Source organism: Peromyscus maniculatus, chromosome X, assembly GCF_049852395.1.
Source record: "Peromyscus maniculatus bairdii isolate BWxNUB_F1_BW_parent chromosome X, HU_Pman_BW_mat_3.1, whole genome shotgun sequence".
Lineage (NCBI taxonomy): Eukaryota > Metazoa > Chordata > Mammalia > Rodentia > Cricetidae > Peromyscus > Peromyscus maniculatus.
The window spans coordinates 23,647,482-23,791,660 of record NC_134875.1 but is presented as its reverse complement, the minus strand read 5'-3'; the positions used below and the strand labels follow the sequence as shown (position 1 = coordinate 23,791,660).

The window sequence follows — 144,179 nt, the reverse complement described above, 5'->3', positions numbered from 1 at the left end:
TTGAAAGGCTTGCCACAAGGCTATCATAGACTTTACTCTAAAACAGCTTGTCATTAAACATGATGCAGAAGTACTGAAACCCAAAGGAGATGGATTACAATGATAAATAGTTTCCAAATGTCATAGACAAAACACACACACACACACACACACACACACACACACACACACACACACACACACACACACACACCAACAACCTATAGATGCATTTGAGTGGATTCTGTGATTTCTCATAACAAGGACAATAAATAAAAGTAAATGGTCTATAAAAATAGACTAAGGAAAATCTTAGTAGAACTTGTAATCAAGATGTGTTTCCCTATTTGTTCCTACTATCATTGAGTTTCTAAATGGATTTTCAATTTAGGTTCCTATAAAAACTTTGCTATGATTTTCCACTGTTACTTCCTATGAAGCTGTGATATTATCCCAAGATCTCTGCTTAGTCTTAAAGAAGTATAATATATTTATTTATTCTATTTTCCCCTCTCTCTTTCCCTCCCCAACCCCCTAGTGTGCTCACACACCCCCACACACACGTGCATTTGTGTTCAGGCACCTTGCATATGTCTCCAATAAAATTTCATTTATGGTTTTGGGGACGGCCTAATATAAAAGTCATTCTTTTCTGGGGCAAAGCTAGACATCAGTATCCCCATTCTTCAAAGAGCAGACATGTGGAGGTCAGAAGACAATTTTGTAGAGTCAGGTCTTTCTTTCTCCCTTTCAAAGGGTTTTGGGAATCAAACTTACTTCACCAGAAATGTGCAGTAATCCATCTTGATGGCCCAAGATCTTCATACACACACACACACACACACACACACACACACACACACACACACACACACACACACGGAAGTGCACCATATTCATGTAGTATCCACGGAGGTCAGAAGAGGGCAATGGATCACCTGGAGATAAAGTAACCAAAGGTTATGAGCCACCAGGTCAACCCAAGGAACTAAAGTCTTGCAATGTCTTCTTCTGCAGGAGCAGCAAGTGCTCTTAACAAGCGAGTCATCCCTCTACTCCCCAAGTTCTCGTCTTTTAAATGATAATTACGGGAACCTTCCTCTTACTTCAGTAGTTCCTCTTAACTCAGTAGATCCCTGGACATAGAGTAGTTATCCAAACATTTGCTAAATGTATCAATCAATGACAAAATGATGAAAGGTATGATTAATAGGGTGTCCAAATACCAGAAAACACTGATCAGGTAATAGAAGTGAACTACCACTAAGCCACTGGGATTTATCCTCTGGTTTCCTCCCCTCCAGCCTTCCCTCCCCAATTACCCCCCATTCCCTCCTACAAGAGGGTAAGGCCTCCCATGGGGAGTCAGCAGAGCCTGGTACATTCAGTAGGGGCAGGTCTAAGCCCCTCCCCCTGCCTCAAGAATGTGTGAGGTGTCCATCATAGAAGTGGGCTCCCAAAGACCTGCTCATGCACCAGGGATGGATTCTGATCCTACTGCCAGGGGGTCCCTTAGGCAGATCAAGCTACACAACTGTCTAGCTATGCAGAGGGCCTAGTCCGGTCCCATGGAGGCTCCACAGCTGGTGATCTAAATTTCTTGAGTTCCCACTAGTTTGGTTTGGTTGTCTCTGTAGTTTTCCCCATCATAATCTTAATGCCCCTTGCTCATATAATCTCTCTTCCCTCTCTTCGACTGGACTCCTAGAGCTTGGCCTGGTGTTTGGCTGTGGATCTCTACATCTGCTTCCATCAGTTACTAGAGAAAGGCTCTATGATGACAGTTAGGGTATTCGCTGATCTGATTACTGGGGTAAGCCAGTTCAGGCAGCTTGTTTAGGGATGCCTAACCTGCTTTGGAATATCAAAAGAGGTTCTCTTAAGAAATCAAAATTTACATTGGCACTTAAGAGCTGAGTAAGATCATGCTAAGCCTGAGAGAGATAGGGTGATGAAACTATGCCTGAAACACTGTGCAGGGCTTCCAGAAGTATGCTGCTTTCTAGAAAGTGAAGGACTCCCAGAGAGTTCCAATGAACAAGATTGAATATAGAATAATAACCAGAGTTGGAACTTGATTGTAACTGCTTGAACTGGAGCAGCAGTTCTCATCCTGTGGGTCACAACCCCTTTTGTGGGGACAAACAACCCTTTTATAGGGGTTACCTAAAACCATTGGAAAGCACAGATATTTACATTATGATTTGTAACAGTAGCAAAATTACAGTTACAAAGTAGCAATGAAAATAATTTTATGGCTGGGGGTCATCACAGCATGAGGAACTGTGTTAAAAGATCGCCGCATTGGGAGGGTTGAGAACCTCTTAACTAGAATAAGGCTTATTATAAATTTAAGAGGTAGGATTGGATGGGAAATGAGGGAAAAGGTGTGACTTCCAGTTTTTCCATTCTGGGTAAGTCAGTGGATTATGGCTATCATCTCTTGACAGCAAAGATTGGGTCAGAAGCATGGCTGATAGGATAGATCCCAAATTCTGATAGAGACATGTGAAGTTGGAAATGTTTGAGAGACATCCAATTGTATCATGAAGTCTGAAGTTCTGATGTGTAATGTCTTTGTTAGAGATACCTATCACAGGAATGGATGAAATCACTTTGGAGTAGAAGGTATAGTACTACTACCAACAAATAGAATAATAATTATAGTAATGGGGCCTTAGTTGAGCTTTGGAGATCCCCATTTTCTCTTTGAGTGGAGGAAAAGAAATCGTTAAATAAAAAGGAAAATAAATGTCATGAGAGCTAAAAGAAGATTTTACTTATTCATTTTAATTGACATTGAATGAATTTAATTATTCATAGTGTGTAGCCTACGCATTTCCAGATCACATAGTTATGTACATGGCAGTACCACAGTGAATCAGGAAGGAGTGCTCCAGCCCACCCCATCCCCGTTCCACTCTGCTCTTCCTTTACTCAAACTCTCATTCAGCCATGACAACTTCGGATCCATTTTCAGTTGCATTTCCAGAATGATATACCAAGGGAATCATGGATAGCCTTTTGAGTCTAGCTTCTTTCAGTAAAAAAAAAAATGCATCTGAAATTCATTCCCTTTAGGTATATCATCAATAATTTGTTCCCAATCATTGATATGTGACATCCATTGTATAATTATGTCACACTTCATGCACTCTCCAGTTGAAGGACTTTTGGGTTGTTTTCATTTTATAGAGACTACCAACAAAGGCACTACATATTTATATACAGAATTTGTTTGGGCATAACATTTAGTTTCTCTTAGATAAATACCTAGCAGTGGAGTGACTAGATAGATTATAAGTTTATTGTAAGGACCAGACAAAACCCATTCAAAATGGCTATCTCTTTTTATATTCACACTAGAAATGTATGACATTTCTAACTGTTTTAAGTTTTTACCAGCATTTAGTACTATTAGGTTTTCTTTTCTTTTTTCTTCTCTCTCTCTCCCCTTCCTGCCCCCTCTTTCTTTCTTTTCCTTCTTTCTTTCTTTCTTTCTTTCTTTCTTTCTTTCTTTCTTTCTTTCTTTCTTTCTTTCTTTCTTTCTTTCTTTCTTTCTTTCTTTCTCTTTCTTTCTTTCTCTCTCTCTCTCTCTCTCTCTCTCTCTCTCTCTCCCTTCCTTCCTTCCTTTCTCTCCCTTCCTTCCTTCATTTCTTTCTCTCTCTCTTTCTCTCTCCCCTCCCTCCCTCTCTCTCTCCCTTCCTGCCCCATCTTCCTTCCTTCCTTCCTTCCTTCCTTCCTTCCTTCCTTCCTTCCTTCCTTCCTTCCTTCCTTCCTTTCCTCCCTCCCTCCCTCCTCCCTCTCTCCCTCCTTCCCTCCCCCCTCTCTCTTTCTTACTTTCTTTCCTCCCTCCTCCTCTTCTTGTGAGGCAGGATCTCATTAGGTAGCTCTGGCTGCTCTGGAACTCACCACACAGACCATTCTGGTCTTGAACTCACAAATTTCCCCCTGTCTCTGTGTTGTGTTGGGATTAAAGGTGTGCACTACCATGTCCAGCTGTTAGGTTTTCTTTAAGGCACTCTAATAAGTAAGTGGAAGTATTCCCATAGCCATTTGGCTTGAAATACTGCTGTATAAGGATACTCTACATTCAAAGGGACAAAGGACACATATACATAGAAAGGACATGAAGGGGTCATCTGTCTTTTTGCTGCTTCACTAGGAGGCCCTGCTCCTCAAGCTCCCATAGATGTAGAAAATAGAAAAAGGGGAGGTGCCTCCGAGATTCTGAACATTCCTTCCCAAATGATGTTTAACCGTTATTGCCCTTTTCTTTAAACACTTCACCTAAGTTGAGCAATCCCTCACTTAGATATTTACTTGTTTAGAAAAGATGCCGTGTTCCACAGAGAGGCAGTAGAGCACCAAGTTGGAATGCTGACCCTTGGGCCAAATTACATGTTTGAATACTGCCCTTGTTGCCAGGTAGCTATGTGACCTTCCTTCCGCCAGTAGCATAACATCTGTATCTGTTTTTCCATCTCTAAGAGGGATAATGACACCAGCAGATGCCTGTGTGAGGCTGGAATGGGTCAAAACAGAGCATTGCTGTTAGAACAGCAGCTGGCACATAGCACGTCCCGAGACTGAAAAGTTCTTCATACTATCTTGTCACTGAAGCAAGGGTATTTTGTTGAGATATTGTGCTTGTTCTCCCTCTGTTTTCATTTTCTTGCATTCCAGGATGATTTTGTACTCCAGGATGATCTTGTATTCCAGGGAAGGAGAGGGGAGGGGAGGGGGAGGGAGGGGAGGGAAGGGGAGGGGAGGGGAGGGGAGCGGGAGTTTTGGCAAGCCTTCAGAAGGACTTAGCTGCCAGTCTGGAAAAAGAAGAGTACTGGGGTGGGTGCCTTGGTCAGGCCCCAGTGGTGACACATTTGAGGTCAACTTTAGAAGTCTAGCTGGATTCTAGGTGCCATGTCTCTCACTTGAGCTGACGAGAAGTAAAATGAGAACCCATGGTTCCAGTGGTTCAAGAGCCTAGCATGAGTATTCCCTTGGCTTCTGGTAGGGACCTCATCATTGTAGCAGACGTCTGAGAACTGGAAGGGGAAATAGGAACATGCAATAAACCAACCACCCCACATGCTTTAAAAAAACCAATCTTAGAATGTATTCATTCTCAGAGAATCCTAGCCAAAAGGTATCAGAGCCAATTAAATTATTGTCTCTAAAGACTCACCTTCCATTGTAAGTTTTCATGGTGACAAACCCTATTTGAACAATATCACAATCGGTCACGAGACTTTACGGCTGTGAGTGATCAATACAGAGTGAAAGCTACAACTGGGAGAGACTAATGCTCTGCTTTCCTTTTAGCATTAAAAGGTGAACAGCCATGCCTCAAGGTTGGTCCCCAGAAGTGGTGAATTATAGCTGCCAATATAATTTGGCTCCTTCACAGTCCCATAGAACTCCATTAATTCACTCTCCATTCACTTCCTGGTTGGAGTGTCTGGGAAAATTTTCAAAATTATTGTTTCCTTAGCAGTTTTATTTTAAATGTTTATTTCACTACTATTTTATTATTGTATATACATGAGTGTTTGCCTTTATCTATGTCTGTGCACCCTGTGCATATCTGGTGCCTGAGGAGGACCCTGAAGTGTGGTTAAAGGTGGTTGTGAGCCACCATGTGGATGCTGGGAGCAAGCAAGTACACTTAACAACTGAGTCAAATCTCTAGTCCTTTGCTTTTGGATAGAGTCTCATTCTATATCCCAGACTAACGACAAATTCACAATCTTTCTGCATCACCTTCCCAAAGTAGGGTACTGGGATTAAAGATATATGCCCCCAAATCTTGCTGGGAAAGTTTTTTGTTTGTTTGTTTGTTTGTTTGAATTGTAGTCTCACATAGTTTTGGCAAGCCTTGAACTCACTGCATAGCCAAGGATGACTTTGAACTTCTGATCCTCTTGTCTCTGCTTCCCAAGTGTTAGGAGCACAACATGCATCACCCCACCTGAGGATAGAACACAGGGCTTCATGTGTGGAAGTGTTCTACCAATTGAGCTTCTTCCCTAACCTGATTTTTTTTTCTTTTTTTTCTTTTTTTTTTTTTTTCAAGACAGGGTTTCTCTGTGTAGCTTTGCGCCTTTCCTGGAACTCACTTGGTAGCCCAGGCTGGCCTCTATCTCACAGAGATCCGCCTGGCTCTGCCTCCCAAGTGCTGGGATTAAAGGCGTGCGCCACCACCGCCCGGCCTGATTTTTTTCTTAAAAATAGGTTCATTTATTTTATTTTAATGTATGTATGAATATTTTGCCTGCATGTATGTATCTGCACCACACTTGTGCCTGGTGCCCAAGGAAGTCGGAGAGGTTGTCAGGTCTCCTGCAACACAGGGTGGTGTGAAATACGCCTTCCATGTAGTTCTGGAAACTAAACCCAGGTCCTCTGCAAGAGCAGCATGCGCTCTTAATTATGGGGCTATCTCTTCAGCCCCAAGGTATTTTTTTTAAGTGGCCAGATGGAGCTGACTTATCTTGGAATCCTTTTCTTGCTTCATTCTTTCTGCGTAGGCCATGATTAGAATGCCTAGAGGTGCATCTTGTGGCCGTAAATTGAAGGACGAAGGTCCAACATGTCAAGACTAGCAGAGGTGTAGGTTACTTTTGGACAGGTAGGCCTGTTGAAGTCCCTTCCTTGCAGCCTTTACTAATCGCCTACCACAAAAGGGGAAAACTGGCTTAAATGACCAGATCTGAAAGTCAGGGAAACACACTTGGGCTGAGTGGCCCTTTATGCCTGCTATCAGCAACTTCAAATGAGCTTGAAGCATATTGTAAAGCTTGTGGAGAAGAAAGCCTGAATGGGGTTGAACACTTGCCTAGCATGCTTTAGGCCCTGGAAAAAAAAACAAACAAACTGTAAGGTGTCATAATGATGAACAGAGTGTGATGGCAAATGCCTGTAATCTCAACACTCAACAGGTTGAGATGGGAGAATCCTGGGTTTAATGCCAGTTCAGGCTACAAAGCAAGACCTAGCATTAACAAACAAGCAAGCAAGCAAACAAACAAACAAACAAACATAAACAGCCCAAATGACTTGTCCCATTATACAGATAACATGAGCCTGAGAAAGCTTCCTTTTTCAGGCATCCTTGAAACATCTACCCCTACTAAAGGAGGGCCAACACCTCACACCACCTGTGTTTCCCTGTCATAAGGTAAGTTTGTAATGACCAATATACCACAGCCATTAGAGTCATGTGCATGAGGAACTAGGCTGTCTGGGAAGAGTTCTAAGGCCTGTTGCCTGTTAGATCGGGTGTTAATCTAAGGATACAACTTGACAGCACCTCTTCCTTCCACTACCACCAAAGAAAGGGGAATATGAATCAATAGTGTGTGTGTGATTGGATCCTTAGAATTTTTCTCCAAAGCTATTTTTTCTTTTATTTTTTTTTTCACTACTAGAAACCCAATTAGTATTTATTCATGTTGTTATTTGGAAGAAAAACAATATCACATTTCCTAAAGTTTGAGTTATGTTGATGCCTCTATGTTCTGCTCCATAAAACCCAGTTGATAGTATTTGACAGACCTTTGTGAAATGTCCTTAAAGGGAGGAAATATGCCTTTTTTCTCCTTTCCCCATTCTTCTGCCTGGAATGTAGATGTGATAGTGGAAGTTTTATCAACCATCTCAAGACCTGAGGATAAGGGTTATACCCTAGGGATACCAGATCAGAGAGCAAGAAGGAAGCTGTGTGCTTCACAATGGCTCTCTCGGATACAAATACACATACATCATGAAAAGCAACATTGGTGTCAGGTAAGCCATTGTTCATTTATTGGTTTTGGAGACCTAAAGTGAATGCTAAGAAGTTATCTACAGAATGGAAGCTATGGAATATGCATTGCCTGAAAAATTCTAAGCATGGTCCCAAAGAAACATGTGATTTTCCAACCCTTAGGACAGTCCCCTAGATATGAGCCACTGAGCTCCTATCTACAGGAAGGGAGTTGCTGAAATAGTGGTGGCCCCAGGGCTGAGGGATAAACTTCTGCAACAACTCACTTAGGAAGAGATAAGTAGGAAAATCTGCTGTGGGAGATGCTCTCAGAGAGCAGAATATGGGACAAACAACTAATCTAGTGAGACCTCATTCCATTGCTGGGTCAGAGTTCTTACTGTTCACACATAGTATATATGAACTGAATTGACATTTATTGTTAGGCTTTGCATGTTGTCTCTATCTCTCGTGTGTCCAAATGGTTTTTATTTAGTTCATCTAGTTTTCCCACTGGTCTTTGACATGAGACACTAGATGTTTTAAATGGAGAAAAAAATGTCATTCACCTAAGATAACTGAGAAACATGGAAAGGTTTTACACTTGAAATTCGATACACATGGAGTACATGATGTTGGGTAGTTTCTCTTCACACAGAGCACAGGCACATTTGAATCTCTCTCTGGCATGCCTGGATATCAGGCAAGAACCTCTTGTAAGTTGGCCAGGCTGTCACGTAAGGGGATAGTGTTCAGATGGTGCTTTTGTCTGCCCAAGACGTGTTTGCAGTTTGGGGAACAGCACTGTGTGTTTTCTTTTGAGGGACGAGTTCGGAGATGTCCTTCTCTAATCTCCTCTCCCTTTGCCTCTTCCCTTCACTTGTCTTACCTTGGGTTCTCCATCCATTTAGGGAGTTTGAAGGGAGAGGCCTCTGGTTCAAGTCTCCATATAAACTTGAACCTGGCTAATCTAAAAAATTCCATCTTAGAGCTTCAGGTATGGGCATGGGGCTCAAACCAGGCTAAAATTAATCAGCCTTAGAAAAGACTCTGGAGCCCTTAGGAACAATGCACTGTCTTTCAGTGGTTTATCAGCTAGGTGCGAAGACAGGCCCTCTAGAAACTACAGAGGAAGAAAAGAGAGCAGTAGATTCCTAACCGTACAGTTTGACAAGCAGTACACAGCTGAGCCGAAGGGAGCATGGGCATTGAACTCACTCACCTAACAAATGTGCTTGAGGTTCAGTGTTGGCCTTGTACCGAGGGCATAACACCTGCTAGGCAAGTGCCCTACCATTGGGCTGCACCCTCATCCAAGTCCTCCTTTCTTAAAGCATCTTCTCTCTGATTTTTGCCACTTATAACCAGAACTCTAACAAATATTCCCCTATATTCTCTCAATGTACCACATCCCCCCTGACCCAGTTTGCTTATACAAAGAATCATTTACTGACAATGTCTGTGTATTCTTCCTCGGTGACGTAGGTATTTTTCCCCTTTCATACCATGCAAATAAACAAGGGCTCCGTTTTCCCTTGCTTTCGCTCCTTTTGGGCCAGGTACAAGAAGCCAACTACCATCTGCTTTGTGGCTCCTGCTGGTGTGTTTGTTTGGTTTCTCAAGTATTACCTTATTTAGGGAATTAATCTGGATAGTCTGAGAGTGGAAGGGAATTGAAGATAAGGTTTGAGGAAAAACACACAAAACAAACAAACAAACAAACAAACGTGAGAGGGTTTTGGAAAACCCCTTGAACAACCAAGAAGATCAAAGAGAAGAGTGTTCAATTGTTATGAAAGCCAATTGCTTCTACGTGACATGGCCTCTGTCTTTGAAGTGCTCCAGGGGATATAACTGAATCTCCAAAGGAAATGGAGAGAAATTCTCCCTTCTAGCCTTGAAAGTGGGATTCTAATGTTCAAGCTTTGTGTAGAAGATGTGGCATCATCTGCTTTTATTTTCAGTTGTTGAAAGGAATATGCAGTAACTCTAATGTTGTAAGCATGCACTGGAGGTCCTGAGCTATGTATTGTGCAACCATTATCACCATCAACCTCCAGAGCTCTACTTATTTAGACAGGCTGAAACTGTCCCAATCAAGCCATGAGCCCTAGTCCCCCTTTCCTAGGCCCTAGAAACTACCATTCTACTTTCCCTCTCTGAATTAGAATATTCCTGGTACCTCCCATACATAGAACCATACAATAGCCTGTACTGTGAATGAATTGTTCATAGTGTGCTCAAGATTTAGTTATATTGTTGTGTTGTAAGATTCCCTTCTTTTTATAGGAAAATAATACTTTAATGCATGCATATAATATTTAGATATATTCCATCATATAATGCATATTTACTCATCATAAATGAACACTGGGATCACTGTCATACTTAGGCTATTGTGACTAACGCTGTTTTTAATTTATCAAAGAGCCACCAAACTGCTTTCTACCAAGACTATATCATTTTAATTCTCCCCAGCAAAGCACATACCATTTCTGTGCTTTACCTTTTCTACCTCTCCGCCAACACGTTTTCTTTCTTTTGTTGCATTCTGTCTATATTTGTATTCCAGGAGTTTTGTTTTCTAAGGTCTTTATTTCCCCACTATAATGATGCTGACTTTTTTCTGTGTCTATTAGCTGTTTGCATATCTTCTTTGAGAAAGCATCTATTCAACTCTTTGCCCATTTTCCACTTGGTTTTGGCTTTGGTTATTGTTGCTTAAAATGTATGATATCACCCTTAACATTTTATAACAATTTTGTCACCTTTAAAATATTTTTATAACAATTTAAAAATTGCAATCGAATACATTAATTTTGTGTGCATGTGTATGTGTGTGGGCACATGTGAAGAGCTCAGAGGATAACTTTTTGAGAGTTGGTTCCGTCCTTCTGCCATGAGGATCCTAGGGATCCAACTCAGGTTATCAGGCTTGCCAACAGATACCCCTACCCACTAAGGCTTAGTGACTAAGCCATCTCTATGGCATCAGGTATTACTTTGTGATCACTACACTATATGGTGGGAATATAGTCATGGAGAAGATACAGACCGTGTCTGCAAGAATCTAAGACGTGAAACAGAAAAACAAAAACAATTTAATATCGGGTGATAAATCCACTGATAATTGTGTAGTATTAAGAATTTCAGAGAAGATTGAACTGGTGGTAGTGGGGATCAAATGGGGAAGCTTTCCTGGGACTACAGTACTTAAACTAAGTCTCAAAGGATGTTATCTAGGCAAAAAGGCCTCTAAGGAAAAAAAAAAAAGAAACCATGAACAATGGTTGCTACGTATGAAATGGCAGGGTGAATGCTAGAAAATGTAAGCTTTGGCCAGCTGTTAAAATAAGTCCAAAGCAGGCAATGGAAAGTCATATCAGACATCACAGGCTAGTTTAATAAAAATGTTTAAAAAATTAAGATGGAATCTCATATATCCAAGGCTGGCCTTGAATAGAAGATGATGGCAAATGCTTGCTAGTCCTGTCTGCAATACTTCCATGCAAACCATCTATCAACCATGCTACATTCCCATCCCACAATAATTGTGTGTGTGTGTGTGTGTGTGTGTGTGTGTGTGTGTGTGTGTGTGTGTGTGTGGCACTGTTATAGAAATAAGCTTGTAGCTGCACTCTGCTTAACAAGATGAACCCAGATTTCAACTGCCTCAGGCACAGCGCAGTTGACCCAGGAAGCAAAGCCTAGGAAGCTGCTTCAAGTAGAATATTTGGCACTCCTGTGAAGAACAGATTGAAGGCAAATAGCACTTCTCAGGTGTCAGGTTAGACTAACCAAGCCTAGAAAGAACAGTCAATAGGGCATAATAGATAGGGTGAAGGCAGTGAGGAGAAGCCAATGGAGTTTCTGGCTTAGACAGTTTGAGGAGAGGGCAGCTTATTAGAAGGGGGAAGGGTCTAAATTTAGAGCTAGATCTAAGGCTTTGATTCACTTTGAGATAACTAGCTAGAGGTGCCTAGTATACAGTGATTATAGTCTCACAACTTCTGTTGGTTATGAAGAATGAAATCAAATAGACCAAGGGTCTAATTTAGTGTGGGCATTTTTACATTTTTACAACTTTAAAAGAAGCCGTGTGGACATGGTGGTGCATACCTATAATCCCAACACTTGAGAGGCAGAGGCAGAAAAATCAGAATCTTAAGGCCAGCATCAGTTACACAGGGAGTTCAATGCTGGTCTAACTTACATGAGAAGCTGTCTCAGCAAATTAAAATAAACAAACCAAAGGTCAGCCAAAGCAGTAGCTGTAATAGTGATCCACCTTCTTTAAAATGTTTCTAACACCATAGCCTCAAAGAAGCAACAGGTCCTATAAAACCACAGAACTCTGCTCCTTTGGGAATAACTGAATGTAACAAGGATAAACATCTGCCTCAGATAGGCTCAACTGGATTCTTTCTCATGAGAACCAAGCATTGGAGCACAGGGACCAAGTTAGTTTTTTAGTGGAATATCAAGTTTGATGATAATATTGATCAATGGCTCTCAATATGTGGTCCTCGGAGTATGAAAATTAATTCTCTGGGAACTTATTAGAAGGGTGAATTCTCGCATCTCTTCTCATTCCTGCTGAATCAGAGTCTTGAGGTTGTCCACAGCAATCTGTTTTCCAGGTGGTCCAGGTGCCTCTGATGCAGGCTGTTATTAGTGAAGCCTGCTCTTACAATAGGTCATTAAGCAGTCAGTCAAGAGGGCTTGCAGAAAAAAGCACACTTGAGCAGAGAGAGGCATAGGTGGGGGGTGGGCTGGGGGCGGGCTGGAGCATGGGCAGGAGAAAACAGCTGCCTGACTGGCTTCTAGAATTTGAGGCCTGATTTTGCTAGAAATGGAATTTGTGAAGTTCTTGTCTATTACTGAAAAACATCTTTGTGTTCATTTCTTTATAGCACAGGCTGGCCTCAAACTTGCTATATAAATGAGGAAGACCTTGAACTTCTAATCCTCCTGCTCCCACCTCCTGAATGCTGGGAATGCTGATGTGTGCCACCATGCCTGGTTTATGCGGTGTGCTGGGGACTGCACCCAGGGCTTCCTGTATGCTGGGCAAGCATTGGACCAAATGAACGAGCTATATCCCAAGCCCCAGATATTGTTCATTTTGTTTTATTTTATTTATAGACAGGGTCTCACTACATACCCCAGGCTGCTATCAAATCTGTGATCCTGCTGCCTCAGCTTCCTCCTTGATGGGATTAGAAGCATGATCATTATCCTGGCCTTAAAAGTATCTTTTATTTGGGTGAGTATTCTTTTTTTTTTTTTTTACCTAGAAATATCTCAACTTGTCAGCCCTTCTCACCGCCATTTTCAGTTATGTATTTATGTGTGACTGCTACTCCAGATCTCCTAAAGGTCAGCTAGACTTGGTTGTTGTTTTTGAAGCCAAGGCTAACAGCAGAGGAATTCAGAAAATGTTAACTCATTGTGCATGACATGGGTACTGACTTTGAGATCACCTACCAAGCAGTAGAGTACAGGATTTGTTAGCTGCACTTCAATAGGTAAGATTTGTGTTTGTATGGCCTATTTTTAGCAGGAACCCTGCTAATTGGTTTAGCTAGGGACCAGCTCCCACAATTTCTCAAGTAGTAGCCCATCCTTCCCCATCCCCCAGGGGGTGCTGATCCCTGGCCTGTCTTTAGCAAGAATCCTGTTAGGCCAGTTTAGTCAGAAGGTTACCTGGACTCCTCTTAATAATTTGCAAACCTGTTCTTGAACCCGTTTCTAGGCTATAAATCCTCACATTTCCTTATAATATCTAGAATTTAGCCTAGCTTGATGTCGTATTCGCTTTTCCACAGGTCAAAATAATCTAGTTTGGCCACCCCGAGTGTTGAATCGCTGTGTTTCTTTGTCATTTAAAGTAGGAGGAGGAAAATGATGAAGCCTAAGGCAAGCCTAAGTCCCAGCATAAAAGACTATGGAGTTACAGATGTTCTTGCTTCTGCAGTTAGTACTCTACTCTTAAAGTGATGTTGTAGTTTGTGCCTGGGTCCTGAGCATGTGGGTTTAGACACTGAAGTACATTCCCAGTCCAGTGGGGAGAAACAGCACCCCAACCCTATCACGACCTAGTCTCACTTCAACATTGCAAGTATTATGATGGAAAAAAATATGAGAGATAAAAACCCAACCAGTGACCTAACCACGGAAGCACAAGTCTTAGCATAGACATGAGAAACATGCAAAACAAGGTATCAAGACTTCTCCTGAAACTACCAATTCCATAGGAACGAATTCCAAAAACAGTGCTGAAACAGAGAAACACCTGCCAAATAATCAAAACAGATTACACAAACGTCTAAGGAAATCAAAAGTGAGGACAAATAAACTGAATGATTTCAAAGAGAACGCAAACGAACAGCTGAAATACGGAAATCAAAGTGCGCTATGGAAGAGGAACTAAGTAGATAGAATTATTGAAAAGAATCATTTTGCAAGTTGATAAATAAAAACCTCAGTAATCAAATTAAAAACTCATTGGAAATCACCAAGGGAATGGCTTAAGTGACAGCAGAATATCAGGGTTGGAGACAAGGTAAACAAATTAGAATAACCAAGACAACAATAAAAACAGAATAAAATCCATGAACTGAAAATGTGAGATCCACTGGACACCATTTAAGGACCAAAGTTATGAATTGTGAGCATAATAAAAGGAAAAGTAGGCTGGGCGGCAGTTGTGCACGCCTTTAACCCCAGCACTCGGGAGGCAGAGCCAGGCAGATCTCTGTGAGTTCGAGGCCAGCCTTGTCTACAGAGCGAGATCCAGGAGAGGCACCACAATCATTTTTATACATAGTATATGAAAACAGAAGCATGACTGACTGAAGGAAGGGAACTACCAGGGGGAGATGAGAGAAAGGAGAGGCTGTGGGAACTTATTATGGTCAGAGTAATGGTATACATGAAAGATACTGTCTTTATGAAATTTGTCATTATGTATAATGAATATATGCCAATTTTAAAAATTAAAACTATTATTTAACAAAAATGTTGCAATGTTAGAATGTATACTTTACTTGGGAATTATGAAACTGTGGAACATTTTTTAAAGAAAAACTTTACTTTGATCTGTTACATTATTTTCATCATAATTGTGATTTAATAGTTAAAATATAGTAAATCCATTATGATCATAATCCTCAAAATAGAATTACATTGTTGTATAGTTATATTTACCATACATTAACACTTGAAAATATAAATATTTTAATGAAAAAACAATGCATTGTGTACACATACAAACACACACACATATACACACACGTATGTGGATATATATGTGTGTGGTGTTTGTGTATCTATATATGTGATTATAAGTTTGTGTTTTGTTTTGTTTTTTTCCTTCTATTTAAAAATAGATTTTTCTCATATAATACAGTGAATGAAGTAAATGAAAATTTTTGACTTGGAAAAATGACTCCCACAGTTATATGAATGGGTCAGAAAGAAGAAAAACTGGAAGAGAGAAAGGCAAAGTGACACAGCATTAAACATATTCAATAATAATTTTAATATACTACTTATGGGGTTTTAACCCATTATCACTCAAAAAGTTTTTACTTTTTCTTTTTTTTGTAAACCATTCTCATAACATCCAGAACGGTATGTTACTTTTTTATTTTAAAATTTTATTGGTGAGCAAGAGGGGAGAGAAAGACAAGGGAACAGAGATTAGAGAAAGAAATGGTAGAATCAATAGAGAAGAGAAGGGGGGTGATGGAGACAGGGAGGGAGGGAGAGGGAGAGGGAAAAGGAGAGAGAGAGAGGGAGGGAGAGAGGGAGGGGAAAGGGGGGAGAATGTGAGCACATGCCACAGATTGCATGTGCAGGTCAGAGGACAAGTTACGGAAGTCATGTTAGTGTTTCTACCATGTAAATCCTGAGGCCCAAACTTAAGTTACCAAGCTCGGTGGCAGGTGCCCTTACCCCCTGGTTGCCCCAAGAATGGTGCACTTTAAAATCATAATGACACTTCCTCAGGATCAGAAGTATGGAATGACAAACGCCGCTACATGTTGACCATGCTCTTTTGACCATTTTTCTTTAATGATTTTGGCGATTTTCTGAGTCCACACTCTCATTCCAATGGTTAACATGCCATGCATGTTTAAGTTCTAGAATACTTCTTATGGTGTCCATCGGGAGAAAGTCGTTGTTAAAGGGTCTCTATCCCTGACTGCTAGCTCAGATCATCATAGACACTTGCTTGATGTTATCATTAAGGTCTTCTATGCATATTTCAAAACTGGGTATGCTTATTTGCACAAATGCCTCATTTGCTGGCAGCACCTAACTAGAGCTCCAAATTTTAACTGTTAATCACCTGGCCTCGGGTAAGTTCAGGCTGTCCTGGTATAACTGCCCCCAAATGTATTTTAACATGGACATCACTAATAGGAATTTAAAAGAACCGTAACACCTTGAATGAACCACACACACACACACACACACACACACACACACACACACGCACGCACACGCACACGTGTGCGCGCACACACACACACACACACACGTTTACGAGTTAATAAAGGTACATCAATAACTACTTACAATATACTTGTATAATTAACACAATTACAGCCTCTTTTAACTGCCAAGCTTTCTAACCCACAATTTTCAACTTTTTAGGCCATGAAAGGTAAAGGCAATATTTCCATCCCAATCTCATTCTTGAGCACCCTCTGCTTAAGAACTACATTGATCCTCACTGGGTGGATCAGCATCTTCTGTGACAAGTCTCTTCAAATAGGTTGCAGACAACACACCTCAGCTTTCTTCTGTGTTCCCTGAGTCTAATTGTTCAACAGGCCGTCTGCCTTAACAGGTAGTGTTTCTGCTATTTCTATGCTGCTATGTTTTCACCAAACTCTCATTGCACATGTCTAAGAAGGCCCTGCCTTACATGACTTACAAGAAAACATCCAATCTTACCATTTTTTCATGTGTTTCTGCTGTACCTTGCACTGAACACTCTGCCCTGTGCTGTTTCCATGCACAATACAAAACCCTGGGCTACTTTGGCCAGAATGTCTTTTTAATACTGACTTCTGCATCTACTTGACAATCCTGCTTTTGTGAATAACAACCAATTTATGGACTTCTAACAAACCTTATTTCATGCCCTGGTAGCTGACCCTTCTATCTAAAGTATTCTTGGCTTTATTCCTCAGATACACACTACCTTCCTGCCTATGGGAAAAGTGTGAGCTAGGTACAAAAAAGGGACCATCTCCAAGAGTCAGGTAAAGGAAGTCAGCACAGAACGAGTCATTTTTTAAAAAAGTGACAGTGTGCATGTTCGTGTGTTGAACATTAATTTAACAAGTATAGGCATTAGATTGCGATGGAATACAATGCCAGAAGAGGCTAGTCAGTGGGGCGTGCTCTTAAGATGCTGATTGTGTGAATAGGTCCTGCACTCGGGAATCTTCATGTTTTCACTATCTAGTTAGCATTTTAGGTTCATCATTATTTGAGAAGCTTGCATGCAATTATAAAAAATACAAGCATTTTCATATCTTTTGGCTCTCTTGAGGTGGCAACAGACCGACCTACTAATCTATAGAAATTTGAATTCTCCTAAATGCTGAGACTGGATGCTCAAGGTTTGCTTCAATAATACACATGCGTTATCTATGCATGTAGGTGCCTGATACTGAACCACTGGAGAGCTGTGCCTTTTAAAGCACAAACTTCCCCAAGAGAGGCAGTACATTAAATACCTCCAGTCTTTAGATTATAATTTTTCAGATGTGAACAGGTCTCTAAAACCTGGAACAGTAAGGTTCTGATAGGGAAGATTCCAGATGTGCCTGAAGATGGTAGGCCTGGTAAGTTGCTACCATGGGACTGCTAGAAGGCCAGAGTCAATTAGGGATGAGTAAGATGGTGCATGAAAGGATGCTGTGGAATAAAGTGAAAAGTTCCCAAGACAAACTTGGTTGATATCTGGCTTTGCCTACAAGTCAACTTCTGACCAACAGAAACTCCAAGTCTCCATTTTGACAATAGCTGGGAATGTCTGCCATGAATTACTAAATGAAACAATTAAAATAAAACAAAAAATAACATGGTTCCTATTGTCCAGTTCCTATTAAACTCTAAGGCACATTCCAAAATACATGAGAAGTTTCTGTGTACCAGTTACCCATTTTATCCTCTACTTTTAGTATGACATACCAGTGTTGTTCAGTTCATTTTTGTCAAGTTGGGCATCAATGGTTTCAAGTTTCTGAGGGACCATAGAAACCACGATATTAATTTTTTTGTTTTATTTTACTAAAATGTAACTTTTTGTGTTACTAACTACAACCTTATGGGAAAAATATAAAGAAAATGTATATATCATCTACCTATTTCAAAATACTTAAGGCATTTGGAAATAAATTTACTACATGTTTTACACTGAGCCAAATCACAAACTTAAATTTTATATTAGAGTTATTAATGTCAAGTTTGGTATACTAGAATATGAGTAACTTCTGGCTGAATGTCTGTGTGAATACAAATTCATAAAAGAAGACATAACAAAGGAATTTGCAAACTTTATTAAAAGAATAAAAAATAAACATAAAAAGTAGCATACTAAATTGAGCTATATAATGCATACTTCTAAACACAAACAGGGAATACAACACTGTAACTTGAAAAAGTCCAAACATTTGCAGTTGAGGGAATGAATTACTGCATTTGGGGACAAAATAATATGGGAACAGTTTTTATTTGTAAAATATTTTGGTCATTACTTAAGTTTTTAATTGTTGTACGAGGCTAAGAATTTTTTTATTGTAACATTCCTTTTTTTTTTTTTCAAGACAGGGTCTCTCTGTGTAGCTGGCTGTCCTGGAACTTGCTCTGTTGACCAGGCTGGCCTCGAACTCACAGAGATCCACCTGCCTCTTCTTCTACTTTCTATAATCCAGATCATTGTTAGATGGAGGTATAAACTATTCCTTTAAAATTATATAAGGGAGTAACCTAGGCCATCATGTTAAACAAAATAAGCCATCTCGAAGGCTGACATGGAAGAATCAAATTCTTTAAGGCCATGGAATTTGGACTCATTTACAGAGTATAGTGAGTGAGACCTCACCTTCTAAAAAATGCACTTCATTTAAATTATTATAATTTGGGAGCAAATGGCTCATTTTATAACTAAAGCAATAGCTACAAAAATAAAAAGAAACTTATTTTGGAAAAGTTATTCCCAGAATCTAATGAAATGATGGTCATATCATTCACTCAACTGCTAGACACAAAAGACATAGCAACAAAACAATTTGGTTTCTGTCATTAACAGATAGCATCTGTATACAGAAATAAAGCTTTGGAACCATGTAGTTTTATGACAGTCTTAAGGTTGTGTGTTTGGGATAAAAAGCTCGCTTAATTCTTCTAGGTCTTGCTACAGAGGTATTTTTAAAAGTAACATGATGTAAAAGAATACTAGGGAGGATTCTTGTAGTATGTATAAAGAGTGGCAACTTATCTCAGACAAAAGCACTTTTCATTTTTAGGTACACTATAATTGAGGAAGGGTTCTATATAAACATAAAATTTCTCTGGGATAATCCAGATTTTTAGTGTCAGTGAATAATTCACTTATAAGCAAGGGCAGGTAAAGGGGCTATAAATTATGAATTAGTCATAACTTAATACCAATTAATGTCATCTTTTGGCTTTAGCCATGTGCATTTATTATACTTAATCCTCTACTTTGTCTTACTGCTTTAAACACAGGCACTATGTTTAAGCTTCTGCATGTGACCAAGTGGCTGTGAGCATGCACGTATTATAAATTCATTGGCTATCTTTTGTGATGCTCCAAGGCTCATCCCTACTAATTTATGGTTGATGGTTCTGGACTTAAACTCTTATACCTGGATAGACGCACTGTTAGAGCACTTGCACAGCACACAAGGCCAGCACCACACAAAATTTCCTCTCTCTATTATCCTTAGGAAAATATACTTTTATGACTTAAAGATTCACAAGGGAATGTCCCCATAAGGACATAATGAAATAATGGGGGTAATAAGGCCGAAGTGGGCATTCCTAACTACAAAATAAATGTATGTTTACATTTTTTATTGGCCAAAATGGCTGCTCAGATTGTTAGGATGGTTGGTATGGCTGACTCTTAAGTGATCAGGAGCTGAGGGAAAAAGAAGAGTAATTCCTAGCCAGCTGGCCCTGAGCTATGGAATACATGTAAGGCTTGGGTTGCTTTCTGGCTTTGGTTTGTTTTCCATCTTTCTCTCATTTTTCCCTTTTTAACTTTTGCAGTGCTGGGGATGAAATCCAGGGCTTCACTCACCGAGGCAAGTGTTCTACCACTGAGCTACAGTTGCAACTCTTTTTATATCTCCAAGAGTTAGCAGTATGGGTAGCAGCATTTCACAAGAACTACCCTCAGCCGAGGACAGTGTCCTTCTCCAGTGTGAACGACACCGGCCTCAAGATGGGAAAGACTCTAAGTGCCAGTGGTGATCCATCCCTTAACCTTTCAGACTTCCACCTGTTGCTAAGCCTCAGTGCCTGCGTGCAGGGCGGGGGAGGGGGGCGCAACAATCAAGTTCCTTGGCTATCTGTAAGTGTGGAGTGAAAACTGACAGAGTGGGTTAGACTGGCACTATCTTCCAATTTCCGTGTTATGTAAGCTTTGGTTGGTTCTCTTCTGCTGAGTTAAAACATTAACAATTTGTCACTTAAATCCATATTAATTGATGTATGTATTAACTATGAAGGATGAAGTCTTGTTTTATTTGCTTTGAGATTAACTTGTATTTTTTTCCTGCTTTCTGTAATTGAAAAAAGAAAGCCTCTGCTGGGAACCTTACCCATTATGTGGTGCATATATGGCTGTGTGTGTGGTGATGTGTGTGTGTGTGTGTGTGTGTGTGTGTGTGTGTGTGTGTGTGTGTGTGTTTACAGTGGGAATTAATCCACAAAGCACACAATCTTTGCTAGTAGCCTTACTAAAAGAAGTGCTTTGTACTTTCGCTCCTTGCGGTTAAGGGGGATCTGGCAGATGTTAGCAGGCTGAGCTTCTGGTGAACTGCAGCAAACTTGCCAGCGTCCACAACAGCACCGCAACGCTATGCTTCGTTCCTTCTCAGAGCAAAGGACAACTGCCTTCTGCAAGCCTCAGAAACCATTCTCACCAACTCTCTGCTACTACCACAGACTTCTCATTTGAAAAAGCTCCAAGGACTGCTTTCATGGACTATGTACATAAGTGCAAAAAAGGTGTGTCTCACACATTCGCACCCTAACTGAGACAGTCAGGTAACTGCAGCATATGCTTCTTAACACTATTCGGGGGCCATTCTATAGTATCTTTATGTGTGGGTTCACAAAATTGAGTCAATTTCAAAATGTTGAGTTATGCTTTAATCCTCACACATTTTTGTATATAATTCTAGAAAATAGGATTCTTTTTTATAGCTACAGATACTACATGAATAGTAATTTTGAATGAAGTTATGAAAAAGGTCAGGTAATTATATGTCATGCTTGTTCTGGTGTCAAAATACTGTATGAACCCTAGCAACATAGCCAATTCTATAAACTATAAAGCCTGACTCTAGAATCCATGTGTTAAAAACTTTTTTAGACAAAAGGCTACAGGAGGACACAAATCCAGCTTTCACATGGGACTCAGGGCTTCAAAAACATCACGAGTTTTCAGCTGTATCTTCTATATGTTCACACTGTCATGACCCACATATAGCTTACCAATAAAAGTTTTACATGCACAAATGTCTAAAGGTAGCCATGTTGTAGTTTTGTTGCCAAAGCAACAACTAAATATATTTAGCTGATAACTACTATTTGTGTACAAAGCTAAATTTGTTCTTAAACTGTAAATTGTAGAGTGTAGTTATGGACTGCAATCTATACTGTGTTATGCTACAGTGCCAGTTTAGAACCTAATAAATGGTCTGCTTATATGTAGTAAAAACTTAAACTTTCTCTAACTCTTCTTCAAAATTAAATTCATTAGTTACTTAGATATAAAAATGTGGTACAATTAAAAAACTTAAAAACTAACAATAATTGGGAAAGAGGGCTGGGGGGTGGGTGGGAGGGAGGAGGGGGGTCTGTGGATAGCATGTGGAGTGAGTAGAAAATTTCTTAATAAAGAAAAATGAAAAAAAAACCTAACAATAAAAAATGAAAACATGGCACCAATTAGTGACTTGGTACTCAGAACCTATATTTGTAATTATATTTACAGTTTGATTAGACTATCTGCTAAATTTGCAAAAAAAAATTGTTTAATTCTTTAACCTATTTTATTCTACTACCTCTGTCAGGCACTGGTAAAATTAGGCCACTATCTTATTAATTTTACAAATCGAAATTGGGAATTGGAGCCCCCACCAAATTCTACTTATTTCCATTTCAGTGTAAGTGAAATGAAGAAGAGCTTTTTTTTTTAAAGGGGAAAAAGAAGTACAGTTACTAATGATTCTGCATAGCACAGCTCATCCCACAGACTGCCAGATCTCGGCCACCTTGGGCTGTGTTTCACCTAAGGGCATCCTCAGCAACACTCTTCAAAGACGAGGAAAAGAACCAACTGGCATTCCAAGTAGCACATGAGCTGCCTCAGCTACCTCCATCATTTCCTACAATGTAGTGTAGATGCTGTTCCTTCTTCACACATCACTGTCTTACTGGTCATGCCGTTCAAAGCTAATTCAAGTCCAAAACATTCATTTCGTTTGTTTCCTGCTGATAGCTGAGAGCAGGTACTGGCTTTTTCCTGGAGACCAGGGGAGTTCAGGGCTCCCATTAGTGGACAACACTTACGGCAAGATAAAAGTGCTTTAGCATGCTCAGAAATGGATGAGCAAGATGGATGGAACAGAAAGATTGCTTTTACGGCTAGATGCAAAATAAAAATTAATCTAGAAAAGTGAGATCAAAAGCAACAGCTGGGTGTGGATTCATGCTCCAATTTCAAAAGTAAATACTGTATTTAAATAGTAATTTTATGAATCCATTTAATTTAATTTTAAGTCCCTATTTAAAATATTATGGTCTCATAGTGCTTTTTGTAAAAACTGAAACTACTAAGTCCTTAAATGACACATTTAGATTGTTTATATTTGACACGTTTTATCCAAGTTTCAGCGGTCTTGCAAATTTTGGCAAAAGGCTGAGAAGATGGACAAAACCAATTATTTTAGAGAAATAAAAATAGAGGCCATTGTAAAATACAAAGACTACAAAATGCTAAGTAAGAATCACAACTGATTAGAATTTAGTTTATTTACAAATGATTCAGTAAATTTTGGTTTAGAGTCACTGATTCGTTGTGACTTGTCTTGTTAATTCAATTTATAGTCAAATGACTTGTGATTTTCTTCAATAAGATCATTAGTCATTGCACAACTAAAGAGTGCCAACTTAAAGTTTCATTTCCCCCAAAACTCGGTTAAATTTCATCAAAATGTTCGAGCTTTGAGCTTGCTTTCTTAAACTTTTAAAATGTCATAGAAACATGTTGCACCAAAAGACAACTCCCCTGAATGTTCCTCACTGAATCTCTTCCTAAAAATAAGTCAATGCTAGCTAGTATCTTCCAGTGCTTAGAGCAACACGAGAACAGCTCTCCTCTAAGTTCACCATCTATGTCTTTGTCAAAAGTTTAAGAAGTTAAACGAGATAGCATGTTGCATCAAAATGTCAAACTACAAAAAGTTCATTTTGCACAAAACATTCCCATATCCATGAAGAACTACATCTAGACTAGCTCAGGTGTATTCTTTCTGGAATTATGATTTTAGAAAACAGAAATCAAGTGGTTCAAAGAGCCCAAAGGTAAAAAGACACACAACTCTCAATGTCTAACCAGGCAATAGTTAACAAAGGGCAAAGGCCCAACACACAAACAAGACTATTTAGAAATCACTGGTGACCAGGATTCACCTGGATAATTAAGATCAACAGGATACCAATCAACAGACGTAATTTTGCTTTTTTGTATTCTGAGCCAATCTGATCTGCTTTGAGTCGGAGTCTCAAATGTTCCAGAGAAAGATGTAAAAAGGAGGAACAATTGTTTCCCATAATGGCTAGGCAGCCTTAGGCAAGTCACATGGCTTGACTCTGTTTTATCAACCATGGCAAAGGCAGTAAAGTCTTTGCCAACTCCACTGTTCTGAAAATCAATCCAAGTACCTGTCTTAAGGTATCCCAAATGTTTTCTCTTTGATTGTAATTTTCATGAAGAAAAACAACCTTTATACATACAAAAAATTGATTTTATACTTTCCAATGGGAGAATACATATTGAGTAGAAAATGTTAAATCTACTTCAGCTGTTGGAAAATCTTTTCTCCCTATTATAATAATAGTAATGTTAATAACTATGTAAAGTAGAAAAGGTACACTATATGTCACAGAAATAGATGGATTACTATTTGATACTTGAGATTATTTCATAAGTATTAGTAAGAAGAATTCATACCACACCTCCATGGAATATTGTTATTCTACATTAGTCAAATGATGATAAAACTGACTATAATTTTGAAACACACATAAAAGAAAATAAGTTCAAATGAGAAAAAAAGGTTTTGTTCTGAGACAAAAACCAAACAAACAAAAACCCCCCAAAACTCTGATTGACATTTGGGCAGGGAAACACTTGCCAAAGCTTGCGACTTCACTGCAGCTTGTAGAAAACTGGAAACTCAGCTAAACTGAAGTGAAAGACAATTGTGAAAACCTTTTCTAGTTCTTTTGCATAATCAGTCATTTTAAATGTCTCTCTGCTCCCATCCCTGCCATTTCTCCAAACCTGTACTCAGCCTCCTTCTGTGATCAACAGAAAAGATTGTCCATTTGGGGAGGCAAGGCCTCTTTTGGAAACAATTCTCTTTGACCTGGATTCACTTTTGCTAGACTGCATCTTACTTATTATTCAAAGAATAGTCTGAAGAGCACGAGGCATTTGCATTTGGAAAATGGCACTTGTGCAAAAGGTTCCAATACAAAGGTTTTACACACTTTCTGCCAGTACATAAAAACTCTCTCCATGCCCTCATCTCTCTACTTGATTTATAACCTATGATTAGCATACCTTTAAACTAGTAAGTACCAGTTTCTCAACTGAAGATGACAAATGGCTCAATTTTAGACACTCAAGCTGAGAGACAGGATTTCTGTGACACAATAAATGTAACGGCTACTCTACATAACTTTATACATGCTCAGAAATTTATTGGAATGTGAATACTTGATTTTCAAGTTATTTAAGAGGAATGATTTGAAGTTAACATTTGAACTTTGTTACCATATGTAGGTAATTATTTTTCTCTTTTAAAAATCGAGTATATTATTGACTATGGAAGGTCAGATCTACATGTGAAATTCTATGAACAGATTTTGTGTACACTCAAAAGTGAGGCCTTTTAAATGTATGCCTCAAGAAACTTATAGAGATGGTTTGAAGAGTGCATATTAACACGAACCTGTCATGTTTTTCTATCACATGTACCTCTGTTCCCCACTAATGACATTTAACTGAAATCAAACACCACATATAAACAACAAAACACTAGCATTGAAAAGCTAAACAGAACCCAATTTAATACAACATATCAATGGGGGAAATGGTATTGGGTATATTAGTTACATTCTACATCAATCCAATAGACTAGCCTGTAAACAAAACAGTAAGGTAACACTTCAAAAACAATTTATCCACCAAGAATGTACAGTAAGCCTACAGTACACCGTGGAAATTCATTTAACACAAATCATTGTTGGGAAAAAAAAATCACAAAATTTTACGGTTATATTCAATATGGTAATCCATATCAGATGGATAATTTATGTAATATGGATCTGATAATTCATATAAATGGCAAAGCTGTATGGTTGTATTCTATATGCTAATTCATATACAATTAATAATCCATATTAGGTAACACACGGTGGTCAATTTTCTATTTGCTTTAACATCTCCACAGATTTCTGAATGCTTTCTTTTACATTTGAATTTTTCAACTGGTGTATGTGCTTTACTATATTGACTGCACCATGCTTATTGTTGTGTTGGTAGAAGAGGACATACGAGAATACACATAGAAAGGCCATGTGGAGTTTCTTGTTGAGAGGTTCTGATACTCCATAACTCTGCTGCTCAGAATTTCAACTGAAATAGAAAACAACACAAGAGAGTCAGTAAGAAAGAGTGAAGGGTTATTGAACAAGGCATCAGGAGACTAGTTCTTATTCCACTTCTACAAATGAACTAAGCCAAGATATGCCCCACTCTGAACTTCAGACCCTATGTCTGTGACAGTGGGGCTAATGCAAACAATCACTAAAGAGACAGACACACAGCTAGAATAGTCTATGAACGGGTCCCATAATGGGCCATATTTAAGGCATTAGCTCACAATGCCAAAACTTGTTGCTCCTCATCCAACCATCAATTCATCTCATTCAACAGATATGTACCCCCAAGAAGTATTTAATATCACACACTTTGAAAAGGTCCAATAGTAAACAAAGCTTTGCACTTTCAGCTGACTATCTTATACCCTTGCAGAAATAACCCGAGTAAGTCCTATACTATTATACAAAACAACATTTTTGATCTTTGGAGAAAATCTTCACATGTGTTACACGTGAAAGTTATTATATTCTGCCAAATGTCTTATTTTTTAAAGGAATCAAGTAGAAGAAAAGTCATTCTTCCAAACGTATTTTATGTAAATCAGGTTTGTTTGGATTTTCTTTCCCCTGATGTGCCTGTGAGATCTGAGCAAACAGTGGGCAAACCTCCCCTCTCTCGTCGAGGGCTTTCCCAAGTTGCTACTATGCTAAATAACACCTGTGAAAACTATTCTAACTTTCATCTCCTCCAGTCCTCCCATGTCCTTTTAAAAACATTCCTATGACTGACGGGACTTGCTTATCTAGTGTACAATAACCATGGCACCTGTTAATGGGAGATGGGGAACTACGCCAGCGGCAGGCATATCAGCTACCTCCTTCAACCAAATGACACACTAAAGGTGCAATTCTGAGCAGATTCACTTGTTAGGTCTCTAGAGTTCAGCTACCTAGGATTCTTAAGTATCTTCAACAGACATGTTTCATGTAAATGACTGCTTGAACTAAGTGTGTGCTACTAATGGCCCCTCAACCGGGCATCATAGAGGTCCAAAGTTAAGGTGGGGAAACAATGAAAACAGTTATTGGATTACTCAATTATTTGATGTGTCATTCAAACTTCAAAACAGCTAGCACAATTCCACTTGACACACTGCAACATACAGAAGGAGCACAGCTTTTTCTTTTTTTTTTTCTTTTTTTGAGACAGGGTTTCTCTGTGTAGTTTTGGTGCCTGTCCTGTCCTGGATCTCACTCTGTAGACCAGGCTGGCCTCAAACTCAAAGAGATCCCTCCTGGCTCTGCCTCCCAAGTGCTGGGTTAAAAGGCGTGTGCCACCACCGCCCGGCAGGAGCACAGTTTTTTATACTGACTCACAAAGAAACGGAACCCTCACTGTCTTTAAGATGATCCTATCAGCCAAATTCTGACAAATTGACTTTGTTTTACTTCAACAAAAAATGAAGCTTAAGAATCTTAAAGAATTAAGCCCAGCATGGCAGTGCGAGCCTTTGATCCCAGTATTTGGGAGACAGAGGCAGGCAGATTTCTGAGTTTGAGGTCATGGTCTACATAGTGAATTCCAGAGCAGTCAGGGTTACAGAGAAATTTTGTCTTGAAAACAAAACAAACAAACAAGAAAGCTTAAAGAATTCAAATTCAAATGTGATTTGTGCTTTTGGCAAAAAAAACAAAAAACAAAAAACTCTTGCCCCTTTGAAAATAGAAAAAAAACATTATTGAGTCTAAGCTCATTAGAAAAATACAGTAACAGCTGTCATCTCCACATCAAAAGAATCACCCCTCTCACATTTCAGTTTTGAAACTTTGGAATTGACAGTCAAATTCAAGTTATAAGCAATGTCTTTAAGTGAAAATGTTTACCCAAACTTTAGCAAATACAATTGTGTAAATAAAAGACACAACCTACAAATACCACCTACTAATACTTAAACTTACTGTTCTACTGGTAACTTCTACATGTGTGAAACAAACATGCTCCTATTCAGCTCATCTATTGATAATTGGGGCATCTATAGTAGTAAAAAAAGAAGATTTTAGATTAAAATGATTTCTTAGGAGAATCCTTTTTATTTTGTTCACTGCCTGAGTTTGTTACATTAAAATGATGCTCAATTTCACAGAAAACTTTAAGCATATTTACACCGTGTCAGTTTTGGAGAGCATGGGGTGGAGTGTGGTTTATCCAGCAAATGAATGATATGCCTTGAGTCTTAGCTATCATGCTTGAAATTTAAGCAGCAGCCTTGGGGCAAGTGAGCATTTTGATAAGGCAGATCAGGGATCACAGTACTCAGTAACTACTGTACCAATTGCTTCGAAACTTCAAGATATCCCAAAAATTGGCCATTTGCCTGTGACTCCGCCTGAAAAAACCTAAAACAAATGAAAAGTGGAAACAACACAAGCACATCTAATGTCTGCATGAGAAGGAATCTCTGATGTAATCATTGGGTGATAATAAAGATGTGCATTCCTTGGAAAGAAATGTGATAGCATGCTTTCTTTCCAGTGGAACTAAAGGTGATATGTTTACTAAATCAAAGTTCAAACACAATAACCAAAAACAAGGGGAGCAGTAAAATAAATTATCCTCTTCACCAGGATGAGAAAGCTTTTAAGACATATTCAGTACAGCATATACATTTGAGGATTGGTGTGGTAGCAATAATTTGATATAGAAAAGCATGAATGACATCTGCTCACCAATTAACAATGAGTAAAATGCTGCCAATTTACTCTGAGATAAAGAGAAAAATCACATACAATACCCTAATTATACATAAAAATAAAAGTTCCAAATCTAATGACTGGTTAAGAAATGCATAAGCGTATGGATTAAGCACTTTCACCAATCCAAAAGGCATATACTGTGCCTTTTCAACACATTGTGGTTATCTAGGTCTGAACAGATGAAATAAATGGCCAAACCTGATTGCCTGTAGTTGTTGGAACGAAGGGAACGCTGGTGGCAGGTGTTGCTGCTGCAGACACAGTGGAGGGTGTAGCACCGTGCATCATGGGCACTTTCAGTAGGAAATCATGGAAGCAACACATGGAAGGGTGAAGCATTTACACAACCATGACAGATACGATGGAATGGGGCACAGTAGATATCCCAGCAACAAGCCACGTAACATCATCATGATGGATATACACCAGGGTACAACATGCAATCAAAGTCAGTGCAAAGCAGCACAGCATGGAATGGAAGAAAATTTAAAAAGAGAAAAGGGGAAAGCCAATTATAGTTATCATTAAGGAAAACAGAGCCATTCTTAACAATTTGAGCAAAATAACATTGTAGTGTATTCAAAATGCTGAATTTTCAGGAAGGGTTGTAATGAATGCATATGAAAAAAAATCTGCTGTTACCAGGGCTACCTATTAAAGCTAGTTAAGCAGACAAGTCACTGGGTTGCATAGTCAAAATTAATTACAGAATTGTCAACTGGTGTTTGGGTTCACTGACAAGTGCTATTACTAGATTTTTCTGGTACAAATGGCAGTTTGATGTGTACTTACCTGATCTGAATATAAAAAGGATGGTGGTTCTGTTGATAAGTATGTGGTAGAAGAGCAGGTATGAAGAATACAGTGGACTATGTATTCAGTTTGGTAAGTTCCTTGGAAATTTTAGCTATTGTCAAATACACGAGTGCTCCATAGTAAATCTTGTCTTCACAGCAAATATTAGAGCTACAATGGCTAGCAGCTGCAAAATCTCTTTCAGGATATTTTTTCTTTGCTTTGCTACTTTCTATTTCATTCTCAAAGCTTTTGGATGCTTTTCTAATTTCCAGCTTATTTTGGAAAGCCAACTAGGGAATTGATGTGTGAATGGCAATGTGTGAATGGGAAGCATACACATTTATTCATTTATCATGTCAAATTCAGATTTTCTGAAAGTCTACTGACAAAGTGAATGGCCAGGAGGAAAATGCAATCAATGCCAAAGCAAGCAAGACTTTCCCAAATAGTGATAAACAGAAACTCCATAGCTGTCCCTTTTCTCCATCTCTGGTTACTTACTTCCCACGGCCATCTTTCATTGTCTCACGTGCTAATTCTAAAAACACTCATGTTTCTCTCATTGGAAGTACAGCAACTGTGCAGGAAGCAGCAGTGCCAAAGCATGCAATTGCATTCATAAGCAGAGCTTTGAAAGGGAAAGACCAAGGAAGCAGCCCCAAGAAACAAGTCACAAAGTGTGAAAAGAGAGACACACTTCTCAAAGTTGCAGATGTTCTTCCACTTACATTCACAGAATGTTCCTGTTAGTATCATCAACGCAATGTTAACTCCTATGGGGACATCTAAGGCTTCAATAACAGGCCTCATCCCTTTGCCAGGGTTCAGATAGTGCTGCATTTGTGTGGCTTCTATGTGTTCATCATTTTAACCTTTCCCTTTTTATCTCAATAACTCCGCAATCACTGTAGTCTACCAGTGGAATGGAGGGCAAGCTGCTGCAGATTCTCTAAGATGAGAGGAAGTGGGTTGATAGGAAAAGCTGATGTGTTCCTTCTTCCTCACTTGAAACAAAACTAACTTCTCATGATCTGTTCCTGGTCCCCATGAAGACTATAGGAACTGTGACCACCCAGTGGCTTTCTTATCTTCTTTTCTATTAGTGAAATACAAAATGGCTTAGGGATGGCTATCAGATAGTGGTGGTAGCTAACGAAAGAAGTGTGTGTAACTGGCTATTCCACCTGATCTTAGCCAGAAGGCGGAGAGGACGTGACTGGTAGTTTAAAAATCACATCATCACCCCAAATCACTTTTGAAATGATTCTGTTGTGTAATTTCTGGGCAGATGATGCTCCATATTTGAACACCAAAGCACCCATCACAGGGGCTGGAGAGATGGCTCAGCTTTTAAACACCAAGCTCACAATCAAAACGTAAGAATCCATCACAGAACATGGCAGGATGTTCTAGCTTTGCTTAAGTCATCCTTTCTCAACATCTGTGTAATGAATGCATTACACTATAAGGATAACTTTGGGAGAGGATTGTTTCATTGTAGTTTATAAGTTGTATATTTTAAATGTATTTTTTTTAAAATAATACATACAAAGCCAAGAAAATCATCCAGTTTCACTACAAAAAGAAACATTTAAAAATATTTCAGTTGCTTTTTTTTAGGATAGAAATGGAAATGGCAGGGTTAAAATTTGGCTACTGTGGCAACCTATTAGAGCTTGAGAAATATATTTATTTTGATTCCAAAAAATACCATATTAAACCCTAAATACTCAGAAAATGTCCACTCACATCATTTGGTCACTCAGGTTTTCATAGTTACAGTAGAAAAATGTTTTTAGGTTAGAGAAAGTTGAGAATTTTTGTACAAAACCTACCAAAAGTTGAAGCGGGTGCCATGCACAGTATTGGCCCTGTACACCATGCAGAAAAGCGTGGAAAGTAAAGAAAAGAGAGATTTCATTATTAAGGCCTTACAGATAGAAGTGAATTTTAACTAGAAAGATATTTTTTGCAATATCAATTAATCAGCACATGCAAACCAGTAATCACCCATGCTTATAATTACAGGTTAGATTTATGACCACAGACCCAAGGAATAAAAGTAACTCACAGGTTAAAAAAGAACTTTATCTTTTCTTTAAATGAATCATATCACTTAAAATATATATTTATTCTAGGCAAATGCACTGTAAATAATTTATCCATGAAGTAGTTTTTTTTGTTTACTACACACATTCTTTTAAAGGTATGCTCCAGGATCTAAGCCTGTATTTAGAGAATTAATCTATTAGCTAGCTGATCAATTTATTATTTTCTATGTCTGAATATACAGCACTATATCTGGACATGTTTATGTAATTTTTAAGTCTTATAAAAATGATTTTTAAAGCAAATGGTACCTTCACTTTACATTTTTCAAATAAAATTTCCACAATTTTTTGATAGTGCCGGGGGTTAAGTCCAGGGCTTTGCACATATTAGACAAGTTCTCTATTAGACATACATCCCCAAATATTTACTTTCACTTAATAATAATTTCTAAGACTTAAGAGGCTAAAACTACCTGTTTTACATAGACTATAAATATACTATAAATTTATGAATTTAAAAAAATTACTGATCTTGTTATAGTTATATGGACTACAGAATTTTACAGTATTGATGTTGGAAAATTCTTTTGACAGATAATTGCTATCTGTGAAATAATAACTACAAGTCAAGTAATTAGTTGAGATAAAACCAGTGAATCAACTTTAGAAAAAAAAAAAACGATCAAACATAAAAACTCCTTTCCTATGTTAATTTCAATCCATTCATTTCTGAAATCATATACATTATTCTTGATAACAGCAAATCAAATGTAATCGTTTTATTTTACTTGTAGTCAAAATGCACGATGGTGTCCTCCAACAAAAGTCCTTTAGAAGCTGCTTTGCAATGTACAGATTCAAACTGCTAAACTCAAGCCTCCCAGAGCTGTGTTCTCACCTGTTGGGATAAACGCCGCTGCCGCCGGCTGCGGAATCTGCATGTTAGCCAGAGCCTGTTGGCAGTGGAAAACATTGGGATTAAAGACTGGGGTGGCACCATTGGCCTTATCAAGGGCTGACCTCTTTGGTATCAGCTGAAGTGCACCAGGTGGCAGAGCCTATAGAGAAAGGATGAAACAGTTACTATCATCAGAGAAGAAGTAAAAATGTACTCAAACCAAGCAAGCGCCACTTATCTAAGACACAGCCGGGGGAGCCACTACAAGGGAATCCACAAAGCAAGACTTTCTTTCCATAAGTAGTGGATATTCAGCAGGGCAAACAATTACAAAGATTGGCTGTTGGATGGGGAAAAAGTTAGTATGGAACAGAAATATAAAGGGAGAGGACCTTTTAATGTCCCTAATCCTTAACACTTGGGGCAGGATGTGACAGAAAACTTGAACAGCTAATTGTCATACACAATTAACTTAGATGTGCTCATCTAGTAAACAACAGACACAAGAAGAACAGAAATGACATGTAGAAGAGGAGATTTCTGCCCATTAAAGTCCCAACATGGATGTATGGGGTAAATGGCATGTGGGTGATAAAATAGCCATTGGCATTAGAATACTGTAGTCCTACAAAACAAAACCTAATTTAGACAAAGACCTCAGGTTCAAATCTTACATCTAGAAAGTGTCTATCTAGAAGCTCACCTGTAAGGAAAAGGCAGGTGAATCATTCCTCCCCACCACCGATCTCACTCTTGTATTGTAGATTTAAGTGAAATGTAAAGTGTTTGCAGTTTTCTTTTATAGAGGCTCTCTGCACAGCTTAGTATATAACGTTTGATTCGTTAAATATCTCTAAGTTTTGATTCTAAAACCTACCAAAACTTTTAAGCCCTTCTATATCTAAAGTTCTTTCAGAATATCATTGTGCTTTGACTATCCAAGGCAGCTCCTAGATCAGAGTCGTGGGAAAAGTTTAACATTACTTTGTATTTTCCCTTCAGCAAATTATGTGCTATTTCAACAAGTGCCAGCAATAGTGAGGTGTGCTCCAAATTCCTAAGGAGACAGGAACACTTGCGCTGCGGAACTAGCTTGCCAAGCACCAAAAAGAGTCATGCCATGATCTCCTGATGCCCATGGATACTAAAAGCCTAAATGATCTACATTTTCTTTTGAGAACCCTTTCTTTGATGCATATATTATTTTGATTGTTCAAATAAGTTAGATAAAAATAAACCAAGTAGATTTAGTTTCTCTGAGAACAGATTGCAAAGTTCATGGCAGATCCTCATTTGTAAAATATTATTTATCATTCAAAAGTCCTTTTATTTTAAACCATTAAGGTGAAATGGATTCATTTAAGATTTTACTGGAATAGGACAGGAGACGCCTTATTTGGCTATCTAAAATATTTCCCTTTGGTGTAAGTTGAGGCTGTCCCTTTCTCTGGAAAATGGGAACAATCAGAACCAACGCTGTGCTGCCCAGCAAACTCAAAACTGAGGCAGGGCCTAGAAGAACATTGATCCTGATAGGATAGTACTGTCTGTTACTACTGGAATCTGTCTTCATACATTTGGGCCAAATTCTCATTCAGTGGTGCTTAAACTATTAATAAACATTTCTCTTATTGATACTGTAGGCTTTCACAGGCTTATCAAAAACTTACTAAGTTGCCAAAGAGGTGTGAAACTATGGAAGAAATAAATAAACCCTCTAAATCTTTTTCTTTCATTTTGTGGGGGAAGGTTTGAATGTTTCACTCTGTAACTCAGGCTGTCCTTAAAATCATGACAATCATTCTGCCTCAGCCTCCCAAGTCTTAGTATTACAGGCATGAGCCACCATGCCCAGCTTTTCAAAAATTAATACATGTAATTTTTCTTCAGTAAACTCAACTTGGGCTATACACATGAACAAGGAAAATACCATCCTTCGAGAAAACATTTATACTCTATAAAAAAGATTAAAAACACCAAAGGATCAAACCTCTTCCTGGAATCCTCTTTTATTTAGTCTTATATCACACTATTTCCTTTGGGTCAGTCTGACCCATAAGGTCACTGCTAAAGTGAGACCCTGTTGTAATCAGTTAGAAAAGGACTTTACGTCGACATTCACATGTTCTAATGAGAACATGCTCTATAAGATTTAACTGTCTAAATGGAAATAATTTGAGATTAATACATTATATACATACTCTGCCAAACAAACCCAAATTATCAGTAAAAAGAAACATATGAAATTCATCCCTGAGTTTAGGTACATGTACGTAATTGCACAAAAGCAAGACATTGCTCATTTTTTTTTTATATATCCTGCATGTGTACGTATGCATGTGTGTGAACTTTTACAACCAACCTAAGTAATCAGGAAGTTGAAGGCTTAGCCGGGTGTGATACAGAACAGCGGTAGGACTAGAGGCTAAGGCAGAAAGATAGCTTGAGATCAGGAGTTAGAGGCCAACATTGGCCCAAATCTCTTCAAAATAAAATGAAGGCTTAGCTTCAGCACTGACTCTCCTAGATACCTTGCTATTTTCATGACTTAAAAGCATTCCAAAACATCTAAAACCAAAACTATTTGAGAATGTAATTAATATTCATTAACAGACTTGTTGCCGAGATCAAAGGATCAAGTGAGTGTGTTCTACTTTGGTACCCAGGAGTCAAAGGAGTCAGTTTTGAAAGAAAAGGTGTAGCAAGAAAGTAGAACCAGGTCAATAATGATGCTACATCCTTCAAATCACAAACTATGAAGAAAACCTACAGAAATATGGAACATTTCGGCTTAGGGAGGGACATGAGCCATAATTCCTTTAGAACAGTGGCTCACTTTATATCATGAAATTTCAGTTACAGAAAAAATAAATTTCATCTAAATATGAGGAAAACCTTCTAAAGAGGGATGGCTGAAAAGAAAAGTTGAAACCGATAAATGGTGAAATCCAGGCCAGTCTGAACTATACAGAATCTGAAGTCAGTCTGGATTACATAGTGCAACTCTGTCACAGGAAACAAAAGAAAGAAAGGGAAAAGGGAAAGAGAAGAAAGGGAGAACAGAGAGAAAACAGAGAGAGAAATGATGGGAAGTGGGGATGGGAGAAAGGAAAAAGTGAGGGGAGGGGATGATCTCTCTTATGAAAACACATGGTCTTTATCATGTCAATTTGAATAATACATACACATGTAATTTGGTTCATATTGATTATTGGCTTTGGGGTTACACAGGTAACATGAAGTTTATTCAGGTTTGTCCCCCACTGGAAATATGAGTGGAGGTCTTTGGTAGCAAAAATCAAACAAGCAACGAGTGTGACTAGTAACATATCAAAATAATTCATAGTTGTGAAACACTTGAGTATTTGTAACTTTGATTTCTCACACTACAGTGTCACACAATTATTTTTTCTACTTGCTATTTGTTAGTGTTATCAATCAGAACTAACTCTTCCCCATAACTGACTGTTAGGGCAACTCAAAGGAGAGGCTTTTCCCCTCAGTCATGTCAAAAATCTCCCTGAAGATATGGCTGGCTTCTGCCTTGATCTTCCCCTCTGTCTGCACCATACAACCAGACCAGAAAGGTCATTTTGACCGTTGGGAAATTAGAAGCTACTTACTACCTCAACTTTGAAGCACGGTGTTTTCACAGAGCATTAAGGGTGTGAGTAACCAAGTGCCCATGTAAATGACTGATAGAATATAGAAGCAACTCGGATATTTTTGAATATTTGGGCTAGTCAGACTGTAAAAGGCACTCAACATAATTTACTGTTTAAATCATATAATTTACCTTTTCCTAAAATTAAGAAAAAAAGAATAGTGGGCTAAATCATTAATAAAGCTTTTGAATAATTATCTTTAGAAAGTCTTAGCAAATAAAGTATGATAAATTGGTTCTCTCTTTTCTAGCATATAACTTTGGCTATTCATATTAAGATGCACCCATGAGTAGCCAGTCTTTTATGTATGCAAAATATTAGACATATTACATGAAGCCCACGGTCCCAACCTGTTCTTACCATCGCAGCCGCCGCCGAATGGTTCATCTGGTGATGAGCTGCCTTGAGTTTGGCTTGCAAGTGTGGAGGAGGATGAAAATACTTGCATTTCTCCCGGGAGCATCGGCCTTTAATGTAATCCATGCAGATTGTCACAGTATTATCAGACACCTCAATCATAGAGACATCCGTAGGGTGAGCATATCGACAATCACTCTCCCCACGGGTACAATTTCCACGCTGAAATTCACGGCAAACCTTAAAAAGGAAAGAAACAAAAAACCCCATACATTTCCAGTGATGATTGAAAGGTGACTGGCTTTTATTTACCTTCCAAGAAGATACGAGAGTCACATATGAATTTTGTCATTTGTGTGGGAAACAGCTATAAAAGATGAAGTGTAATACAAAGCAATATTCACCCTAAGATAAAAACACAATTTCATAAAAGGGGGAAAGATCACATTTTCCACAAAGATAAGAGTGTCTATTTGCCTTACACTGACATAATAGGACTTGAAAGTATTACTGAAAATGTGTTTGAATCCTGAAGTTAACATTTACCCTCAAGCGTAACGATTTCTTTAAAGCCTAGGGTGGTTCTTTATCATACAGCAATGCACTAGTGGTTTTACATGGACAATTTGTAAACCACATTGAGTCAAACCTATATTTAGGTTCCATTATAATACATGAGCAGGCATTCAACTGGTTGCCAGTGGAGCTGACATTCTAAGAAATCAACCAGTTATTTATTCTAGTGAACAAAGACTAGCAATTAAAGGAAAACTAAAGGGTGTCAATAAATCAAAAGATGTTTGAAATCTCCTTTAAACCCTTTAGGTTTCATGTAATATTTATTGTGAAGTCCATCATTCTTAACATGAAGAAAATCTTTAGGTGTGATGAAATTAATTTACAACCTATACTCATATAGCTTTACATTCTATAATTGTAGAATGTTAGGTTCGTTTTTCAGTTTATCATTTTGGAAAGTAGAACTCATGAGCAAATCTAGTTATTATATTTTATAAAGCTCCAGCATGGGTACAAAGAAAATTCTCACTTAGACTTCCTATACAGCAGTTCATGTTTGGGTATACTTGAAACATTGTTTGACCTACTACACAACAAAATTCATTCACTTCAGAACAAGGTCTAACTGAAGTTAAAAAAATGTTTAACACTATTATTTTTTTTTCAAGACAGGGTTTCTCTGTGTAGTTTTGGTGCCTGTCCTGGATCTCGCTCTGGAGACCAGGCTGGCTTCGAACTCACAGAGATCCACCTGGCTCTGCCTCCTGAGTGCTGGGATTAAAGGCGTGCACCACCACCGCCTGGCTTAACATTCTTTCTCAGGCTCCTTATGCTAAAAGGTACTAGGATATTCTGATTTTAAACATTCAACAAACTAGGCTCTGAAAAGGTACATTATGCGTAAAGTTAATATCCATTCTACAAGCATTTCATAGTCACAAATACCTCCAGTCTATCTGTACGAATTGGTTTTGGGGCAGGAACTCCTGGCAATGCAAGATGTGGGTTTCCAGAAATCAGAACTGGAGTATTTGGAAAAAGTTCAGCAGGAACCAGGCCCATCCCAGCATGAGGCATGTAAGGATTGAAAGCCATAGTAGGATTAGCTGCAAGCGATGGATTCATAGGAAAAGATGCCTGTGTTCAAAAGAGAAAAAAAGAGGTATTAGAGCTAAACATATCCTTCTTACTTTTTATTACACCAGGCATTCTTGAAGGAATTACAGCATTTCCTAAGCCACTATTTCTGTTTTTCTTTTGTTTTTGAGATTATAATCATATTATTTTATTATATTTATCAAATAATTATGTATTTTTATTTTATATCTTAAAAATTTATAAATTATATATATTAATCTTTATATATTCATATTATATCATTATATCACTTCTCCCTTCCCTTTCTTCCTTCTAAATCCTCCCATTTTATATATATATATACCCTTTCCTTACTCTCTTTAAAATGTATGGCCTCTTTTCATTAAGTGTTGTTAAATGAAATAAATATATAATATGTATATATTCTAAATATAATCACCACTGTTTCTTGATTTTTTTTTTGTCTTTTACTAATTTCCATATAGGAATTGCTTTTAAAATGACAACTATCTATAGACATGGACTTTACTGGTAAGCTGATTTTTGACAAAGCCATAATTTCCCCAATGAATGACAGCACACACACACACACACACACACACACACACACACACACACACAATTTCTCTTGGTTCCTCACATAGCCATGCCTTTAAATGTAGACTCTGTGATCTCCTGAAAGCCCATTTCCTTCCACTTCCTCCTCCCTCTTCCCAGATGGAATGCTGCCTGTCCTACCACATGTCCAATCACCCAACTGTACCCTTCTTTGTTCTCTTGGCCCACTGATGTTTATAGAAGACTTGAAAAAGAAAAGGATAATCTAGAAAAAGTGAATGCTTTAACAATCTACCATCCACCTAAAATGAGGATAGCATTGTCATTTTATTTTACTATTTTACTACTAGTCCTATTTCATAAACGAATCTGACTTGCTGTGGAGGCTCACAAAGGTTTCCTAGTGAGATCTGAGCTTGCTTTACGAAGCAGGGCTGCATTAGAGGATTGCTTGACCACGTGTGTGGTTACTAAGTGATTGAAAGGGTTTGCACGTGGTTGTGCTATGGGGAGGTCTTTGCTCCACCTTTTGACATTCCTATAAAAAGCCCTTTAGAAGAGACAGAAAGCGATGGTGGATAAGGATCTAGGCTCTTTCCGAGGCTATCCTGTGTTTCTGTCTGTCTCTCTCCCCTCTATATTTCTATCTAAATCTCTTAACACTTTCTCCTCAAGAGTACCCTGGGGGAAAAGTGGGAGCTGGTCTCCCACAACTTGCCCAGCCTTGTCTTTATTTAGGGGCCAGATGATACTCGTAGTTCAAAAGGAGGCTCTAGAAATGCTACAAGGATCCCTATTAGGGAAGAAGAGATAACAGTATTATAAGGTCATGATTCAGAGTATAACTAGTAAAGAAAAGCTTTATAAATGCAAAGGGTTGTTACCTGTTTGTCTCTCTTTACAGTTCCTGGATTCAAAGAGATTGGTATATGTATTGCCTTTAGCATCAGGAATGGCACATTTTATCATTTTACTATGCTCTTTTCCAGTTCGTGCCACATGTGTGCATCTTTTTTCAATGTGGATATTGTTTCATTAATAGTTCTCTTGTCCTCCCTAAAGTACTGAATACTTACTCAATGACTTGTAGATACCCTTGAAGGTACATTTTAAAAATAAAATTTAAGTATTATAAATGATAATATATATTACTTATATATTTCTAATAGCAATTTAATAAGGTAATAACTGGTGGTATCTCACTATATTTTACTAAGTGCATGTGATCTTTCTTGCATTCATTTTCTCTCTTTCACCGGAGAAATCAAGCTACACCCATGCCTGCTAAATTACAGTCAAAGGGCTTCCTCTAAAACAGGGACGATAGGAATCTGTGGAGTCTGGTGGGGCCATATATAATCTCTACCTCATCCTCCATGCTTACTTCAAATTTTCACTAGCACAGCTGCCTGAAGAAACCCCAAAGGCCAAGTTGGCTGAAATGGAAGTGCTCCCACTTTAGCATCCCACCTCATGTAAATGTATCAAGTAAGCTGACTGCTCTGTTAGGAAGAACAGAAAGAATCCAGCTTAAAGGAACTGGACTCATTAGGGGAAGGGAGGAAGCATTTGAAGATGAAAGGACCACACTAGAAGCCAAGAAAGATGATGGGGTAGTTTGCAGAGGGACTCTCAGGTTTGAGGACAGATAGCCTTAGGCTGACCAAGCCAGGCTAAGTCTTGTGATGAAACAGTTCTCAGGAACCTGTCAAGGTTCTCACCATCTTTGGGAATTAGACCTGACAAGTCAGATCTTACTAATTCAATGATTTATACTCTTGTCAAATTCAGCAAGAATCTTTGAAAGTCAAAACCCCACATATGAACCACACAGCAGTCTTGTTTGTTTCTATTTGTTTTCTCTCAGAATTTTTGTTTTGTTTTGTTTTTAAGACAGGGTTACTTTGAGTAACAGCCCTAGCTGTCCTGATTTTGCTCTGTAGACCAGGCTGGCCTCGAACTCACAGAGATCCGCCTGCCTCTACCTCCCGAGTGCTGGGATTAAAGGCATGTGCCACCACCACCTGGCTTCTCTCAGACTTCAATAGAACTTTCTCATTGAAGTTACTCTTCCAATTCTAGATTGTTTTTAGTTTTGCTTTTTTCAAAACTGAAAAAAATTACAACTATGATGCATTGAACAGAAACAAAGGCTAAGGGGTGGGTGAATTGCCAGACTAAAAACAATAAGGAAACTAACAAATTAGTAATAACTTATCTAATTAATGTTCAATTAAAAGCCAAGCCTAATGTTTACCTAAGCAAGGCTTTCTTTTTATAGCTTTAAATCTCTAATTTTTTTTTACACCAGGGAAAAATTTCTGCTTAACTTCTTTCTTTTTAAAATCATTTTAATTTACTTAGGGTCTGTTATTTCTTCTAACAGTATGAAAAAAATCTGTAAATAAAACAGGAGATGTTTAGTTCTTCTTAAAGAAACCACAAACTATCCCAAGTTGTCATTAGATTTTAAAATTAGTGTTGTAGCTTTTATGACCATTTCCTCTTTGAGAATGAATTTCATTCTATTACACTTTATTGAGAACAAGTTCTTCCAATTGCAGCCCTGGAGCAGAGGCAGGAACTCCTGAACCGCTCATTTCTTTTTAAATAAGCATTTCTATTTTCTCACTACCACCTCTGCCCCAGGCTAACTACTCCATTTTATGAATCTGAACATCCAATAGCTTAGCTTTGACTAACAGCCACAGGTTAAGTCAAGCGGCCTATAAGCTTGTGCATTCGGTTGCAATAAGCTAAGCAACTTAATCCTGCTTCTATGTATATCATAGCACTTCATGTCAATTAAACTAACATGAACCCATCTGTGAGTTATTACTTATTTCAAAGAAAAAGGATAGGGGTTTGTGTGTATGTATGCTGGGGCTAGAACCCATGGCCTTATACATACATGCTAAGCACACTTTACCACTCAACCACATCCCCCAGCACTAAGGAAAAGGTTCTTATTATATAGAATCTGATTTCTCTGTATAGCCTGTAGTAGTCTACACACTTCAATTGCTTCTGATACTTAAAGCTTGACTAAAATCATTTACTAAATATTTGAAAGTATGAGAACTTTTCTCTCACAACCAGATGCAGATTTTCATGCTTCTGAATACGACAAAGCATAAAGAATTGTGCAGGTAGCAGACTTTAAGAAACAAGATCACTGGACAATTATTGATCTCAGTGTCTAGCAGTGTTTTCTCCTATCATACAATTTTCTAAGACTTCTGGGGCACTTGCACAGAGCCTAGAAACTACCATGTGCTCAAGAAATGCATCCTAACAGGGAAAAGTCTTCAGAAAAAAGGGCTCCTAACCTTTTTCATCTGGGACTTTCTGAGAGTCAGCTAAAAGCTGTATACAGGTGTATACACACACACACACACACACACACACACACACACACACACACACACACACACACACACACACACACACAATGCTCCTTCGGTTCTTAGGAAGTTCAAGGGCCCAGGGATATTTATCCCTGGTGCAGATTTCTGGCTCTTCAAAGGCTTGCCCAACTCATGGTCTACAGACCACATGAAGCTGGAGAGAGCCCCAACACAAAATCAAAAAGCTATGTTAGACATTATAAGACTGTTTTGTGATTATTGATTGGATTGCACAGCTCTCAAACATGAGCTTTGTGAGCAACAATGTCTTGTCACAATGGCAAAAGGTTAGAAAAGCCCAGGTGAATAAGGATCCACAAATCAAGATCCCTTAGGCAAATCTGACCTGTCCCTAGTTTTGTATGAACAGGAACCTGCTTCTTATATTTTTAATGTTTAAAAATATTAACAGAATAATATTTAGTGACAGGGAAATTACTATATTTTTATTTTAATGTCTATTCACTGATCTCACTGTGCTGCTTTGTAGACCTGCATTACAAAAATTTATGGACATTCAATTCATTTCAAACACAAAAATTCCTATATACACACACACACACACACACATATTTATATTTACATATAAATGTTTCTACATGCTACTCAGTGATTAACTATGGGGAGACAATAGTTGGAATCCTGCCAAGGTAAAAATCTGAAGTACCCAGCAAATATTCTTCTTAAAGGATTCTGAAGCACCTTTGAATAGTAAAGCAATTCAATAAAAATTCTGGCTCCTTAATCAGTTACCTGTTGATGATCTTGGTTGATTTCACATCTTAGCTACTGTGAACAGTGGGGCAAGAAACCTCAAAGTATAAGTGTCTACTTCATATAATTATTTGAGTTAACTAAAGTCTAACACAAATTTCTGATAGTCCTAAGGTTCCCAACACATGGAACAGATAAGTGAGGAGATGAAAATGCTAACTGCACTGATTAGCATTTCACAGTCTACACACATATTATTGTAGTGTACCTCATAAATATGTGGATGGTAAACATGCTTCCATTTAAAATTTAAGAAAAAAATGTCTCAAGTACACCTGTCTAGTTTGTAAATATTTTTTGGGACACTAACCTATTACTTAAAATGAATTATTAATCAAGTTAATGAAAATTAAATGTTGTGGCAAATCCATTCCTTTGTCTAACAAAAGAGACCTGCTTGTTCTCAGTAATATCCAACATCAGTTACAATTATTGATGAATACAAAAGATTTTAAGTGATTTAAATGATATCACAGCCTGAAGGCCACAGAATAGCAGTGGCCTTCCTTCTCTGAACTTCTATTTAGAGGTAGAAGACTAGGGTAAACATTTGTTAGCAATTTGTTGACTCAATTTTAATACTAGAAAAATAGTGCCCTTAAATTTTCCTAGCACTCACAATACCTTCCCTTTACTGTTCCTTTGAAGACATTCATGCTGTATAAAAGAAGTAAGCCGCCGGGCGGTGGTGGCTCACGCCTTTAATCCCAGCACTCGGGAGGCAGAGCCAGGCGGATCTCTGTGAGTTCGAGGCCAGCCTGGGCTACCAAGTGAGTTCCAGGAAAGGCGCAAAGCTACACAGAGGAACCCTGTCTCGAAAAATCAAAAAAAAAAAAAAAAAAAAAAAAAAAGAAGTAAGCCATTTTCATCATCACCGGCTTATTTCTGTCAGAAAATTCTAAAGAACAATGAATGCATGGTTGTAGTTTCTATCTCCTCCATAGAAGCACTCATTTGCTCTTTTCCTATGCTGATCTGAGTTTGGGTACTCTACTGTAATTCCTAGCCCTCTACTGCAGCTTCTCATTCCACTGGGTAGATTTGAACTGGGGTGTATGCCCTCTTTTGTGCATCTCTGTATCTCTTATACTCACAATAATATACCAATCATTTGTCTACCTGACTACTTTAATGTTCCTTTTTACCCAAGTCATCTATATGGACCAATAAATATTAACTAAAGTGACTGAAAAAAGATTCCTAAACCACTAGTTGGTTTTAATTTACCAGATTTAAAAATCTCAATTCAAAAATCACAGTGCAAAACAAACAAAAGTAGTTTTTCAATTAAGGAAGATTTTAGGCAAATGGGTACTCCCATTTTTGAGAAAGTTGGGACATGTTAGACCAATCAGTTTGAAAAGCACGAGGCATTTTATACCCACATGCACACATGTATGTTTCACATGTATGTACATATTTTTTATTTGTTACTAGTTAGTAATACCAATACTAGTTAGCTAGATAGTACCAGAGGCTAAGCGTTTCAAAAACGGTTTTGTGATGTAACAAATCAAGCTATGTAACTTCCTGTTTTTAAATTACACATAATTAGACATATTTATTGGGTACAATGAGCTAAATGAACACACACACACATTCCCTCTTTGTATGATAGATGTGCATCTATCTTAAATGTAGTATTTCAGTAGAATGAAAACTATTTTAAAGATACAGTTTGTGGCATGAATTACTCAATTGTGCTATATTATGCACTGCATGTATATAATACAATTATCATTCCTTCCTTCTAACTGTAAAATTCTAACCACTGACTTACCTCTCTCTTCTCTCCTCTCCACTACCCTTATTAGTAACAACTATTCTATTCTCTACTTCTATGAGAACAGCTTTTGATGACTCCATATATGACTGAGGTAAAATATACAACTTATTACAAACTGTTTATAGGAGATTAGTGCATTACTAGTGTAACTCGTATCTACTGGATAGTTAAAAGAAAAGAGTACATGAAGAATTTAAATTAATATTGAGCATCCCTTAAAGGCAAGCTAGGAACTTAGTGTTACAGACTTAAAATCATCAGGGAAACCATAGTTTTTCACACATGGTATCCTGGCAGCCCTCTCAGTGGCAAACTTCTAAACTATATTCACCTACACAAGAGAATGATTTTGATAAAAAAATAAACATTATTTATAGATGAGACTGTCAAGTTGCTTTGTTTAACTCCTATCAATGGAAAAGATTTTCCAGCACTCTCCAAAATCCTCCTTCCATTTTTGTATTCTCCTCTCATACAATACAGCCTAACTGTAGTTTCCCTCCCTCCACTCCCTCCAGCTCCCCCGACCGCACATACACACTGCCTTTCACTTCACTTGTGAACAAGAGCAAACTGTTTTGTGATGGCAGGCTCACAGCTCAGACTATGAACAGGAGTAGTGAGGCTAGGATGCCCACACGGTCTCATCAGTATCATGCTGAAAGAAACTTAGCTAAGCAGCCCCAGAGGAGGAGGAGGAGGAGGAGGAGGAGGAGGAGGAGGAGGAGGAGGAGGAGGAGGAGGAGGAGGCAGAACAGGCCACGGCCAGGTTACCTTTAATTTGTCCCATGAGAATACTGAGGGAGGAGAAAGGAAGGATGTTGAGTTTGTCTACAAAACCTAGATAAATCTAGATGAAATTCTGGTCTCACATCATAGTAGCACTCCAGGAATGGGTCAACTTCAATGTGGCACATCACATGATAAGGACAATCACAACTATCTTAAGAGCACATTAACCTTATAATTGCATAATATCTATTGTCTAGTGACTTGAATATTTTATAAAAAAATCATTTCATAAAACATTTAATGTTACTCTGTCGAGATGGAAAACTAGGTACCAAATTGCAGAATCTTCATTACAATACATTGTAACTCCTTTTATTTCTGTTTAATTGGTATATTAGTTAAATTTTATTTAGTGCACAAAATAATGGGTTTCATTATGACATGTTATATGGAATTATATATATTTTTGTACTTTGCTGTTATTTTCCCTATTACCTTCCTTCATCTCTCCTCCCAACGCAATTGTGTGTGTGTGTGTGTGTGTGTGTGTGTGTGTGTGTGTGTGTGTATTCAAATCTGAATTCTGTTGGATGTATGTATTGAGTTTGAGGTGACATGATCAAAGCCATTTTGAATCAGGACCATCATGATCTCCTTAGAGTCACTACTAGACTTTTTATGTGTAGTTTCTCAGCAAAATGTAACTAGATAAAACCATTAGAAAGTTACATGGTGCTTTACAGGTTGAGCATGGCAGTGGGAATGTGCTAGAAACTTTGGTACTGGTTTATAATAAATTGGTTATATTCTTCCTAGAGTAAAATCATGTTTCACTCAACCACTATATATGCTGTTCTTTCTGACACAAATCTCAGGATTCTAGCTGGTCTGGCTGCCATTCATGAATACACATCTGTCATTAAGTCTCACAATAAACTACACTGTAGCCAATTCTGGATCTGAGTATCTATGTCTTCAGTATTATAGCAGTTTGAAACAGGCATTCATTGACACCACTTTAATAACAGCTTGTTCTGGAACAATGGACGTAGTTTCCTTTTCCACTAAATCCAGAAAATATCTGGCATATCTTGTCATCAGGATTTTATAAAAGGATCATGACAATAACTATTCTTTATAGCATGAACATATCAGTAGATAAAGTTTGTGTCAAGTACAAAGTCATTTGTAACTTTAATACAAAATTTCAAAATGGGTATATCTTGTGAGAGATTTTCTTATGTTCAAATTGTAAGTTCTTTACTGATTTTCAAAAATTGATAAATAAATAAATATTTTCCAACTTTATTTGCACTTACTTAAAATCGTTCAAGTCCAAACATTAAGAGGATAAACAACAAAAACACTGGAGTGTACAATTACTAGCACACAGCTAATTAGTACACCCCCCTTCAACTTCCAGTTTTTTGTTTGTTTGCTTTCTTTCTTTCTTTCTTTCTTTCTTTCTTTCTTTCTTTCTTTCTTTCTTTCTTTCTTTCTTTCTTTCTTTCTTTCTTTCTTTCTTTCTTTCTTTCTTTCCTTCCTCCCTCCCTCCCTCCCTCCCTCCCTCCCTCCCTCCCTCCTTCCTTCTTCCTTCCTTCCTTCCTTCCTGAAGGGCTACAATAATTACTTCAGTCCCTATTATATTTATTTAGAGAATTATATTTATTAAATATAACTATGATTTAACATGATAGGCATGGGTCCCAACAGACATTGTATGACTCAACCTGAGATACCCATGATGAAGGTAAACTATGGAATGGTTTATATATAGCATTTGTGGTTTCGATGCCTTAACTTAGTCAAAATGAAAGCCATGGAAAGCGTAAGGCAGAATTGGAGGGCTTGGCATACTGCAAGGGGACCTCAAATGTGTCGAGCCAACACCTTCTATGTAAATCATCAGGTGACTGTACTCCACTAGGTCAAGGTCACCTGTTCATCAGGATCTGCTTTCATGGCAATTACTAAATTCAAAGAAGTAAAGGAATTTCCTGATATTGACAGATCCAGGTATATAAAATGTCTAAAGAAAAATATGCGTAGTCTTACAGCATCATATTTACTTTATATGTATGTACATCATCTGTAGTAGTGAAAATTAATATCTATCACTAAAATTCTTCATTGTGAAGCTTTTTTTCAATTTTTGCTTTATTTGAGAGTTTTCTAGTGTGTCTACTTCGACTACTTTTTTACAGTGTTCTTTTGCTTCCTCACAATGCAAACAGAGTCTGAGCATAAAAAACAATGGCTTTTAAAATGCATTGGAAAATGCTAGGGAGCCACACTGTTTGCTCTACCTGCTAAACTTTCTTAATAAAGTCAACAAAAAGCTTTCAAAGGTAGATCTTTACAGTAGCAAATGTCAGTGCAGACTTGTTAAACACAGAACAAACCTGCCTGCTATCGCAGGCATTCCACCTAAATTGACTAGGTGTGGTTTTTATTCATTGTTCAGTTGCACTGAACAGAATCTATTCTCTTGCTCTCATTCTTTGTAGGCTGGCATTCCCTTTATCTAGGGGCTTATAATAAGCAAGCTATATTCAATTTTCCAAAGGCAGATGCACTCTCCTGGTATCCTAGAAACAAATCAAAGTATGCTTTGTGGAAAGACCTGAGGTTCAAGCCAGTGATACAAATGGTTATTAATGTGTTATCACACAAACACAGGTCTGGAAAATTTTAAACAAAATTTGTTCTAACAACAAGTATCAAATTATTAGTAAGGGGATGATTAAAAGAGATAAAGAGAGCAGTTCATAAGAAAAGTAGATACCATAGAAATTAAACAAAATTATACATTACCTTGTACTATTGAGATCGGGATTCATATTAAAGAGATTTATTCCAAATGAGACTGGTAAATTTCACTTAAAATTGCACACACTAGCTCAATTACAACAGATCTACAAAAGCCAGTTCCTAGACCATAGAGGAGGAGCATATCAACCATCTCAGGATTAGATTTTTATGCACATAAAAGCTTCAGAAATTGATCTATATTAACTTATTATATCACAACAGCTATCACTAAATAATATGAGGTAGAAAAATTTCTAATTGTTCCCTGGGGGTCTTCCTTGTAATATTTATATAATGTAACATGCCATAAAGTAAATTGTACTTTGTTCAGTCCTATCAATTATCTTCTGAAGCCTGAGATCTGAAATTACCCCACTGAAGAGTAAAGAAAATACAGCCTATTATTACACTCATGGAGAACCAAATTAGAAAGCACAACCGAAGAACTTTCAAAATTCCATGATTGTCTTCCTCATTTCCTTTACAATGCCACTCCCTATTTGCCCAGTAGGAGCCATTTTAACCATTAATACATGGGAGTTGGAACAGAAAGGGTTGCACAGGCTGAATAGAAAGAATATAGTTGTCTTTCTTTCTTTCTTTCTTTCTTTCTTTCTTTCTTTCTTTCTTTCTTTCTTTCTTTCTTTCTTTCTTTCTTTCTCTCTCTCTCTCTCTCTCTCTCTCTCTCTCTCTCTCTCTCTCTCTCTCTCTCTCTCTCTCTCCCTTTCTTTCTCTTTCTTTTTTTTCTTTTCCTTTGGTTTTTTTTGAGACAGGGTTTCTCTGTACAGCAGCCCTGGCTGTCCTGAACTCACTCTGTAGACTAGGCTGGCTTTGAATTCATTGAGATCCATCCACCTGCCTCTGCCTCCTGAGTGCTGGGACCAAAGGCGTGTGCCACCACCATCTGGCTGTCTTTCTTTCTTACCCCTACTTTGTCCTATGCCTGGCTCTCTGATTCCACGCAACAGGGCATTTGACTGGTGCTCTAAAGCTGTACCTTTGAAAAAAATATCTGCTCTGGCACTATAGGATATAATGGGCTCAAATGTTAGTAAAATTTTGCTCCATTCCTTGCTCATTCCCATAAGTGGCTGAGAATAGTAATGGTGAATTAAATATTTCTTTGTCATAGTCAAACTTTGACCACCACCCCAAACCCCTCCCAAAGCTTCTATCAATAATCTATTCTCTGTTTCTATGAATTCAACACTTTTGAGATTCTACATATAAGTGAAACCATTCAGTATTTGTCATTCTCAATCTGATCTCCCGCATGGCATAATATCCTTTAGGTTGATTCATGTTGTCTCATTTTATAAATAAGGCAATACGTATTATATGTATAAATAATCACATTTATACATTAAGTATATATACTTTGTCAATGATACCACAATAAAGTAGAAAAATAGTAAAAATTCCTTTGGTTTATTCCCATGTACTCACATTTTCTGGGTTCACAACACATTTACTTTTCTGTGTGAACATTATTCCCAGTATCTTCCCATACACCTTCATCACATAAGAGCCCAGAAGAGTTCAAGTACTTGGACCATGTAAAGTATTACTGAAGGTCAAGTGATCTCTAAAGAGCTCATTGGTTACATGAGGATTAATTGATCAACGCAATCGTCATCACTGAGTTAGAAGGCAAACATATTTGGCAAATGGATGATGCAGACCATGAAATATATCTTACCTTAATCTGTCTAGATATTCTGGAGACAGAGTATCATAAAGAACAACAAGTACTCAATAGCCTCCTGTGGTTGGACTTAGTAAACAGATGTGCTAGTTAGAAGACCATATCAACATGCTGCTCCTTGAAATCTGAGAATCCATTTTGTAATGAGATAAGCTTTCCTGACAGCAGATTGTCCCACTCCCATATTTTCACTGCATCTAAATGCTACAGACCACTTTCAACTTTCAGCCCCAGTCCCTGATGAACAGGTAACAAAGGAAGCAGTCTTTTCAAATTGGTCTTGTTCGTGGGTAAAAGGAAGCATGCTAGCTAGAATTTGAATGAGGAACCACTGAGTTAAATCAGAGATGTGAAGAACTATAGCAGAGAGGGGACAGTTTTCAATTTCCACGGAGAGGTGCCAGACTAAAACACAAATTTGTATTTTAAGGTGTTAGGATAAGATTAATTCTCAAAAGCATAATATGAATAGATAGAGTTTAATTACATTTTTGAATGTCAAGCTCATAGGAAATAGGAAACAACTGAGAAATGGTCACAGACCACAGGACAGAAGGGGAACAATTCAAATAAATGCACCATGCTGCTACTAGATTGGACACTGAAATAGAAAGATCACGTTAATGGAAAACCTGGTGAAGTCTGAATAAAACTTAGAGTGTATATAATAATACTTGGATACCAGCTTCTTGGTTCTGATACATCTATAATGGTAACATAAAATATTAACATTGTGTGAGGGAACTACAGCCTAGTAGTATTGTGCTTGTATAGCATGCATAAGGCCTTAGATTTCATTACCCTCATTGTTGAAAATCTAAGTGTAAGGATAAATGTACAGCTCAGTGGTAGAGCTACTGCCTACCCTGTTCAAATTCCTGAGTTCAATCTCTAGCACCTCACAAAAAATAAGAAAGAAAGAAGTCTGGGTAAGAAACAAAACAGGAGATTCCCTGCCATGTTTTTGGAATTTTTCTTTTTTTTTTCTTTTTTTGGTTTTTCGAGACAGGGTTTCTCTGTGTAGCTTTGCGCCTTTCCTGGAACTTGCTTTGAAGACCAGGCTGGCCTTGAACTCACAGAGATCCGCCTGCCTCTGCCTACCGAGTGCTGGGATTAAAGGCATGCGCCACCACCGCCCGGCCTGTTTTTGGAATTTTTCTAATCTGAAATTATTATAAAAGAGAATTTATTTAAAAGTAATCACAAAACTAGGTGTTGTGGCACATGCTTATGAATCCCAGTGTTTGTTTAAGAGGCTGAGGCAGGAGGATGTTGTGTTTGAGGCCACAGTAAAAGTTCACTGCAAAACTAACAACAAAGTAACAAATAACAAACTTTCCTAATAAGAGAAATTTGTTTGAATTAATGTCCTACAAGTCAAAAGTTTCAGTGTAATAATCACTCTCCTCATTTTACAATGCTCCTTTTCTTTTAATGTACTTTTAGAAACTCAAACCCTCTATAAATGTGACCAAGTTTTTAATCCAACACACCTGATTGCTTCCTTCATATGAACAGCTCTGAACTGCTAAGTAGCACACAAGAATTGCCCTCAATTTTGTAGTACTTAACTTCCCAAAGACCCTGCAGAGGTATTCCAATGTAAGCATATATGTTTTGACAACAGCCGTGGAGCTGGTGAGCAACAGCACCCAGCATTAGCAAAACAGTCATACAGCTACTCGCATACTCCACATGCACTGGCAGTTTTCAAAGACTCTGCCATAACTTACAAGAGATGACATCTGAGCGTTTTGGAGCATAAGCTGCATCTGCTGGGCGAACATGGCTGCGGCAGTCTTCTGTTGAATCAGATTGTTCCTCCCATTAATTTCCAGCTGCGACTTTAAGTGGGGTGGAGGGTGGAGGTACTTGCAGTTCTCTCGAGTGCACCGACCCTTATAGCAAAAATTGAGACAAACTTTTGTTTAGTATATCTAAAATTGTGATATGACTAAAGACATACTAGAACCTTTCGGAACTCTTAGGAACCCACAGTCGCAAGCACTATCCATGAAGTCACTCCTTTGCTTTCTACCAGCCCTGTAAAAACTGAGAGATACTCTTAAATCTTCCTCTCCCAGCCGAAGAAACTGAGACTGAGAGAAATGAAGTGACTTGCCTATGGGCACATAGCCACGGAAAAATGAACTGGAATGGAAATCTAGTTGGTCTAATTCCAGAATTCTCTTACTGGATCTGTTTTGTTTTACTTTGATATGCATCATATTGTATTTAGAACATAAAATACTAGGAAAGGTATGCCATAAAATGTAAGTAGAAATTTAAAAGTTAAATAAAAATCTTTCAATAAGAAATGTAAAATCATTTGTTTAAGAACTGGGATCTGGATCCATATGTACAACTAATTAAGAAAATTCAGGGAGGATATTTAAGAATCACATGCAAGTATATAAATTCTGTACTCTATTACCTGGGACCCCAAGCTTTTTATTTCCTCAAAGCCTTAAGATGTGAAAAATATCCTGGAATCCAATGAGGTTTTGATAATCTGAGGATAAATCTGTATGCCTGGCAGTCACATTGCTCCTCAGGTTCTAGCAGCAATGTCCTCAGGTCCGTTAGATACTTGGAATGAAAGTATTGGCTTCTCATCCATTTTTATTCATAGTTTAAGCACTTTCAAGAGAGGCTCCTATTTGAATTCCATTGAACCATGCATAGTGGCTCATGTCTGTAATTCCAGCATTGTGGAGACTGAGGCAGCAGGCCTGCCATGAATTTGAGGCTAATTTAGGCTACAGAGTGGGGCCCAATTAAAAAAAACAAAACCAAATACAAAAATCCCACATGCCTTTGATGTCACCTAAATGCTGACTCCGCTGCCAATTATGTGGTAGGACAAGTTGTTTATTACAATGTCTTAATATGCCCTACCACTGTACTGAACTATGACCCTTACATGAAGCAACTAACAACTATCTTGTTTGGATTACTAACTCCACCATAAGCCTTTTAAGATAAGCACAACTGCAAGTAAAACATTTTCCCACAGATGTTCATTCTTTACAGTGCATGAAGTTATTTGAGGAGGAAGATGAAGGGAGAAAAAAATGCAACCTTTTCAGTTTGGACTCAAGAATACAAGTTGCTAGGCTACCTAAATTCCCAGGAGAGAAATGAGTTGGTTCACCAAGAGTTTTCATTCAACACATCCTATGCATTTTACTGCTCTAAATGGTATATATGTATTCACTCATTCATATTTCAGTATCTTTCTATATAGACATTTCTACAATTTCACTGAGGAACATGGTGTGTACTCAAAATGCTTACTGAGCTAGATATAATGCAAATTTGAATGCATTGTAGAAGAGTCCTCATTAATTCCGAGATATATATATATATATATATATATATATACACACATACACATACTTTCATGGTAATTGCACACATTCATGAAGTAGAGTATAACTTAAAACCTAGTATGAAAAATTGAAAGTAAATTTATTGCTTTCTGTCATTTGCCCTGTTGTTGCTTCCACTGGTAAATTTATTTTTTAACTAAATTAAAATAATTTATAAAATATAATAATATTCTGACTTCAAATATATCTTTACATTTTATTGTTAAATCCTGGAAAATGAAGACATTATACATACTAAGGGTTAGGAATGTTATTATAATGTTATTAATAATTCATACAAGGGGCTTAGGAAAAGTTATACAACTTCAACACATATAAGGACTGTAACGAAATTTTCACCCACACTAAAATCACAATCTCAGGGGTCTTTTCCCAAGAAAACTGTAAACATTGTTCTACATCTACTTTACCTCCCTTAAAGCTATGGCAGCCACGGGGATTACAGTGCCTAGACCATTCACCCTCCAGCACCATAACTAAGGTTGTCTGGCTCAAAAATCCAAAGCCTAGAAGATGCATAGCACTTGGTGACTTCCTTCATAGCATGGCAGTTTATGCTTCTACTTCAGCCATCCTGCTACTCCTTCCGGACCCCAACAGCAAAGATTTCCCCAAGGCTCAGGCCTAAATCCTGTTCTCTTCTCTCATCTCATTTCCCCCAGAGAAAGGGAAGTGTTCCAAAGTTGCAGGCAGCCCTGGAATTGTCCAGATCTTAAATCGCAATCTCTCTCTGACCTCTCTTCTGAATTTCAGGCCTTTCCTCCAGCAGCTGCAGCTGCACGGGGGCTCCTGCCCTCTGACCAGGTGGAAATACCTCACTCCCGCCCTTTGCCTATCTTTCATCTTGCTGCTGACTCACAGTCAGGGACATTGCATCAATTCCTAGGGTTTGGGGCAGTTACACAGCAGCAGGGAGGAAAAGAAGTCGGGCAGCTGCTGAGCAGGACTGCCTTGGGTGCAATTTAAGACAATTAGTATATGTAACTATGGAATATGATTTGAAACCGCCCTGCAACAGAAAAACCATATAAATACATCTTTTATATTCCGAAGTCCAAACAACAGAATATCTGTTAAAGGGAAAGAAAGGGGACTAATGGGGATTTTAGCATTTGCTAAAAATTACAGAATTTTAGCAAAATTTACATTTACTGTAATAAAAGAAAGAGAAAGAACAAAGGAAGAAAGGAAGTACAGTGTATCTGGCACATTTTCTGCCAACCCAGAGAGAAAAAAATTTTAACATGCCTTTATGATTTTACATTACTGTCCATTACAAATAGTAACTTTCCTTAAGCTTCTTTTTTTCAGAAACTAATGAGATTTTTACAAAGCAAAAACAGTACACAGAAATAGCAAAAGAAAAAATAAAAATGCAAGTGGAAAAATTACATCAAGTTGGGCTATAAAACCAAATCATGGGATATGAGGAAGCATAAAATTAAAAAAAAAACAACTCATTCATCTTAGTTATGAGATTTTACTTGATTTATAAAGCATTCTTTTTTGAGTGGCAGAATCCATAATTTAATTCTATAACAATGCAAATGCACAGGAATACTACCTTACCAGAGACTGCTGCTTGTATTTTAAAAAATCTTATAAAATACAAAATCTACATTTTTCTTTCAAAACAACAGATGAGGAGACCATGTAATTTAATATCTATGTTATCTGTGGAATACACTGGTACAAAGGAAAACTAAGCCCTTTATATATTTTTTAAAATTCACTTCAGGATTCAGGGTAATATATTCATATGTAGAACATTTGGTGATAATAAACCTGTAGATAAAGTTTATTCTTCAAGAATCCCAACTTTAGTTACAAGCTTAAATATTTTAATTGGCAATATGAGGGGTGTAAATCTAGTTTTGACATTTGGTAACCCTTGTTTTTCATTCTTAGCAGTAAAACGACTTTGGTAAAGCATTTATCTATAGGATAGGATGTGGATGTGGACTGTCCCAAAAGATTGCTGTTGTCCTTTGGAAAATAATGACTACAGATTAGAAAGGTTCCCATGATGCCCCTGGAACCACTAGGCCGTCTGAGTGGGCGACAGGATACGCTTTCACAACCCAGTACCAATCTTGGCTCTGAAAAATAACCCCTCATATTCCCCAGCAAAGTCAATGGTGTCTCAAGCCCTCTGTATTCTTATTTAGACCCAGAGGGTCAGAGGTGTCATGTATTAGGTAAGTATTACACCATGTCATTAAGGACTTATAAATGTTAGGAGACAACATCCTTTGGCCAAAGAGACTTTATCCTAACAACAGGAGCTAAGGCTGGCCAGGACTTTTAAGTCAATCTCCCTCACCCCTTAACCATATAGTGACTTGTGTTTTAAATAAAGGACTTAGAGTGAGCTCATTTATGCTTGCCTCAATTTCCCTCTTTTCCTACTTTCTTTTGAAAACCATGTCATTATCACCTGGTCGTTATTATGTTATTAAGTTAAACAACTAGCACAATGATTAAGAAGGAAAGTAGTTCTCTGCTAAAATAAGTGCTCCCGCACTGATGAATCTTCCAGCTCCCTCTTTCCCAACCTACAGTCTTGGAAAATGCAACAAAAAAGCAACAGAGCAAGGGAATGGCTGATGACGTCTGTGAACCACATCGGCATCAAAAGGTTGATAACAGACAAAGGAAAAACTTGGAGAGCATTTATAAAACCTCCAAAGTTCAATCTATTGCCTTTCCTGTACCTTCAGGCTTTTCACACGTGAATAGAAAGCCTTTAACCAAGAAAGAAAAAGTAGCATTGTAATAATTCAAATCCTAAGTCTTGGGAGTTATGAGAGAGTCTGTCAGTTAAAAGAATACTATGTAGTTGGTAGAAAAACCCCTATGAAAAGTACTTTATATGTTCATGAGAAAGCCCTGCCATCTATCAAAATAAGAAAAGGACCCCAGGAAGCTGAAAACTACCCTCTGTCAGTAACTGTATCTTTAACAACAACAACAAAAAGCTGTTTGCAGAGTAACTGGCTTCTTCATATACATTTGGATTTATGGAGGTGAGGGAAACGAAAATAACCTCTTTCAAATACAATTATACCTGAATTACCTTTTCAAAGTCATAATCTTATTGGCCTGCCAAACACAGCATCTAAAAATTAAACGTTAAATGTTAAACACACCACCTATATGATTTGTTCAAGAAGAAAAATAGTTGTTCTGTTTTAATGATCATGTAGTAAATGAAGGAAAAAAATCCTGATCTGTGATGTCCCACCATAACATCTGCATGCTTACAGACGTGGCTTCTCAGAGGATGTAGGAGTGAATATAGAATCTGCACTTCCCAGGCACTAGGATGTCTGCTTTCTGCAAGCATCCCAGATCTATTGAAATCTAGGAAATATCTGAAAGAGCAAAAGGAGAATCAACATGAACCCACACTAAGTGTTAGCCACCTATCAGCAGTTACTAGCAAATCCCCACTTTCTTTTTCTTGGAGTTCTGTCTTTCTGATAATAGGGATAATCTGCGCAATTTTCTCTTCCAAATAGTTTATCACCAGCCAGTATTGAGGTATCGTACCAAGAGTACCCTTAACTTGCTGCATAGCACCTTTATATAAATTTGAGTTGCTGGTAAGAAACCTGGAAAAAGAAGTTTTAACAAACAATTTTTAAAAAAAAATATGTTGAAGGCAAAATTAATGAGGCTGAACACAAACTACCAAGGAATGGGCTAGCTAAGTGCTCCTCTAAATTAGTCAACACCCCCTTTCATACTATTAGAACCCTCTTTCTTGAAACAACTCAAAGGCACATTTCTCCAGGCAATCATGGCTTCCATGCAACTAGCTATCAAGTCTGAATAGGCAAGACTGGGAAGAGAATACAATTTTCTTGCCTATCTTCTTCAAGAGAGTTTTGTAGCTGTGACCTCCAAAGAACGAAGGGAGGATTAGGCTCAACAATTGTCTGTTGTTCTAGGAGAGCCCACTATGATAATTTGATTCCGAGAACTGAAACATTTTAGGGCTGAACCAGGAACATCTTGTGTACCCCTATCTGGCAGAGAAAGAAAATGAAGGCCGAACGGGTGAAGGAATTTGTCCTAATTCACAAGCAGCTTAGTAAGCAGAAAAGCCAAATTTCCACATTCTCACTACCCAAGATGGAGTCTGTTCTAATGACTATGTGTCTGTAAAGATTGTTCCTGAAGCTTTCTCCCCACCCCCATACCCCTTATCTCTCCCACTTTTGTACCTCCAACTGTATACTCAGCATTGCCTAAGCACTTATCACTAAATACATCAATAAATTGTTTGCATGCCTATCTCCTCTGCTAGACTTCTAGTCTATTTCTGGGAAGAACTCTGTCTTTCTCATCGTTGAATTCCCCCAGGAATGTATCTGGTGTCTGGTGAATAGTGGCCACACAAGTTTGCTAGACTTTGGACAAACAATTTTGTAGAGCACCACATTTAAAACTTCTTGCTCTCCTTTCTATTGCCTTTCATAAGATCCTTCTTTTTCCAAGAGAGAGAATAGTCAACATATGACTGAGATGACTCCTAGTTGAATTTTCTAAACAAACTAATATTTCATTTAGGTTTAGAAAACAGCTAGTTAATAAGTTTTCTGCTATAATTATGAACCTGGAGGGATATATAATCGTCATGGTTGAAACATCCTAGTAATTTAGTATAGCTGAACCAGAAGTGACGTAAATCCATGAGGCACACAGATACGGCCCCTAGTTCTAATCCCAGGAGTCTCAATATCCCCCCAGAATATAGGCCCTCCATCAGATGAACAACCGCAAAAAAATCCAGCCATTGATCCATATCTAATCAGCACCTGGGCCTGTCTAAGGGGAGCTCTGTATTTCTGGGTCAGTTTAGAACAAAGTGCTTCTTTGCCTGCCCCACCCCTCCCCAGAATTTCTCAGAACATGCTGTAGGTCCAGTTCCCCTAAGCTACTTAGACAAAGGTGGAATCCATGGCTTTAGGAAAGTCAGCACGTACAGCCTCCTTGTGGCTTTCTCCTGTATGTATCAACTTTAAAGAAATATATTTCGCCCAAGATCACCTTAGTTCACATTAAAGATTTACTTCTGAATAATAAGGAGCTTGAATTTTTCTTTGAAAAATTTGAAAGAATAAACAACAGTAAAAGACCTACTTGCTGACCACAGGCAAAGCAAGCTGACCTCACCAATATCCCACATCTACTTCTGCTGCTCTTCCCCGCTCCCCGCACTCCACATACAGTTTTTACCCCTGCTCTAATCAAATACCTTCAGTCATTTTAGATAAAATTTTAACTGGATTCACAAGACCCTTGTGAATGAATCATCTCGACTTAAAAAATAGGCAGAATCAAACTAAACTCTTAAGATAAACACATTGGTGGCAAGTTATCATGAGATTCAGAAGGCATTTCTGGCGGTAAGCATTCACAGAAGCTGGCTTTCAGCATCTGGTAGCAGCTAACATAAAATATCATTAAATACAGAAAACTTAGAGTGTATTACCCGAAAGGAACAAAATACACTTACAGGCATGCACTCAAACTGCTACTTACTACATAGACTTTGTTATATGTCAATATAAAAGGGTTTCTCTGCCCAGCAGTTGAATCTACTGCACTACAGCGCCTTTACCTTCTTTGTCTGGACACCCCCTTCAGCATCTACCACCGAAATTAGGAAGCTGGGACAAAGAGAAAACCAGCCGCTCGTGCCCTTTCTCCCCCGCTAAGGCTTTTGCTTGGAATCCTACCTAGGGATGTTAAATTTATCAAATAAAAATACAAGACTCCTAATTTAGTTTGAATTTTTGATAAGCGATCCAAGTATAAGTACGCTCCATTCAATATTTTATCTGGTAACTTTCTCCACATTCCCTCTATGCTGTGAACTGAGCTAAATAAAGTCAAACTCTCCCAAACCCCTTTTACTCCCTTTATCAAAAGGCCCAGAAGCTAGCTCCCTCGTATGGGCCCGATCAGCCCACGATCAGTACACAGTCACCCAGAAGGAATGCTAAGCTCCAGCTTACCTGACCAGCTGCAAGGAACTGAAGGAAGTTGACTGTTGGAGAAGGCAATTTGTTCACTGCATGGCTCCTCCCACCGCCAGCTTCACACCAATCATTTACTCTGTCAGCCGCTCCACCTTCCAGGCCACAGAGGCAAAACTGTATACTTACTTAGCTGTGTATGTGACTGCGGTGCCTGGTGGAGCTCCCTCTTTGGGTTAAGATGAGAAGGCGCATGGTACGTGACTGACTATTTTTTGTAGAGTGAGTGGTAGAATCCAGACCTTCCGCAGAACGCTGTACCTTTGAGCTACACTCCCAACCTGACTCCAAATTTATACCACATATTTTTTTGAGCACAGAAAATGCTGCATGAAAACGAGGCTTTTATATTTTTAAGACTTTCTTTTTAATTTGTGGGCTAGGGAGAGGTTAATCAGGGAGGCTGGCTTTTTCTTTCTTACTCCTATCTGTTGAATACTCCAACTCAAGCAGAAGTCATACATTAATATCCAGGAAAATGAGTGATTAGTGTCATGTAACTATATATACTCACATAAAATTTATGCAACTACATACTTAAAATACAAAATTGGAACAGTTTTTTTAGTCAATGCTTGATCACTCCTATTAAAACAAAGAAAAAGTCAAGGCCATGGCTAATTCTAATGAACAAAATAATATGTTCCAGAAAATGGCTATACGAGGCTCACATTACTGAATATAAATATAAATCACAGAAGTGGCGACCAATTTAGGAATCAATCGATAATCACAGTCCTGAATTTATTTTTATTATTAGTAATGTAGACTCTTTGAGTGGAATTATCAAAGAATCAGAATTACTAAATTCTAAATGAATGAAATTACACTATGCTGGGGTACTTTCTACATGAATAGACATATAACAAAAACACTAAGTGACAAAAGTGGAAAGAGCCCTGGAATCTTTTAGTCTAGCATTTGCCAGGATGTGCACCACAGACCACTAGGTCAGGCAGTCCTGATCAAACAGTTGGAAGAAATGGCATAATGTGTTCCTCTCTCAGAGAGTGAAAATATACCAGAGTCCCATATGGCCTACAGTAATCTGCTCACTCTTTTTCACTAAGCATTTTACAACCATTTTTAATTATTAAAATTTACCACACTGCATCAAATGTCCATTACCATCCCTCTATAGAGTGACTCATGAAAATCCCAATCAAATCCATCTTCCTAATGCTACAGATAAAGAAACTGATGCTGAAACTAGAACTCATGACACTTCATAGGTCAAAGTTGTTTTTTTTTTTTGTTGTTGTTGTTGTTTTGTTTTTGGTTTTGTTTTCATTTTCATTTCTGTCCTAAATTGAAAAAGAGCTTTTCCACTGCAATTTTTTGGTTGTTTGTTCTTTTGCCTAGACTCAATCTCCTCAAAGCTAACAAGATGCTCATGTTTTCTATGATTGCTACGAAACAACATCCCACTATCGTCTTCCCAAGTCCTCTTAGAAGCTGTTAGCTTCCTCGGGAATTTTGCCTTGCCTGCTGTGGCTTTCCTTTGTTTGAAGGCTTCCTCAGGCAACTTTTCAAGTAAGAACTTCAAGTCACTTCTGTCAAACTGGCTTTCCTACATTGGGACTTCTTTCCCCTGGAACCAAGCCAGTTACTCCAGGCTTTCCATGACTTAAGGGTCTCAAGTGAGTTTTAACTGTACTAAAACTCAGGAAGTAGGAAGGTATTTGGCAATTCTCTCCATTCCTATGGGGTTTAGTTATGTGCTACGCTTAAACTTTGGGGTTTCCATTTAGCAAAATTAAATTTCCTGCCTCTATGTAAAATAGGTTTCAAACAAGGATTTAATTTAGATAAATATCTTCCAAATATGTAAGTAGAACATAAGATGAGAAAAATGCTAATGGTTGTTCAGACTTAAACGAGTTAGCTTTGTAAGACTCAGTGTGTTGCTAATAAATGTGGTAACTGTCTCAAAATCCAGCCACCTATCCATCCACACAAAGGTTGTACAATGGGTACATACAATTACAGACTTAATACTGCATTTTAAAATTAGGGAATCAAGATAAAAATCAGTTGTTCTTGTGCTAAAGATGAATATTCCTTCAGACAATGAATTTTAAGAGCATAGTATCAAAATGTTTACAGGTTGTTGCTAAGTTTGTAAGTTTGAGATCATGTTACAAACCTCAAAAAGAGACAAATACATTCACATTAAAATTACCATTCTTCTCACACGCCTATTCATTATGTATACAGTGCTCTGTCTGCAAGTGTCCCTGCGGCCAGAAGAGGGCACCAGATCTCATTTCAGGTTGTTGTGAGCCACCATGTGCTTGCTGGATTTGAACTCAGGACCTCTGGAAGAGCAGTCGGTGCTCTTAACCACTGAGCCATCTCTCCATCCCCCAAAAATGCAATTTCTAGGCATCAGGTTTTATTTGGTGGCACAGGCCACCTCTATAAAATACTTGGCAGCATGCACTAAAGCACATTTTGTTAGTTACTTCATATATATTTATGTATATCTATTCTAAGTCCATTATTTAATATTTATTTAAAGCTGTAAGATCTAGAGTCAAGGCAGTTTAGAGTGTCATACAAATTCCAAAATAAAACTCCAAACCCCAAGTGTACTATATTTAAATAAAGTGGAAATTTCAGCAAAATGTATCTGAAATTCATCTAAAAGTTCAGTTTCCTTTTTTGTTCTGTAGACATGAAAACAAGCAAATGATTCTGTCTTGCCTTAACATCCACCAACTTTCCTCAATTTCAACCAATTTCAGAGATGTGTCTCAGAGATATAAACTGAATTGACAAAAAGTTCTAAATGATACCGCTACTGTAACTTTTTAAAAAATGTGTTTTAAAACAATCCTTGCCAAACCTGGTTCAGTAAGTACAGAAATCTTATTAAAATCACCTGCTGCTTTTGGTGAGCTGTTAATATTTGACAATGATGAAACTGTTCCTACTAGTCAAAGACCTAAACAAGGCCATCTACAAACAATGTGACTAGAACATGGATTAATTTAAGTGAAAGAGATTAAGGGAGGTTTTCTCTTTTAAAATAAATCAATCCTTCAACTACAAATGTCTCATGACTTTACAGAGAAGAAGTTGAAATATGATCATTGCCAAAAGATGCATATCTCTAAATCCCAAACAAGGAGAAAAATTAAGCAAAGCAAAGAACAGAGAGAACTAATTAGCTGTGTTTAAAAATCTATCAATTTTACTCCTGAAGTAAGCTTAAAGAGCTGGAAGAAGACTTATAGGAAGACTGGTGCCTTGTAAGGAGGTGGTACTTTTTACAATATGAAAACTTGATATTCAGCACAGAAAGGTGTCACCATGCCACTGTGCAGTCTAATCGGTGTGCTTTATTAAGTGGAGTCCTCCATTTGGTGAGGAACAATAAAATAAAACAAATTTACTTCAGCTACATTGTGTCTTCCTTGTCAATCAGGATAAAATTTGGAAAATTGGTCTTTGAAAAAAATTAAATGAGTTTGTTTATGCTTTCTATATAAGGCAAGTCAAATTCCATTCTAGAAAATATGTCATAAAGCCAATTTCATAAAAGCCAATATTTCATAAAGCCACAAAGTAAAAATAAGCTAGGTAGTGCAAAACATCGGCATACAGGTCTTTCACATGGATTTTTCTACTAAAGGTAATTGGAGCATGTTTTTTGTCTTACAGCATTTCATGTTTTGCAGTGAATTTATTATACACTACATTCCATACAGATAAATAAGCACTGATGTATTAAGCAATTCAAAGTATTTATAAGTATGATGGAGGAAAGTTGTACATATAGTTTTAGCTTAGGCTGCTTGACACGAGACTACTATTAACATACATTTATGTTTTCCACTAATCCCATCACATCAAAAAGTCATTTTAAGGATTTACAGGATGATGTGAACTGGTTTAATTTTGGGGAGTTGAGTCAGTGTCTTACCATGCAGCCCAGTCTGGCCTCATTCATACACACATACATACATATATACATATGTGTGTGTATGTATATATGTATGTATGTATGTATGTATATGCCTCAAACTCTCAACCCTCCTGCCTCAGTTTTGGGGTATTGGGATTACAGATGTGTGCACCCCCACCTATTTGGTTTGTATTTTTTCACAGTGTGTCCATCTAATATAGGTGGATGCCTTCATTGTATATTTACCATGCACTGGTCAAAGTGTTATAAATGCATTACCTCATTGACTCTTCATAATGGAGAGAAGTGAAATACAAAATGAAGAAGGTGCCTAAGCTCATGGAGATAAAAAAGGAACAGAATTTGGACTTTAACCTAGGTGCTTTATTCTAGCCACAGATCACATTCTGAAGACCAAGATCCCTTATTGCCTAGTAATACTTTGGTAAAACTAAATTGAGGATAGTTTGAAAGATAATTTCTAATAGTTCTACCAGCTGAATCTCTACATTCCCTCTAGCAAGGACTGATATTAACTGATATTAGGTATAATGAGAAACTATTTAATATACAAATGTATGTAGAGTGAGACACTTTATTAAGTACAGAGGTATTTTGAGTGAAGAGAAAATAAACCGACAAGGTAATTGAATGCTAAATATAGTCTTCCCTGGGTGACTCAGTGGTTAAGGGTGCTTGCTATCAGGTCTGATGATCTTAGTTTGATTTCTGGGATCCACAATGTAGGAGAGAACTGACTCATGCAAGTTGTCTTATGACCCTCATGTGCACACTATAGCACACATGTGCATAAGAACATACACATAAATAAATAAATGTAATTAAAAACTATTTTTCATATAGTGCACTAAATATGGATGTGCAAGTATTCCTATAGTTAGCTGACTTAGGAGTCTTTGTATATGCCCATAAGTTGGGTCATATGGTAGCTATATCTTTAGTATGTTGTGGAATCCTTTTACTGAATTCAATAATGGCTGCCTAGTTCATATTGCCACTAATGGTGTATGTAGGTTCCTCTTTCTTGTCATCATCACCAGAACCTGCTTTCTTGACAAAAGCATTGTAACTGAGATGAAATGGAATCTCAAAGAAATTTTAATTCGTGTATCATATGGCAAAGGTTGTTGAACAACTTTTCAAATACTTATTGGATGTCTACATTGATTTCATTGAGAAGGAGACCATGATAGGGGAAGAAGATATCTAAAAGGAGAGGGTAGGGGAAAACAAGAGAGTGTAAAGGAATCTGAGTGACATAAAAGCAGATGGGAGGACTATCTGTAGGAACAGAGGGGACCAGCCAAGAGATGGAGAATAGGAGAGGGCAGAGAGAGGAGGCAAATAAGAAAAAGCATAATGATGTATATTTGTGAAAATGTCACAAGGAAACCCATTTTTCTATAACCTCAGTGATAGGCAGGTAGATCTCCAGAGCTTGCCGACCAGCCAGTCTTTCAAAGCACGCACCCAGGTTCATCAAAAAATGTTCTGCCTCAAAATAAACGTAGAGAATGGTAGAGAAAGACACAGGACATCAACTTCTGGCCTCCACATGCACAAGCATTTGTACATCCAACACACATACAAGTTTAAAAGGGAAGGGACACAAAAACATGCAGCAACTAGTCAGTCACTGAAACAAAAAAGAAAGTCTTCCCTCTGTCCTAAAGTGGAATGATTAGTCCTCTTTCAACACAAAGTTTCAGCCCTTCACCAGTTTGTTGGGGAGCAACAATGTTAATTTTTCAGGAGTTGGGTCATGGGAGCTTAAGCACAAGCCACTAAGACTCAGCAAAAGGAAACAGTTAAGCAAAACTCTACGAGAGAGAGAACCAGTGGGGAAAGAGTGGCACTTTGTGACCATTATTTCCACCTAAGGGAGGAACGTTAAAGACACAGTGTTTTTATTCTAGAGCAGGCTTACTCTGATCACAAGTGTTTGAGTGATGTAAGGTTCAACATTATCACAAAGTGGGGCAAAACTCCAAAGGGTTTACAAAAGTTCAACCTCGTTTTGAAAAGAGTACAGATTGTTCTTCGGAAGTATTCCATTCCTCTAAGAACAGAGGCAAGTGACAACTCAAGTAAAGTACACAACACTATCTCGCAAAAGTCTTCCCCCACCAAAAGCTTAGTTCTGTGAACTTTGTGATTTTCAGATATAAGTGAGTATGTGGCTACATCATGTAAATACATGAGTAATGTACACATATCAATTCTTCAATTTATCATTTAGTTTTTTCCATGACTTTTAAAGCATAAAGTGCTATAGACAACTGCTGATGACAAGAATCTGGCTCATATGACAAGTGACTGAACAACTGAACACACAGAATGAAAAACATACTTTGGGAGACAGTATTACAGAAAAAACAGTAACAATTGATATATCCATTGTAATGAGAATTAAGCATTTATAACTGATTATTTTGGTTTGGATCTGCAATATCCATAAAAAGGTCATGTGTGAAATCTTGCCACCCAGATGGTAACTCGACTGGCAGGTGACATACACTTTAGGATATTAGGCTCAATTATAATCACTTAGAATGTTTACTAGAAGTCAATTTTGAGACCTCAATCAATCAATCAATCTCTCTCCCTTTCTCTTTTGAGCTTTCTGTCTATCTCCTCCATATCTATCTCTTTTCCTTTTGGTGGCCACAAGGTGAGCAGGCTTCCTTTGCCACAGCTTTCCTATCACAGGACTTACAGATCCAAGGACAGACAGCAGATGAAAACCTCTGAAACTGTGAGACAAAATATATCTTTTCTTCTTTTAAGGAATTTTTGTAATAGCAAAAGAAAACTAGCTAACACAGACTATTCACACTCTAAATGTACTTTTCCTAAACTAAAAAGGAAGAAATTTCAATATGAATGCAGATTCTACTGGAAAGAATGCTGAAGTGGAATCCAAGTGCACTCTATTGTCAAATTCCATTAATTTACAAATAATTCCTAATTCTATATACTTTATAGGTTCTCTGAATGACTATAGGGACTGGGAGAATTTAGTATGTTTTGGAAATAAAATAGTTACATGTACAAAAATGTACTTTCTTAGTTTTTTCAATCAAACTAAAATACTTGCTCATAATTAACTATAAATAGTCTAACAAATTGCAGATATTTGTATCATTTTAGCTTTCTATTGGAAGTAATGCATTATTCTCTATATAGTAACTGATTATATAATATAAATTATCAAATGCCTAGACAAATAAATTATGCTTAATGCTGAAAACTGAGAAGATCTCTCCTATGAGAACTGGGTATTACTGTTAAGCAATTGTGACTACCATATCCTAGTGTTATAGTAGGTGGAGGAGCAGAAGACAAAAAAGCAGAGCCGCATATTACTCTAATTCTCCGAAATCACTTCAAATACCCTTTGCTCTCTCCTCTTGGACCGTCAAGAAACTATCACTCAAGAGACTAATTGTTCTCTTCCTATTACAAGTGGCCTACACTATGATTTAGCAGTAACAAAGGCTAGAGGAACCCTCAGTAGTAGAGCATGGCCATCATGCCAAAGGCCCTAGGATCTAGTCCCAGCATTCAGAAAACATAACAAACAAAATTTCTGAAAATTAGCACAGCAGAAATTCTTGTTAGAATCCTAATGAAATATATAAAAATCATTTTTATTATACACAAAGCATAGAACATCACAGTCTCTGATACAGTTTTTCTAAGATAGTAGGGTATTATATAGCAAATGGATTTCAAATATTATACAAAGTAGTTAAATAATAAAAGTTGAATCCCAATTTAAATCTGGTTATATAAGAGTCAGCTTATTTTCCATTTTTCCTATCAACAAGCCAACCTTTTGGAAGCTAAGATTGACTCATATAAATGTAAAGAATGCAAAAAAGGCTTACCTACTACATACCTATAGACATAAGTGATATGTGCATACATATGCACATATATCATATGCAAATACACACGTACAAATATGCACATGAATTTTGTCCTCACATTTGCTGCTTATAAAATTTTGTAGGTCCATAATACTGACAATAGAGCTTCAGAGGTACAGAAATTCACTAACCTTTCTAAACCATTATAACAGACAGATACATAGCTAAGACAATTTTATTTAATTTCATTTTCTTACATTTATCAACAATATGCATCTTGGCTAATCACCTATACAATATTTCATGAGAAGTTTCTATATAGTCCACCAAAATAAAGTTCTATGATCAAAGAATTTTAAGAAATGTTAGGACATGAAGCAGTCAACTACTGTCTTAAATGAAGAACCGCTCGGAGCCTTCCCTCCCATGATGAACATTGTGATGCTTTTGTATGGAGAACTATAGCAGGCTTCCCAAGGGTATATGAATCCTGTGAATCAGACACCACTTTCTCCCACCTTTGAACAAGTGGGGAGGAACAACGAAGCACTGGGGAGAACAACACACACTTGTAAAGATTCTCAAGCATTGGAACATCATCTTGAATTGTTAGAGTTTTCTCTAGACTAAAGCCTATCAGATATTTGTGATCATCAGAACTACCAGGAGGGTTTCTTGAAAATCAGTAAAATACCGATTGTCTTCTTCAGCAGCTATTGGACGCATCAAGAGAACATACATTTACAGCAAGTGTCCAGATGAAGCTAGTCTGCCACCATACTTCTCTGAACCTAGGCTATCAGCCAATGCTGTTCTATTTATCAAACAACAGATTCAGCTATTTACCAAGCATTTTCCTGTTACTGATAATTCTATTTATAAAAGGCCACAGTGAAGAGTTGCACATTTTTGCTCTATGACTCTAACATCAGTAATGGTGCTAGCAGTGATGTACAGGAAGCCAATGTAGATCCCTAAATGAAAGACTGGTCTTCTCAAAGTTCCTAGGAAATAAATTCATTTTCTGATTACAAAAATAGGGCTATTAGTTATAATGGGAAGTAAGTACATGAGAGCTCTGGTTCCATAGTGAGCTTATTTGCTCTACAAGCATTGCCAGGACGGTTTCCTGAATGGTTCTTCAGGACCCAAATGGAAGTGAAAAAACTCTCTCAGCTTTCCTTAAATTCGTACCTTCACCGGCTTCAGAAAGCCCCAGTCATTTGAAAACATTACCCCTTCTCTTCACACCCAAGAAACATTTCTGGAAAGTATGAGGTAAACGCAAGAAAATGCTTTTACCTCAAAACAAACAGCCTAATGCTGACTAGTGTCTCAATATGGATAATCTAAAACTGAGGATCAGCAGATTCCTCAAAGCAAGCACTGGATACAAAGTTAATCTGTAACCCTGGAGATAGCAGGGTCCTGAGAGCTCCCTGGCTGGCCAGCCTAGCTGAAATCACCAGCTTCTGGTTCAAGAAGACAATTGTCTCCAGGCCATATAGCAGAGAGCTAGACAAAGGCATCCCAAAGTCCTGCTCTGGTCTCTGCATGTATATATATGAGCATGCGTGTGCACACGTGTGAGCCCCCTTCCCCACATAGTGCTGGGTAAAGAACCAAGTGCCTTAAACATGCTCCCACTGAGCTACATCCTCACTCATCCTTTCTCACATAGTGAAGAAAGTATCAACAAGTTCCACATATATTTTTTTTCTTTTTCCACTTTATGTTAAGATTAGTTGCAGCTGCACTTAGTTTATTTCTTCTTCACTTTGACTTTAGACTGATAAATAATTGTACTGAATGTATAGGGCACAGTATGATGTGATTTACCACTGGAAATCGATTTTAAACTTAGATCTCCAGTTCCCAATACTGGAGTGCTCATAATACAATAACACATCTAAATAAAAACTATCTAGGCACTTAATGAAGTGCAAAAAAAAAAAAAAAAAAAAAAGCAACTCAGACACAGAACCAGATCCTTCCCATGTTGACTTGCTCTATTTATAATTTGTACAGCTTCATTCCTCAAAAAAACTTAGAAATTAATTACAAGAAAGGTATTTTTCCAATAAGATCATTACATTAGGCCTACAGAGCAAGTCCGACACAGTAGGGATGACAGGATATTCTTTTAAAAGTTGTTAATTATATCAAAGTATTCCGAATTTACAGTACAGTTCATTACTGGGCCCCAAAGGTAATGAGAGCTTTCAGACAACCATAAGAAAACATGAAGATGTATTTAATTGCATTGCCTTCTCCGCGATCAAAGAATTAAAATGATACTAAGCACCTCTCATGTGGAAACAACTGTGCTAAGATATCGATGAAGAAACGAAGGGGACCCAGTTTAGCTCCAAAGACCTCATGGAACTCACCCATGAAGGCCAGCTTCATCTGTTCTGAAGGTGCAGAGCCTAAGGAAAGGCTGAGTGGGTTCTGGGACCTGAAGCCTGTTGAGGGGGTGGGAAACCAGGAGAGGAAGCCAAGGTGACCAGGATGACTAATGGTAGCTGAGAAGGAGGAAGAGCAAGTTTGATGGGGAGACTAGGAATTTCCCTGAGGCTTCATTCTTTACGGTTCTGCCTTTGCTTTTTTGTGGAAAGCAGAGCAGTTTCAAATGGAAAGTATGGCAAAATGACATAAGGATTTCTCTCTCTGGGGGAAGGGCCTTTCTCTATTACCCTTCCCACACACATTGTAGTATGTAATTTACTCATTACATTTTCATTATAGTTTGGTTTCAACACAGTGATATTAAGCTAAATTATTTCAAAATGAAAAGCTTGCCTATCCATCCTTTTGTGCCCCCTCCTTGTTTTTTCCTTCCTTGCTTCCCTTCCTCCTCTACCTTTTATAATCTGTGACTTAAAGCAACTTCATTTCTTCCTTACCTGTTTCTCTACTGTGATAATAGGAAAACTCAGGGAGAAATAAGGAAAGAGTGTTAAAAAAATGTTTTGTCATTTCCAACATGGAATAGATGTTACATGCTACCAAAGCAAGGCATCAAAATTTGAAGAAAAGAGTGTTGATTCTCTTGACAGGTCAGTTGTTCATTAATACATTCAAATCACTGTTATGGAAGTCATTGTCAAAGCTGACTTCAACTGAATGCTACTAAATACTGAAAATACTTATTTTCTTCCTCATTGAAACATTTAAAAAAATTCCAGGAATTGCCTCTATCTATCTGTCTTTCTGTCATTATTATTTATTTGTTTTGTGACAGGGTCTCACGTAGCTCAGGCTGGGCAGGAACTCATTATATAGCTAAAAATAACCCTGAGCTTTTGATGCTTCTGTCTCCAACTCTCAAATTCAGGGATTACAGGCACTGGCCAACATGCCCAGCTTCTTTCCTGTTTTTGAAAGAAAACAGAGTCAGCTGCCTAAACTGGCTCATATCTTGGTTACTGAGGATTTTGCATGGCCTCAGAATATTCTATTTTGAACACCAGACATTGCTATCTAGGAATGGTCATAAAGATGGAAAAAGTGGAAGAGACTGTACTCACTTAAAAAACTCAAAGATATTTAACTCATAAGCCTGCCTAGACACCCTTCCTTAAAATTATATCTTCAGACTACTATCTTAGTATCTTCCCATTTCTTTCAAAGTAGGTTCTTGCTACTAAATTGCCGTTACAGAACACTTTTTGAAGTGTCAGTGCACAGATTCTCTTATTTGAAATTTTCTTTGCCTTTCTATGCTCAGACTCTAAGAATTCCAAATATCACAGAGTATTTAGAGCAAATTATCAATTGAACTGTGTGTGTGTGTGTGTGTGTGTGTGTGTGTGTGTGTGTGTGTGTGTGTTTATTGGAGTAGGCAGTCATGTTTTTCAAAAAATTCTTTGAAAAATGACCTCATTATAATTAATAATGATTCTAATAATACCTTGATTTGTGAGCTATCTGTGTGCTGTCAAATTCAATTCCAAACATTTTTATCCAGATTTATGCTTAAATTTTACTGGATTATCACACCGATTGTTTAAAAATAATATTTAATGGTATCCATATAGAAAAACACTGAAGGTCTCAATGTAAGATAAAAGTACACAAAATGCAACATTCATAGAATATCCAACAACATTTGAACAAAGAAAAGTTCTATAATTCTGAGGGATAGAATTCCATTTGCACAAATCTGCAGTTTATTGGTCATCAAATTTAGGCTAAAATGTGACTGAGTGAAGAAAGTTGGCATATAATTGCATAAAAGTTTTGTCCATAAGGTGTTTATGTTTTACTGAAAAAGTACTTTTAAAGGCCTTATTATGTGTTAGTTACAAAAAAAGATATGCTAATAAGACAGAACCTAATGCACAACAAATAATATAACACAGAGAAAGGGAGATCTTTACTAAAACTTCATTTTAAAAACTGTTTTTTGAGACAGGGTATCTATCAGTAGGTAGCTTAAGCTGGCCTCAAACTCATGATCCTCTATCTCAAGCTCTCAAGTGCTGGGACTGCAGGTGTGTGACACCACAGGCAGGCTAAAATAGGTGGTGTGTGTGTGTAGTATATGTGTGTGGTGCATGTGTGCATTGGTTTAGAGGCGTGCACTGATGTGTGTGCAGGTATGTAGATGGCAGACGTTGATATCAAATATCCTCCTGTATCATGTTTCACATTAAAAAACAAAAGACAGGATCTCTCAATGAATTTGGAATCTGCCAATTATGCTAGGTTAGCTGAGCAGCATGTCCCAGGGATCATTCTTTCTCCACTTCCCAGCACTGGGATTACAAGCATTTGCTAAAATACCTGGCTTTTTATGTGGGTGCTGGGGATCCCGACTTCAGTCTTCATCATTGCACAGTAAGCACATTGACAATTTAGCCACACCCTCAGCCCAACTCTAATTTTTTTAATTAAAAATTATGTCCTTTTTTGTCTATGGGAGTTTTATCTGCATGTATGTCCGTACACCACGGTGGTGCCTGGTGCCTACAAGGGTGTTAGATTCCATGGAACTGGAATTACAGATGGCTGTGGATGCTGGAAATCAAACCCAGGTCCTTAGCAAGAGTAGCCAGTGATTTTATCCACAGAGGAAGTCTAAAAACTTTCCTAAATAGTTACCATTGAATATTATTTTAAAATATTTGTGTGATAATCTGATGATATTCAAAATTATTTTGTCTTAAAATTATTTGAAATTGAGTCTTCACTTTTAAAATACTCAGTAACAGCAAATCAGTTCAAGCAATCCAATGTCAAGTTGAACACATGATTTATGGCTACAATAGATTGACAAATAGGCACCCAAATGGCTTTGTCTGGATTTCCCACACCCTTGATGGCATTCTCTTACCACTGCCATGACTTGATTCAAATACATACATACATATATACACACATATACACCCATTTTAAAAATTAGCTATAAAATAAAGCCTAGAGTCCTAACTCTGTACTAATTGTTTCTGTGTGTGCTGAAGACAGATCTCAGAACCTTGTACATGGTAAGCATGCACTCTACCTAGAGTCACATTCTTCACCCTACTCACTAAATTGTAAGCCCACTCCTCTTCAATTCAAGCTCTATGTTCCTGCCTGTCCAAACTTAACACTCAACTCTGCAGACACACCAATTTTCCCTTTCTGACTTAGCTTACTCCTTCTGACTTGAATGTCTGCCTATCCCTTCTTCAAAGAATACTTCAAACACCACTCCTTCCATGACTATGTCTTTAATTTCTACAGCTGGACATAATCCTGTCCTATCCTTCCTCTGGCCTCTTTAAACTGCGACATAATATATGGCTTATGGCACATGATAGAGCAGCTTTATAATAAGAGATCAAGCAAGAGTCACATCTTCCATAATTTTGTGCTGAGCCCAATCACTGTCTAATAAGTAAAATGTTTCAATAACTGTTTGTTAAACAAATCATGTCTTTGGGAATTGAATCCATATAGATTCAATTGGATATAAGAGAACTTTCAGCATTAAATAACCCCTGACATTTAGGTAACAAACCACAAATAGTCCTCCAAAGTATGTGCCACCAAAGGCTGGTGTTTGAAGAGAAACATAGATGGTAGGAGTCTCACGATTTACTCGAGGCCACACAATGAGCCCTTCTCAGAGCTGTTAGTCTAAAGTCACAGTTTCTCTGTGTATTGCCACTTACTGATACCATGTCACATTCCAAATATTTTAATGGTTACATTTGTAATTCACCAAAGAAAGAAGCATTTATCAAGATGATTCTCAAGCTTCCTTGAAATATAAGACAATATCCTAAAGTGAAATATTTTCTTCTATGTTATGTACTGGCAGAACGAAAATGTCCATAGTTTTAATGTTTGTTAGTTACATTTAAGACCGAATTTGTTTCCAGAACTTATTTTTCTCTGTGCTGGTGATGGAACTTAGGGTCTTGCAATTATGAATGAAACATGTTCCTTATCACTGAGCTGCAGACCCAGCTCTTTGAATTTATTTCCATATAAGGTACTTTCTTGGCTATTAAAAATGAAGGAACCAAACTATGCTATTAGAGAAGCTAGAAAAAAATTTAAGTTCATGTAAGTTTTAAGCATAAACATTAACAAAAGAAAAACAACGTCAGGGATTAGGTATTTTTGAAATCTTTAAAACAAAAACGCAGTGTTCTTGAAGATGTCAAAAATCCTCAAATTGTTGTGTTAGTGTTCCTACCTTTCACAAATAGGCCCATGAACAAAGGTCTAAGACAATGTGACAATGTAGTCTTAAAACAATCTCATCTCTGGGTCAAAGATTAGTGATAATGCAATGCTGTCCATACAATGAATTTCAGGGCATAAAACAAACTAGATAAAGAGTATGCCGTCACGGAGGGAAAAAGTTTTCTGACACCCAAAACACACCTGTATCCCCAGCACTTGGAAAGGCTAAGGAGGGAGGACTAGGAGTTGGAGGCCTGTCTGGGCTACACAGTCAAACTCTGTCACAAAACAAAACAGCAGAAAACAAGGCCTTCAAAAATAGCTCACTGGAAGAACTGGTAGCTAGCAGGCAAGAGGCCTTGGATTCCACCCCCAGCAATGAAAAGAGGCGACAGCACAATCTGTTCATTTTTGCATGGAGAAAATTTAGAATATTGGTACTATGTAGATTGTCAGCAAATTGTGACCAACACTCAAAATATGTCTCGGTTTAGGGAATTTGCTCTATTTTACATAGTTATGTTTCTGTGGGCCCTACACTTTCAAATTTAGGGACAATTTCTACAGTTTGAAAACTACCTTCACTGTCCATTCTTTATCCAGAAAAATATGGGTAAGACCAAAGGTTAATTTTTATACCAACTTTTAGTGTGTCAAAAATGAATTTCAACAGAAAAAAAGATGTCCATTTATGATAGAAAACATTCAGCTGAAAGCATACATTTAATAAATGCTTCTGAAAAAGTCATAGCTGAAAAACTATTTCTAATGAATGGATCCTATAGCCATATGTTCTTTAACCAAATAACAGATCAGGCACAACAGTAAATAATATTGCACAAATATATCAAAAACAAGATATAAAAATGATTTAGTCTATCTCCAGTGACCAGGTGGTTAAGTCCAGATAAGGGAGGATCTTTTAGAAAATAAAACATGGACAAAAATGGAATCATTTACTGACCTTTTAAAGAGAACAACTTCAAGACAAAAAAGTATGAAAGTATAACTTAAATGTGTAATTACTTTGGCAATAAACTTGACCTTGGGTAAAGTAACCTGCAGTATAGGAATAAAAACACTGAAACATGCCGGGCATGCTGGCCCACTCATTTAACCCAAGTGCTCAGGAGGTAGAGGCAGTGGTTTCCTGTGAGTTCCAGGCCAGCCTAGTGTACACTGTGAGTTCTAGGACATCTGGGGATACATAGAACCTCTCTAAAAATATTAAAAAATAAATTAAAAACTAGTTGTAAAAGAAAAAGTAAAACCAAACAATGCTGAAACTTCAAACAGGATTACATGCCCAAGTTATACAACAATAATCGCAAAAATAGATTTAAAAACCCAAACACCGATTACATAGTTAAATCCACACAGGAAATATGAAAAGATAATGATAGGAGGTGGCTATGATTTCTCTGAAACACATAAGCCTGTAAGTCGAAGATCAAATGACACAGGATTTAGAGAAAAAGAGTCACTTCAAAGATTGTACAGGCAGAAAGTTCATCTCTTGTGGAGAAGATGAGCAGTAAATAAATGATGTTTTTAAAAAACTATCCCCAAGTTCCAAATGTACATAAGTACCTGGTATCCACAGTTCACAAAAATATGGTTTAGAAAATAACAGTACTTGTAATCACTTCATGTAGTTATGTTAACAGAAATAAAATTATTTCTATATTTCCCTAACATGGAAGAATTTCTTCATAACCAAGAAGCTGACATATAATACACTTTTTTTTTTTAATTTTCAGATTTTCAAGTTTCTCCTATCACATGGTAATGGTATAATCAAATTGCGAATGCAAGTACATTCCTGATCCAATCCTGAGTTGTATGTCACCAGATGCCCAACTGCTACTTGGCTGCAAGGTAGGAGAGAAATGACCTTGAGCTAAGGTCCTATAAAACATTTTAGGTAAATTAAATTAGTTGAAGTTATTGTTAAAAAATAATCCATTTTGAGGCTGAACAACTAGTACAATATTTCCGGGTGACTGGTAACAGATATCACCAGCTAGCCAGAGCAATTTACTACTAAGTACATAACAACATCAGACATCAGGGAGCATTACGAAAAATCAGCCACCAATCTGGTTAGCTAACCCAACAATGTGGTGTTGGGGAAAAAGAATGAAAAGGGAACAGAGACAACCCAGTGTTCTGTTGCTTGGGAATTGAGCAAAGCTATCCTCCTAATGTTAAATAACATCCTAAGCCAACAGTATCTCCTTTCTGGTCCCCATTTTGGAACAAACAGTCTAAATGATTAACAATAAACTAAGAGTATGAGTCAGGCATTATGGCTCCTATCAGTAATCTCAGCAATTGGGAGGTGAATCATGAGAATTGTTTAGAATTAGAGAATAGTCTGGGCTACTCTAAGACCCCATCACCAACAATAATCACAGAAAAAGAGCTAAACATGAACCATAAACCTTAATTTAAATGCATTTTTTATATTTTCTACATTTTTTTCTTCTCATGTAATAAAGACTCAAATGATTGGAATCATCAGGGTCTTCTGATAATTTTGTAATGATTTTGAGAAATTAACTCTCTCTCTCAATAATTCTTCAGTTTCCTCATGCATAAATGGTAAAAGTTTTTAATTGAATAGTCTTTCATCAGTCAAAATTGTTGATTTCCTAGTTTTGTTTGAAATGCTATAGACATGAGAACTTCTTTAAATTAATTATCTGAACCACTGAGCCTTTGGGAGCCAGTTGGGGAAATTTAAATAAAGCCACTACTTTAGGAGCTTTGCTTAGTGCTAATTTTCTGGTTTTGATAATTGTATTATGAGTGGAATGTAAGTTGTTGACACTAAAGGAATCTGGGTGGAGAGTACAGGGAGTGCTTCTGTTAGTTTTGCAATTTTTCTGTAAGTCTAAATTCATTTCAAAACAAAAAGTTGAAATAAACTAAGGCTGTTTGGGTACTAATCATGCATCTATTTTTCATTCAAGAGATTTTTGAAAATTTCCCCAAAAGACCATTATAAATGAAGGAGTATTCCTTTCTAAGGGCATATCAAAGAAGATATTTTAAAGTAAAGCATCATTTTCCATGACTTTCTTTATAGTAGAGACAAACCTCTCTGCTAGAGTTCACAATTGGTTTGATTTTATGTTTTGTGTAACCCTTGAGATTTTATGTTGCTAGTGGTGTGATTTCTGGCAAGCTGTGCCTAAGCAAACATGGATGAGCAAATATTAAGTTAAAATTGTCTTTTCCTGTGTGGTGCTGGAGATCGAACCCAGGGCCTTGACTGTGCTGGTCAAAGAACCACTGTGCTAGGCCTTAGCTCCTAAATATTTAAGTTTTAAGCTAGTGAAAACTGCTGTGATCGGTGGCTCTAAATATAGAACATATGGATCGTAGGGCCAATTATTACCTACAACGGGTAGAGTTATATTGATATGTCTACATAACAAGTTTCACTTGTCATATTATCACTGTACTTGTAATCATACATGAAGTTTGAAGACATGGTTTTGAGGTCTTTGGTGTGTATCACTCTCCCAGTTCTCATCATTCAAGAATATGTATGGATCGACATAATTATCCTCTGGGATTATAATTGCTCTTATGGCTTAACTAGGAAGTAGTTTTTACAAAACTACCCAAAGTAGTGATTATGCCAGGTAGATATAACTGCTGTTGATCTGTTATAATAAAATACAAGTTGCACTTACGTATTTCCTGCATAGCAGGTGAGTGATATCATATACTGCTTCAAGAAAAGAGTGGAAGAAGGTTCAAGATATGCCTGATATTTTTTTTGATGTAGAGTAAGCTGGCTATGAAAACAAGCACAAGCAGATGATCTTTTGTTAAATCTAAGGAGAATTCATTTAAAATGCCAATCTAAATCAATGACAGCAAGTAATGCCAAGAAACCAGTATAAAATGGGTTAAACAATATTAAAGGTAAGTTTTGAAATAAATGTACCAAGAAGATAGGGCAATTGAGTAAAAAACAGTGGCATAGTAACATGACATGAAACTCTTCTATGTAGCTGAGAATTAGTCTACAGGCTTCACAAGCTAGATTCCTATCTGAAAATGGCACAACCTTCATCATTAAACATGCAGCATTTATACAGTTATGAGCACAGCTCTTAAAGCACAATGCACGATCATCCATTCAGCTCACCCTCCTATTTTCATGACCTCCTCTCATTATGAGGTGAAAATAGGACACAGTACCTATTGTACCTATTATGTAGGCAAAGAACCACCATCTGGTTGAGTAGCTAGTGCTAATGGAATGAACACACATACATACACACACATACTCATGCGCACACTCACGACCCAAAAAAACAAAACCCACAGCCCACAAACCATCAAATGACTGCTTCATTTCTTTAACCACTGATAAAAAAAAGTACACAGATAAATTTTAATGGTGTTTCAATTATACAAATTCAAGAGGAGCAACAAATGTGGTAGGAGTACAATCAGCATAGGTCAATTACCCTCATCTTAGTATAGCGTTCATGCATAACTTGGGTAAGGTGCAACATAAAAAAGAACTACAAAGCTTTTTTACAGACATGGAACTAGGATGAATGTGCTATCTAAATGGCAAATTAAATATACAAAACCTTTTAATTCTTTATATATTTGAAATATTGAGGTTTTCATGAAAAATTAAAACTGTAAGGATTATGTAAATCATCTTTATCTTGTGTGACTGATCATCAAGATATTAACATAATGCCTGAATTATTTTAAGAGCAATGGATCTAGGAGAGTATATAGCATATGAAAATAATTAAGTGATATATTTATTCTCATTAGTCATTATTTAGTACCTAAATTAAACATGTCCCAAGCTACAATGCCCAGTATGTGTTTTGTAAACAACTATTTTTCATATTATTTTCCTCAATGTGTTTACTTTATAGTAAGTACTCTTTTGCCTTTAATAGAAACAGTGACCTAAAGAATATCAAATATTAGGGAAATCATACATATCTCTCATTCTCTGATGCCTAGAAAGACAGAATGTATAGTCTGTGATGAATTCCCTACCACAGAATAAAGCACAGAACAGTGATGTGTAAATTCTAGAAATAAAATAGCAATGGATTTGGGCACATGAGCTTGCAGCATTTAGTAATAAACTCTACCTAAATGGAACCCTTTTTAAAAGCTCCTAAAACAAACACTTCACTAATTGCAAGAAAATAACCTTATACTTGATTCACTTTGTAGTTATAATTTTTGTTTCTCATTTGTGTTGTCCCTTTGGAATCTCCAAACATTATGAAAGTTAGGTAGTGAAGGCATTATGTGTTTATTAAAGAAAACATCACTCAAGGTTTGAGAGAACAAGGAGTTGAAGGATCAGATTGGTGGGGCTCCCGCCGACTCTATTTTAGATCTCCAGAACCAAGATGGCAAAGAGCCTAGTGCTCTGGACTTGCAATAGCGCTGGGTGAAAGATGTCACTATTTAGCTCAGTTCTCTGTTTTCCCTCAAGACACAACCTAGTCCTGTAGCAACAGACTGAAATCAATACACAGAAGATGACTATAGATAGAACATGAATGAGTAAAGAATGAAGAAAGAAATAAGCTCTTCTTTTGAAAGAGGGTCTCACTATGTTGCCCTAGCTGTCCTGAAACTTGATATGTAGACCAGTCTGGTCTTGAACTCAACAGAGATCTGCCTGCCTCTGCCTCCTGAATTCTGGGATAAAAGTTGTATGGCACCAATGAAAAAAATAACATTTTTAGTTTTTAAATCTGCTTGAAATAAAAGCTGTTCAGAGTTTTTCAATTTAATAATATCTCTTTTTATCCATAATAAGATTCTACTATTGAACTGGAATGGTTCACAATAAAAACTAGCAACCAAGAACTAAGTAAAACTATGTAGGTTTGTTGAGCATCCATAATCTGAAAAGTCAAAAAGTTTCAAAATCTAATGTTTCTGAGCACCAATGTAATAACACAATTCAAAAATTCTATACATGACTTCATATTACATTCAATCAACAGATGAACTAAAATACTGTATTAAAATGACCTATGGCTTATATGTATATATGGAGATATGTAGATATATATGATATAAATGAATTTCCTATTTAAAGTTGGATCACATTCCAAAGATATCTCATTATGTACATGAAAATATGCCCATATCTGAAAAACTCTGAAGTCTAAAGCACTTCTGGCCCCAATCATGAGAATCATTTGCTGTGAATATCACTCTGTATGCTGTGAATGTGTTGTTCTGACTGTTTAATAAATAAAGTGCTGATTGGTCAATAGCCAGGCAGAAAGTACAGGTGGGACAAAGAGAGAGGAGAATTCTGGGAACAGGAAGGCTGACTCAGGAGTTGCCAGCCAGACATAGAGGAAGCAAAATGTAAAGACACCGGTAAGCCACGAGCCATGTGGCAAGGTCTAGATTTATAGAAATTGGTTAATTTAAGATACAAGAACTAGATAGCAAGAAGCCTGCCACAGCCATACAGTTTATAAGTAATATAAGTCTCTGTGTGTTTACTTGGGTCTGACCAGCTGCAGGAGCTGGCTGGACACAGGAAAACTTCAACTAAAATCATTCATAGTAAAGCATTTGAAAACATATTCTGAGTAAGCTAGCAAACAAAGGAATGGATCTCTAATAGCCAATGCAGCCAGTAATAAAAATGTTAGTGAGGTGAAGTTGATCATGATGACAGTCACACAGTATCAAGAATTTTTTTGTTAATTCAAGGCCCTCTGAATGTGGGTGACAGTTGTGATGCTTGATCAGTTTATAGGGCTCCTGGCAGGGGGACTAGGACTTATCCCAGGTGTACAAACTTTCTTTTTAGCACCCATTCCCTACAGTGGGATACCTGGATCAGCTTTGATCTAGGGGAGAGAGGCTCAAATTGGTATGCCAGACTTTGCTGACTATCCAAGGTAGGCCTTACCCATTCTGAGCAGTGGATGGGGGTAGGATGGGGGGAAGTGGAGGGGGTAGTAAGAAAAGAGGAGAGAGGGGGAACTGGGGAGAGCATGTAAAATGAAAATTATTTTAAATAAATAAAAAGTAAGAAAAATTCTTGTTAAGCCTATTTCATCTGGCTGTAATCTCAAAAATCATTTCAAATGCATGATGTCAAAAAATCTATTAATTAAACCAAGAATCCATCCACACTTTTTGCATCTCTGTTTTAATTTGGATATTCTTATCCTTACTTTAAGGTAACTATGAAAACAAATACATTCTCATGTTACACAATCATTTATGTCTTACTATATATAACACCCACATGCCTTCATAATTTTGCTTTACTCAAGCTTTACAACTTTGGCAGTTAAGATTTCCTTGATACTTACAAATCAGAAGTTGTTCAATCGTGTGTTCAAGAAGAAAATTGAGTGAAGTTATTTTTATAACAATATGCCTAATCTTCCTGAACAATGAGGTTTTAAGTTATATGCTTTGTCTTACTTTATTTATCCTCTGAGAGCTGACTGGTCTCAGGCATTATCTTACTAATATGCATAATAAGCTATATGCATACTGTAATTCATCAAAAAGTTTCTTTGTTGCATGATAATTCTGATTACTGTGTTAAAAATCCTAATTTCATGAGCTGGGAAGATGGCTCAGTGATTAAAAGCACTTGTTGTTCTTGCTGAGGACCCAGGTTTGATTCTAAGAACCTACATGTTGGTTTACAACCATTAGTAACTCCAGTTCTGGAGGATACGATGCCCTTTCTGACCTCCATGGGTACCCACTATGCACATTCTGCACATACTTATAGGCAAGCAAAATATTCACAGATATAATAAAATGAACAATCATAATAAATTTTTTAAAGTCTAAATTCTATATAGAAATTAAAATCCCATGAGATGGTAAATTATTCAGGTGTGGTGGTGCATGTCTGCAATCCTAGCACTCAGGAAGCAGAGGCAGGAGGGTTGCTATAAATTCAAGGCTAGCTTATTCTACGTAGTAAGTTACAAACCAAACAGAGATACATATGGAGAAGTAGCTTAAACTTCATCTAGGATATAATACCTCAGACCTACAAAAATTCATGAGTTTTTATTTTATAAGTATATCTATTTTGATAAGTAGACTTTGGCAGAATGAGCCTCTTACTGGCTTAGTTCAGCACACAGAAAGGCTGTATCTACTCTTAAAGCAAGTAACACATAATTTAATGCTCTTATTAATTTTACTCTTTTCTAGTACATCTTCCTTCTAAATGTCTAGAAATGAATACATTGAAATAATTATGTGCATACACGTGGCACTCACCTTTAGAGAATCAAAACAGGCCACCACACGGCCATTTTCCACATGGCAAACTCTTGGCGGATGGGCAAACCTGCACTCTGCATCAGCTCGAGAGCAAGTTCCTCTCTGAAATTCTCTACAAACTTCTAAAGTCAGCCACTTGGTATCTCGAATTAGAGCGACATTGACAGCTGTCATATTGAAAGCAAAATGGCAATCAAGTGCACCCTCTTTCGGACAATAGTATGACAGTGGATGGTTCAAGGCGTTAAGCGAATCTGAAACAAATGTGAAGTGAGAGCAGGTTGGTTTGGTGGAATGTGTTTGTTAGCACATAGGTTCTCACTGAAGTCAAATCTGATCTGGTTAGACACAAAAAGCCACTTACTAAGTCAACTCTGTATCAGAATAACCAAGAATCAAATTGGAGACCAAGTCCTAAGAAGGCAACTAGAAAGGTTAAGATATTGAATGCTATATGTTGTTCCTTTGCTGAATTTGCTTCAAATAACTGGCAGACTTTCAAAGAATTCTATGCTGTCTAGTTGAGGTTTTCAATTATTCTTACAAAAAGCATATGTTGCTGGCTGCCCTTCAATGTGTGGAATGGTCTCAGATCAGGGGGAGAAAAGTCTGTTTCCCCAATTCTTTGCTCTGAAGAATAAGGTTGGGAGGATGTTATAACCTAAAAAATTGTTTTGCAAAATCAAGGGAATGGAAAATGACTAAGAAAACTGAGAATGAGAGAAAAAATAAATGGGCAAGTTACTGACAGTGAACTACAAGCACAGCAAGTTTTGTAGGGGCAGGAGTGGGGGAGGGTGATTGGGAGAGGGCTTGGATAGAGAGCTCTAGAGTAGAATCCAAGCAGCAGAGTTTTCAGAAAAGGCACTTTTCAGAACCTGCAAGAAAAAAATAAATGAAATTAGCTAAAACACTACAATGCTTCCTTTCAAACTCTAGACTTGGAAAGAAAGGTAACTGTAACTTCTGTAAAACAGGAAGCATCTACACACTGACACTGCAAGAGTCAGCTATGACCAATAAAAGAGCACTTTCCAGTATACAGCTAGCTTTTCAGAGTAAAAGCAAGCAATTGCTTAGATACTGTTGTAGTGCAAAACTGGGTAACATCCCAATCTCTTAAAAATGATACTTTACTTTTTGATATGTTCAGGGTAGAAATTCACTGTGGAGTCCACTATGCAGAAAGTGCCATGACAGCCCCTTACACATTCAATTTATTTGTATGTGTCTGGTTTTTAGAGGCTCTAGGAATCTGTCTTTAAACTAAACTTATCATCGTCTGATTGCAGCCTCGATTATTTGTTCTCAAAATTCAGAGCACAGGAATTTCTGAGAAAATGTAAGTTGCTCTGAAAGGTGACATATATGCATAGGAAATATACATGAATCAATCATGACACAACTAGCTGGAGACTCACTTCATACCAAATAAAATGGGGGATGGAAAGAGAAAATGTGCTTTCAATTTTAGAAAATTCTTTGGGAATAAAGGACTGTTTTTCCTGGGTGTATTTTTTCGGGCTACTTCTTAATCTTCATGAAAGAAAGATTTCAACGTACACAAGTAGGTGAGATAGAAAGCACTATTGAGCAACATGTTAGATATTATGCAGCTTGAAGATTTGCAGTTAGCCCAGTGTCAACCAGCAACAGTGGCAAGCAACTCAGCTGAAAAGAAACATGCAAGGTTAGTTTGCTGGTGCTATACCATGCACACAACCTGAAGTAAGAGTAAAGCAAAAGTCAGCTCTAAGCAGCAAATAAAGCAACTGTTTGTTAATGTCATCCAAAGTGGACTTAAAACCCTTGAAAATAGTTCACTTAATTTTTAAACATGTTCAACAACTTTTTGTTTGTCTTTTCCATAGTCCAGAAGAAATTCAACATTACTGGACTTGCAGTTACCATTGGGAAATTAAAATTACTTCTTGTGTTGTGTTTCCTGTAATGCACATACTACAAATAAATGCTTCTTTTAAAGGCTTAACAACAAAAAGAAAGAACGAAAGAAAGAAGGAATGAAAGAAAGAAAGGAAGGAAGGAAGGAAGGAAGGAAGGAAGGAAGGAAGGAAGGAAGGAAGGAAGGAAGAAAGAAAGGAAGAAACTCTGTTGAGTAATGGGAACAGCTATTCCAAGCTTTCTTGTAGTCATCGTAGACATTAAATCTTAGCAATGTTAGTTAACTAAGTTAATGTGCAAGAGTAAAGCCAGTTCATATATTTTAAGTGGCTCAGTATATTATGGAAAGTACACTAAGAGAGTGTGCTCCAGTGGTGTGTAAGTTTACATTCACACTTAATCCTACATCTAAATAACATAGGCCGCCTGAACATATATGACAGAAAAACAAGTATGAAAAAATGTTTATAAGGGTCAAGGATTTGCTCTGAACATAAACAGTGAAGATCTGGAGAAAGACTTTTCTACAGAGGTCCATCATATAGAGACATAGGTATAAATTATAAATTTTAATTTGAACTCACACAAATGAAAAATGCAAAAAGAAACTGGCCTCTGGCCATGCATTCTATGTAACATCAAGAGTGGGAGTGGGAGGACTGCGTTTGGTTTTTTTTTTTTTTTTTTTTTTTTGGCCTACGACCTTGGATGGGACCCTGGCCAATTCCTCGATACAGTTCTAGCCAGCACATGTCTTCCTTCAGGGTGAAAATATTTGGGGAGCTGGCTCAGAAGAAATGAGGTACAACAACAAAAAGAGCTGGTAAGAATGTGGAGGTCTCTCATGCAGCTGTACTGGAAAGACTATGCATAAAAGCCTATATTCTTAAGATCCTCTTATTTGGGAGACAGTAAAACTTTAGCCTTGCTGCTTTATATTTGAGCAACAGCAATACAGCTTGGAATTTTCTGATTTATAGTTCTCCAATGCAAAGCATGAAATTAGTGCATTTGTTCTTGTCTGTATTACAGTTTTCACATGCTTGGATTGCACTTATCTGTGAATCCCTCAAAAAGACTGCAGTTTTGGGTTGTTTTGGGGCTTTTTCTGAAATGCTGAGAATGGAACCCAAAGACTTTCTCATGCTATCTCAAAATACACTAAACCATGAGTGATAAGTGAAATATTCTGATGAAAGAAATGAAACTCATAAAGTTAAACCACTTGTTTGACATTACTAAGCTCTGAGTGGTTGAGCCATGACCCCAGGCAATATCTTCTGACTCTAAGTCTTGTGCACATATCTCGACAGAGACATTTATCTCCCTTGGGAATCTTAAAAGAGGAAAGCTAGTCATTTTGTGGTATACTTAAGTTTCCTTCACAACATTCCTTTCTTGCCTGGTGTGTATCATCATTTTCATAATATCCCCAAGTTGTGCTGAACCAACATGTATTCAGTATCTGCTATGTGCCAGGCACTATTGAGGATACTGATAAGATGTCTGGTTTTGTGGAATTTCCTATGTTTGTTTAGATAAAGAACTAATCTAAGATGCAGAGAACTGGAAAGATTATATTAGAGTTGGTGAAGGGTTGGAAGTAGACAATAGATATTGTGAACTCAACACAAGCTTCTAACTCACTAAGCACTATGACTTAATACTCTTAAATCCACTTTCAAACACTTGCACAGAAGTGAGTCATGAAGAGAAATACTGAAGAATTACTCACACTAAGATTAATTGATGCCTAGATTCTTCCTGGAGAGGATTCTACTGCTCTCATCTTACAGATGGGAAAATGGAGGTAGGGAAGGTTAAGTAATTAACTTACACAACTTCTCATAGCTAAGTAGGTGACAGAGCTATGCAGGCAGTTGGACTCCATAATCAACCTTTTAAACAATATCAACATACTGGGTCTTTCTTATGGCACAGATCACTCTTTTCATTATTCTACCTGACCTCACAACATAACTTTGCTCTGTTATTAGAGTATAAATCCCTGATAGTAAAGAACATGGCTTCTCAGGTTTTTTTGGTATTTTGTTTTTGTTTTTGTTTTTTGCCCTTTATCTTGTCATCTGAATTTCAAATACTGTTTTGCTTTTAAGTATTCCTAGTTTGAAGGATATTAGGGTGGCATGGTAATTTAATATTACTAGCCTTTCAGCTGTACCTTGCTAGAAAGGCATTTCATCACTGAGCACTTTTTAAGTGTCAGAGTTTTGTCCACCTCTCTAGATTTTGAATCCACTGGAACAGTAAAATTGAGTATTTTCCCACAATTCTAAATTTCAAAATAATGCTCATCTATAAAACCACTTGATAAAATGCAAGGAAACTATAAGCACTTAAAATTGCACACTCAATAAACTCACCAGTAAGTTTATCTTTTGAAAATGTACACTATGCTTTTTAAGGATTCCTTTTATTTTTTCATAAAACATTGTCACACACACAAAACAAACAAACAAAAAGTAGGAAGAACTACTTTCTGTTGCTCTGACAGAAACAGGAACTTATTCCAGGAGTGCAAACTCACTACCATCAGCTACTTTTGTCCCATTTCCCTACATTCTTCTTATCTACGTCTTTTCCCACTGTCTCTACAAGCCAGTATATAACAGAAACATGGCCAATGCCTGGTTAGTTCCAAAGATCACAAAGCTACAATGACTGAGGAGGCACTCCTTAAATTATTTTTATAGGACTCCAGAATGAACAATGAATACAATGTTTTATTTCTTTCCATTTTAAGCTTTCCTTAACATCTGTATTGCCTCTGAATTTCTTGTGGTCATTTATTTTGACTTTACATATATCCAACACACCTGCCATACACTGCTTGAATTGGCAAGCTGACAAGATTTAAAAGCCTTCACGTTTTCAAATTTGCTTCAGGTCCTAGTTCCCTCCTCCTTTGTTTTGTTTAGTGGCCCAATACTGCACCCTTTAGGGCATATGGGAAGTGCATAGCACTGCAGGTAGAGAACACAATTTCACAAATATCATACAGCATATCAAGTCTTCTGTCCAGAGAAAGAAGGAAGACTATAAAAGGACATTTCACCCATGTGCAGAACATTTTCAACGATTTAGTTCAACTTCTGTTGCAGTTTTCCACAATAGCCCCAGGCTGACAAAAATCAGATACCTTTTAAAAAAATAACATTTAAGTCAAGTTATTCTGTTTCACAGACCCACGAAATGACCTACTTCAGTTCATCTCTATGGTTATAGAAGAAAAAAAATAGATGCAATGACTTCTTCTGATCATTGCTGTACAACAGATGATGCTCATTTTTGTCAAATGGGAGCATCTTTTTGTGAAGCTGTGTCTATTTTGTTTATTTATTTCTTAGTGCATGTGCACGTTTGTAACTATGCCATAGCCCACATGTGATGTCAGGACACGTTCTGGTAGCCGATCGGTGTCAGAGCATTTGGCTCACAAGGCAAGTAGTTGAACCCCCTGAGCTGGCTCACCAGTCCTCAATTTTTAAAATCGCATTGTCTAGAACGAGAAACTCTTGACAATGCAGCCAAAATTTCCACTGGTGTTTTCTCCCAACTCCCTCATTCAAAATAATAATAAAAAGATATCAAATGATGTTTATTTATCTTTCAAATATTTATAATTAGCCCAAGTACTTTACTAACTCTCTTGTTTTGCAGTACAGGGGATTAAACTCAGGCACTCAAACATGCTGTTTGGTGTGCTACCATGAGTCACACCTTCTCTGGTCAAAACTGTGAGTCTTGTAAGAATGATTATGTGTCAGCAAGGTAAAATGTGTCAGCAAGGTAGCATATAGTGATCTTTGCAGCATAAAGAGATCCATCTCTATACTTAGGAAGCATCCAGTGAGGACTTCCCTACCTGAATTTATCATAGCATTATAGCAAATGAGTGTAGACTCTCAGTCTCAACAGTTGGCATCTATTCATTATTAGAGCAGTAATAAAAACAGTCAAACAATAGGAAAAATACTATGGCTGAAAATATTGGAAGAGTCCCATATGTACCCTCATTTCAAAGACCAATGCTGAAGTTTCTAGTAGGCCTGAAAGGAGGATTGCTACGGAAATGAATCCTGTGGAAGTGACCCTTGGTGTCTGAAGTTACTATTTCTAGAGGCTTTCTAGAGGCTTTCTAGCACACATATGATGAGAAGATGTGCCTATAAATCAGTTGTTTAGAATTCATGGCGATAGGGCAATGGCTGCTGTAGGAAAGAATGAAGACTGGAATACTGGAAGCACAAATAGGACAGAATTGTAAGTTCTCTACTTCTCTGTCTTCACACAGACTTAAGGGTGTCCACCAATCAAGGTTCCTAAAACAGGAATTTGATATTTTCTTCCTATTCCAGAGTGACATAGACTAGATTGTCAAAACCAATTCTTCATAGAAAATTTCTTTATGTAAAAATTTAGATCTTTAAGTTTAATTAAACGTTAGATAAGTAGTCAATGTACTTGTTAATGCTAAAAAATCTGTGTGGTTACAAAACAATAATAATAAAATCACTCAGCCTAGATGGGACAAGTTGTCTTCTGTCTCACAAGGTCAATCTCAACAAGTCTCAAAGGAAAGATTTAAAGACCCCCACAACAGAGGAAATCTATCAATAAAACAGGCTTTGGGATTTTATTTTTAGTATGGGGGTGGGGGTGTACATGTGAGTGCAGTGCCCTGAGAAACCAGAAGAGGGAGTGAGAGGCCAGAAGAGGCAAGTTGGCTCCCCTGGAGCTAGAGTTTACTGGCTTCATGTAGCAACTGAACTCACCCTCCTCTAAGAGAGCAGTATGTGCTCTTAACAGTTGAACCACCTCCCCTGTCCCTAAAATAGGTTTAACACTGAGATTGGAAAGCAATATCTGAACTATGTAATTTAAGTCAACTTTCAACAACAACAACAACAACAAAAAAAAACAAACAGTTTTTTCTAAGTCTGGGAATATGGCTGAGTGATAGAGTACTTTGCCTGGCATGTCTGAAGACCTGAGCTCATCTCCAGCACTAGAAGAAAAGGAGGAAGGAGAAATAAAAGAAAAAAAGAGGTAAACAACAACAAAACAATTCTGTGAACTTTATCAGTTTCAGCTCCCATTTGCCTCAATAAGCTGGGAAATAAATTTTGTGCCTACATTTGTAAGGCATGTTAATTAAATCCAGACTTCAGTTTAAACAAGGGATGTGGTAAATTAAGTACATGTCAAATATTTTAAAAACTCCAAAGAACTTTAAATGGGTGCCCAGTAGTTATCAAAGCCATTGGGGATAAAGAAACCTTTTGGTTACCACAATCTTGAACAGAGACTAAGGAAGGTTCATTTCCTGGGCCAAAATACCTGAGGCTTTTAAGGTACAAATGAAGAGCTAACAATCTAATTTCATTACATATGCTACCTTGGCAGTCTGTATTCCGAATGGGTGGTGGAACCAATTGGCCTGGTTTATTTGGTTTCTTTCAATAACAAGTCAGATCTGTGTTGCAGCTTAATTCCTGGCTGTGGAGGAATTTTCACATACTCCTGACAACCAAAAGCATATCCTCATCATCTCTGAATCCACACAGAAAAGGCAACTCCATCCTTTTAAGGTTATAAGCACTTACTGAAACTAGCGGTCTGTGTCTTCCACTAATGTAAATGCAATTTCACTGACACCCCTCTTCCAGTTCATATAATACTAGTCCCAAATTTTAAGATCTGGCATATTTCTACTGTACTCTTACTTGTAAGAGTTCACTTTTTTCTACTACATTCTGGTCAAAACAAACAAACAAACAAAAAAAAAAACAACCCCAACCAGGTTTCATATAAATTTTCTCTGTATTAATTTCTAATCAACAAGGATACTGGGAATTGTATTAATTAAAAACTCCAAGAGTGATTTTAGGGATGACAAAATAGTCAATAAAACATGAGAGTGTGTTGTCCAATACATTCTGCCATGCCATACAAAAGCTGGTATTTTAGTTAAACAGTCTTCATTTGTAGTTCTTCCTAACAGTTACCATTGAGGCTAGGGAGATGTCTCAATGGGGAAAGTGCTTGCCTTGCAACACTAGTACCATAATTCTGATCCCTACCCACATAACCCTGAAGAGGGAGCACAGGTGTGGAATGCCAGGACTGAGGAGAAAGGGTCAGAGACAGGGAGGTCTCTAGAACTATTTGGCCGGCCAGCACAGCCAACAGGTGAGCTCCTGATTCAGTGAGAGGCTTTGTCACAAAAATATGGTAGGAAGTGATGAAGAAATCTCAACCTCTACCCCTTGCATGAACACATATACATGTACATATGCACATACCCACACAAACACATGCACACTAAAATAAGAATAAAAATAGCTCACATTTATGGAAGTCTCATCTTGTGCCATACAAGATGCTATTAATTTATAGTCACTACCTTGATCAATTATCTCCAATACTTCCTAAAGTGTGTACCATTGAGAAGCAATGCTAAAGTTTAATTTAAAAGCACAATCTCTCAGAATTTAAATCCTAGATTTGACACTAAATAGTTGCAATGAGTTTTCCAACTTTTAAATTCCTCAGAAATAAGGACAGAGTCATAGACACCAAAACTTCCCTCCAAGTTTTCAATTTTCTTCCCAGTTCATGCAACCACAATATGAAAGCACATTATTCAGCAGAACCCAGAGGATTCTGAATTGCTTATAGTTTGGAAGGTCCTATCTTCTCATACATACCTAGCAAATATGTTTAAAAATGTGTCACACATTGGGCTTAAAAATCACAATCAAGAGAACATGTGGTCTAGAAATCTGGCATCCAGCTGGAGAGGGGAAGTATAGCAGCCTTTGGGCCTAGTAAATCTCTTTCTCAGAAACAGAATATACTGACCCCAAAATAGCTATCCAAACCAAAGTGAACACTTTGAACCAAGCTTTAGAAAGTATGAAAAAAACTAGAAAGTTATAATATTACAACAAGGTTGTCAGTACCTTCAAAAACTCAACTCTTTCTGTTGCTAACCCTTGAGCTTTCCATATCGACACCTGGACTACGTACATCATTCAGAGAAGGGAAAAATAAAAAAGATTCTGACACTTAAGGAGAAAACCTAAGTAAAAACCTTCAAAGAAAGCAGGGATTTGAAAATAAAACTCAGGGTGCTTGCTGGAAAGATGGATCAGTGGTTAAGAGGACTGGCTGATTTCCAGAGGACCCAGCATCCACATGGCAGCTCACACTCATCTGTAAGTCCATTCCCAAGGGGATTCAATGCCTTCTCTGGACTCCACAGGCACTGCACACAGGTGGCGCACAGACATGCATGTAGACAAAACACTCATACACATTAAATAAAGAAAAAATTGTAAATACATACAAAGAAAATAAAGCTCAAAGGAAATGTTGAAATTGAACCAGTTAGGGTCTGCACACCAAGTGTCAACAAGTAAGAACAGGCATATAAGATTACAAAATATCTTTAGTGCGTGCGTGCATGCGTGCGTGCGTGCGTGCGTGCGTGCGTGTGTGTGTGTGTGTGTGTGTGTGTGTGTGTTTGTGTGTGACATGAATGTGGGGAAAGGCATTTATATGGAGAATAGTTTGATAGGGATGGAAAGAGAATAATTAAAAAGTATTTTATACATGTATGAAAATGTCAGAGAAAAATTAATTTAAAACCTCAAAAACCCTGTCTATAAAATCACCATAAGTGGCCAGAACAAAAGGTGGAAGGGCTTAAATACTAAATTGAAGAGAGTATTTACATTGATATGGAGGTGAGGGGAATACTTAGCAAAGCATATAAAACTCCATACTAAAGCTACCATGTTGAATTCATGATTTTATAATAGTGTATACAGCATTATAGGGGAGATGAGGAAATTAAGGCTAACATTACATAGCATCTATGTTGTAAGTACTGAATGAGCTAAGTGATTTAATTTGACAGCCATACAGATGAATAAATACACAAAAAGGCCTAGATTCTGTTTAATAGAACAGTATAATCTCACAAAAGATCATAAAGGGCTGGGCTGATAGTATATTACTTTATTCTAGCACTTGGGGATCAGAGGTGGGTGGATTCTGTGAGTTAAAGATGATCCTGATCTACATAAGAGACTTCCAGGACAGCTAAGTCTACATAGTGAGACCTTGTCTGAATTTTTTTTTTAAATTACATCACAAAGGTTCTTGCTAAATACAAACTTCAGCTTATAATGACAAAACCTGAGATTAACCCTGCCTAAAGTCCTACCAAATGTTTGTACCACTAAAAATACTCAAGCTGAAAGTAACAGAGAAGCTTTCATATTAGTAATGGCTACAACAGGACTCTCCATTATCAGTTTTGTTTTTTTTTAAACATCAGCAAGACATTTGTTTGGATAAATTCGAAAATTTGTAGTGTTAGATGGCCTAGTGAAAATCAACTTACATTCAAATGTATAATCTCTTCTTTAATATACATAAATCTGATCATATGCAACCTAACATGAAGTTTTAATAATTACATAACTATTCTTTAAAACCCATTCTCAATAAAACACAAACTCCATATGAAAATCATTCATCTTTACTTGATTTTCTCCCGTGTGTGTGTGCATGTGTGTTTGTGTGTGTGTGTGTGTGTGTGTGTGTGTGTGTGTGTGTGATCATGTTTGTTAAAAGTCAAATAAGACTCATTTGGTAAGGGATGAAGATTGGAATAATTCTAGAGTTGAAGCAATACTCAAAGACCAGTCGTAGATTGTAGACTGCAAAGAGGAAAATGAAAGTCATTAAGTCATTTGGACTAGATGGTTAGAATCCAATCATTAAATTCACCTTAAGAGTAGTTATTCATAATTAATTTTTCATAATTTTATTCTCTAAACAATTAGCCAGACGCTGAGTGTACAAACATGGAAAAGCCACAGACCCTCATTTATTCCACTTTTTCAACATTTCAAACACATTTTCAGCAAAAAACTCTGAATGAGTAAAAGCCATAATTTTAAGAACTCAGATACTATAAACTTCCCTTTTAAAAAAGACTATGTTTAAACCTAAAAGCTTACTGATGATTAGGACCAACTATACTATTATTAGTAACCATATCATTCTTTGACCCACACGTCTCATTATCTCCTAAGCTGAAATTCTGTCTCTGCAATAAACATCCATGGGAATTCCTTGTACATCAGTATTGCCCCTCTCAAGAAATACTTCCAAAGCCTTCACTGCTGGAATGCTTTCCACCTGCTACACCTCCTTCCTCAAATATTCCTGCATATCTTATGGTGTAGCTTCCAGTACCACCATTTCATTCAAGCTGCCCAGATTCAGTAACTGCGGCCAAGAATAACACTAATTTGATTCCAATTTTGCTAAGGTTAGAAATGTATCTAGAATTTACAATTACTATAACACACTCCCCCCAGCATAGTACCTAGCACAAATAGATTCTTGGGTAGTACTAAGTCAAATGTTTCCTAAATAATAAAATGCAATATGTATTACCTGGTGATTGCATATTAAAATAAGACTTCAAAATGCCAATTGTGTTTAGTAAAAGACTACATATAAAAACTGAAGTCCCTGTATTAATTTTGCAATATTAAGTATATATACAAATTTATACTTTAAGGTTAGGTAGAATTACAAAATACACTTCCTGAGAGAGAAATTGTGGTCATTCCTCTAGAGTCAGGTTTCACAACTCTACCAAGCAAAAGGAAACAAAAGATGTTCAAAACACTGTTCAAATAGAGCTCTCCACTGACATATAATTGTAGCTCTATTTCAATGAGCCCCCTCATAGGATCTAGTCTCTTGCCAGACACTTAGTAGATTCTCAATCCACCTTTTCACCTCTTTCGAAGAGAAGAAACAAAAGTCCAAAAAGAGAAGAAAGTCCACTATTGTGTATGACAAACAATAAGTTTTAGAATAATATGGCCATGTTTGATAAGAAACTTAGCAGAGAGAAAACATGAACTAGATATGCAAATCCCTGGTATAAGGTAGGTGCTCAATAAACCCAACATTCAAACTGGCATATAGGTGGGTTGTTAAGAAGTTAGAGGAAATGAAAATATGATCAAATCATAGTATTTATTTGGTGTTTTAGATTTGACTTTTGCCAAACTGAACATTAAATTAAATCCTCAGTCTGAGAATGCAAAGGACTTGGGGGAAAAAAGTAAACAGTTACTCTTGGGACATAGCACAGAGCTGATGTAACAGTATCCTTCGAGACACAAGAAAAAAAAAACTTACCCAAATATTAGCAATGCCAGTTAATTAAATCGGCTGGAGTTTTTATTTTATTTTATTTTATTTTATTTTATTTTATTTTACAATATAATTTAATTCTACATATCAGCCACGGATTCCCTTGTTCTCTCCCCTCCCGCCCCCCCTCCCGTTCCTCCCAGCCCACCCCCCATTCCCATCTCCTCCAGGGCAAAGACTCCCCAGAGGATTGAGATCAACCTGGCAGACTCAGTCCAGGAGTCCAACTGGCAAGAAAGAGGAGGGTTTATATGTACGAGAATTGTTGAGACCAAGGTTGGATAAAGCACAGGGACAAATAGCCAAACGAATGGAAACATATGAACTATGAACCAACGGCTGGAGTTTTATATATTCAAAATAAATGTATAATGCTTCAAGGGACATAAAGTGAATAAAGAAAAGCAGAGCCTTCCCCAGGCTTTTAGAGTATCTTTTACACATTCTTAAAGGGGATGATTAATTTTAAAATAATAAAGTCTAAAAATGAAAACTTTAGGTAGCTAGGTATTTGTTAATGAGAACAAAAGAGAAAATTTAAATGTATGTACCTGGTTTTTTGAAACACATAAAAGAGTTCTCAGCATGGCATAATAGTTATAAACAAGCTTTAGGAAATAGAAAGGCTTGTTCATAACACTAACTCTTTCTACTAATTCAAAGACCTTAAGCAAGTTACAAAAACAATCTATGCTTCAGTTTCCTCATCCATAATGTAGTATCTATAGTAGTATCTATCTCACAAGGTTGTTTCACAGCTTGATGTGTGCTAAGGTTAGAATGAATTTACAACGATGTCTCATGAAACATAAAAATGAAGTACTTTTTATGAGGTTGATAAATTTTATTTTAAACATCTTACAAATAAAAGATATCACACACTAAAATTCAGTCTGTGCATCTCAACAAAATTCCTTCCACATAGTTTAAATAACCATTCTGAAGTTGTGGGGCTTCACATTGCATTTTACACTTTCACTCGCTATTGAATTTATTTTTTTGCATATATTCACCACCAAAACTGAAAAATGAATGACTGAATCAGAACTAGACAAACAATTAGCTTTATATCCTGTTTTATAACTGGTGTCCATTACCTACTGTCAGTCCTTCCTCACCCCTTAAGATTTAGTCTTTTTTGTTCTCTCTTCTCTGTGTTATATGTACCCACATTTACTGCTGTTTACATATAGACATATTGTTGGCTATGTTCCACATATGATGGAGAACATGGAGGCTTTTTCTGTGATTATGTAACCTCACTTAATATTATACTTTTTAAGTCCATCCATTTCCCTGAAAATTTTGAGATTACATTTTTCTTTAGAGCTGAATAGCATTCATTTATATATATATATGAATATATATATATGAATATATATTCAAAACTTTCATTATCCCTTCATCTGTTGATGGACAAGTATGTTGAATCCAATTCTTTGCTTTAATGAATAAAGCGGCAATAAGCATGGAGTACAAATATCGCTATGGTAGGGTATGGAGTCTTCTGGGTATATGCCCAGAAAGGAAATAGCTGGATCTTACGATACTTCTTTTTCTTTTTTTTTTTTTAAAAAAAGAAATATCCAAACTGATTCCCATAATGGCTGTATTAATTTTCACCTCTATCAACAGTAAATAAAAGTCCCCTTGTCTCCAATTCTCTCCATTATTTACTGTCATATGTTGGTGATTGCCCTTCTGACTGTAATGAAGTGGTACTTCAAAGTAGTTTTAATTAGCATCTCTCTGGTGGTTACCAATAGTGAACACCTTTAAAATAGACTTTGGTCATTTTTGTTTCTTTTTAATGAAACCTCTATTTCATTTGCCCATTGATTGGCAGTTTTATTTCCTTGATATTTATTTTCTACAAATCTCTGTAAATTCTGGGTGTTAAACTCCTTCTTTGAAGTGTAGCTGGTAAATATTTCTTCCCAGTCTGTGGACTGTTGAACTATTTTGCTAGGTTGTGGACTCCCCAAATGCCTACATTGTGATTCTGCCACTTTAGATGGGAAGCTGGACCAGAAACATCAAAATCATCATGCAAAAGCAAGATGCCAGGGACCAGTGATATTTATTTTGTTCATTTATTTGGGCAATGCTTGAGGATGGAACATGAGGCTTTACATATGGTATGCAAGTCCTCTACTACTAAAGCACATCTCCAGACCTGCAATAATCTGTATTAGATTATCAGACAGGAAATGCATTGTTAACCCACATACTATGTTCACAGTTTTGTTTTTGTTTGTTTGTTTGATTTGTGCTTCAGAGTAACAAAAAAGCCCAAAACAACCACACAAAATAGCCTCCTTCCTTAATGAATCTACTCAGGAGATTATAAACACTTAGAAATTTGTAGAGATGGCAGATAATTAAGCTCTGGATTTCACTTCCTTTATAAACCACAAACTTCTAGAAATATAAAATGACAAGCTACATCCTATTTGAATACTCTCTTCTCTAAATGTAATATCTCTTGTAAATTTCAATGATTATCTGTGCTAACAAAAGAAATAATCCCTGCAGGGTTCTTGTTTACTTTAACATGAATGCGAAAGTTGTATGCATGAGGATTTCCCAAATGCAAAGCACTGCATTGAGAGCAGCAGATCCAGAAAGCACATGAATGAAAAATAGAACAGACCTACACATTTCCATTGTACGTAAGAATTGGTGCTTTTTCTTTGAAGGTGATTCAGTCATGAACACAAAACCTGAAGAGAAGATGCATTTCCCTACATTTTTTTTTTTTGCTGTAATATGAAAGCCTGAGTCACAGGACTCACAGAGACAATAGTATTACAGAGGATACATGACTGTGATAGTAATAAAAATGAGTGAGTGGCAGTCAGCTCAAGAGCTCCACTCAGACAATCAAAGTTATATGCTTTTTTAAACCTTGGAGAAAAGTTTACAACTCAACCTCACCCTCTTTCCTAGTACATTTTCCTCACCCATCTTCAGTCTTCCCACAAACTCATTTTTTTATGGCATGACAATACGTATGTCAAAGAACAAGCCATTTTACTTAAAAATAATTTCATTTACTTGAACAGGATGTTGACACAAATGCTTTTAATTTATCAGATTAAGAATAATGGCCTCCTTTTCCAAAATAAAACACAAGTACAGGGAACCTGCTAGGGAAATTCTTCATTACTTGATGTAAATTAGTTTTGATGCCAACGCAAGCATCCAAGTCCAAAAGAAAGCCAGAGTTAGAACAGGTGATGGAATTTAGGAGCTTGTTAGAAAAGAAACCACAGAAACAGCGAGATTTCCAAAGAACAAGGGAAGATATAACAGACGTCGTGTGAGTATATTATAGGACTAAATCCCAGCACAGGTGAGCAAACTTAAGGCTTGAGTAATGAGTATGAGTGACTCTGTGTGAGTGTGTGTGTGTGTGTGTGTGTGTGTGTGTGTGTGTGCGCGCGCGCGCGCGTGCGCGCGCACGCGCATGTATATATAGAGGTGTTGGTGGTAGAGGAGAAGGAATGGCTGAAATCGTAATATCTGTTGGCAGAAAAGGAAGCAAGCCTACTGAGACATTATACTATATACATGACACAGTTGTTTCCTATATAAAATGTGTCATAGATTATAATACTGCATCTAAAATTGAGCACTGATCATTTGGAACAATTAGAAACAGTTGGAAAATAATTATCTAGGGCAGGGAAGGTGATGACTACAAGCAAAAATTGTACAAGAAGTTGTACATAGGCATATTGTTCCGGGATTTGGTTATATTTTGGTCTGGCTTTGTTAGCCTGGACCTTGGGCATGCAAGGCAAGTGCTATACCATTGGGCCACAGCCCCAGCTCAAGCTCCAAGGCTTCTTAATACACAAAGCATTTTAGGTAAAAGAAAAAGTTTGCAGGGCGGTGGTGGCGCACGCCTTTAATCCCGGCACTCGGGAGGCAGAGCCAGGTGGATCTCTGTGAGTTCGAGGCCAGCCTGGGCTACCAAGTGAGCTCCAGGACAGGCTCCAAAGCTACACAGAGAAACCCTGTCTCGAAAACAAAACAAAACAAAACAAAAATCCTAGCACTTGGGAGGCAGAGCCAGGTGGATCTCTGTGAGTTCGAGCCCAGCCTGGGCTACCAAGTGAGTTCCAGGGAAAGGCGCAAAGCTACACAGAGAATCCCTGTCTCGAAAAAAAAAAAAAAAGAAAAAGAAAAAAAGAAAGAAAGAAAGAAAGAAAGAAAGAAAGAAAGAAAGAAAGAAAGAAAGAAAGAAAGAAAGAAAGAAAGAAAGAAAGAAAGAAAGAAAAGAAAAGGTTCTATCTAAAGGGGAAAAAAGCAAAGAAAGGGCATAAGGTTAAAAATATGTTCTTACATTATGCATCTCATTCATTTAAATGATTATATACAAATACAACATTATAAAATGATACACGATTTTTCATAATACATCATTCTATTTCTTACCTAGTTGAATATGTATGCTGGCCACTTTAATAGCCAATTAATGATCATGGAAAGAGTAAATCTGAATACTTGTATTCTGTAAATCTAGTTGCACTGTTTTCACCACAGGGGCAAGGCAATTGGTTACAATTTACAACTGGCACTGCCTAATGGCAGAAAATAAAATTGTAAGCATAGTAGCTAGTCAAAATAAGCATCCCACTTAAGGCTCTTTGCAAACACAATGTAATAACAAGTGTGTGAGCAAGGGATGTGCAGTAGTTCAGAGCTTACCTAGCACATATAGGGTTTCTTTAAAAACAAACTAAAAATAGACCTACCATATCACCCAGCCACATAACTCCTGGATATTTATTCAAATGACTCCAAGTCGTGTGAGAAACTTGCATGTCAGTGTTTATTGCAGCTTTATTCACAATAGCTATATTATGGACCCCACTTAAGTGTCCTCAACAGGCGAATGGGTAAAGAAAACAGAGTTTATATACACAATAAAATTCCTTCAACAATAAAGAAGAATGAAGTTATGCCATTTTCATAAACATGGATACAAACTAGAAACAATATTAAGTGACTAAAGCTGGTCCTCAGGAAGAAAATGTCCCTTGTTTGCTCTCATTTGTGGGTCCTATAATTTATAGATTAATAAAATCATAAATGTACAGATATGGCAGTAGAAGCAAAGTCATCTAGAGAAACAAAGGGAACCAATGGGAGGGGGAGGGGCTAGAAAGTTAAGACTAGCAGGGTGTGGGGGGGAGTATGCTCCAAGTACAATATATAATTGCATGTATATGGCTTTATAAAACCCATGTATAATAAAATTTTAAAATCTAAAACAAAAAGGCAAGCAACTAAAATAATTCCTTTAAATTACTTCTGTTTCTCATTTTGCGGTACTTCAAATATATACAGATCACTGCAACTTGTGTCATTTGCATAGTAATTACCAATTTTTTCCTAATAATCAAGCATGTTCTGCATGAGCGTCAAAATTAACACAGGCTAAGCTATTACTTTGCATTTACAATACTGGCTGAAAAATTTGTAAGTATAAGAGAATAATGTGGCATGGAAATGTGAACCACAAAATAGCCAGGAGTAGTGGTGTGAACCTGTAATCCCCCACTGGAAGCCTGATGCAGGAGAGTCATGAGTTCGAGGTCAGTCTGGGCTTCATTGCAAATTTGCTATCACCCCTGGCTATATAGTAAGTGTGATCCTATCTAAAAAAAAAAAAAAAAAAAAAAAAAAAAAGGAATAGGGATAGAACTCAGTGATGGAGCTCATGCCTAGTAAATCCAAAGTCCTGGGTTCCATTTTCAACACTAGAGAAGAAATGGATACATATAAGAAAAGCTTTTCATGATTTTTTTTGTGTGTACGAAAGGCAACATAATAATAATAATAATAATAATAATAATAATAATAATAATAATGCCTGAAAGCAGTAGACATGTGAAATTGATTCAATTAACAAAAACATTGGATGGATTTTTAAATTATGGTTACTAGAAACCACTTTTGATAGAAATCTTTTCAAAATATCGGTTGTCGTTTTGCCTTGGTAATCACCATACAGAAAATCGAATTAAATTTTCACTGACTTCTACATAATAAGACTAATGCTTTGCATTCTTTCACCCCACAAACTCTACAAGCTGCTGGGTGTTTTCACTGAAATCCAATATAGGTTGAGCATCTGAAAACTCAAAATCTGAAATAGTTTGAGTACTATCAAGAAGCCACAAGTGGAAAATTTCATGTCATCAAACATTTTTCATGTACATATTTACCTAAAATAATGTTTAAAATTTACCTTCAGCCTATACATATGTTATAAATGAAATATAAATATAAATGAATTGCATACTTGGGTTCTACCCCTCAAGATATTACATTGTGTCTAAATAATCTCAAATACAAACTATTTCTTTTCCTCCAAGCATTTTAAAGAAGTAGCCTCCAACCAATACCACTCTTGGTTGCAGAATAATTTTCCCAACACCCAAATATTTATGACAATTTTATTATTTCCAGTCCTTCAGAAACAACAAAACTCAAGTTCATAAAATGTCTTATGACAGTAACTTCTGACTTATTGAAAAATTATCAGACAATGTGGGGATGAGTAAACTTTTAAAAAGACAATCCCTTATACATTAATTCCCTTCACCAGTATGGACAGAAATGTTTCTGAAACACTTGGTAAAACTTTCATAGTGCTATCTATCACAGGATAGTGAGAAAAAGTTAAGCTTTTCCTGATAACCTAAGTCATCGCTGGAAAGAAACAGTTTTGAGCACGAGGTGAGATCACCTCCAAAGGCTCAGCATTTGGAGTCTTCCACCTACTTTTTAATTAAGTTTTCTTGACTCTCACTCTTTAAAAAAAATACTACATTTTAGTGTGTGTGCATTGCGTGCCTGCACCATGGCATGAATGGGAAGCTCAGAGAACATTCAGAAGCCAGTTCTCTCATTTCACCATGTGATTCCTGGGGCTGGTCCTCTCGTCAGGCTTGGCAGCAAATTACTTTACTCACTGAACTATCTCTCAGGCCACACACTCACCTTTTTATTGGCTGTAAGTTCAGTGTGCGTGTGTCTCCATCATGTTCCCCAAAACATACTGGTTAAATTTTCTATAGTTGCAAAACCAGAGTCAATCAAATAAAATGCAGCAAGCAATTGCTCTGGTTAAGGTATTCAATAAAGTATATTAGATTTGCACTATAAAACACTAATTATATGGGTTCCTGAATGCTCTTGCGGGTGTCCCTGGGAGCTGTCCTCTGAGTAAAGTTTTAAAGTTTTAGGATCTAGAATTCATGAATTCTATGTGCCTGATAAGTTGAAGTCTGGAAATAACACCCTATCTTTTTATGGAATACAGCTATTCTCAGAGAATCTTAGCTGAATTTTGGGAACCAAACAGGAAAAGAAATCAGTTTGAAAAAAAAAAACTATGATGGTTCCAGAAATCAAATGGTATGGATGTTGGGACAGGCACCTGACTTCATTACAGGCTGTGAACCAGGGATGTTATTCAAATTATTTAACATTTATAGCACAGGGATTAGCCAATCAGAATTGACGCCCTTTTATGAGATCATTTTGTTGCTGCTGAATTGTGGAAAAGCCTGGAAGGTGGACAAGAGAAAGGGTACTCTGGTTTCCACTTAATTCATCAGGAAGTAGTCCAATAGCATCACCATATTATATAGCCATATAAAGCACACTCCTGGAAAATAGAACTACTACTTTGTGCTAGGTACTTGCTAATGAACACCACACATGCAGTCCCTTGACATATATGCAATATGTACAATGTGAGGGATACACAAGAGTTTAGTTGGATTCAAGTCAATGAGCAAAAGTGAAGACGAGATTTTTTTTTTTCCCCAGGAAAAGTATGAGGTGATCAAGATGAAAGAACAGGATGGGGTGGGGGTGGGACTGACACACAGAGAAACTGAGCTGCTCATGCCAGGAAACACTCTACTACTGAGCGGCACTCCAGTGACTAAGAGAATTTCTAATTAAACATTACTATTAATGTTTAATTAACACACATATGAAGTATAATAAATTCAGTTATGTAATGGTACTGAAGACATCTGCTTAGTGTGTACAACATGAAAATACCTGTGCTTAATGATAAACATAACACTGTGATTTAAAGATGATGAAGATATTGTTAACAGCTTGGTCCATAGTGCTTAAAACCTCAAAGTAGATCTACTAGGGACCCTTGACTGAGCTCCATTTAATGAAGCAACATGTCCCAAGAGGTTTCCACCGTCAGTGCCAAAGTAGCTCCTTCATTCCTTCTTGCTATTTTCACTGTTGTCCCTGTGCTTCATTCTAAATGACTACATCATTATTGTTCCAGAAGTGACAATTCTGAAACAATATACAAGCATGAAAGGTTAACAATAACCTACACTACGACAAAACCAGTAACTCAACATTAGTTCATCAATATTCTAAATAACTTTGTGTTTGTCGGTGTTTGGCCTGGTAAAACTCCTAAATACTGAAGAAAAAAAAAAGCCACATGTTCTCATCAGTACAAATCTGAAGTTCACTGTAGAAATTTAGCTCTTAGACAGCACATGAACAATGACACCATTGGTTGGGGTGGTGGGGAGAAAGTCCATGTTAAATCACAAGCCTTGCAAAAAGGGTGGCATACATCCAGTTAATAAGCATAAATAACATAGTTGGGTACTTTATTTCTCATAGATTTTAAACTATGCATTGATCCTTTGGCACAAGATAATATATATGAGTTACTTTAACAATCTCACTGACAATAGATAAGCACTCGACTTCTTACGATATGCAGCCACGGGAAAGGAATAAATAGGAAGGAATGTCAAAGTTGTGCTCCCATTTTCAAGTACAGACACTTAAAGACCTAGGGGGTTTAGTTAGAGAAAACTACTCATCAATCTCCCATCAGTTGCATGTCATTTAAAGGTGAGTATGTAATAATTTTGAAGAATAGACTGACAAAGCATGAAATTTCAATTAAACAACAACAAAAATGACTGCAATTACGCACACTATTTTTATTTTGTGCTGGGCACTGTTTTAAGCACACTCACATACAGTAATTTATTCATTGCTCAAAACAATCCTGTAAGACAGGTTCCCTTACTATCATCGTTTTACAAATGAGGAAACTCACACAGAGAGACAGTAAGTAAATTGGCTCAAGGTTCTACAGAAGAAAAGTTGCAATCAAATTCAGACGTGTTTTAAAATGTTTACTGTCAGTGACTAATCTGTACAGTCTTTCCTTGGTGCAAAATGCACAGTATCAGTGACTAAGACACAAAAATAACAATACTTTTTATAAATATATAGATTATTTAAAGTGCCATTCTGATACAAAATGTCTAGAGGTGGCAAACCATGTTAAAACTAGTTCTACTTAAGTTTTATTTACTAATAAAACATGTAACTGCATAGATTGATGCTGAAATGCACGGGTATTTTATAAACTAGAAAATACAGTTTAACTTCACTATCTTAGTAAAATATGAGTATCTTTTTATTGCATGCATATAAGATGTGCACACCAGCCACCTGAAGGGACCTGAATCACACAGAACCGCCCTCAAGGTTCCAGCTTCTCCAGCAAACAGGTCGATCTATACCATCTCAGCACTTATCACCCCAGTAGAAATGATGCTCAACTGTGTGCCTGACCATGAAATCCTTAAGGGTACATCTTATTTATCTCAGTGTCTATCTCAATAACGTACATTAGCAAGTTCTCAAGAAACTTGGTAAAACAAGAGAAGCAATGAACACATGCAATATGGAAAGCACTGTGCCCCATGGTGGCAAAGTTGAGGTATGGTGTATGTATAAGGATACACAGCAAAATGCCCAGCACATGAAAGTACCCTGAAAAATGAAGATGGTCAAATGAGGACTTCAGTTAAGAATTTAACTTTCTCACGAAAGTCACAGAATAAATAGGATTCCAAGGCTGTTCCAACTGATCACTTTTCTTTAAAAATAGATCAATTCTACTGGTTTAACCTATATAATCTCAAAATGAAAATAGTATAATGTTCAACATATATTGTAGTAAAGCATGTAATAGTGGTTGTACTGAGACGTAATACATGTAAAAATACAAATATATTTACAAATATTTGCAATTGTGAATGTTAGGTTTACAGTTTTTATTATCCTTCCAAAGAAGTGCCATACAACCTAGCTATGAGCCCATCCCTTCATCTATACACAATTACAGTTGGGCTTCCTCTGTCTATGAATATGCCTATTCTGAACATTTCATATCAAAAGTATACATTATGTGGCTTTCTGAGACAGGGTAATGCTTTTATGGCTCACTCATGTTACAGTATGTATCAGTATTGCTGTTCAAGGTTTTGGTTTCTTTTGTAATAGTTATTGGTTTTAAGATTATTTTACTTTATGTGTATTTGCCTGCAGTGCCTGCAAAAGCCAGAGAGAGCATTAAATCCCCGGGGACTGGAGTTCCAGATGGCTGTGAGCTGCCATTTGGGTGCTGAGAACTGAACCCCAGTTCTCTGCAAATCACCAAGTGCTTTTAATCACTGAGCCATCTCTCCAACCCCTGCTGTTTGTTTTTATTCTTGAATTATGTGTGAACACACTATACTTTGTGTACCTACTTATCAGTTAATTGACACTTGGACTATATCCACTTTTTTTGCTACTCAGATCAGTACATTTTTCTTTTTGATATTAAAATATAACTACATCATTCCCCCCTTCCCTTTCATTTCTTCAAACCCTCCTATATACTCCTCCTTGCTCTTTTTCAAATCCATGGCTCTTTTTTTATTAATTGTGTGTTGCTATATGCACATATGTATATATAATTCCAAATGCATAAACACAATCTTCATATAACTTGTATGAATAAAACTTTTTAAATAGTAAGATTAAGCAAAAGAAGAACATCTAAGGTGATAAATATAACAATACTTTGTGATGTCTAGCTTTTAGAAATAATCTAGGCTCCTTATACTAACACTGAAATTCATTTCAACACTTATTCAGTTGTTAGATCATCTTCAGAACCTAGACATATAGCTGATTTATAGTGTGTGCCTAGTACAATATGTTGGATAAACAACAAATACAAGAACTACAACAAAAATCCTGCAAGTAGATTGAAAGGAAAGTTAAAATGAAAAAGACACTGGAGTAAAATATCAGGGGAAAAACTTGTGATATAGTTTTATTATTGTTGTTATTTTTATTTTGAGACAGAATCCCCTGTGTATCCCAGGCTGATTTTGAACTTCCTATGTAGCCTATGCTGGGTTTGAACTCACACCCTCAGCTTCCTAAGTGCTGTGGTTATAAATAAAAAGCCACACCAGGCTAATCCATGATTTAAAATGAGCTGTGGATAAGCTTTATGCATTTACCACTTCACATTAAAGTATTCTCACATTAAAGTATTCTCAATAAAACACATTTATTAAAATATTGGGAAAGGCCAGGGATGGCCTTTTATCCTGGCACACAGGAGAATGTCCAGAATAGGCAAATTCATAGACAGTCATTATGTATGGATGAGGATATAGTGAAGTTGTATGGAGCTTCTTTGGAAGGTAATAAAAACTGTAAAGCTGGCAGTACTCGGGAGGCAGAAACAAGCCCATTTCTGCAAGTTCAATGCCACCATGATCTACTTAACTAGTTTTAGGCCAGCCAAGGCTACAAGTGCAACCCTGTATCAAAACAAAAATACCAGCTGGGTGTGGTGGCACACGCCTTTAATCCCAGCACTCAGGAGGCAGAGGCAGGAGGATCTCTGTGAGTTCCAGGCCAGCCTGATCTACAAAGTAAGCTCCAGGACAGCCAGGTTGTTATTCAAAGAAACTTTGTTTTGAAAACAACAACAAAACCAAGCAACTAAACAAACAAACAACAAACTCCCCCCAAAAAACAAAAACAAAAAAATAATAATACCAGAAGCTGTGGCACCAGAGACGCTCAGTGGTGAAGATCACTGGCTACTCTTCCAGAGGACCCAGGTTCAATTCTCAACATATGGGGGCCCACAGAGACTCCATAATGTGGCCTTATTTCATCTTGACTCAAGGTCAGAGTCCAAGCTTGTTATGCCCTGCAAGGTTGCATAATAGGATGTTTTGGCCAAAGGCATGGTTACCAGGTGTCTTATACTTCAAGCCCTAATTACAGGATGCTTTGCCATAAGGCATGGCTACTAGATGTTTTGAAAATTAAGGAAGTGTTTACCCTTGTCTGTACTTTGTCCTTGAGAGGGGGAGGTCTTTTGCCTCTTCCCTTGTTGGTGTATCAAAAGTCCATGAGGAATAAACTCGAGGTGACTGTGGTATTGACCCAGAGCCCTCCTGATGCTATCCTGTGTCTCCGTCTTTTTCCTTTATCCTCACTCCTCCCTTCAAAGACTGTTCCATAGTCAAGAGGTCCCGGACACCAACACCCATGGGTCAGCTCAAAGTCACCTGTATCTCCAGCTCGAGTACCTTATCCCTTCTTTTGGCCTCCATGAGCACCAAGCACACATGTGTTACACATACATACATGTAAGAAAAACAAGCATGAGCTGCCTTTTTGGAGCCCATTACCTAGGGTGGGACAACTTGCACAGCCTTGATGCAGGAGGAGGGGCTTGAACCTGCCTCAACTTAATAAACCAGGCTTTGCTGCCTCCCCATGGGAGGCCTTATCTTTTTGGAGGAGGGAATGAGTGGTGGGTTGGGGGAAAAGGCTGGGGAGAAGCGGGAGGAGGGTTAGTATGTAAAATGAATAAAAATTTTCTTTTAAAAAACACCAATACATATGAAATAAAATTTTAAGAATCTAAAAAATCAGGTACTACCATAGTAAAAGTCCTCACATTGTGAAAGTCTGGAACACTTAGGGATGCTTTTACTGACAATATTGTGTGTTAAGCGGATTTATCCTCCATAATTGTATAGTTATTTCATGATGCTTCTCTCCCCCATCCCTTGTAACTATATAATTCTATAACTTGGAAGCAAACTGTAGTATCTACATCATGTGCTGCTCCAGATGTTTCCCCTTTTTATCTAGTTCTCAGTCCTGGTTGGCTAATATGCTACCCAGGTAGCACACTCAAGTTCCCAAACCAGTTCTGTACAAAGTTCTGTGATGCAAATATGGGAGCTATAAGCATAGATAGTCTTTAGAGTTAGACCATTAAGTTTAGGTAGTAAAATATTTCTATTCATTAGCAGAATGTCTCCAGGCATGTTACTTAATCTCCCAGAGCTCAGGATTTCCCATCTGTAAGAAGAAGATTAATAAGAACACCAAGCTCACAGAGTTGTTCTGAAGATTAGAGGAGATAGCGTCTGTAAATAGTTGACCAAGGAGTCTCACACAGAATGCGTAGCTGTTACTACAGGTTAAACATCCTTAATCTTGATATGTGAAATCCTAAAAGCTTGGAGTGTAGTACTGGAAAACAAGACTCTTTGGACATTGGCACAGTGCCTTAAGTAGAAAATCCCATATCATAAGACTTTGCTTCATGCACAATTTATTTTTTAATATATAAAATTACATACAAAGTATAAATGAAGCAAAAATGAAGTTAAAGCCTTAGGTCTAATTCCAAAGATATTTCATTGTACATAGTCAAATAATCCAAAATTGAAAAAAAATCTTAAGTCTGAAACACTTCTGATCTCAAGCATTTCAGACACAGGATATTCAACTTGTAACATTACATCACTTCTTCCTGCCACTTCCTAACATGGCCTCAATAGTCCTTTTACTTTACTTCCTATTGGATGGTTCCAGAGTTAGATCCACTCTGAAACTCAAAACTGGTTATCATCTAACATTATACTTAAGTGAATTTATATGATTAAGAGTTTTATTTTAGGCCAGTTATTGCATAAAGATAATCAATTCAAACAGATTCATAGCTACTATGCACATACATGCACACAAACATAACAGAGTGAAATAGTCTAGAACTCTTTGTGAAGTTTAAGTTAAGACTCTTCCAGTGAGTATTTGCATCCATCCCTGTTGCAGGACAGGGGAAAGTATTTTGCACTTAGGATGTCCTATTACAAACTTGTAATAGATATGTCATCTATAAATGTTTTTAAACAAGACAACACAGTGACTGATATACTTACTGCTGGGACAATTTCCAAAGGTTATAGATATAATGAGTTAAAGATTGTTTGGATAGGATTCCAGGGTTGATGTTTGCAATCTACACCTCTGTTGTGTGAACTACTCACATTACATAAATAAAGAGTAGAATTCTCAGTTTAAATGTTGCAAGAATCAAATCCTTGGTTAGCTAAAGAGGATATGCAGGAATATTGTCAAAACAAATTCTTAGGAACACTGGTGTACTCAGAGTAGAGGTTAAGGAAACAAACATAAGGTGAAGTTTGCATTTGGAGGCAATATGGAGCTCTGAGAGTGAACTAACACAAGAAAAATTGAACAGAATGGGCTTGCAAGTGAATACTTCTCAAAGCTCCACAAAACCAGACTTCCCGACTTTTGAAAAAAAGACAAGGCACTTGGCATCCTAAAGTAAATGCTCCTATGAATGCAGCACAGATGGCCAGAGGTGGAGGCAAAGGCTTTTACTGAAAGGCCATTTGAAGAAGGGTATGTTTGGAAATGCTCTCTCATCACTCACTTTTTGTCTTCCTTGCTGGAATTGTTCCACCTTAAGCTTAACAAACAAGTCGTCATTTCTTTGGTATTTATTACAAGATTAATCATACATATACGTGCATGCACATACATGACTCTCAAAATAAAATGCAGTGAAACCTAGGGGAAAATGCCTTTTTCTGTTGGTTTTCACTTTAATTATTTTAATGTCAATTATAAACCCTTATAAATATATAATTTTACTGAGCAATACTATTCTGAGAATGCACATCATGAATATTCTCAAAACTCAGAAGCATCTACCTACCAATTCAATTTCTTTGTGGAATCTAGTAAGCAATCGTAATAATAAGAAATTGAGAGCAAACCCTAGCAAGAGGACAGATGTTCCTATGGGGGTGAGTTCTTTGGTAATATGGAACAAAGCTTTTGAAGAGACAACAGAAAAAAATTAAAGATGTCTAGATTTCAAAATTTGGCTACCAAACTTATTTTCTCAAAATAATAATCTTAATTTAAGTAAGTGATACGAACTTGCCTTTCTTTGACACCCTACCAGTTAACAAGCCAACAGCTGCAAATCCTTGGTCCCCGGCTTTGAAAGCCCATCCACACTTTCCATAATAGTTTTTATCTTGGCTCATGGTTTCACTTGAACAAAGAAAACGGATATCCACAGAATCCAATTGTGAAACCATTTAAGTTGTTTCCCTAATTGATATTGCATAAAAATATTTTTCTCCAGTGTAAACTAGTAAAGAAGAAATTTAAACCAGATAGAGCAGTTGCCTAATAGAGTAAGGCCCTGAGTTTGATCTTAGTAGATCTTTTCTCAGTAGAGAAAAGAAAAAGGGAAGGAGAAAAGAGATGTAAGGTGAATGAATGAGGGAAGGATGGGAAGAACAAATTTAAACCAGAAAATATAACCAAGAAATTAAAATGTAAAACTTTTTATAGCCATTTCAGAAATGTATTTTCCACCTATTTTTTCCCGTGTTGAGGGGAATTGTCTAAGTTTCTGTTGATTTTGTTTTGTGTGCACTCTGAAAAATGTCATTAAACTATTTTGATAGAGTATTCTTAAATTCTTACCAACAAGCATTGTTTACATAGTAGATTGAGGAAAGGCACAGAAAGCCAAATACTTAGAAGGACACACACACACACACACACACACACACACACACACACACACACACACGAAATATAACTTTAATGCAATGTAATTTTTGGAATGTGGTATTTATTTCAGCCATGAATTCTCAGACATTCCATCTAGGGAAGCATCTTTCAAAATGAAGTCACAAAATTTGCAGGTAAATGAATGGAAGTATAAAAGATTATTTTGAGTGAGGTATCCCACACCCAGAAAGACAAATATTGAATGTCCTCTCTCATCTGTGGCTCCTAACTCTAAATATTCAGATGTGAGTTTATAACCTGGAGCAACCACAGAAACCAGAAAAGTCAAAAGAAACTACGGAAGAGGTAGCATCAGAGAGGGGAATATCAGGATACAGATGGTTTGAAGGGAGAAATGGGAGAAATTAGGGGAAGTTCTTTAGTTAGGGAAGGGGAGGTAGGTCAACACTGAAGGAGAGGGAAGGAGGAGAGTAAAATAACAGTAAGGATGCCTTAAAAAATCATGAATACCTATTTATCTAAAATTACATACAATACAAATAAGTCTATGTGTATACACATACATTCATAGTTTAAATGAAAATTTCCCACCAGTACTAACAGTGGTCTTTTCAATAGCCATAAACTACCTAATAAAAACACCAACACAAGGCATGAAAAGCCTCCTTTTGAGTTGTTGTTCAGGGTATTTCAAGAGATTCCCCAAACAATACAGGCTTTGCTACTGCTCGTGATTGCTTCTCAGAGTTTGCAGGTAAATCCTTATTGCTGAAGACACCACGCGCTTCAGATGCAGGAAACAGAGGATCTGAGTTGGATCTGACCTAAAAGCCTGCTCCCTAAGGGCTAGCCTTCATGGTACGAGAAGATGTCATGCAAGCTTCCAAGGGAGGCAATCAACCAATAGTCCTATCCATCTATGATGCCTATGAACCACAACAGTCAGCCTGGCATTATAACCCCATGGGTGCAATAATGCATACTTTGGTAGTAACCAACAGCTCTCTATTTGGACTCAAGGACTGCTCAATAAGAGGGAAATCATGCCTGTTATTGGAAACCTAGCTAATTACCTAAGGCTAGTGAAGTCATGGATCTTAAAGGAGAACTTTCAGCCACCGCTTTACTAAACCAGCATAATTCCTCACTACATTCTAAATATTTATCCTTATACCCACAACCAAGCACAGGTCTCATACCTCATTAAAGGAAGTTCACTTTGTATCAAACAGGGATCGTTGTAGTTTTAAAACCATAGCTGATCAAGATGCAGAGAACAAGTGATTGTGTGTTACCCAGCTCCAATTAACAAAACTACAACACAACTCCTGCACCCAAGGCTCAGCGAACATCAGAGAAGAGGTGTAAAAAGATTGTAAGAGCCAGAGGAATGGGAAGTCTGCTGTAAGACTTCATCTTGGGAAATGACAGTGAGGCCACACCCAGGAAATCTCAACAACAGGACTGCCTAAACATAAGATGATCACAAAGACAACACCAACTGACATGCTAACATGGAAGGGGGAAATCTTATGGGGGCTCCAACTCTAGATAAAGAACAACAGGCAAGTAAGGAATGCTAAGAGCAGAAAAATAGCCTTCCTCAGGAATGTCCCCACAATCCAATTGGCTATTCAATACCAAGTGGTCATCCCTGATATCACACACATACAGGTAACATTATATAGACTGTGCCAGTGCATTTATATATTTAGGAAGGGTGTTATATGCTAAGGGTTGGAGGAAGAAATGGGAAAGGGAAAAATGAAGTAATTATATTTTCATTTTAAAAAATTTAAAGGAAAGTTCTTTTCCTGGGGCATGTGTTAAAACAAACTGAGAAATGCTGGCTTTGATCGCTGGTACTTCTACAATAACCTCAACGGTGTGAGTTTTTTGACGGTTGTGGTGATTCACACCTATAACCACAGCACCTAAGAGGTAAAGGAAGAAAGATAAGGAGCTAGTCCCCAAATCATTAGGAGAATATGAAATGAATAAGAATGTATTGTTTGCATGGGAGATATATGTAAAAGGGACGGAAAGACTTGAGGGTATAGTTTTTAGCCTGGTATGTACTAGACACCAAAGAGAATACCTGATTGGTAGAACAAATTGTATTTCATACTAAAAGAAATTTTGTCATAACAAAATTAAAGTACCTAGCAGACCATCTGGCACACAGTAATTGTTCAATAAATGTCAGTTGACTCTGAATAAACACCTATTATAGGACATTTTTATTGGGTGTGAAAATGGGGGTTCAAATTTTATTCCTATATATAAACTCCTGCCTACAGATATTAAGATTGATTTAAAAGTCTAATACATTCCTGGAGGTGAAGGTGGCTGTAAACACTGGCTCTCCTGCCACCCAAGTGTTCCAATAGCACCATGCCTGCACCTGGCAGCTCGGAGAGTGGTCAGGGAAGACTCAGCCTCTAACATCTAGATTCAAGTGGTTACATTCTATACCAGGGTCCAGCAAGCAAGGCAGGGAAGGATCTGCAGCAGCACAGAAGCAATGACTTGTGATTTTATTTGCTGACTTCCTACCCCAAACGTGTCCTACTCCAGACAAGGAAAGAAATCTCTTAACTTTAGAAACATGCTTGACAAGAATTTCTTTATAGGGTTCTGAGGAAACCCAACTGTAAAGGAAAACCTGCCATTTTGAAAGAGGTTTTCATTTTGGTTTGCTTTGGTTTTCTTCTTGTTTTGTTTATCTAAGATGAAGAATGACAAGGGCATCCTGCTCGCTGAGATATCGGGTTTTTGTTTTCCTCATGCCCAAACACTGCTGGCTGCCAATTCTTGGAACCAAAGGATGACCCTCTCACGACAGCTCACAAAATGCCCACTAACAGCAATACCAACATCACAACATTCTTTTGGGTAGAAGAGTTCAACAAAAATGAGGAATGCAGTCTAAAGTACGACAGAAGCAAAATTAGCAAATCTTGCAGCCCTTCCCCCTTCCTTCTTCCTCCATTTTAGAAGGCAATTAGTCTCACTGACTCCTGAGGTTAGTCACCACTCACAATAAATAAGTAAACTCACCTGTCAAAGGCTTGGAGTTCTGAATACACTTTAAAATTTCAAATGTAATTTGTAAGGAATGTTTCACAACAGATCACAGTACAATTTTTAAACATACTGAGAAAAAACTAGAATGGTACTTTACATGAGTCATGTAACAGCTTTTGGTACACCCTGTCAAAACTTTTGCCTTTCACCATTAATTTGCCAGATAGTCCGTAACAACCCCCACAGAAGCCAAAGGAAAAAATGTAACTGACACTCAAAACAATGACTAATCTTGTCTCCCTAAAATGCATAACCAACTACATGCTTGCTAGACTGACATTCTCAATAACTCGCACTTAAGTCCCACTTACCCATCCTACTCTGTAAATGTTGCTGGTCGTAAAAGAGATAGTATAGGCGAAGGTGGCCTCTGGTCCCGAACACATGGAATTTTGCTTTCTAAAAATAGTTTTATCAAATATAATAAGAAAAAATGCCACTCTTAAAGTCTTGAAAAGCAAGTAAACTCACTTATCAACATATTTTAGTCTTTTTATCATTGTGAATAAAATATCATACACAAGGCTTCGTTATGATAGTTTGACTATTATGGTGGTTAGTATTTTTCCATATAATTTCATAATTTGGTTGCAACTTACACAATGATTAGATATATGTCTTTTTTTATTCTTAAGCTTTAAATGTAGCATTTCTAAGGAGGGAGTTAAAAACTACTTTATAATCACAGAGTTTAGGTGCTAACTCATCAGAGCTAAGATTTTATTTTCAGGGCAGGAACTTGAGTTTAACAATTCAATGTGTGTGAAGAAAGGCCCAGTTGCATTTCAAGTCCTCAGAGCTGAGAAATCAGTACTACTTTAAGGCTCCAAAGGATACCCACAGGAAGAGGCCTTTGGGGATGAATTCAATACATCCAGGACAGATAAGGGATTTGATAGCACTGGAAGGGACTATGGCCACAGATAGGGAGGGTGAAGACAGGATACATATGATACTATCAGAGAAACAACAGTACTCTAGAAGACATTTTCCTCCCACCAATGATTTGATTCAATAGAATACACTCAGAATGTGCAAATGTCTGAGGATGATTCAAATCTCCTGATGAATTGCACTCAGTGCTTAAAAGTCATATCTGGTCAAGGGAATAAATCTTTTTTATTTTCTATTCCTGGGCTTAATTACTGGAAAGCAATATGGTTATTGTCTTCCTTTTTTGAATAACTCATTCCCATGAATACCTTAGATATTTGGAAACAGAAACATAGGTACCAAGGCACTTAACCAACATCACTCAGTATGTTGGCACCAAAGCCCTCAGCATCTCTTGATCACCATCCTCTCAATAATTCAAAAAGGAAAAATATATTCTGACCTAGTTTGAATTAACATGCCCTAAAACACTGACTTGTAAACTTTTTGCTGATAGCAACAGATAGTAATAAATATACTTTATAGTCTACCTTAATGCACATGTGCATGACTTTGAAGTAAGTCTCACTCAAAGTGCCTAACTTCATTAGATAAAAAATTTGGTATTTTTCTTACCATCCACTCTATGCAATTTTGTTCTGAAGAGATGTTAACTGCAACTGACTACATGCATTTCATTGTATGCTGATCAGTCATTTCTTGACACTTGAAAACTACAAGGATAGGACAAATAGGCAAACAGAATAAGGAAATAGTATTATACCCAAAAATAGCAGGGCTAATCTTCACATTTTGCCACCAGGAATTTAGACTGAAATAGCTTCAATCTTAAAATATTATGTTTTTAGATTTCCTGTGCAGCAAGAGTTTGCTAAGCAAAATAATAATGTCAAGAAAATGAAAGACATATTTCAATTTGTGGAGCAAACTACTCCTAAGGTTTTGGGATCATTGTTTAAATGCAGCCGTGTTGTAATTATTCCTGAATGTAATATTCAGGCCAGTGGGACATCTACTTAGGAAAATTTTGTTGACTCTTAACCCAAAACAGTTTATAAGTAAGAATATCGTCATTAATCTAAGCTAGCAAAACTTTAGTGATTCATAACATTTAAGTTCAAGTTTTTATACAATAAAAGCATGTTTTGACACATACCTTTTTATTTCATCATTCACCTTTTTGCTTAACAATCTGCTGAAGGAACAATCTACTAATAACAACTATAATGGGTATAGTTTATTTGTAGAGCATTCACAACTTCAAAACCCTTTTCATTTTTGTGAACTGTAATGACCAGCAATCCTTGGATTACTGAATATTTTAAAAGTATATGATGACATTTGCCAGACTCAAAACAGAAACTTAATATTTGGTTTGTTCCGCATGTGACAGATTACTCAATCCCGTGAAGAAATCCAGGTGTCTGGCCTTCAGTGATTGCCTATATTTGAGAGCCCCAGCTCACTCCTTCTACCCCCCACCAAGTTTGGAATATAAAGAAGAACTTGAATTTCGAGTGAAAACACAAGCCAAGTTCTGGGGTGGGGGAGTGTCACACAACTGTTCTCATGTGGATGTACCTACTGAAAGAACTCAGAACAGATGTGTATCTTTTATAAACATTCAACTAGTCGGCAAATTGGAGGCTTAACAAGCTAAGGGGAGTGAAGGACAGGCCAGGAAGTCAGGGATTCCTAGATGTGGACTCAGCCTTGGTCTTAATTCTGTTTTTGCTCTAAATCAATGCCAAGTTCTTCACACTTCAGCTGGTTTACAGCAGGCAAGAATTACAGAAGAACAAAACTGTTTCCTGGAGATGTGATGGGTTAAATGGTTACTATTACAGCCCCCCTCCCCCAAGGTACTTCCACAAAATCTAAAGCAAGCTTTCTGAATATAATTTCCCTTTATTATATTAGGAATTAACATACAATGTGTATATCTGCTGGTACCTTTCAAGGGTGACCTTGAAAAAGGCCATTCTTTCCATCCCTTTCTAAGTTCTTCTCTGCTTTAGTCATAATCAGTTATTCAACCAATTAGGAAACTCAGTCATGCGATATTACAGGTTTTTAAAGTAGCTGTAACACCTTCTAGTTGAGCATTTTCAGGCAGCTAATGGGCAGTTAGGGGCCCACAACTTTACTGGACCTCTATGCACCGGCAACATAAAGGAAATACCCTCCTGGTCCAAGACCCTGTTTGACAACCTAAGGGAAAGACTTAGCAAGCTCCTCTTAGGAAAAGAGGCCCCATTCCCCATGCCATGACACCCACCTCCAGAGTGATCTCTGCCCTCCCTACTCTGGGCAATTCAAAAGGTAGAATGCAGTTTCACTTTCTCCCTACAACTTCATAGAAAAGGAGGACTAGCCCCTTCTTGGCATTTAATGAATGGTCTTCTCCCCCTGGATTTAGATTGTTGGTCCTTCCAGCCAGTCATTAACTAGCAGGAAATGCCCTCCTCAGCAATCACTATTGTGTAAATAAAGTCATAAACTTTTGGAGGCCAGTGCAATCCCAGACCCCAAAGCTGCACATGTCAGGGTTAAAAAAAAAAATCTTGATTGTAAAAGCATTGCCTTCCAAATTAAACTCAAACCACATGATTCAGTCCATAAAATATACAAAATATGCAGTCCAGTGACAGATTTATTGTGGCCTTACAGAATAAAGAAAAAAATCTCTATATGGAAAACACAGCTACTTTTGACCCAAGCAGCCCTCAAACAGGAAGTTTAAAGTCAATCAGCCAGCTGGGGCCTCACTTAGTTATGAAGGAGACCAGGGCAACCAGCATTTCCTGTCATTGCTTGTCAGCATTTTAAGCACTTTTATTTGAATTGTTTTCTTAGATAGCTAAAAATATTTCTGAGATTTCTTTGGAGATAGAGACAAGACAATAAGAAGAGCTAATGTATGAACCATGACTGAAATGAAAAAACGAAACTTACAAAATGTCTTTACTTAGCAGAGATCCAACAATCTGTCCTTTGGACTTTTTGCTGTATTTTAATGAATGCTAGACTAGTAGGCAAAATTAGTAAAAGTATTTAAGAGTCAAATAATAGAATTACTGATATTACCTGTTTCCTGTTAATTCAGGATCAACATTATGAAGTGCAGTTTTCATACACCTAATAAGTAGGTATTAGAAGTTGCAGACTATAGCATTACAGGAAGTAACTTCTTACTGTTTCTCTTATTCTCTTATGAATCATCATCATCATTCTACAAAATGACTTGTGCACATTCAGTGTTATGTTCATATTTGAGAGTTACCTAACTGAATTGTATTGTAGATCTTTATTAAGATTAGGAAAACCGCCAGGCGGTGGTGGCACACGCCTTTAATCCCAGCACTCAGGAGGCAGAGCCAGGCGGATCTCTGTGAGTTCGAGGCCAGCCTGGGCTACCAAGTGAGCTCCAGGAAAGGCGCAAAGCTACACAGAGAAACCCTGTCTCGAAACCCCCCACCCAAAAAAAAAAGATTAAGAAAACCATACTGTTCACAAAATACAGAGACCTTTTTTTTCCAGTATGGTGAAATACAATGCACTATGGTACATTTTCCAAGCCAGTCAAGTTCTCAATCACAAGTATTGGTCGGGGCAGGGGGGCAAGTTTAAGTAATAAAGAAAAAAATAATTTGCCTTGTTATTATTACTATATAGAATTTCTCAGTATATCCAAATGAGTTTCTCCACAGAACAAAGTTTATCTCTTTGAGAAAGAGGATTTATACATAATAAAGGGGGAGTCAGTTGATCTAAAGTCCTGCTAAGCAGGGCAGTGGTGGCACACACTTTTAATTCCAGCACTCAGGAAGCAGAGGCAAGTGGATCTCTGTGAGTTTGAGGCCCAGCCTGGTCTACAGAGTGATTTCCCAGAACATCCGGGGCTATACAGTGAAACTTTGTCTCAAAAAAAAAAAAAAAAAAATCCTGCTAAAACCTACAGTTTTCTGCAAAAACGCCTTCCCTTGAGGGCCATGTCCATCTGAATCCAGCCTCAAGCTTACCTTAAAACTCTACTGACATAGGATTTGTCTGTAGCTGAGGCTAATAATCTAGACATTAATAGAACAGAACGAATTACACAGGATCAGCACCCCAATAGCCCCCCCCCAAAATTTTTTTTATGTTTTTGAAGCTTGTAGACATAAAACACAACTATATAAGGTGTACTGTGTTTCAGTTTGTACTTCTGGATGAACTAATAAGGTTTATTTTATGCTCCCCAAGTACTTGGCTGGAAGGCTGGCTGACATAAATGAGTTGGGAATTTAAGTTCTCAAAATCGCTGTTGAGAAGAAATAGTTCCCCCATCTTCTTTGGGATTCTTATCAATTACAGACAGCAAGAATTTTCTGAAACATCAATCTGCTCTTTAACAACAGTATCTACAATCACACAACTGACTGAGCAAGCACATACAAAGACAAACTCCTGACTCCAGTACCGAGGGAAAGAAAGTTGAGCCCTACCTCATGCCTTGGGTCTTGTTGAATATATCTCTATATAATTTAAATAGAACTCACAAGAACTGCTTTGTAACACATAAATCTAATCCTTTTTTTGGCTTTCTTTTAAAAAATATTTCACCAGAACATACTAATTATGCAAAATGACAGATTTCATTTTTACATTTTAATACACATATAAAATGTACTTAGTGTATATTCACCCCTATTATCCTCTTATTCATACTCCCTTTGCTCAATTCCTTACCTCTTTTGCAATTAGTCTCCCAAGTACTTTTATAATTTTTCCTAGATTACAAACCTAATATTTTTTCCTTTTTGAAACCTAATATTTTTTAAAACTTATTTTTATTATTTTTAATTATGTGTATGCATAAGTGGGTGGATGAGTGCACTAGAGTACAGATGCCTGAGGAGGCCAGAGGTATTTGTTAGCCATCTGCAGTGGGTACAGGTAACCAAACACATGTCCTCTACAAGAACAGTATGTGCTCTTATCCACTAAGCCATCTCTCCAGCCCCACACAAACTAATCTTAATAAAGCAACAGATTCCTTATCTCCATTTGTAAAGTAAAATAACTGATGAATCCTACTATTTCACACACACACACACACACACACACACACACACACACACACACATTAATACCACATGTGACACTTTTGTTCTGCTTTTTGTTGTTGCTTTGTTCATGAAGGTAGAAAATTTAAAAAATCAAAAGGTGAAATTGTTTTCTGGCAAGATATCCCCCCATGTTCTCCAGTATGCCGTTATGTATTTTTTTCATATTGCCACATAAGGAAAAACCGCAAGACCTCTACCTAAAACATAATAGTCCTCTGGCACAAAGGATGGTTGTAGAGGATCAGAGACAGCAGCTCTAGTCCCTTCTGTAAGCGCTTTGCTTTCTGGATACAGTAAAGAGGGGGAGAGAGAGAGAGAAAGAGAGAGAGAGAGAGAGAGAGAGAGAGAGAGAGAGAGAGAGAGAGAGAGAGAGAGAGAAAATTCACACCTATATTTTGATAAATAGAAACTCATGCAAATACAGCCTGTAAGTGGACAGTACTTGAAAAATGTACTGTCCAATATCCTTTTCATATTTCACCTGTGTCTTTATCACTTTGTAAGATACACACAACAGGAGGCACTGGAGTAACAGTAATTCTTTTATCTCTTCTTTTTAATCTGTGGAGTCAGTTAAAAAGAACTGTATCTACAAAGCTTCATGCAGAAGATGATTTGCCTGAGATGCAGAGGATGTTCATTAAATGTAATTTCAGGTGACAGAAAGGTAGTGGTTAGCTTTCAGGTCACTCTTTAGGATTCATCCTAAAAGCTGCCTTTGAATGTTTATCCCTGGGCTCATTTTGAGTCACCAGTATGGCCCTCAGCAGGACAGTCAGCCAAATATAAATTGTTGTTCATTTTCTTAAAAAAAAAAAACAGAAACATTACTTAAAATCACAGACAAAATATGTGTAAAAGGCAAGAGAAAATTAAAAACATCAACCTATTCTTTAATTTACTAAAACTTTTACCTAGAAGATAAAGCACTGAGGATAAAGAGATCCATTGGCTTACCTACCAATGAGATGCTGGTACATTCGAGGACACCTGAATGAACCTAAGGAAATCTATCCCAAATTTCCACACAAATGTAGGCAGCCAAGCTCAAAATTCTCAGAATCAGATGGGAACACATTAAAATCAAATTGAAGAACCCAAATTGGAAAACCCAATCCAGCCAACCATCAGTCTCTATGATGCTCACATGACTTGAGGAGATTAACTAGGCTGGGAGAATTCTCCACCGTCAACTGCATGCATTTCTATCTAGACTGCCCTTTCTCAGTTGCAGGCATTCTCTTCCTGGCCACACAAATGCACTCATTGTATAGGTAGAAAACAAACTCCTACCCCAAATCATAAATAAATCACTTTTTCTTGTGCGCCAACTTAACGCTGATGCAAGAAGGACTTGAGAGCGGAACATAATATTTTAACAAGCATGACTAATTGAGTCTTAAGTTTCTAACATGGCTCCTCTTCCCCTGAACTTTTCCTTTTCATGGTTGTTATAAAGAGTTTTGAGAAGCTGGGCATGGTGATGCATGACTGTAGTCCCAGCTACTTAGGAGATTGAAGTAGGATCATTTAAGCTTAGGAGTTTGAAATTCGTTTTGGGAAAACAGTGAGGCCCTGTGGCAACTACATTTCATAAAATACGTTCTGGGATCACAGTGATTCTAACGCTATTTACATAGAAAAAGTAAAATCTATACATACACTCAAATCAAGTCTCTTTTTATTATTGCTTCCTCTTTAGTTCTAAGAAATGCACCCTTCTTCTGAAAGTGCACTGCCTAGAGTTTAACATTTCTAAGCAACAGACACATTGTTTATATCAAATATTGGTTATAGTTTATTGTTAACCCGTTTTTCTTTCATTTCCCCTTGAAAAAATACTATAAAAATCGGTATTTTTCTGTATTTCGGGGAGAAATCAATGTGTGACTGCAAATATTGTTCTTAATTGATCACCAATTTGTACATTTGTGCTCAAATGTATGCTTGCCTATATATTCCCGGACACTTGTGGAATACTTTTATTCCTGAAACAAAAAGTCTCATCCTGAACTGCATTCTTTTCCCCATCAATCCTTTAAAGGCTAGATCATTCAATTTAATAGCAACCAGAGAATAATAATGGACTATATAGGGGTTGGGGATTTAGCTCAGTGGTAGAGCACTTGCCCAGCAAGTGCAAGGGCCTGGGTTCGGTCCTCAGCTGGGGGGGGGGCGGGGGGAGGGGGGAGAGACTATATAAATGTTTTCTTCTCCCTTTTATGTCATTAATACCTGATAACGTAATTGATACCACATTTGTTCTAATTCTCAATGTTGTCCTTCCAGCATGGTCCCCTGGTTGTCAGGAGACCAGATATATATATATCTGTACAACCATCAAGTTCCCTACAGATTTGAAAGTCTATATTAATACAGATCCAATTGCTTCTACTTGCTCATAATTTATGTTTGTTTGTTTGTTTGTTTGTTTGTTGGGTTATTTGACAGTGGAACTACTCGCACCCAGACACAGTCTGTTATCTTAGAATGAAAAGATTCACCCCATTTTATGTGAAGAAACTCAGCTTTCTATTTTTGAAGTATCATATCATACCTAGGAAGAAGCAGAAAAATCTCACAGAGGAAAATGGTTTCTGATTTCAAGTTCCTTAATATCACATACAATTATAATGGTCTAAACCTATCTATTTAATCACTGTTATAATCCAACAGCCTGGCACATACCTGTAATCCCAGCCTCAGAAAGCTGAGCATTAAAAGTAGGAGTTCAAGGCAAGCCTGAGCTACTTTGTGAGACCCTGTCTCAAAATAGCAAGAACAACAAAAATCAACAATATGGAAGCATCTTTACAAAGTAAAGGTGATTGCAACCCGTATCTCTTTCAGACTCTTGAGCATTTTAACATGGCAGTGGCCATTATTTTACTTTAACAACAGGACAGGATCAAGTTACTTGTCTAACATGCACTGTAACTTATTCTCTGCATTTCCTGAATCCCCATTTGTAATTCTAGCACACAGAATCTTTTATTTCAAAAGAAGAATTCTGCTACCTTCTTGACTTTATTTCACTAGAAGCAGCGTACATGTAAAATTTATGAATGAATATCTTCATCACTTTAAGGTTTTCACTCCCTTTCTTCCCTCCCCTCTTTCCTAGATGCAAAGACAGCTGAATGGAGAACAGAAGTGTACTTCAAGCTATATTGTCAACATCTGCATAACAGCCAAGAGCTTGTCACTGTTCCAGCAATGTGTAGTACTGTGCAGCCACTCAAAAGACAAAACCTTTTTTTATTTCTGAGTTGCTTTTTACTTCTTCATTGTGTAAAGTTGGACAGATAATAATACACCTACTGGCTAAAAGGATAACTTTCACAAGTTCCTGGAAGTACAATGAAAGGCAAAAGAACCCATTTGAGGCAAGTAGAATGCAATTAAGAGAATGCACATTGTAATCGACTTTACATTTTAGGTTCTTGCAAGTGTACAAAAAGGCTTTCTGTTTAAATTAAAAGCTGTGCACAAAATCTGTTCTTTTGTGAATTTATAGACTGCCGTTTTTCTATATAGTTCAACATTTATTAAACAGCTATGTGTGCAAAACATTATTTAGCTATAAGATGGGTACAAATACAATCACAAGGCTGCTTTGGCTACCAAAGCATAGTCATAAGTTTTATTCTCCTTAAAAAGAAGCTGTTATGAAATGCCTGAAGAAGACAGTTGGGGAAAAGCTATTTTATAACAGTCCTGGGACTCATTATGAATTCTTAAAGCAGCAAGGGAAATCAGAGAAATGAAGTGGTTCTTACAAGCAGAGGGAAACATGCCGTTACCACCTCTCGCCCAGCCCTGGACCAATTCTCCCTCACAATCAGTTTTCCAACAAACCTTCACTTGCATTCTCATATAGAGTCTCCAGTCTCATCCCTATATAAGGCAACAGAACTGTAACTGGGAAACGTTCTCACACCTCTAATGCTCTGGCCCCAAGGTTTAATACCTTCACTTTTTAAAATGATGTCTTTGAGCCAAAGTCATTCATCCCTATAGCAGCACCCACAGAGATGACGCTTACAGAAGTGAGGCCTAAATTGGGAACCATTAAAAATGAGAGAAGTTGGTTTTTGTCACCCTTCCATTGCAAAAAATAAATTAATTAATTAATTAAAAAAATCCAAGTATCTATTGCTCTACCTGTAGCACTTCCTTTTTTCAAATGTGAAGCAGTTGCTTCGCATGGCTCTCTGAACAATAGCCTGAAATCAGTGTGGAATTATTATACAGTAAAATTCCATTGCAAGCAGCTTGGCTCTTTGTTTCTATGTAGACTGCAGCACCTAGGCAGAAAAACTGCACTAGACTTTGTTAGGTGCAAAACAATACTTTCCTTCCTTTCCAGTTTCTACTGGTTGGGAGAAGGAGAAAGCACAGAGGAGTAGAATAGTTATCAGCTGGATTACAGACAAAAATCTATTCAGGCTATATTTAGAGAAGTTTTTATAAATATGCAAGTATTTCCCCAAAGCATTACAAAATTTAAAAAAAACTTAAATTGATTTAGTATTTAGTGTTTATTAAGGACTAAATTTGCATAGGCAAAAGAGAAAATGTGACTATAATCAGGAAAAAGCCAAAGTCTCTGGTAAAGCTCATTGTCAATATGCCTTTCAACAGAAAGTGGAAATAATCTGGATGAATTATGTTAAGCCTTGGTGTCCAGTCATTAGTTCAGGTATATCACCAGTCTGTTTTCCAACCACGCTATCAGTCATCACCGAAGGGCTTACTAATTAAACCAAGACTCCAGCACTGCGATAAATCACCAATCATTTCAAAATTAAATCTTGCAGCAGTTCTATTTTAATTGATGCTTTCCCATGAACTTTACATACACATATGGAGAGGCTGTGGAATCAGAGGCCAGTTTATAAATAGCGATTAAGAACATCTAGAAGAAAAGAACTCCCTAAAAACACATTAGAACAAAAAATTTCACATTTGTAAATATATCTGTGTGTGCGTGCGTGTGCACACCAATAAACAGTGTTCTGAAAAACATAAAGTAGGTCTACCATAACCATTAGAGAACGGCACCACCTGTTAACCTTCAAAAGTACCCTTGTTTTAATTGTATTTTCTTATCATACAAGCATACCGTCTGAGTGGTAAAAATTAAAGCTACCCTTTATAACACTCCCCTACAATGTACTACCCTCACGTCCTTCAGCCCCAGGTGATAAAAGCAAGCTGCCCAAATGTATTGACCTAGGGCGAGAAGGGAGGCGGTTCTGCTGCGGTCCTACTCAGGCATCCCATGAAAATGAGAGTTAGCTGTTATGGAAAGCCTTTGCTAATGACATGCCATGCAAGAAGTTCCTTTAAATTAAAAAAGAAAGAGTGGAAGGGGGAAGGAAGGAAAGAGAAGAAAAAGAGGAAAAGCAAAACTTTAAAAAAAAAAAAAACGCAACAAGTTGCAGTGTTAATTTTCCTTCTACTTGCCATTTCGCGGGAGTGGAAAAAGTTTAAAAAGCAGCGCCGCCTTTCACCGGCGTCCTAGCAAGGCAGCCAGTCCGAGGAACCCAAACTCGGGTCCAGCCTTACCTTCTGTCTCTAGCGCAAACCCAGAGGCTAAGGGGCCCCGCTCTCAGCGGCAGCGGTAGGGGCAGGGGCAGCAAACAGCGGCACATGCCATCTGTTAGCGGGAGAAGCAAAAAGCAGCCCTGCGTGAGGTGGCCCCGGGGCCGGGCGAGCCTTTAGCAGGGGTGTCTAGTGGGTGCCGCCATTTTAAAGCGAGGTTCCTGAAATCATTAGATATAAGCAAATTAACGCCCGCCCCACCTCCGTAACTTGGGGCCGGGGCTGTGCTCCTGGCCTCCGAGTCCCGCGGCGGCCGCAGCGGGGTATCCAATGTCAAGTCCAGCCACAGGCACTCGGGACTCTGCGGACCGACCGAGCCTGCAAGCCCTGCCTGCGATGCCATCTCCCCCGCCCCCCGCCCCCGCGCCGGCCCCCACGCTTTGGCCTCGGGCTGGGAGAAGAGGCTAGTTCGTGGCTGGCCCTCGGTGTCCCCCCCCCGCCCCCAGCGGGGGCCGGCCGGCTGGAGGAGGGGCCCGGGAGCCCAGCCTCCCCCCTCCTCCCCCCCCCCCCCCGCGCTCGCAGCCGCTTGGTTCAGTCCACTAGGAGCACACCTCAGAGCGAGCGCCCCGAGTTCCCCTCGCGGCCGGCGCGGCGCGCCTTCCTCACGGGGCGGTGGGGCGGGCAGAGGTGGGGGGGGGGACGGGGGGCTCCCGCCGAGGTTCGTAGTTGCCGCGGCAACCGGTCCTCACCCCCCCCTCTTTCAACCACCCCCACCAGCCGGACCCTCAGGCAAAGGCGTGTCCTGGGTTCTGCCCCCCCACACACACCACGTACCCCTTCCCCGTGTACCCCTACACCCACAAAAGTACACCCTACCGGGATAACCCCAGACTCGGGGCTTCCCCGCTACACACTTGGGCGGACACGGCGCGGGGAGCCTCGCTGAGAACTCGGGCCGGTTCCTCCAGGAGAATTTCTTCTTTAGGCGCCAAAAAGGCAACTGGCGCCCAAGTCGGTGAGGCGGCCGAGGGGGTACCCCGCCGCCGCCGCCGCCTCGGGCAGCCGCGGGCCCCCGGCGCCCCGCCCCGCCCGGCCAGGTAGCGCCACTCACCGGGCCCGTCGCCGTCGCCTCCGCCGCCACCGCGCCACCCGCCAAGCTCACCTGGCCCGGGAGCCACTGGAGCCGCGTCTCGCTGGGACGGCGGCGACACGCGCAGGAACTCCGGCGCCTGGTGGCCCGATTCCCGCGCCGGCCCGGGACCGTCTTCCGCCTCCTCGCGGCTCGCTGGCAAAGAGCGCCAAAAAGTCGCGCTCCTGCTCACGCTCCGAGTGGGGGCACCTTCTTCCTGGAGGGCGCACTTTCGTCGTGAAATCGACTCTTTTGTGTGGCTCGTACCTTCGCGCCGGCCCAGCGTGGGCTTTCTCCGGAGGGGGTGTGGCGCCGCGCCCCTCCGAAACGCAGCCTGCCCCAGCCCTCGCCCGCCCGCCCCGGAGTGGCTTTTGTCAGGGCATTAGTAACTGGGGCGTGGGGGGCGGGGGAGTGCAAATCATAACGCTCGGGATGTACAAAAGCAAAGCGACAGGGAAGCGTGTACCTACCCCTGGTGGGGAGCGCGAGCCGCCTGGAAAGTTTCTAGAGCTTCGGCGGGCAGCTACGGAAGTGCCAATGAGAAAGGCGACGGAGCGCGAAGCTCTGGGTTTCTAGACACTTTCGAGACAGGTGAGGGGAGGTAGGGAATTCCAAACCGACCTCGAGCAACACGTACATCAACTCGCCTAGGGTTATATACTCACCGTTTGCTTTCCTGGGTCTCCTCCCTTCCATACAAACCCAGATTTTTTTGTTTCCCTCGAAGAACTTGAGAGAGGGAAAATGTTAATCAGAGGAAATGCTTCCCCTACTTCCAGGGAGTTTTACAGGGTAGGAGGAGCCCCGAGGTAAGATTCCAGATACTTCTGAATGGAAAATGGACAAAGCAAATGCGATTTTATACTTTGATTTAAAAGTGTGCATCTGGACATCTAAATTACAAGTTTCAATTTAATGCAAGCGTAATAAGAGCACCAGCTGTCTCTTAATTGGAGCCCCACAATAATAAACGCGTGCTTTTATTTAATTTTATGAGGACAATTGTAGATGATAACACACACATATGCAGGATCGTCAACGAGGAGCTCATAGCAATTCATGGCTGCTTTCCTGCATGCAATCAACTGCTTCAGCCTAGAACTCAGCTCTGTAAGCTCTGCAGAAAGTGCAAAAGCATTGCAGGACATATTTAAGTGGCAGTTAGGTTGAGGAGTGGAGTGAATTCTCAGGCTAATTATACTTTTTAATTCTACTGAACTGATCCAAATAGAATTCAGCTCATTTTAGGCAAGAAATCAATCTCTGTGTGTTAAATGCAAAATAATAAGAGTAGGCCAGCAATGGTTAGGAGAAGACTGGGCACAAACTGCCCTGCACATAATTGAAAAAATCCACAATGGCATTTGGCAAGAATTGTGAAAGTCACCAGGACAATGTGCAGGGACATTGTCTGACATTTCAGAGTTATGGCTAGGATCCTAGCATAAGTCAAAATAAGAAGGACTTCCTAGTTACCTCATGAATTCCTAACCACTTCTCCCATGCCTTCTTTCATACTTGCCAAATTCCCTGAACTACTGTAAAAAGTCAAACTTGTCTGGCATATAGGAAGTGGCTTTGCCAGTGCAAGGAACCCCCACAGAACTCTAAAGAGGTGTTGCCTACCATGGGAGACTAAAAGAAGGGCAACCCTGAATTAGATAACTTTATGCCCAGTGACCCAACCAATGAAGAACTGATGTCAGAGACTCAACAAAGGAGTCTTTATACTAAACTTGGGCAACACCAGTTCCCTCGCCTCTGGCCACCATTGCAATCCACATCTCCTGCGGGACATGCATGGGTTTCCTGGCCCTGTTTTATTGCTCTTGAGTTGCTAGAATAGCTGTTTTACCATGAATGTATGGTATACCCTAAGGAATGGACATTTGGGTGAAACAGGATAGTTTCAACATTATCTCTTGCTTGAAAATGGTAACCAGTGAAAACTGCAGATGAGATTTTATTGTTTTCTTCCCCACACTGGAGCCGAGAGTAACATTACCTTAGCCAGTAAGCAGTCTTCCCTTTGGGGGGGGGCGGGTAGCACAACCTCCCCAAATAAAACGAGGCAAATTTCCATGCCACTGGATTCACTGGAGAATATTTTCAAAGGCCACAAAAATTGCTGTTCCCTCTCCTCGGTGTCATAGAAAGGCCCATTTGCAAGGGTAGATACACATGGGAATATTTTCTGCTTTAGTCGAGTGGTTAAAACTATCCACCATTTTCTCTCCTTTTACCCCTAGACACAACTAGGGCCATGTCCACACTGATACTCCAGATGGTTTCTTACCATAAATGGCTGTACATTCAAGTCTCATAATACTTCCACTTGCTCAACTATATTCGAGGATCTTCTTGGGATCATTATTACCCTGACAGATATTCAAAGGTTAGTGTTTGAATCTAACTTTTCATTCCTGGGCTTTTGCCCCATCAGCCAGTGAAATGGAGGCATGTGAGTAAACATTGAAATATTCCTTGACAACATTCTTTCTAAGCTCTTACTACAACTTAAAGCTTGAAATGGACACTTACTCATAAAATGTAAGGTGAAAATGGAGCAGCCTCAAGTAGCATTTTCTTCCAATAAAATATAGTCGACTTTGATTGGTGTAGTAAGAAAAGTTATAAACTTACATAATGACTTAGAAGGATTGTTATAATCGACAAATATGGACATATTTTTAAATATGCTGGATAAGTGAACAGTTATAATCTCTAATGTGTTAATGTATCATGGTTTTAAGGATTTTTGTAAGTTCTTATTATATTGTATTGGGTATTCTATTTTTTCCTCTGTTATGCAGCATAATTCATTTATTATTCTCTTTAAAAAGACAATTAACCTGTGCAATTGGACACAGAAGCAAGGCCATACTATGAAGAAGAAAAAAAAGCATCTCCCTCCTGTTTTGAATCCATGACACTATTCTCACCAGCCTCGTATCATCAGTAACAGCACTATTTGCTAAGCATTGCTGTGCTCTAGAAATGTTCTGAAGGCTGCAGCTTCACAGCAACACTTGTCATTTCAGAAAGCAGCCTCCAACTGGTGCTTCAAGAGCTATTGGCATTATTCATTATTCATTCATCCATTCCTGAAAAGCCTTTTTCATTCAGAGTTGGGAATTTGGAGTTTGTGGTTCACACAAAGCTTCTAAATAAAGAAAGAGAAAAAAATGCAGAATCTAGCTGTTAAAAAAGTTTAGACAGTCAATGGATGTTGGCTCCCAAGGTAATGCTTTTTTAAAATAGTGTACACTATATTTCTTAGACAAAGAATGATAAAGTGATACAGTAAGTAGCAAAATGCTAAAATAATTGTAAGCACAGATAATAATTTGATGAGCAATTCTCAGGTCACAAAGAAATTTTTTAAAACGGGCCTTTTTTCAGTTACATAAAATTGTCAGAATCATCTGGACACTTGCTAATAAATATACAAGCCAAGACAAATATGGAAGAATTTCTTTGTCCAAAACACACTGGGACCTGATGGATTTGCAAGGTGATTTTTCCTTCAGGCCTTTGAAGAATATATGATATGAATTATCCTTGGTTATGGAAAAAATATAGTATATTTTTAAAAGTATCTTCAGAGGAAAATATGCTAAGAATAACACAGATAAAATTGTACAAAAGCACAAAACAAAAAGGTAAGAATGTTACCTAAAAAGAAAAACAAGACCTGTTCTACCTCATAAATAAGTAAGTATAACGGTATCCATTAATGTGGAACTACTTCATACCAGATTTGTGTTAGCTCATTAAATTCTCACAACAATCCCTATAAGGTGATGATGATGATGATGATGATGATGATGATGATGAAGATTTCCTCAAGTTAAAAACAGGCCCAGCAAAGGTTTTCCACAGTAAAAACACAGTAAGCAATTGAACAAGGATTCCAAATCAGTTTTGTCTTATGGCAGGGCCCATGCTTTAACTACTACACAATACTGAACAAAGCTAGTATAAGGTATGACTCGATTTGAATTCAGATACTTGTTCTACCTAGTATGCCATTGCATCTCCCATTGATATGAGAGTTATGACCAAAATGTAACAGATAAAATGCAGATACTTACTGAAAATGTCTGACTGTTTAATTAAATCGCCCCAGAAGGCATTTAATAAATACCTAGTTCCACATATGGTTAACATCATCTGAGAGTAGTGACCATGTTCCTTTCTGCATGGTTGTGTTTTGGGACAGGGTCTCCTTTTGTAACTCCTGCTGGGCTAGAATGCTAGATTCTTCTGCCTCAGTCTTTTAAGTACTGGGGTTACAGGTATATGCTACCACCCCTAGCTTTGAACCATGTTTCTAACACGACAGAATCTGTATACTGAAGAACTTAATTGTTTATCTTGGAAAACATCATTTCCTATAAAAAGTGGATCAAAACAAGAATGCTTTTACTCGTTTGTAAGTCTAGTGATTCTGGGAAATTTTTGTTTTGACCACAAGGTGTGAAAACTAACCAGTAGCAAATGTTAGGAAAAAGAATGAAAATGAAGAAGTTTTTAGTTAGGGTTTTAATTTATAGCAGTTTAGGTAGGACCAAATTAAAGTTGAGAGGAAGCCACTGAGATTTTGAATCTATCCTGGCCCTCACACATGTGTCACCCGCCTGACTTACTGACATCTTTAACCAGAGTGATACATTACTGCAATGACACCTTTCGCTGATGCATCATAATCATTCAGTCTATTGGTCACTATATAGAAAGTGGATATAGGTTACTATAGAGTAATTGGTCATGAATATGCAGAGAAATTAACATAAACTTCGTTGTTTGCTACATGTAATATTACTACATGAATTAAAATTTTAAATATTTAAAGAATGCTCAAAGCCCTGGGATGATGGCCTGCAAGATGGATCAGTGCATAGAAGCACAATCCTGATAACCTAAGTTCAATCCATAGAACGTGTAAAGGTGGAAGGAGAAAACCAGCTCCACAAAGTTGTTCTCTGGCCTTGACTAGTGCCTTATGGTGTGCACATGCATATGCACACACAAACACACAGGTATAATAATAATAATAATAATAATAATAATAATAATAATAATAATAAAATTTTAACTTTTTAAGAAAAATCTGGAAGTAACTGATTTTAACTTAACTATATGGTCTTGAGATTTTTTTGACTAAAAAATATTACTAAGGAAAGATGAGGCAGAAAATATAACATAACAGTGCAAAAATTGTATTGAAACAAATATCAAAATATGAAAATGTTAGCATCATTACATATAAGTTCATAACATGTAAACCATATAAGAAATATTACAAATCTCTAAGATGTTTTTACTCAACAAGGGAGGAAACACTCAAAATATTTATTATATGTAAATATAGTAAAATTATTTTAATACTGTAATTAAAATGATAAGGAAATAGGATCAATGAAATAAGGTTGATAAAAGGTTAAAATGAAATTATGTCATTCTCTTCATGTATTAATGAGAATAACGATCAGGAGAGGTTGTTCTTTTATTTTTTAAAGCTAATTTGGAGATATGCTATTTATTCTTAGCTTCCTAATTTGTGTAACAAGACACTCTTAAATTAGAGAAATGAATGGTTTGGTGTGAAATTTATTAGCTATTTCTTCACATTCTTGCCATTTCTCCTTCACTTTCTTCACATTGCCAAGATCAGTTCTCTTCTGTTAATATTTTTCTGGCAACGCTGTGTCTCTTTTCACTTCCCCCGTTCCAAACGTCTATATTCTTCTCTAGCATCTCTTTTACCCTGCTGTTTTCCTTTTATCCCTTTAGCTCTTTTTGTTTCTCTTTTCTTTGACGGCTTAAATATGGGCCAGGAATGTATTTTATTTATTTTTTCTCTTGAATAAAACATTACTTTTGTTCATTTTTAAAGTGAATGAGCTGAATTCATTATTTTTAAATTCTTTTCTAAAGGACACCCCAATTGAACTGTGTTTTAATTATTTATGGCTGGGTACAACTAAATCCAAACCTTCTTGAAAGACCTAAACTATGTCAAGTAGACAACACTCCATATCATAATTCCACTAGTTTTATTACCACAGGAGGAACGATGAACACACGTGTGAAAGGTTTGTATCTGTACTTTTCCAATTTTCGACTTGTCAAATAACTACTTTTAATCATGCTGAAGCATGCTCTAACCCTCATGTAACATGCTGATGCATTAATGATGTCATTGTATTTTGCATTCATGCTATTGTGCATGTAATATCAGTATGCATGAGTGCTGTTACTGCGAAGCTGTGATGAAACTGAATGATAATATCCAAATGCAAAGAATGGGCTAGAAGCTAGTGAACATTCACTGGTATTTAAGTGACTTTTGGCAAATTCCTTCTCTTTCTCTGTTTCATCAGAAATAAAAAGAAGACAATACTCATATTTTGTTCAAAGTGTATACTGTGAGGTTAAATATGACAGATAGTGGAGGTTTGGGAGAGGGGATTGTTATTGATAATGGTGGTTTTTACTTAATGCAGTATTTGACGCACAGTAAGTGCTTTACTGGTGAGAGAAGGAAGATGAATTGTGGATTCAGAGGCACGGAATGCAAACTGCCTTGAAAAGAAACCTGATTTGACTACATCACATTGGAGGGTTAATTTGGTAAAACTTTCCTTTATTTTTTGAAGAAGATTTTTTTTACTTATTTTTTTTTAATTTATTTTACAATACTATTCAGTTCTACATAATAGCCACAGATTCCCTTGTTCTCTCCCTTCCTGCCCCCCTCCCCTTCCCCCCAGCCCACCCCCCATTCCCACGGCCTCCAGATCAAGGTCTCCCCCGAGGACTGGTATCAACCTGATAGACTCAGTCCAGCCAGGTCCAGTCCCCTCCTCCCAGATTGAGCCAAACGTCCCTGCATAAGTCCCAGGTTTCAAACAGCTAACTCATGCAACAAGCCCAGGACCTGGTACCACTGCCTAGATGCCTCCCAAACAGATCAAGCCAATCGACTGTTTCACCTATTCAGAGGGCCTAATCCAGTTGGGGGCCCCTCAGCCTTTGGTTCATAGTTCATGTGTTTGAAGAAGATTTATTTATCTTATTTTATCTGTATGAGAGTTTTGCCTGCATGAATGTATGTGCACTATGTGTGTGCCTGGTGCTCACAGAAACCAAGTGCATCTAATCCCATAATTCTAGAGTTAGAGACAGTTGTGAGCCACCATGTGGGTTCCGGGAACTGAACCCAGGTCTTCTATGGGAGTAACAAGTGTTCTCAACTGCTGAGCCATCACTCTAGTCCCTCATTTTACTTTTGATTGTATAAGTCACACTTTGGCTATTCCTTGGCAAACTTTAAAGCTGTGACCAGATGTAGGCATTCCCTCCAACCCTTTTGATTTGAGACAGTGTCTCAATTTACATAATAAATGTAGCTCTGGATGGCCTAAAATTCACTGTATAGAGCTAGTTGGCCTCAATCACAAAGAGATCTGCCTGCCTCTGCCTCCTGAGTGCTGGGATTAAAGGCATGCAGCATGGCACTCATGATTCTCCTTTCCCCTGTGTGAGAAAAAGAGAATGCTAGAGGAGGTCTTAGGAAACCATGTTGTAATACATAAGGGAAGAAGGTGGCACCGTTTAAAACTATTCTTAGGAGCAGAGTAGGCTCTTCTGAGCAGAGTCTGAGTACCAGGCTAGTGAGCTATCTCTGTGCTGCCTATGGCAGAGCAGCACTATGCTCTGGGTATAGGATTAAAAGAGGTGCCTTATGGGGGAGGGAGGGTTTCCATGAGCCAAGGGCTTTCTGCTCTATCTGCTGATGCTACGCAGCTAAAGGAAAATTATCTCCAAAATGCTATTGTATGTGATTAAAAGTCTTGCTTAATAGCAGTATAACCTTGTACAAGCTACTTCTCTCTACATCTTGGTCTTTGTTTGAAAGGTGTGCTAATTATAGTGTCTGCTTCCTGAGGTTGCTGGTGAGAATGAAATGAGATGGCATAGAAAAGGTGTTTGGAATGCTGCCTACCAGGTACTGAGCACTGTCAGATTTTACCCAGGTGCAGACACCATCTGTGATCAAGAGAATTTTCTTCCTGGGTCCAAAGAAGACCCATTCCAAATACAAGACAAGAGTATTGTGCATATTTTTTTTTACATTTAAACAAACTTGACTGTGGCATACTGAAAGTCACAAGGCAGTGAGGCAACGTGGGCCCTGGGAGAACTTCCCAAAAGGCCATCATCAAAAACAGGCAGATCTAATTCTGAAAGCCCAGGTCATGTCGGGGTAGTCTCTTCCACTCCAGGTCACAATGAGACCTGATATTTCCTACTATCATGCCTTAATGTCTTCCAAAAACCCCTTTTGAAATGAACACATTGCCCAGGAAAAGTAACACATAAATCTGTTAGCTGGATAGATATTTTAGCTGAAATTACCCTCATCACATTAGTTAGTTTCTGGCAGTTGGACCCTACAGCTAGCAGATGAATGATGGCTAAATGATGCTGTGAGGTAAAGAAAGTGGAAAGGGCATCTGGAGGCAGCCTTTGGCTTGTGGGGATGAAAGTTAGGCAAAGTACAGCTCTGAAGAGTCTCCAGGATAGCATGCAGAGTTCCCATACCCCCACTGTCTTAGTCATTGTTCTATTGCTATGAAGAGACACCATGATCACAGAAACTCTTATAGGAGAAAGCATTTAATTCAGGAATTGCTTACAGTTTCAGGGGCTAATCCATGATAAAACCATTCCAGGGAGCTTACAGCACTCATGGCAGGCATGGTGCTGGAGAAGCCATTGAGAGCTACATCCTGATCAGCAGGCAGAGAGAGCCTGGGCCTGGCACAGGCTTTTGAAACTTCAAATCCTACCCCCCAGTGACACATTTCCTCCAAAGTCACACCTATTCCAGGAAGGACAAACCTCCTAATGGGCCTAATCCTTCTCAAATAGTTCCACTCTCTTATGATTAAGCACTCAAATATATGAGCCTATGGGGACCATTCTTATTCAAACCACACCTACTTTTCCACTCCTTTATCATTTTTCTTTTGCATGTGTGCACGTACAGGCATGTGTGCTTATGTATGTGTGTACCACATGTCACTTAGCACACAGCCAAACACACAATCAAAGAATACTTATGAGCTATCTGAAGAATGAATTATGCCTATAGTAGATCAAATCTTGCAGGAATGTTTTCTTTTGTATATGAGTAGGGCTGGCTTAGTAACTCCTAATATAAGTTGGAGCTGGAATCTAGAGGCTGATCTGCTCCATAGGGTGAATAAGGTGCTGGGAGCCTGAATATCACCTGTGCTAGGATAGTAATGACAAAAGAGCTAGGGTGTTGTGAGAGAAAGTGACAGGCAGGAACAAATGGAGAAGATCCCAGAGGTGAAGCAGCATATATTTAAGAACGTACCCAGACAGTATTGAGTCCAAAGACCAGGAGAAACTGGACTTTCCAGGAGGGAGTAATTTATCATTATTTTTTATTTATTTATTTATTTATTTATTTATTTATTTATTTATTTATTTATTTATTTTGTTTTTCGAGACAGGGTTTCTCTGTGTAGTTTTGCGCCTTTCCTGGAACTCACTTGGTAGCCTAGGCTGGCCTTGAACTCACCGAGATCCACCTGCCTTTGCCTTCCGAGTGCTGAGATTAAAGGTGTGCGCCACCACCACCCGGCTTTCATTATTTTTTAAGAATGCTTTATATTGAGTGCTTCTTTGTTGCCAGGTAGTTTTTCTGACCCCTTAAAATATTTATTTTTCACAACAGGATCAAAAAGATTTGTTCTACAAATGAGAATTGATCATCAACTATGTGCATAGGCAAGGATTTGAACAGCACCTGAAACTGATTTTCAATCCTGCCACTTATTAATTATATGGCTTTGGACATGACATTATTTCACCTCTCTGGTCCTCAGTTTCCTCTTTGGTACAATCGAGAATGATAGCTAGTGGTACTAGTCATTAGTTCGACACTTGGCTGGCGTGTTCAAATCCTTGAGTTCAATCCGGAGCACTACAGAAAGTAAAATCATTTCTTTTTTAAAGAATGAAGCTTATACTAGTACCTGTTTTATCAAATTATTATAAGGTTTACATGAGTTAATACTCACAAAGCACTTAGAAAAGTGCATGACACGTAGGGAGCGTTGTGTGCTAGTTGTCTACATAAATGAATTAACAAACAAATGAATAAAAACAAATTCTCCCAAGACTAAGCAGTTAGTATAAGAAAGAAGCAGGATTTGAACCCAGGTCCAAATCCTTCAGTCCCAGCACACTTCTTATTTCTTTTATGGAGCCCAAATTGTAGTCTTTTCAAGAACTTCTCCATGACCGGGATCCCTCCAGAAAGTTGCCCTGACCACTCTCTCTCTTAGCTCTCCTCAGGCACAGACTGCTTGCCTGACTTCTTCAATGCTCTCCTAGTTTGTCACTTCCTCTTGAGTTCATTTTCTTCTTTTCATCTTCCAAGTACCTACTTTTCCCTCTGTGCTTTGGAATGTAAAGGCTTCCCAGAGCTCATCACTGGAGCAAGTGGTCTTACAAAGTTTCCAGTGGCGGAAGCATATGGCAGAACACCGTGGCCCAGAGTCCCTTAGTATTTTCTAGTCCTTGTTTTTATGCACAGGTCCCCCCATTCTCAGTTTTAAACTAAGTAAGGGCCAGAGGACACAGCACTCTAGCTTGTATCTTCCTCTATATAAGGTTTGGGCTTGTTTTGTTTTTCTTAGATTTTTATAAGCAATTATTTCAACTCTCATCATTTAAAGCTTTTGCTGAAGCATAAAGAAAGAGAATGAGAGACAGAGGTATGATATGATACCATTGAAGTTCCCATAAAACATAATTTTTCAACAGGAGGTGGTGGTGGCACATGCCTTTGATCCCAGTACTCGGGAGGTAGAGCCAGGCAGATCTCTGTGAGTTCAAGGCCAGCAAAAGGCACCAAAAATACACAGAGAAACCCTGTCTCAGGGGAAAAAAACCATAATTTTTCACTATCCCTTCCCAGGCTTATAGCACCGAGTCATAAGAAGTAATAGTAATGGGAAATGGCCAAAATCACACTGGTGTACTTGAGCTTAGTACAAAAGGAAACACGGAGTTATTCTAAAGATACGGTCTATTTCTAAAGTGCCTTCTGAGCCTTGAATATACTATACAATCACATCTCCAAAGAAAAAGCATTGTACATGAGTTCTAAAAACACTTGCTGAGACAGTAAATAAGTGTGCTCAATTTTCCCGATCAGAGCCCTTCATTCCAATTTGATGCAAGCTGTAAATGAAATGGCTTGGCTGATTCTAAGTCCGTCCCCCATGGACATTTGTTTACATCTCAAAACCACTATGCATAATTGCTGCCTGTGCTTAGGGGAGGCCCAGCTGGGATTACAAGATGTGTTGCAAGGTTCTAGTGAGGTGTGCTCACCAGTTACAGCATGAGCCTGGCACTGCATGGCTACACTCTGTCTACCTTGGCAACTGGATCCATCAGTCTTCCTTCTTCATGCAACTGAGATTTGCCAGAAAGACAGCAGAAGTCTTGGAAAGAACACAGAGCTGTAAAGAACGCTCAGATTTGGGATGCCATGATCTAAGAACCTCAAGTCCACTTCTGAGATGCCATGCATGGTTACAGTAGTTGCTATGTTCTTCTGAAAAGTCAATGGCAGTACATTTTCACTGGGGGAGGAAAGGGTGAGTAGGGGATGAGTCAGGATCCAGGGTCAGTCATTGATTTCTTTGAAAAATAAAAAAGGCAATTTGCCTTAATCACTTCCATTACAAAGGAAAAAAAAATGGGCCTATTCAGAGTGAATAATGATAGAGATAATACATCTTCTACCTTCTTCCCATTTTTAAACATTTTAAATTTAAGGTAAATTGTTGAATCTTTTACAATTGAGGATACTAATAGTACCTATTCTGTTGGCTATAGAGGGAGATGTCCCCCATAGGTTCATTTATTTGAACATAGTCCATAGCTGGAGGTACTGTTTAGAAAGGTTAGAGAATGTTTAGGAAGTAGAGCCTTACTAGAGGAAGTACATCGCTGGGGGCAGGCATTGAGGGTTTAGAGCTGCATCCCACTTTTCTCTGCTTCCTGTTTGTAGTTGCAAATGTGATCTCTCAGGTTCCTGCTCCATCTACCTCTGCCATGCCTTTGCCATCATTATGGATTCTCCCTCTGGAACCATAAGCTCTTTCTTCCGCAAATCACAGCAACAGAAAAGTAACTAATAAATCATCTCAAAGGGTGCCTATGAAGATTATAAATTTTAGAACAGTGTGAACAGCTCTATTAAATTGTTTGATAAATAAATAAATAAATCCATTTCGTGCAGCTAATGTTAGTGAAACAAAAGTAAGTAAAGCTGGTTTTGTGGTTTGATACACTTTTGCATATTTTACATACACATTTTCTCTATAACTGTGCTATTGAAATAACAGTGTGCAAAAGTAATTTTTGAGACTCAATATATTGTTGAATATTTGACACACATATATTTACTTTATAATTGCAATGTGACCCAAAAGAAGTTGAATATTAGTTGGAGAGTCAACATCATTTCCTAAAATTCCACTGATTTATTGTATGTTCTTAGATAAATCATCTCATAACTTTCTGGTCTTATCTATAAAGTGATATAAGCCTATCTCACAAGTATGATCAAAATAATTAAGAAAAGAGGTCACATAAGTCCTTACCCCCATCTTTACTGCTGACAAATACTAATAAAGCAGGTGACTAGATTGAGTCAGATATTGCTGCTATTTTTCTTTATGTTCAACCTTTGTCCAATAAAACCCTCTGAGAAATATGAACAAGGCCTTGAAGTTGGTCTTGTAAGGAATTGTTGCAGGAATAAGACTCAGACCACTGGGGTAAAGGGGTCTACATTTAAACAATAGACCTGCTTCCTAGGTTGCTGGGCCAGCTGAGAGTGAACTTCCCTCACACCTGTGTGAGGATAATACCTATATTATTGGATCTACACTCTCAGTAATGGGAGTTTCATGATACGGCATTTTACCAACCCCTAGACTACACTGTCAGAACTAAGCCGTCACCTTTGGTGATAAACACATTCAAAGAACCTTATGAAAACCTGAAGCACTGGCTGTTTTGTGTGGTTCTCACTTTGGCAGAATAAGCTCAGGAAGGGAGCATTGGAGGGGGCATTGAATCTTTCCCTCTAATCTGATTAATACCCATACCACAGGAGAATGTAGTTTTGTTTGCATGGAATATTTTTTGTGTGGTGCTGGGGATTGAACCAGTGCCTCATGCGTGCCAGGCTGTACTATACTCCTAGCTTATTTCTATAGGATTCCTTGAGTAAATGGCTCAAGTTTCTTCAGGTATGCATGGGGGAAAAACATCCTTTCACTCCTTCACTGAGGTGTGTACCAAAAGGCCTTTCGTGACAATTTGACAAAATGATGTTCAACTCAGTTTTCAAATTCTCCTTTATGCCCCCAGTTTGTGATGTAATTCAATCCCTTCTCCTTTTATTTTGTCATTTCAGGTCTTGAGAACTAGAATTATATCTGAGCAATATTTCTACCATTATCACTGTCAAGGAAGTTAAGACTTAAAAATGTTCCATGAATAAATAAGTGGGGGAAAACATAAATAAGTACCTAGATGGAAAGTCCCCTTGCTCAGGGATAAACATATCCCTCAAGAGCTCTCAAAGATGCCGAGTTAATACTTTCCTGCCCCAATATTAACTAAATCTGGGGATGTGGGAGTAGCATTCCATGGCAGAAAATGTACTGAATATACATGAGCCCTGCGTTCTGTCTCCAGCACTGAAAAACAAAGAAAAACGAGAAGAAAACAGTCTACATAGATTCTAGAAGGGATGATTCGATGGCAAATTATGGGCAAGTGCCTTAAATCTCTTATATATTTATGCTGTTTAAGATTTTACCCATTATCGCTTTCTTCATTCCATGTCCCAGAATCCCTTTTGCTGGTTTTATTTTTGTCTTAAAATTTTATTTGTGTGTGTGTGTGTGTGTGTGTGTGTGTGTGTGTGTGTGTGTGTGTGTTGTGTTGTGTCTTTTGGGGACCAAGGCTCCCACAATGTGTGTCTAGAGGCCAAAGAACAATTTTATGATGCATGAGGCACTGGTTCAATCCCCAGTACCACACAAAAAAAATATTCCATGCAAATAAAACTCCATTCACCTGTGGTATGGGTATTAAGGAGATTAGAGGGAAAGATTCAATGGCCCTTGCCTTCCACCTCTTTGTGGGTTCCGTGGCTTGAGTTTAGGTCCTCAGGCTTGCTCAGCAAGTGCCTGTAGCCACTGAGCTATTTCACCAGGCTCATCTTCCTGTTTTTTAAGTCAAAGAGAAAAATTTGACATTTGTGTCTCTCTGTTTATTCTGAAAACTGCTTTCCAGCTTATTAAATGCAGCTCACGTATGACACAATATTTCCTTGGTAAATGCAACCAATTTTAGACTAAACTAAACCATATCCTTAGATACACAAAAGTGTGTTCCAGAGCCAGCCTACCCAAGCCACAGAATTCTTTCTCTTCCCCAGTCACTGATGCCCACAAGTGTCATATGTAAATCAGTTATTAGTCACTCAGCTTCTGTCTTTTTTTGTCCAAAGCAGATGGCTTTGGAAACCAGACCCTCTAGGCATTGTGAAAACTTTAATAACTTTCTGTTGCTGTGACAAAATACCTGAGGTAAGCAAATTAAAGAAGGAATGATTTATGTTGGCTCAGAGTTTAAGAAGTTTCCATCTGTGGGGACCAAGCTCCATTGCTGTGGTCCAGCGATGAGGCCAACACATAGCAAGAATGTGTGATAGAGCAAAACTGCAGTCAGGGGACAGAGGAAGCAATAGCAAAGGGCCAGGAACAGAACTACCTCACTAAAATATATCATCAGGGACTTACTTGTTCCAACTAGACTCCATTCAGCTATGAATTTGTTAAGGAAAATAAAATTATATCCAAATGATGTGAGAATAAGCTAGGGTCTTATTCTCTAAGAATCATTGTGTGCTTATAATGCACAAAACAACTATACTTCAACACAAGCCAAATCACCTGAACCAACCAAGTAAACTTAATTTTTCAAAAGTAGCCTCTGTACTGCCAGGTAAACATTTTTATACTCCTCTTGTGGAAATGTATTAGAGACAATATCTGAGTCACACAAGAGAAGCATTTTCATTCCTTGAGATCAACACCTACTTTACAAAAATACAATAGCATTTGTCCAACCGGTTTCCTACCCCACCCCCAATGCTTGTCAGACTCAGACTACCTAACCTTCTCACAAATTCAACTCACACTCAGAAGACCAAATATTTGCACACTGACTCATAAGAATGGGTTCTGAAGGTAATTTGTAATGAGAAAGGTCTTCCCTGAAATAATTGCATCGCCCCAAAAGGGATGGCATCTAGTTTTATTTAAAGTATGTAAGTTATTTATATAATGTGGGTTAGAGTGCAGAGAGTTAAAGTAGATATTTGAAAATCTAGCCACTTTTATTTCTAAAAGTAACAACAAAGATAAAACATCTTAAGCCTATTACAAATAAGTATTTGGAGGTATAGCTCAGCAGTAGTAATGTGCACAAGATCCTAAATTCTGTCCCCAGAACCACACAAAAAGTCAATTGTAATAAGTAAATAGCCCATGTGGCTACTTTTTATGTATCCCCAAATGAATGTTCCACAATAAAGGCACAGAGCTCAGTGCAGTCACACAAGCCTAAATCTCAGCCATCAGAAGGAAGAGGTGGAAATGTGAGTTCGAAGCCAGTCAAGGGTGCATTGAAAGGTCCTGTCTCAAAGGGGAAAAGAGGTAAGATGTTTGTGTATGTAAATAAATATAGGTATTTATGTATATTTACAAATTGAAACTGGTGCTTTTTATTCCTTTTAATGTATTATATAGTGGAAATGGAGAAGAAATGTAGAGGATAGCAATAAAAGAAGTGAGTAGTTCTGATTAGAGTGAAAGACTGTATCATGAGCATGGATTTAAAAACGAAGTGGATGCCTTCACTTTACCACAGATTTTACCATCTTAATGTTAAATGTTATTATGAACACATTAAAACCCACAATAATACTACATTTAAACTCAATGAAAAAGGAATTCACTATCTGATAATTATTCTAGCATACTTAAGATTTCTTTTCTTCTTTCTGTTCTTTGGTATTTGAACATCAAAAACATTCAGTCAGTGGAAGCTAAATTAATGAACTGAAAACTTTAATTTTAGTTCACTAGAACATTTTCCTGGTTGAATTGCTTTTTTAGTAATATAATACCTGATACCATTAAAAATTCCTAAAGTGTCATATACAGAATTCCACACAGACCCTTAATTAAGTGATTAACTGAAACATTTTTCTGTTCCTTTCATAATTACATTCTCAGAGGATCATGATACCATTAGTTTAGTTCAAGACAAATCTCAATCATTGGTGGGAGAAAAACCTCCATCAGAACACAATCCTGGAACTCTGAAGCTGCTGGCATTCTTTTGTTTAGAAAGAAGCAATAACAATAAAGCAAGTGAATGTCAGCCAACATAACTAACAAATACTATGAAATCTTCTGGAAGGGAGGGAGAACTTAACTTCTCCTTTCAGTACAGTTTCTGCAAATTCCTTAAGATGACTATATATATAGGAACAGAAAATGGAGAAATGGCCTAAGAAGTACCTCCCATATGCTCATCCCTTTAGGCTCTGGCCTAGGCTAACATTTCATACTTTTTGTTTCACATATTTTATATCCCAACTATTCTAGACAGTTTCTATGTTGTTTAATAATGTTGACAACCATATAAGAGTTTCAATATGCTTTAACTTTGCATACAACAAAATTGCAAGAAGCTTGACCTACAACATGAAATTAACTCGCTTATCCATGATTGCATAGCAATAGTATGATTTGTATTTCATAACAACACTCACATTCAAATGATAGCCCTTCAACATTACAAAATCTCTAGCCAATATATGCAAATGTTCAATTTTATTCATTAGTATGTAAGTCCTGACTGGCCCATGAAAGTTGATTTTTCTTTTGTTTAAGACATATGTAACACAAAGAGTAAATTTAAAATAGTATTTTATTTAAAGTTCAGTTAGCTGTGATTTCTTCTAATTCTAAAATTGCAAGTTAAAAGAAACACTTTCACTAATTAACAAAAGAAAGTTATTTATATAGCATATATTCTTAGGTAACAGTAAAATCATGTCAAAAATCAACCACTAACGTCTTTCTAAAATGTCCTTAAAGAATGAATCAAGAAAAGATATCAGCAAAAAATTTATCAAGAAACTTCTGAAATTTCCTTCTATGAGTTTTTAAGCAAACAGTGTACTTTCAGTATAATATTTGTATTAATACTTTGAGAAATTTAAGCAATTTATTTCACCTGTACTTCTCTCCCTAATGTCTCCCACATCACCCCTACCAACTTACAACTTCATGGTTTTTTTTTTTTTTTTTTTTTTTTTTTTTAGATAATACACCATTTCCCATTTGGGTTGATCATATACTCATGGGACATTCACCTAATGTTGATTAACCTACTATGGGCCACACTATTGAAGAAAACTGACTCTTTTTTCCTCCAGCAACCATCAATGCAGGAATGCTGACTGGCTTGATCTTGTGCAGGAAACCATGGCTATAGTAAGTATCGGAGGGCAGAGGTCCATCCCATCATGTCTAGAACACATGAATTTGCAGTAGTCCTCCCTTATCTCCAGCTCTTACAACTGTTCTGCCCCTTCTTCCGTGATGGTACCTAAGCCTTTGCTGGGGATAAGAAATATTTTTAAATAATTAGCTTTGGCAGAACTCTAGGTTGCTATAAGCATATTTTTCATAGCTCTGAAAAATGATATGCCATGTGAATAATAATATGAACAATTCTCAAATGGCTATAGTGACACAGAGAAAATAAACTTTCAGACATGAATTTTACTGAATGACATTTCATGATTTTAAATGAGTCAATTCTTCAAGAAAATATGGTGATTATATACAAATAGCCACCTAACTGAGTTCTAAAATGTGTAAATCTGACAGGATGGACAGGTGAAATACTTCGGCAACAGTAGTTTGAGTCTTCAACATGTACCTCACATGAAATAATGTATAGAACAACTAGGTCAAGATGACAATAATGATCATATTCAAAGTAAAATAGACAATTTGAGTATCATGACTGGTCGGCCCTAACAGTCTTCTATACAACATGTCACTCATCAAGAGTGCTCCAAGAGCACATCAAGTCTGAAGCATAAACTATAAACTAGATTTTAAAATGAATCCTAGTAAAGCCTGAAGGGCTAAAAATATGCAAAGTGTGCCCACTCACACCAATCAGGTACTAGTAAGGATGTGTAGAAAAGGA

General features: G+C 37.8%; 1 protein-coding gene across 16 annotated transcripts; it reads right to left on the bottom strand.

Moving 5' to 3' along the window:
• Positions 1-25,337: 25,337 nt before the first annotated feature.
• On the bottom strand, positions 25,338-126,235 carry Mbnl3 (muscleblind like splicing regulator 3). Of its 16 annotated transcripts, none has more exons than XM_042268999.2 (10): positions 125,778-125,907; positions 82,029-82,285; positions 51,544-51,708; positions 37,885-38,076; positions 36,424-36,660; positions 32,399-32,558; positions 31,285-31,320; positions 28,850-28,944; positions 27,857-27,930; positions 25,338-25,931 (listed from the first exon to the last, which is right to left on the bottom strand). In XM_042268999.2, exons 2-9 carry the CDS (start codon positions 82,203-82,205, stop codon positions 27,874-27,876), a joined length of 1,119 nt encoding a protein of 372 aa, XP_042124933.1. In that variant the 5' UTR covers positions 82,206-82,285; positions 125,778-125,907; the 3' UTR covers positions 25,338-25,931; positions 27,857-27,873. The 16 variants fall into 16 exon arrangements, with proteins under 16 accessions (XP_042124933.1, XP_076418376.1, XP_042124932.1 ...); XM_076562261.1 differs by having other exon boundaries at positions 32,399-32,453; XM_042268998.2 differs by lacking the exon at positions 125,778-125,907 and adding an exon at positions 124,877-125,018.
• Positions 126,236-144,179: the final 17,944 nt, after the last annotated feature.

Excerpts from the sequence above, each read along its gene's own strand:
- Mbnl3 (XM_042268998.2), bottom strand. The coding sequence starts at position 125,018 with ATGGCATCGCAGGCAGGGCTTGCAGGCTCGGTCGGTCCGCAGAGTCCC. Across the intron at positions 51,709-82,028 it reads CCTGTTTTGATTCTCTAAAG|GGTCGGTGCACTCGAGAGAA; the intron begins GTGAGTGCCACG and ends TTTTGCTATAAG. Across the intron at positions 31,321-32,398 it reads AGCGGCGTTTATCCCAACAG|GGCCAATACTGTGCATGGCA; the intron begins GTGAGAACACAG and ends CATGGTGTACAG.